Source organism: Canis lupus, chromosome 12, assembly GCF_011100685.1.
Source record: "Canis lupus familiaris isolate Mischka breed German Shepherd chromosome 12, alternate assembly UU_Cfam_GSD_1.0, whole genome shotgun sequence".
NCBI lineage: Eukaryota > Metazoa > Chordata > Mammalia > Carnivora > Canidae > Canis > Canis lupus.
The window spans coordinates 46,652,940-46,797,118 of record NC_049233.1 but is presented as its reverse complement, the minus strand read 5'-3'; the positions used below and the strand labels follow the sequence as shown (position 1 = coordinate 46,797,118).

Below are 144,179 nucleotides of genomic sequence, written 5' to 3'. Positions count from 1 at the left end.
GGACTTCTCTTCTGAACAGGAATCTGGTGTATTTATCTGTTATCTCAGCTACTAGGAAATCTAGTAGACATGTCCAAAATCAAACTCCTGATATACTACCTCCACTTCCCATGTTGCCTGGTTCCTCTTATGGTTTTCTGTCTCAGTGAATAGAATTCCATCTTTCCAGGAAAGTTGCTCAGTCAAAAATTCTCAGAGTTATCCTTGACTTCTTTCTTTCTCATGTACCCTATATGTAATCCCTCAGCAAATCTCATTGCTCTATGTTAAGAGTATATGCTTTTCTGAGCACTTGTCACCACTAGTTCCCTGGTCCTAGTCCATAAGTCTATTATTTCTTGCTTAGATTTTTGCAGCAGGCTCCTAACTCATCTTGTTCCCCTGCACTTTACTCTCAACACAGCAAGATCTTTCTGTTAAAAGCATTAAGTCGGTCATGGTGCATTTGTTTGTTTATTTGTATTTATTTTTGTTTGTTTATTATTTGACAGAGAGAGAGTGTGGGGGTGGAAAAGAGGGAGAGGGAGACAGAGAATCCCAAGCAGATTCCCCACTGAATGTGGAATGTGGGACTCATCTCACAAACCTGAGATCATGACTTGAGCTAAAATCAAGAGTTGGACACTCAACTGACTGAGCCACTCAGGAGCCCCAGATCATGGAGCTTCTAAAAAGAACTGACCAATGGCTTTCCCATTATCCTGAGAATGCGAGTGAAAGTTATAATAGGCAGCATGGCCCTATATTACCGACCCCTATAATCTCTAAGGCCTCATCTCTTACTGTTCTGCTCTCACTTCCTGACTTGGGGCTGGATCTCATGACCCTGACATATGATCTGAGCTGAAACCAGGAGATGGTCACTTAACTGACTCAGGCACCCTCCTCAGTGCATTCTTACTTCTTGTTCCTCTGCCTGGGTTGCTCTTCCACAGACATCCACATGGTTATCTTTCTTACATCTTTCAAGTTTTTTCTCCAATGTCACACTCTCCTTCAGGCCTTCCCTGACCTCACAATTTCACATTTTATTTTATTTTTTAAGATTTTATTTATTTATTCATGAGAGACACAGAGAAAAGGGCAGAGACACAGGCAGAGGGAGAAGCAGGCTCCATGCAGGGAGCCCGATGTGGGACTCAATCCCAGGACTCCAGGATCATGCCCTGGGCCGAAGGCAGGTGCTAAACTGTTGAGCCACCCAAGGATTCCCCTATTTCACATTTTAATGTATCCTCTGCTCAGTGCTGTGGCATTCCATCCTACTTTCAGGTTTTGGTTTTCTCCATAGTATTTATTACTTTTTAACATAGTTATGTTTTACTCATTTGTTTTGTCTAGTATCTGTCTCCCCATACATAAACTATGAGAGTAGAGAGTAGAGAGAGTATGAGGTTCACCTTGACCTATCCTTAGTACCTCAAACCATGCATAACAAATGCTAGGTTCCCAATAAATGTTTCGTGGAAGGCATAAAAGAATATGGCAAGGTAAGTGTTAATAATGGTCTAGAAATAAAAATACTTAATTTTATAGAAAAATTAAAATTTATTTTCCAAGGTGTCATCTAGGATTGAGGATGAAGGGAGAAAGAAAGCAAAAGTATTTCAAAGGTTTCATTTTATTGGCAGAGGTCAGGGTCAGGGACTTAGAAAACATTGGGGCAGATGGAAGTGTATGCCTTTTTGCTGGATTGAAAAACAATATCATAAAGGGTTAATTCTCACAAAATTAACAAATGCATTTGATGTTATCCCAAATAGAATGCCAAAGGAATTTGGGGAGGGGGAGAGATTTGGAAGATTGAATAAAATGGTTTAATTTTTTAATGGAAAAATAAATGCTCCAAAACAACAAAAAATGTATTTCAGGGAAAAAAAGATAGTAAGGGAGGATTTGTCCTAATAGATATCAAATGCTGTTGACCTAGAAATACACAAATGTATTCATGGGACAGAATACAGCAGAACAGAATCTAAAAATATATCCCACTATATGTGAGAATTAATAACTATAAAACTAGTAGATACATCAATTCAGTGAGGAAGAACGAGTTATTTAATAAATGGTGCTTGTGTAACTGGCTATTAATATAAAAAAGTAACTGTGCAGTCCCACTTTTATTTTATTCTCATTTTAAGCCATAAGATATTTCCAATGGATTAAAAACTTTATGTAAAAATATTAATATCATGGAAGAAAGTCTAGGTAACTGTGAAAAATCTAGGTGCTGGTGACATCTTCCCATGACTGGAAACCTAGAAACTGTTAAATAAAAGATAGAATATTAGATTATATCAATAGGACAAAAAATAGTATAAAGTCAAAATGCACATGAATGCCTTGGGAAAATACTTATAACACAGACATCAGACAGGGGGTTAATGTTTATAAAATTCAAAGACCTCTTACAAATTAAAACAAGTTGCCAAAAGACCTTAGTAGAGATATAATAAAAAAGCATGAACAGTTCACAGAGGAGAAAATTCAGATGGGTAGCAAACATATAAAAAGATTCTCAAACTCACTAATGACCTGGCAATCCAAATTAAAGCAATACCAAGGTATCATTTTAGAACTCTCAGATAGATGGAAATGAAAAAGCCCAGTAACATCTATTGTTGGTGAGGATGAGGGACAAAGGCTTCTCACAATCACTGCAGGTGCAAATATGCATTGTTACAGCCTTTTGATAATATAACATCTAGCAACAGTTTTAAAATTACAAATACATATACACTCTGACCCAGAAACTTCACTCTAGGAAATCTATCCTGTATTAATAAAATTACCAGTTCTTAAAATATCTGTGCAATCACATTTATTGTAGCATGGTTTATTAGTAGAGAAAATCTAGAACCAAAGTGAATGCCATCATGAAACGGCAAGAATGCAGATCTCTCTGCAGCCATGACAAAGAATGAATTTGATCTACCTACTCCAATTGATTTGGAGGGATTTTCATGAGATAACGTGAGAGAGAAAAAGCAAGTTGCCAAAGAGTGCATAAAATAATCCAGTTTTTATTTATTTATTTTTAAAAAGATTTTATTTATTTATTCATGAGAGACACAGAGAGAGAGAAAGAGGCAGAGACACAGGCAGAGGGAGAAGCAGGCTCCATGCAGACAGCCCTATGGGGACTCGGTCCCAGGACTCCAGGATCACGCCCTGGATCCAAGGGAAGTGCTCAACCACTGAGACCCCCAGGTGTCCCAATAATCCAGTTTTATTTTATTTTATTTTATTTTTTCTAGGTTCCTATTTATGTATTTTTCCCAAACACTGAGAGATCGATCTGGAAAATAAAATTCTTGTAGAAAGTAGTTGTAATGGTAATAATTACACCTGACAAATATAATACAGAAAAGGAAATTGCAGACTAATATTATGAAATGTTACTGTAAAACTTATGAATTAAATATCAAAAAAGAGATTCCAACATCACATCGGTATATTGTACGCCAGGACTGACTTATTCCAGGTATGCAAGTTCATTTCCATATTGACAGGCCTTTTTAAAAAAAATTTTTTTTATTGGAGTTAATTTGCCAACATTTAGCATAACACCCAGCGCTCATCCCACCAAGTGCCCCCCTCAGTGCCCATCACCCAGTCACCCCAACCCTCCGCCCACCTCCCTTTCCACTACCCCTTGTTTGTTTCCCAGAGTTAGGTGTCTCTCATGTTTTGTCACCCTCACTGATATTTTCACTCATTTTCTTTCCTTACCCTTTATTCCCTTTCACTAATTTTTATATTCCCCAAATGAATGAGACCATATAATGTTTGTCCTTTTCTGATTGACTTACTTCACTCAGCATAATACCCTTCAGTTCCATCCACATAATCCAGTTTTAAAGAACAATTACAAACTCCTGTGTGTGTATATGATTAATAGAGTTCTCACGTGCTAACGTAAGAAAGAAGAAAATTATAGTAGACTGGGTTGCTTACATGGGTTGCCTGAAGCATAAAGAGGAGTGGATGAGAGAGGGCTAACCTAAGCAAAGAAGAAGGCTAACATAAAATAAAAGTATGTCAGTACAGTTATATTTGTGCATTTATGCATATTTTTATATACCTGTATGTAAAGGTGAAATAAAATGATATCAAATATGACAAAACAAGTAAGATGGCCCGTAGGAATTATCACTCCTGCTCCCTCCCCTCTCTTCCCACCCATCAGTTTTCTGCTTCTTTTCTTCATTTTGATTTGCTTACATAAGTGATGGTGCTATTTCGTGGTTTGCTGGTTGCCTGGCCTGGAAGTGGGAGTGGGCAGGTGTGACGTCAGGAGCGGGGGTGCTTGCACTAGGAATGAGGCACAGGCTGTGCTGCTTTAGACTGATTTAGACTATAAGGCAGGCCTTCATTACTGGTCCTATAATCTGGCCTGAATGATGAGTAGAAATTAGCCTAAATTGTGCCCTAATTAAAGCAGTACCTCTTTTTTTCTGGAATCTGTTTGAGAATTCCATCTGATCACACTACATGGAACTTTCAATATGTACTTACATTGCATTCAGCAAGTCAATGCATGTTTCCTTAGTGCCTTTGGTATGCCAAATACTGGGCTAGGCAGTATGGTGTATGTGTTTATAAAAAATATTTTATTTATTTCAGAAGGAGAGAGAGAGAGAGAGAGCAAGCCTGAGCAGCAGGAAGGGGAGGGAGAGAAGTAGGCTCCTTGATGAGCAGACAGGATAGAGCCTCCCTACTTGAGGCTCTATCCCAGGGCCCTGGGATCATGACCCGAGCCGAAGGCAGATGCTTAACCAACTGAGCCACCCAGGTGCCCCAGTACTATGGTTTATATAAAGATGATGCCCTCTGCCAATTCTTAAGAGGATTTTTGTTTGTGGTGAAAGACATATGTTTAACATTTCTGATTAAATGGGCATGTGCTGGGGTGCCCGGGGGGCTCAGATATTTGAGTGTCTGCCTTTGGCTCAGGTCATGATCCCAGGGTCCTGGGATCAAGCCTTGAGTAGGGCACTCTGCTCAGTGAGAAGTCTGCTTCTCCCTCTGCCCCTCCCCTTGCTCGTGCTCCCTCTCCCTCCCTCTCTCTCTCTCAAAAAAATAAATGAAATATTTAAAAACAGTAAATGGGTATTAACAAAGCAGGTGGGAAGTAGAGGAGAAAGATCAGGGAATGCTTTCAAAGAAGGGATTGCTGAACCTGCCTGGGAGTCTGAGGGAACAATAGGCAAGGCGTGGAATCCTAATAGTACTCTTTGGCTTTGGGAAATGGCGAGTTGTCCAATGTGTCTGGGAACAGAGCATGTGGACTGAGGAGAATTGTAGAATTGTTTGAGATGAGGTCATGGACAGACTTGAATTCCGTGCTAAGGATTTAGAACAAGGGCATATTATGAGCCAGCATGTGCATTTTAGGACCCTCAGTCTAGGTCAATATTCAAGATAGATTGAAGAATAGAAAATGAAAGCAGAGACCCACCAGGCTTGAAGCGATGCAGCTGTCTTTGTGATGGGTGTGGAAGGGGCTGAGATCCTGGACCAGAGCTGCCTAAGTCGAAATGGGATAGGTAGGGAGAGCTGGGTAAGTTGCATTTTGCAATGACTTAAAATAATTTGACACATTATTGAACAAAGGGATAAAGAGAGGGATTGTCCAAAGTGATTGAGATTTTTTTTTTTTTTTTAAGAATGAATGGGAGGAGGCAGATGGTACTGAGTTTGGGGAGGAAGTGGAGCAGATTTGTGGAGGATAAGAAGTTTCATGTGGGGGCACAGTGGGGAAATTATTCATTCCTTCATTCATTCATGCCATTCAACAGGTAATAATTAGGTGCCTACTTTGCAGCAGTCACTGTTTCAGGCACCAGGGATATAAAATTGAATAACACAGACAAAAAAGTCCTGCCGTCAGGAGCCTGCATGGAGACAATAAGCAAAATAATTAAGTAAAACATATGTTTTAGAAGGGTTAAGTGCTATGGAGAAGAAGAAGGCAGGGAAAGGAAACAGGAAAAACTGGGGTTTGTGTTGCAGCTTTAAAGAGCTTGGTTGGAAAGGTCTTACTGACTTTAGGTAAAGATGTGAAGGAGTCAGGGGAGCAAGGCATGCATGCCCGGGGAGACAATGCTAGGGCAGAACATGGCTGGCATATCCAAAGGAAACAAGGACATCAGCCTAGGCCATTTGGAGGACTTTAAAAATAAAAAGATAAACACATTGATGAATAAAGATGTCAAATACACTGATGGGAAAAAATGTGCGGAGGTCAAGAGGGAAATTTGAGCTGGGGATACAGATCCAGGATAAACTCTATAGACCTGATGGTTGAAGCCAAGAGAATAAGGAGAGAGAAAAAGAAAGGTGAGCGAAGGACAGACTCTTGTCAGAGGTCCCAATGTACAATGTGCCAGAGGTAGAGCTCAGTGCAGGACGCCGAGGGGGAGGAGATATGCCAGGACGTTGACTTTGTATGAAGTTCTACAAGCAGCACAGATTTAAATTGCTTCACTTAATGAATCTATAAACTATGCTTATTAAAAGTCAGAGTGTATCCAAAATTATCTTGGAAAATATCTTACAGACAGGATCTTGTCTGATTGGAGTAAGCTTTGCCAGATTGCTAAGTCCAGCACTGGCAAAGATTCCACCTCCTTGGAATTTTTTTCAATTCCCTGTGTTTTCTTTTTGTGTCTTATGTTATTAACTTTGAAAAAAGAGGAGAATTAAGTTATTCTGAGTGGTTACTAGGTAAGTGCAGATGGCTTTGTGTGGTTGGTGGGTGGCAAGCTCTGTGGAACAAATTTATACTCCTAAATCAAGTTTGGTGAAAGCATAGAGAATATCCACCTCTTTATGGGAGCTCCATTTTACCAACCTGTTTCTCTTCTTTCTTACCCACTCAACTATAAGCAAAGCACCTGAGTAAACTCTTATGTATCATGATCAATAATCACTTACTTGCTCCTGGAAACAACATATTCTTTCTTCTGTTTGTTCCTGGGTGCTTTTCCATATGCAATAAACTCAGCTGACATATGGTTCCATTGATTAAGAGTGCTGAAGCTTAGTGACTGAAGGCACATAAGAAAAATATCACTAAGGGGTCAGGTCTACTATACTACATGAGTTTATTTGTAGTGCAAATCAACTGTTTTTGGTTTGTCTTTATGGACCAAGAACACCAGTTAAATGGAATTACAGCCATAAAACCAAGGGTCTTCCAATTTCCTCATTGCTCCTGCTTTTGTTAAGGGGAAGGTACTCGTTAAGAATGTAGTTGTTGGCAAAACTCTTCTTTGGTCCAAATCCTGAATTAAATATTTATAAGCTGTACGATCACAGGGCAAGTTATCTTAACTCCTTAACCTCAATTTTCTCATTTATCTGCTGGGGTTGTTTGTGAAGATTAAGTGAGATAAGGCATGCACAGCACACAATATAGTGTCAGTAGCTATGGAAAGTTTTGAGGAGGTTATACTTGCTGTAATAAATTTACACCCACCAAAAAGAAAGTCCCACAGAGTTGTTTTTCTGTTAACTTAATTACTGGATTCCAAATAAAGGGGTTCTAATGATTCATTACTTGTTAAGTGTCCTGAGGGGTTGAGTTCGATTGTATATCATGTGAAACCATAGGACTCCCAGGTTGAACAGACAGGGCCTTCTCTTTTTCCTCTAACTTTGAAAGATGTTCTCTCATGAAAAAGGTTCACTGGGTTATTTATTTTTATAATGTGAACTCAAGCCTGTGATCACGTACAGCTCGGGTTGCTATCTAAGTGACAGGAAGTTATAGTGTTTTAACTGTAGAAAAGCCAGTGTAAAATTGTCAACAACTTCCTCTTGCAAATGTTAGTATCTGCTTCTAATAATAATGAAATTAATCTTAGTCTGTTCCCTGTCCCAGGATATAATAAGCTATTAAATAATATCTAATCATTTGATGATGGTGAGAGAAATCCATTTTTTCACTTTTGTTAAGTATATGCCCTCAGTGACTTTTCCTCATCCAGCACGCTGTTTTAACCCCAAAATTTGAGTCTGTTCAACATAAGAATGTCAACTCTGTTTTTATTTCACCAAGCTTCTCTTTAAAAAGAAATCCAAATGGCTGGCTTGTAGTCAGAAACTGGACATATGTAACTGACCTATTGGACACCTGCAGTTGAAAGGGAGTGCTTCTTACTTGAGTTCATTTTGGCATTACATGAGTAGAGTTTCTGAAACCCTGGTGGCGTACATTCTTCAGAGAAGGAGAGATCTAGTATCTCAATTAATTCCACTAGGCATGTTAATGCTCTCCCCAAACGCAACAAAAATAAAAATGGCAGAAAACTCAAGAAGTAATAATACGGTCCAAAAACTTAACTCTGCAAATATTACAAGGATCTTCCCTACTCTATTTGTTTGTTATGAAGTTCCACTTAAGTTGCCATTGGCTGATGAGGAAAAGAATACAGAATAACTTTTGGTATGAGGTGGATTTTAGCCTGGAAAAATTAATGGGAAAACCTATCCAAATGTCCTAAAGTTAAGCAGGAATAGTTATCAAGTATGCAAAATTAAAAAATACCACATTATGTGATAGGAATCAGAAAAAAAATAGATGCCACAATACTGTAATTGTAATGGCATCAAAACAGAGTGACTTTCATCAGTGACAAATGAATCGTTTATTTTGGATGTGCTACAACTTAGTTTTATCGTTCACCTTGGTTCAATTTTGAAATCTCTAACCAATACAAAAACTACAGATATTTGAGGCTTTGATCCATGATTAGCCCAAGTAACTGTCCAGTTTCTGTTCAGATGGATTGAAATTGGAATTTTTTTTTTTGTGGCTATAGTATACCATATGCCACCTGCTTTCTGTATTGAAAAAAGACAAAGATAAACTCTTGTTTTGCTTGAAAGCTTTCATTGTTTCAGTAGGCTTCAAATAACTTTCCAAGTAAAAGATACTGGCCTTTGGTGTGTGTATTTCAACCATTTGGAATACATTACAGAGATAGGACAGCTGAAAGTGAGTCAAACCCAGCTGGCGAAAACTATTACACTCCCACACTCCCCTTTATGAGACAATCTCTCAGACCTCTGAGTTGGCTTCCGGACTGCAGTCTCATAATCTCACTGTGTAGGAAAAATAAAAGATCTAACAATGACCAGTTTCAGCAAGGGATCATAGGATTTGAAGTCAGTCAAAAGCTGAGGAGAATGGTGAACTATTATTTGAAATCTCATGGTGTGTCAGTTAGCTTTTATTGAATAATAAGCCACCTTAAAACTTCATGGTTTAAAACAAGAACTATTTAAAACTAAACTATTTGTTTAGCTCACATTTCTTTGCATCAGCAGTTTGAAGTATGCTAGGTGATTTTTCTGGTTTGAGCTGGCTCTCATTTACCTGAAGTCAGCTGTCAGCTCTGCTACTGGAGTGGGGTTGGTTTGGGGTGGGGTTGGTTTGGGTGGTGGGGCTCCCTGGACCATATGCCTTTCATTATCCAATAGGCTTGTTTTGGTTTCTTCACATGGTCGTGGTGCTGGTGGTAGAGGCAAGAGGGGCAGCCTCAGTATGCAGTGCTTTTCAAACGTTTGCTTGTATCATGTTTGCTAACATGTCATTGGTTAAAAAATGTCCCATGGCCAATCTCAGAGTCAAGTTTGAGGACACTCAAACTCACATGATAATGGGGGTATGGGTACAGGGAGAAGAAGCCTGTATGGCCATTTTCCCAATCTGCTGCATAGGGTTTATGAATTAAGATCAACCATTGAATTAAGTGGGGAATCTTGGTTGTGTAATTTTGGCACAACCCAAAAGCTGTCTTTAAAAAAAAATATTTTATTTATTCATGAGAGACACAGGGAGAGAGAGAGAGAGAGGTAGAGACACAGGCAGAGGGAGAGCAGGCTCTATGCAGGGAGCCTGATGTGGGACTCGATCCCGGGTCTCCAGGATCTCACCCAGGGCTGAAGGCAGCGCTAAACTGCTGAGCCTAAAAGCTGTCATTTAAAGAAATATTTTGGAGACAGGTCAAAGGCAGGCTTAGTGCTAGAACATAGGCAGTTCTATTTTTAACTTTCTGAGGAACCTCCACACTGTATGTTAACTATACTGGAATTAAAAAAAAGACAGGTTTAATGCAAATAATAGATATGTTCATCTAAAATCAATGCTTTGTCCAAAACCTTTTGGAAATGCTGTTTGGATGATCAGATTTCAGGGAGTTTAGCGAGAAGGAATTATGAGCTTTCTCTGCTTGGAGTTACAGTACTGTAGCCTGCATTAGAAAGTGCTGAGAATCTTTGCTTAGGTTCTGGAATGGTTATCTTAGGCAATTCAGTGCAATCTATCTTATCTTTTTGTGTCTAGAGTTTTAGTAAGAGCACATATTTTTAGCTTATATGCTTTAAGAGTGTATATAATTATACCATGGATGACTTTTAGTGAAGTGGTAGTTGTAAAGATAAGTTAGAGTAAGATCTTTCAATTTGAAAGGGCTGAAAATTATAATTCACAGAGCTGAAAGAGGCAATTTTTTATCATTGCTTAATGTTAAGATTAGGCCAGAATGTGACCTCTGTAGCTCATTTTCTTTGGAGAGGGGTAGAAATTGCTCTTAGGTGATAGGTTCATCTGACAAAAAAGAAATACAATCACCCCCCCAGCCCATTCTACCTAAAACTTTGCTTTAGTATTTCAGAAAATTAAAGAGATTTGAATTTATTTGGTTTTAAGAAAAGAAATTAATTTTGTTCATATCATCTAAATAATTAGCACCAATACGTGTAAACTATGATTAAATTGTTTTCCCACTTAGTATTTCAAGTAAAAACTTTCCTTTCTATATTAAAACTTCCCTAGGTAATATTCTTTGACTACTGCTCGGTGATTCTTTCCACTTCTTTTTTTAAAAAAAAGTCAAATTTCAGAGTTATGTTTCTTTCTTGATATCACAGATTTATTGCTCCAAAATTAGTTTGAGATGTCAAGCATGAATAAATGCCAGATGTAGCACAGCCTCAGTAATTAACATTACTTGGGAAGATTGATTTGAAGTAGTGAAAGGTTTGAACTTGAGCCACTTTGAAGAGAAAAATATTTACTGCACTATGTTTTCACACTGTGTTAAGCCCTTTGGATGTTTAAAAAACATTAAAAATCATCAGCACCTGACTTGAAAGAATTCATAATTATTTTAAGACCTGTTTAGGAAAAATATCTAGAAAGAAAAGCTGTATGGCATAGCCAGAGTGAGTGGAATGGATCTGGAAATTTTTTTTAAGGATGTTATTTATTTATTTGAGAGAGAGAGAAAAAAAAAAAAGGAGAGAGAGCACAAGCAGGGAGCGGCAGGCAGAAGGAGGAGAAGGAGAAGCAGGCTGCTTCCCGTTAGTAGGAAGCCCAATGACTCAGGCCCTATCCCAGGACCCTGGGATCATGACCTGAGCCTAAGGCAGACATCCAACTGACTGAGCCACCCAGGCTTCCCTGGATCTGGACATTTAAAGAGCAACTCTGTATAAATTAAATGACTAGGAAAACAAGTCTTTCTTCAAGGAGGTGGGATCTAAGGTAAAACTTAGAGGACGTGGAGATTCTCAACAATGAAAGTGACTAAGGAGTGGAGATCTTAGATCATAGCTGCTGGAGTCTTGAGGGTGGAAAACACCTCTAATTTCTAGATTCTGCTTTGTTAGTATCCACTCCAAATTAGGAGGTCCCGAGACACCAAGGACAGAAAGAGCGAGCCAGGAATCAAACTTTCAGAAGTGCTCAGGGGTCAAAAGCAGAGTGGTCTGATGGCAGTAAGGGGTCCTAGGGAGTAGTGGGAGTCAGTGGTGGGTACAGAAATAGAACTGGACTTAGGAGAACCTTGACTATCCATGTGAGAGACTTGGTTATGATTTATAAATGCAGTAGGAACTCAGAAATTCTTGAAAAGAAATATTTTTGAAGAGTAGAGCAGTGAACATATAGTTACTTTACTAAAGTTGAGTAGGGAGTACTGACGAAAGAGCCGGCCAACCTGCTTTTATGGCAAGATAAAGGTAATTGGAAACTGCTCATTACTTTATGTACCAATGATAGTGGTTGAAATTTATTCTCTATTGGTTCCTTTAATTCTTCTGCAATCTTGTTAACTCTTGCAATTGCCTCAGTAATTGCTTTTGCCTGTGTGGTTCAAGTGAAAGCTTCAGATTCTCCAGTTTGAACACCACCATTTCAAATTATGGTATCTGAATCAATAAAGCACACTTATGTTGAGTAGTTATCTTAGAATTTTGACAAGTTAGAGAACGAAATTAACTTTCACACTTCCATCTCAATATTAGTCACCCTGATTTCTCCTCTTATTGCAGAAAAGGAAGTGTTATGGATTGGATTGTGTCATCGTTCACCTGTCCCACATTTATATGTCATGGAAGGCTTAACCTGCAGTGTCACTGTTTTGGAGACAAGGCCTTTGGGGAGGTAGTTAAGGTTATTCAGGTCATAAGGGAGAGGCCCTAATCCAATAGAACTGGTGTTTTTATAAGAAGAGAAAAAAAAAGACACCCGAGACCTCTCCTCTGAGATAACAGAAGAAAGGTCAATGAGGACACAATGAGAAGTTGGCCACCTATAAGCCAGGGAGAGAGATCTTACCAGAAACTCAATTTCCCTACACTTCGATCTTGGACTTCTATCCTCTAGAATTATGAGAAAATAAATTTCTGTTGTTTAAGCTACCCAGTCTATGGTACTTTGTTATGGCAGCCCTAGAAAACTAACCCAGGTAACAACCTTCAAAATGAGCAACATTAGCGCCTGTGGGCTGTGGCTTACAGCTGCTTAGCTAGCCTGTTGTCTATACCATGCATGCGGAGCATCTAGGCTTGCAGGTTTCTATTAGCATTACTGTAAAGAGTGTGAGGCCCCAGATTCTGACTTTATCATCATCATGTACATATAGCTCTCAAGTGTCAGGGGATAATTTTTCGACAATAACTTGGAGAGGACTATTGTAAATTTTACTCATAGGTGAGAAATTCATGAGAAAATTTCCCTGAGGAAATCCATACTTTTGTGTGGATGAGAGTAGTTATGCTTCTTAAATCAGAGTATTGATTTACAGGCTCTAATTGAAGTTGGTGAGTGATTGATCTCTTGACAATAGCAGGGACTGACACATCTGTTTGCATAGCAAGTAGATTGTCATTTGGTTGATGGGCATTATTTGATACTCTGCCAACAAGCTCTTTCTCTTGAACAAAGCTGTGTTGCAATCTGTATTTGTATAATAGTTGGTTTCCAGGCAGAATCAATATGGTTTTGAAAGGTGATTCTCACCTATGTTTTCTACATTTCTTTCAGGTTTTCCATTACCTTAAAAATCAATTTGTGTGATTCAAGGTTTAAACCTGGTCTGTCAGAAACTATTTCATGCCGGAGGATGCATAATAATAATATCCCTCCCTTCAAAACTGCTACTTGTTTTTAATTTCTTTGCCATTAAAACATATCAATTAATTCAAGCAGAACCTATTAAGATGTCTTGTTTTCAGGTTTTATAAAATTTTTGTTTTAGTAGGATATGTGCTGTAGTTTCAAACCAGTTCTGATCATTTGGAACAGAAGCAATATGGCCTTGTCTGGTATGATTGTAATCTAGAACTGGTGCTCTCTGTGGCTCTTGTCATTCCCACGCAATATCTGTGTGGCTCCGCTCACCTCTCCAGCAGTCCTTTGGTCAGGGTCCCTCACAGGTCATTCAGGCCAAGAATCAATGCCTGTACTATTAATGTGAATGAATGTTCTGCTAAGTTACACTCTCTAATATGTTCCCTTTAGTTTGGCACTTCATGTGCATGCCCTATAAAGAGCTCACGTAATAAAATAGCCTAAAATAGCGTATGGTATACGTACTATCTTTAACTGTCCTCAGTAGTTTTGCTTGGCCCACTATGAGTGCAAGTACTGCTTTTTCTCTTTGCCCTTCTAGTCAAAAGTCACTCCAGCCAGTCTCTTACCTTAAGCTTTTCTAGATAATAACAGTTCCCAGAATGTGCACTCTCTAACCCCAGAGAACAGGTTAAATAAATATTCTGTCCCATGACTACACCGGCTAAAGGCTCGGTAATGTTCTCCTGGGGCTCCCCTTCTCATTGTCCATCCTTCATTCTCCTAGCAAACATCTCCATTTTCTCTATGCAGTTTCTGAAAGCCCTCTCCTCAGACTAGTGGCAGTGGGTGGCACTCCTCTAGTGGAGTTGGGGTAGAAATGTGTAACACTCAGCATTCTGTTCAAGGATTCACCAACAACCTTAAATAACTTGACTTTCTTTCCTGAATACTGGAGAATGGTGATATGCTAAGGATTGTAGCTTTCTTTTTTTTTTGGGTGGGGGGACACTTCTTAGCCAGTCCTGTATAGGTATTTGGCACCTCTCTTTAGAATATAGGGATACACAACAACTATTAGTTTCAGCTGAGATTAGGAAATAAATCTGAATATAAGTCATCAACAAATTATAGATACAGATGCAATGAAAAGCCGGGCACCTGCACCCCGATGTTTATAGCAGCAATGTCCACAATAGCCAAACTGTGGAAGGAGCCTCGGTGTCCATCGAAAGATGAATGGATAAAGAAGATGTGGTCTATGTATACAATGGAATATTACTCAGCTATTAGAAATGACAAATACCCACCATTTGCTTCAACGTGGATGAAACTGGAGGGTATTATGCTGAGTGAAGTAAGTCAATCGGAGAAGGACAAACATTATATGGTCTCGTTCATTTGGGGAATATAAAAAATAATGAAAGGGAATAAAGGGGAAAAGGAGAAAAAATGAATGGGAAATATCAGAAAAGGAGACAGAACATGAAAGACTCCTAACTCTGGGAAACGAACAAGGGATGGTGGAAGGGGAGGTGGGTGGGGGGTGGGGGTGAATGGGTGACGGGCACTGAGATGGGCACTTGACGGGATGAGCACTGGGTGTTATTCTATATGTTGGCAAATTGAACACCAATAAAAAATAAATTTATATAAAAAATAAATTAGAATAAACATTTATTATGTTTAACTGAGCCACCCAGCTGTCCTGATAATTTAATTTTAACAATTCTGTTTTTCTGTGTAAAATTCAGTAATACATTGTTCAGTAAACCATCCTTATAGAATCTGGTGCATTTGGAATATGTAATTTAAGAGCGAACCTCACAGCCTAGAGCAAAATCAGGTATAGCTAGTTCATGTCATCATTTCTTAGCATTCCAAATATTGACTCTAGTGATGACTTATTTTTGGTTTATTTCATTGCCTAAATATTTTTGATACATTCTTATATTTTGTATATTCCCTTTTCTATCTATTTTGTTCCCAAAGTCAACCTTTCTAATGTGTAGGCATATTATAAAGTAGATCAGTAAGCTAGGCAGAAATAATTCATATTGTATATTGGATAATAACATTATGGCCAGTAGAGGGCATCAAGGAATTGTCCCACATACAGGTTTTGATAAGACAAAAATTGGTGTCATAATTGCAGAACAATTTAGCCAAAACTTCTATACAAAAATGACTCCATGATGTAAATATGTTCAAAGCATTGTGGTTACATTACTGAGTGATAATTTGGGTCTCAGTCACTTTAGACATGCCTTAGTTATATATTTTGAAATGAGAGTAGCTCTTACTCATGTCAAAATGGAAACTGTTGAATTTTGACATTCTTAGGAAAAATATGAAGGGTTAAATTTCAAAAAGTGTAATTTCTAACTTTCAAAATAAGCAGATATAGCTTCTGGGTGTCTTCATTTCCTCATCGTTTAAATGTGAAAGATTGAAGAAATAGTCTCCAAGGTCTTTTCTAGTTATATCTTAATGTGACCACGAGTTGTTTTTTTTTTAATCTTTTGGGAGCACAAGTGTGAAGGGGAGAATTCACATGCATCTTTATCTCTTAGCCACTGGAGGGCTCCCAGGATCAGATCAGAACTTGGATTAATAGTACCATATGGTTTGTGGACATTATGTGTCTGATTTTTTTTTAAAGATTTTATTTATTTATTCATGAGAGACACACACACACACACACACAGAGAGAGAGAGAGAGAGAGAGTGAGGCAGAGACACAGGCAGAGAGAGAGGCAGGCTCCATGCAGGGAGCCCGACGTGGGACTCGATCCTGGGACTCCGTGATTATGCCCTGGGCGGAAGGCACTAAATCGCTGAGCCACCCAGGGATCCCCTATGTGTCTGATTTCTTAGCGTTATTTTTCAAAATAGAGCCCTCATTGCATTGAATTATCTTAGGCAGCTTTAGAGATTTTCTGATTTCATTTCCTATCCTGTTCAATCTCTCTTTCTGTTCTTTTCTCTCCCTCTTTCCTCTCTCTCTGGCTTTGTGGCTTACCAAGCACCTTTTTGAGTATTATGTCATTTAACTCTCAGAACAACCTGGGGAGTAAGTCTTTTTATCCTTATTTTTATAGGTGAAGAAACAGGCTCTGAGAGGTTAAACAACTTTCTGATGTCACTCATTAATTTTGGAATGGAAATTTAAATCCAGGCTTTCTTACCTCATGTTCAATATTCTTTTCAGTCTACCAGAGTAAGTCCACACTTAATTCCAAATATGTTGTTTGGCAGAAGTAACTTACTATACTACAACTACTCATGAATGTATTCTCAAGAGCCATAAGATTTTAGAGGTGAAAGGAATTAGTTGTTCTAATTCTTTGTTAGCAAAAAGTGCTGATGGCCCTCTCCATAGCTCCATCTTTCATTTTATCTTGTTTCTTGTGTTGGTCTCATTAGCTCGGGCTCCTCCACATAGCAGAGAATATGGCCACTGGGTTCCTATTTTATAATTCTCAGGGACAAAACATAACTTTTAGGAAAGTACTTTGGCTTCCTGGAGCTACATGAAATGGGGGCAAGGGAGACTTCTCCAAACTACCAAAGGAGCTGTTTCCAGAACAATAGAGAAATAAAATGGTTTTGGAGAATGGGCTGTTGGCCCAGGGTGGATGCCTCAGGGAAGATCTGTGAGCAGCTCCTTTGTTGGGGGCAGGCCAATAACTGCAACCAATAGCAAGTGTAGGAAAGGCTCAAAGAATCTTAGCAGTATTAAGGATTGATTTTAGGAAGTATCCTGTAAGACCTGTTTTAGTTATCAATATTACAAAAGCCAAGGAAAACTATGCAAAACTGTGATTCCTGGCTTCTCTTGATGGGCGTGATGTACCTCCTACCTTGGGTTCACCCTCTGCACTGAGGCATTTACCAGGACACAAAGGCTCAGAAGTATAGCTTTCTGGAAGGTAACAAGTTCACTGAATATGGTCTCATAGAGCTCTGGAAGCTAGGTGAGCCCTTTTTTGGGATGCTGACTTAGGTGTATATTTAAATATCTTCTGCTAATGATACAGGGTAAATTTGGAATTTAGTGACATAGTTTAGATTTTATACTATTTTAAAATACAAAATAAAGAGCATTTCCTTAGGGAAGAATCTTTCATTGATGTCTCCGGATTTCCTGCTTTATATTTCTGTGTCTTGCTGTTGCATTTATTAGGATTTTGAGTTTGCAATGTTCAATATAATCAGAAATGAAGGAGGCTGACTAAATAAATTTCCTTCATTTTTCCATTTTCTTTCCATTTCTCTTGGCCTGCGTATGTGTGTATGTATGTATGTATGTATGCATGTAGATATTTATCTATTTGAGAGAGAAAAGAGTGGGAGCAGGGGGAGGGGCAAAGGGAGAGGCAGAGAATCCCAAGCAGAGTCGCCACTGAGCATGGAGCCAGATGTGGGCTCCATCCCACAACCCTGAGATCATGACCAGAGCTGAAATCAAGAGTCCAATGCCTAACTGGTTGAGCCACCTAGGCACTCCTCTCTTGGCCTTTTAACATAAGGATTAGTTGAGGAGATATGAGCCAATAGAATAGAGTGCATTTATCTATAGGGTAGTCAATATAAGTGTAAAAGCATGCAGAAAATTATTTTAAAAGTACTGATAAAACTTAATTTGGGGTCAGGTATTAATATGAATCCCTCTATATTGTGCTGTGATTAAAAAAAAAAAATGAAAGCCTGAGAGATGAAGTGAGTGCTCTGTCCTGGCTCTTGTCCTCTAAATTTTCATAGCTCAGTTTTCACATTTCTGCTTTGGGTCCCAACGGTGGGCACTCTTATCTCCATTATCTTCTGTTCCAACTTGTTCAAAGATCAGCTCAGATTTTGTGCTTCAATCCCTTCAGAATTCTGCAGATATGCTCGTATTGTGCTTACTATTTCTTTTTCTCTTCTTAATTTCTGTTGCTCAAATTATGAAACATGGGTAATGCAAGAGATTTCATTCTCCTGCCAATTTCTTTTCAAATGGCTTTGCATGAAGATGCCCTAGACCATCTCACATGATTCTATGCCATGCAGGGTTCAGTCCCCAGACCAGCAACATCAGTATCACTTGGGAATTTGTTAGAAATGTACAATCTCAGGTCTTACTTCAGACCTTCCATTTTGGAAGTTGGAGAAATATTACTCTTTACTGCAACTTATCCCACTATATTGTTACTTATATATTACTTAAATTAACTTTTCCATTAGACTAAATTTTCAGTTAGGGAAAGAATCTATATTATTTAGTGCACCATTGAATATCTAGGACCTAGCATAATTTCTTGGCAGGTAGTAGGTGCTCAGTAAATGTTTCTTAAATGATAAATGAATTGAATATCTGCTTGAGGAAGCATTGTTTACTTAACTGAATTGTTAAGTAACCAGTGTGTTTAGAAGGATTCTGTGAATGAGTAGGGCTAACAGTGGAGACAAATGAGGTGTGTAATTAACCTATTGCTTTTCTGAGAAAAGATTTTTTGCCCAGTTGACTAGGATTATTTATTTATTTATTTATGACACACACACACACACACACACACACACACACACACACACACACAGAGGCAGAGACACAGGCAGAGGGAGAAATAGGCTCCATACAGGGAGCCCAACCTGGGACTTGATCCCAGGTCTCTAGGATCACGCCCTGAGCTGAAGGTGGTGCTAAACCACTGAGCCACCCAGGCTGCTCCCAGTTGACTAGGATTAAGCAAGAGTAGACAATCTCCAACACAGGAAAAGGACTGGTTTGTTTGGCAAAGAAGGTGGCTCTTGTTCTATTCTACTATATCCTCAAATAATGGGATTTATGATCTGCTGCTGAAATTACTATACATTCTCTTCGGCAGTCTGAAGCTTTGCTCTCTGTCAATTTAAAAAGGTCATTTTCTAGATAAGTCTACTGGTTTGTCTAACTTCTAATTTTATCTCTGAGATTTCTTTAACATCTCCTCTCACCTCTCCTTCTGCTCACTTTCCTTTTCTTTAGTATAGGCTCTACCTTTTTGCTCCCTGGCTATTCCAACACCTGTCAGTCTGGTTTTCATTCTTCCATTCTCTTTCATTGAAGGATACTTTCAGAACTTCGGGTCTGATCATGTTCTCCTTTGATTAAAAACCTCAAGCAATTTTCTGCTGTCTGCAAGGTAAGATCTAACATCCTTAGTGAGGCATTTGAAGCTCTTCACGGACATGCCTGGACCACTCCTTTCCTGCTTTTTCCTTCCTACTCCATACATTGGTTACTGCAAGCCATTTCTCACTCCCTGTACACCATTTGAATCTCTGCTCCTTCATACTTTTATTCATGCTGTTTATCGGAATGAATTGTCAGCATACTGAATTCTTATATCATGTTTCAGTTCAAATTTTTAGTAAAGGTTCTTCTCCTCTATCTCCTACAGAACTGATAATTTCTTCTTCTGTGTGCACATAGGAGATTGTCCATATCTCTACAATGCAATGTATCATACTCTATTGTTTACTTGGCTTTCGTTTCCAATAGACTATATTTTTCTTAAGGGCTGCGGCTATATCTCATTCATAAGACAATATGTTGCAAAGTTTGACATATAGATGTTAATAAACGTGTATTGAATGAACTTTATCTTCAAATTATTATTTAGTAGACTAAATTTCATACACATACCCCCTTGCTGGATTTTAGTAATTTCTTCTGATAATTTTTATTAAGAAAGGGCTCATAACACTGAAAATATGGTCATTTGCTGGAGTATATTCAGATCTACAACATTTTATAAGATTCAAAGAGGTGATTCTATCCCCTATGATACTTGTGACATAGCTAAGCCTGGTTGAGTACATAGTGGTCATTGATGTCATGACTCTGCTTCCCTTAGAGAGGCCAATGGCAGGCTGCCCCAAGATAGGCCACATTAGCATATTGGTTATTTTAAATAAAGTTACTTAAGAGACAGCCTGAGCAAGAAGGACACTCAGAACCTTCTTTAACCTCCTGAAAGCAGAAATCAAATCTCCCATGTGAAAAGTACCCCCCCTCCCCCATATTAGGACATAAGGAGATATCCTTATCACTAGAGATAGGAAATTTAGAGTCCAGAAGACTATATAAATAACCCTGCTACTTTTTACTAATTTACTATCCCAGTCCATATTTTGTTTAACATTTCTTACTAATTGGAGGTGCCTGGCTGCCTCAGTTGGTAGAGCATGCTACTCTTGATCTTGGGGTTATGAGTTCCAAACCCATATTGGGTATGGGATTGCTTAAAAATAAAAAAAAATCTTTAGAATTTCTTAAGAGTTGAAACTCCCACAGTTAAGTTTTCTTTGTCTTGTCAATTCCCCAAAGATTTATTGTCTCATTGTCTAAACAATATAAAAGCTGCCTGTCTTGGTTATTTCTTTAAGTCTCAATTACATTATTGAGACTTAAAGGTGGCACCTTCCAATCCTGGTTGGTCTAAGAGTAGGGGGTGCCCCCTACTCTATGTGCCCCAAGTAAAACTTTGTTTTTTTTTTTCCCTCCTGTTAGTCTGGCTCATGTAAACTTAATACTTAGTCCAGGTGGAAGACCTTGAGGATAGAGGAAGAATATTTCCTTCCCTCACCCAAAGCCCTCAAAACACCTGTTGAGGATGCAAGTATAATTGGTTCACAAATCCTTTAAAGATGACTGTAAGTACTTGTCATGAAATGAATATTGTGTCTCCCCCAAATTCATATATCAAAATCTTTCTCAGCAGTCTGCAACTCAGAAGAGGGTGTTGAACAGAACCCAACCATGCTGGAATCTTGTTCTCAGACTTTCAGCTTCCAGGACTGTGAGAAACAAATTTCTGTTGTTTCTAAGGTAGCTGGTCCGTGGTATTTTTGTTATAGCAGCTCCAAAGGTATGTCACTTTATCCAAGGAACCAAAACAAAGCAAATAACAATTTAAAAATGAAAAACAACCGGGATGCCTGGGTGGCTGAGTGGTTTGGTGTCTGCCTTCTGGCCCAGGATGTCATCCTGGAGTCCCGGGATTGAGTCCCACGTTGGGCTCCCTGCATCAAGCCTGCTTCTCCCTCTGCCTGTGTCTCTGCTTTTCTCTCTCTCTGTGTCTCTCATGAATAAATAAATAAAATATTAAAAAATTAAAACAACCTATGCTGAATAGAATTGAAATTTATGGAGTAAAAACTAAATGGAAAAATTTAGTTTCATGAAGGCGACTGAGACATATCGGAATAATGGAAACTATGTACACTTCCACACTAGAAAGGTCAATGGGAATGAAAAGACTTGAATCTTGTTCAACTGCACTTACTGTCCAACTGGAGTCAGTGTACTTGTTCCAGAAGCTTCTGACTTAGTAGACACTTAGGAACTCTGTGTGTTCAGGATTCTTTCATTGGGAGAAAGAGAACAATACAGGTTACATCAAGTAGTGCTGGTCCATTGTAGTGGTAAGTGTTGCAATAAGAGAAAAATGAGTCTCTGGAATATTCTCACAGGTAAACTTCAAGAACCTGGAGCATAGTTTAGGAAATAGAAGGTTGTCTGGGATTGTAAAAGGGCAGGCAACATTGTTAGTTTCTCAGCAGTAGAAATTAATTGAGCTTCATTCTTGCACTTTGCCATGGATGCTAGTTGGCTGCTCTTTTTATTTTAGTGTCACTTTGCTTATCTTTCTAGTTCTGCTTCCATTGACAATTGAATGACTCTGCATTTTTTGTTCAAATTCTTGAGAGGTAAGAATGTCATTACTGGGGTGCCTGGATGGCTCAGTTGGTCAAGGATCTGACTCTTGATTTCTGCTTGAGTTATGATCTCAAGGTTGTAAGATTGAGCCCTATGTTGGGCTCCATGCTGGGCATGGAGCCTGGTTAAGATTCTCTCTCTCCTTCTTCCTCTGTTCCTCCCCTCCCCTTCTCAAAAAAAAAAAAAAAAAAAAAAAAAAAAGAAAAGAAATAAACAACGAAACAAAGACACAAAGAAAGAAAAGAAAAAGAATATCATTATCACAACCAATCACCTTCTGTATGGGGGGAAGCTTTCACACCAGACCATCTCATAGCACATGGCCAGCATACAGACCTGCTGTTCTTGAGTCAGGTGCCTAACTGCCCTAACTCATCAGCTGCAGATAGGGGGGCTCAGGACAGGTGGAGGATGTCACATGGTGCCACATAGTGAGTTATGCTTAAAGAACCACTTGAGCTGCTTTTCTTACTAGGAGCTGTGCCTTGTAACACATTTAGGAGGAGTTTGTGGGCAAGGAAGGCATTCTAAAACAAGATCTCTCTAGTATAGATGTATCTTGGACTCTCTGATCATACTTCCTAAGTATTACCAATGAAATTGTTATCTGTACACCCTCCAATTCTAGTTTATAGAATATCCAATAATTATACATGAAATAGTATGTACATACATAGCACACCTGGCATTCATTTCTAATTGGACTCTTGTAACAGTTCTACCAATGATGTCTGCCTGTATTAAGGTTGCCTTTGTTTTCCTTATTAGGGCTGAAGACATTGTTTTAATTTCTACATGCGTGTGTATATGATTAGAAGGGGGCAGTTAGGCCTTAGTTTTTCATTAAGTGGGAAATGGATAAATAAGTTATCAGGTAAAGTTGTCAGGTAACACTATTTACATTGTGGTTGTGATTATTTTTCTTTATGAAACACCTCTTGTCTGCCTGTCCCCTCCAAAGTTCAGGAATAGAGGATGACTGATGGTTTAGCATTTTTTATATAACTGCTTCATACATTTGAGAGCATATTTTATTAGCATCTTTCCTGCTGACTTACACAGATACTTTTAAAAAAAAAGATTTTATTTTTTTTGGACATGATGCTGGTTCCCAGGATCCCTGAGTTCATGACCTGAGCTGAAGTCAGACCCTTAACCGACTGAGCCTCCCAGGTGTCCTACAGAGATACTTTTATTATATTGCCAAGTTGTTCTCCTTTGCCATCCAAATGCTAACAATAGGCTTAATGGCTTAACTGAGTAATTTATTCATTTCCCAATCCTTTACTGAGTGCTTAGCCATGAACCAGACACACTTGGGGTCACTGGTCTGCTTATTATAAGACGACATTTTCCACAGAGTTCTGTTTAAAACCTCATTCTTTCAGATACTTTTATAAATTAGCTTTTCTTAAAACATCCCTTGATATATGACTCTTTGATACATGCAAACTGGAAACACATGCCCTTAAGACCTTATTTCTTGTATCCATGTTGTAAATGTATTTTCTCTGAAGAACCATCCGTTCGCTTCCATTCTTCAGTTTCAGGTTCATCCTCCCTTTTTCCTAAGATTCAAAATGCTCTCCTCTGTCTTCTTTCTCCCTCACCCTATTAAGCAAAGGCAGTGTTTAGAATTCCCTCTGAAATGTTGTTTTATCCAACTAGAAAATAAATATAATTAGCTTTATATAAATCTGTTCTTAAAATTTGGGTCTTATAATTTTCCACCTGGATTATCTTCCCTCCTCGCCCTTTCTTTTCCTTACAGAGATCCCAGTGCCTTGTACAATCCCTAACTCATGGCAGATGCTCACTTGGTGTTTGTGGACCTCAAACCACCACCACATTACCTCCCCAACTTTGCTCTTTCCATTGCTGTGATCTTGCTTTCTTCATATCATTTCTCTTATACTACTTTTTCTTTTTTCAATGAAAAACTTTTATAATCTACTTAAACATAGCAGATGGTCAATTTTTTTTATTGTGTAAAACTATGCTGATATTATCTTCAACTCCTTATGTTGCTGTTTCTTTTGTATCATCATTGTCCTGATGCCCCCTTTCCTTTAAAAAAAAATATTCGACAACTCCACTACCATGTAGGAATGTTCCCTTCTTACCCACAGCATAGTTCTATTTCTAAATTCTTGAGATCTATAATCAATGTGTTCTTTTCAGTTAAATCCAACAGACATATAAATTGTGTAAGTTGAATGCCACCATGCACCACGCTGTGTTAGGTGCTAGGAGCTTCCAGGGAGTTGACAGTTTATGTTTCTGAAACAATTCTCTTCTCATAGTGATTCTTTTCTATTCTGAAGGAAATAATTTCAAACCATTTTTGTGGCAGGGATGAAACCTGTTGTGTATTTCTCAAGGCGGGGTTTGTGGGGAGAGAGGAGGGCTCTTGGATAATTTAAGGATCCCAGGAACATCGAATGTTATCCTTCCTACCTTTTGAAATATCTCCTCCTTCAAGTGACAAGTGCCTGAGGTTCTCTTTTAATTTTAAGTCTAAAGTGACTTAGGTGAGACCATATTTAGCCTCTGAAAGTCTTTTTTATCAAATAAGGGTATGAGTCAGTCCTCTGAAGCACCAATAGCTCCTCCTTGCTGATAAACATTTTATTGTGTCCCTTGTACCTGCATATTAGAGTTTGCAAAATGAAATTCATAAGCATACGAGGCTATACAGTTATCCAAAGCAGATAGTGGTATCAATGCTCATAGCGGTCCTTACTGCTACCAGCTATAACCAAACACCTACTAGGTCTATAAGAGAGTGACTTATACCTAAGAATTCTTTCACCAAGTACACAAATTGGGAAGTACTAATTTATTAGTTAGTGAGAGTGTTTGAAATGTCACCCCTGGGGTTAACTTTTAATCCTCTAATGTTTACACTAGAAAAATTGACCATATTGGAAGGAACCATTACTTTACTCAAGTTTTAATTGAGAGCAGCAATGATGGTCAATACCAGCTAGTACTACTGGTTAAACGAGTAAACCAAAGGTAGGTGTGAGAGAATTGCATTTAATTAGGACCTATCTGAAAAAAAAAAAAAAAAATTAGGACCTAAGTGGTAAATTGGAAATGAGTTAGTAAAAATGAGTAAGTGAAAGTTACTTATGCATCTGCTTTTTGTTTTTTATTTAATCAAACTTTTAACATTTTAAGATGCTTAAAATCGCCAAGAATTTTCAATGATGATATGTGGAAGATAATGGGAAAGCTAGTGAGTTGCTCATATAATTTCTAGATATTAGGATATAGTCATGATAAATAATGAATTTTTAGCATAAATGTAATCTTAGTAAGGACACCCATAATTTAAATCTCAACATCCTCGTACATAGATCACCATGAGCTGGTAGCTAATTGACTTGCCTGAGATATAAGAGCTATCCATACAGAAATCAATATCCCTTCAAAGTGGACTATTCATTGTTCCCTTGTATTCATTCTCTTTCTTCCTTTTATTATAATATCCTCAATTTTAGCAAGGCACATGGCTGCCCAGCTAGAGATGTACTGTCCTATTCTCTTTTACAACTTGGTGACCAATTATTGACAATGTAGTACAAGCTATGGAGTACAAGTTATGTGGATCATGTAACTTCCTTAAAAGGAAACTGCTCTCTATTTTCTCTCTTACTTCCTATGGACTGGAATGTGGATGTGATGGTGAGTCAGTTTTGGTCATACAGATGAAAACAAGCCCCGGGAGGAAGGCAGCACCATCTTGTCCTGGATAATGTTGTGGAGCAGAGTCTCCAATTCACTCTGGGCTGCCCTCCTACCTCTTTATTGTCACACAAGGGAGAAAGAAACTATCTGGTTTGAATAACTATATTTGGGGGCCCCTTGTTTTAGAGCAGCCTAGCCTGAATCCTAATGAAAAAAATATATTCATTTATATTCAACAGGAAATCCTTTTTCTTTCCATATGGAAGCTTTTTCTAGCAGTTTTTGAAACAACGTTGGGAAGTGGTAGGGTAAGTTTTGGGGAAAAAGAAAGTCAGTATTGCACCATGGGATTTTAGAACTTTGGTTTTCTTACTGGGAGAAGATGGCATATTTACATTTTCTCTTCCAGGACCATAATTTCATTCACATTAACAGACATTTATTGAGTGCCTACTTTGTGTAAAACGCTGTAGGAGTCCCTAGGGATACAGAGATGAAACACACATGGTTCCTGTCCTCAAGGAGCTCACAATCTATTAGGGAAGACAGCAGAAATACACAAACAAATGCACTATAATATAGGATGCATATAATAATAGTGATAGAAATGAGATTCCACGGGAGCATAGAGATGAGAGAGGGTACTTTCATAGCGACAGAGAAGGAAGAAATATCTCAGGAAGACTTTAGAGAAGAGATTGCATTTTAGCTGCAAGATTGCATGAAGAATTGGTAGGAGAAGAATGGAAAGCCATGGGATCAGGTTACTGAAGCAGTGGGATCAACTGTTAGGTGAGCTCAGAAAACCCAGAAAATATCTAGACTTTTCTAGAGTATGAGGTAGATGAGAAGTCCTGAGACACAACTCTGGAAAGGTAATAGTAGGTCACATAGTAAAGATCACATAGTAAAGAAGTCTTGATTATTATACTAAGGAATCTTATTTTAAACTGATGGGGAAATAGTGAGGATTATGAGTACTATAATTAAAAACCAATGGTATACTTGAGGATAGTGATTGTCAAACTAGAATCTTCTAGAGGGCTTATTAAAACAGAAGTTTTACTTTCTGAATTTGTGATTCAGTATGTCTTCAGTGGGGCTCTAGACATGTCATTTTAAACAACTTTCCAGATGATGCTAATGCTGCTGGTCTGGAGCTGCCACTCTGAAAAGCACCGTTTTAGGAAGACGTATCTGATAGGTGTGTGGGGGCAGAGTTGCTGGTAAAGGAACTCAGAGGTAGGATCAGATAAGATTTGGAATGGGTGAGGGGACCAAATTATTGGAGTAGAAGGGGGCATATTTAAATATTTCTGTAGAAGTAAATGGATTAGACTTCAAGATTGTCTGGGTGTAAAAGACAAGCCATAAAGAGAGAGGATCACATTTATTTAACATGTATGATAAAAAGCATGGTAATCCTGTTATCTGAGACTGGGAAGGTGGAAGGAGGAGCTTTGAGTGTGGGAAAATGATTGTGAGTTCAGTTTGGAAAATCTTAGAGGAACCAACAGACTATTCACAGGGATATGTTCACTGGATGTAATTCATGAGTCGTGGGTTTGAGAAAGACAGAAATCAGAACCAAAGACACAAATTGAAAAGCCACAGGCATGTGATAGGAGGGATGGAATATGGAGGTACAGGAGGTAGGAGTTGAGGACAATGCCACAGGAGGAAGAAAAGGAGACAAAGAAAAAAGAGGTGGCTGGAGAACCAGGGGAGTAAAGTATTCTGGAAGTCACGGGATTCAACGAGAAAGAGAGACTTACCTATTTTAACTGATGAGAAATGGCAAAGTAGATAAGGATGGAGGAAGGCCATTATATTTGCCTACTGTCAAGTAAACAAGACCTTTGGGAGATCTGTTTCAGGAGAGCTAGGAGGGGCATGCGCAGATGGCAGAGGAACAGAAAGTCAATGGAAGGTGAGAGGTGAGCAGGATGAAAGATTGATGAGTAGAGAAACTCAAGTGGGGGAGCCAGGAGGGAGAGGAAGCACACACTTGAGTGGGAAGTAGGGCCAGAGAAGTGTCCATTTGAGCAAACTGATAAGGGAGATTAAAGAGAAGTGGGGAGAGAGAGGGGATGGGAGAAAGGGAGGGGGAAAGGAAGAGAGATAGGGGAGAAGAGAAGAGGGAGAGAGAGGAGGGGGCACAGTGAGGAAGAGGAATCAGGGGTCAGGAGAAATGTGCAAGATTACAGAAAAAGTTAGAGGGCACAGATTTAAGGCTATAACATGGAGGTAGGGAGGGAGCAAATCCATGTCTTCTCAGTGAAAAGAAGAGATGACCTGTGGAGAGTGAGGAGATGGGGAGAAGCTGTGGATGAGAGAGGACAAGAGGTGAGAAACAGTCACTCCAGGTCAGGGGAGGCACTTGTGGCATCAGGTCCCATCTTCAGCCTCCTGGGCCCAGGGTGCAGTCTGGCATGAAGCCACCAAGATCCCAGAGGATACAATTTAATGCTAATTTCCTCAATGGGTGGCCTTGGTGGTAAGCATAGAATTTCCACTTGTATTTGTTTTTCCAAGTGCACAACTGGTAATTTAATGAGGAACATTCTCCAACAAAATTCTTTAGATAATATATTCCTTCATTGGATCACTTCACCCTGTTAAGTTGCTTGTACTCCCACTTGAATCCTGCTAGAGTGAGGGAATGTGTGCAAGATTCGGTGGGATTCTTCTCAGAATGGGAGAATGTCCAATCAGAATGGGAGAATGTCCAATGTGCCTATCAGGTAATGTAGCAACACATGGACCAAAGGAGATTTAGATTATTTTGTATTTGTTTATATTCCATATTCATAACCAAAGACCTAGGAAAGTGCCAGAGTATTCATTCCAGGTTCTTTTTGGAGAATGAGGAAGCATATTGAATCTTGAACTAAAAAGGACACGTCAGCTGTACTATTTGTGCCTAAAAGGAGTGGGCTATGTAGTCACAGTAAATGATTTTAGCTCAGGTCTGCAAGCAGATGACAGCACACCACTTTTTATTTTTTTTTATTAATGCTTTATGTAGTCATGCAATTCCTACTAAAATTTGCACGCATATGGAACCATGACCTCAGATTTAATGCCACCCGAGGTTAAGTTGTCAGATATTTGATTTATAAGTAATAAGAAATTCTGCAAATGAAGATTCATTTTGGCATTCTTTAATTGCAGGATTAACTGAAATGGCTAAAAAAAAAAAAGTAGTTACTATTTCACCTTATTATTACTTCTATGAAATTTCTGTCTTTATATGATAATGTTTATTTGAAATCGTGTACCACAAATAAAGCCAGAGGTAGAAAACTGCACACCAGATGACACACCTCAGACAAAACAGAACAAATAAACAGAAAGACCACACGAACTTACAAACTTTCCTGAACCAACTATGTTCAAGAATTAAGAAGTTGAACCCCTTTCCTCTGTCCATTCACGAGGCTGGTAAAAACAATGTCTTTCAGCTTTTTGCAGTCTAAGTATGTTCTCGACACTTAATTAGCTTTTTAAAAGCTAGCTTAAAGTCTTCATTAAAACTTGTGTAGAGCAGAGGGTTGATCAGAGAATTAACATAGCCAAGCCACGTCAGAAAATCAGCCACTTCAGAGGACACTGTGTAGATGCTCAGACCTACAATCAGCTCCTTGATGAAAAATGGCAGCCATGACAAAATGAATGCTCCCAAAATCAGTCCTAGGATGCGTGCTGCCTTGCGTTCCCTGGTACTAGAGATTTGCTGACGTTCTCCTGGGTGATCTAGATCATTGTCGAAGGAAGGGATCCTGATAGAGGTGTTGATCTTTTCAAACTCTGTAGTAGGGTCTGAGGTGGAGAAATCAGACACACAGAAAGTCTGTGTAAGCTTACAACTCGCAAAAGAATTTTGGCTATCTGTGCTTCTGTTGCTTAAGTGCCGGCTTGATCCTCTTTTCTGGTACAGGCTCTTGGCTGCATGGTAAATCCGGTAATACAGAATAAGTATCAAAGTCAATGGGATATAAAAGGCTCCAAGTGTGGAGTAAATGGTGTAGATGACATGGTCATGCTGGATGGTGCACTGACTGGGTGGTGGGCTGAGTTGACGGTGGCTCCTCCAGAACAGAGGGGGCATGGAGATGAAGATGGAAATGGTCCAGACGGTGAGGATCATCAGCCCAGCTCTCTTGGTGGTCCTCTTCCTGGCATATTCAATAGCATTGGTGATGGCCCAGTACCTGTCTAGGGCAATCACACAGAGATGGAGGATGGAGCAGGTGCAGCAGGTCATGTCCACACTCAGCCACACCTCGCAGATGAAGTACCCTAGTTTCCAGCTGTCCATGACAATGTACATGATGCTCAGGGGCATGACGAGCACTGCCACCAGGAGGTCTGTCACAGCCAGGGAACAGATCAGGTAGTTGGCAGGCTGGTGGAGCTTCTTGGTGGTACAGATGGCCATGATCACGGCCAAGTTCAGCAACATGGTCAGGGTGGTGATGATCACCAGAGTCACGGAAATGAGCATCTTCTCAGTGATGGTCTTGGGTCTCACAGCCACATTGGCTTCTGTGGTACAGTTAGTGAGATTCATGTTTACCCTGTTTCAATCTACACTGTGGAGAGGCAGCTGGTTCTTTTCCCTCAGCTGGAAACTACTTAGACTTCAAACCTCTCATTTATAAGAAGACTGTAGTTTCTTCAGCTATGTAGTTTCTTATGTTCCATTTTATATAGGTAAAGGGAAGTACCACAGCATTTCTTCTGAGGGTTCCTGGAAAATAGTATGCTACTGGTTAATGAACGAAAAAGTCACATCCCCCCCCCCCAAAATGTTATAGTATTTAAGTACTCATTCTTTACACATTTTTGATATAATTTTCTTTTTTATCTCTGGGTATGAAGTTCAGTTTTACATTATTCTTCAAAAGACACTTTTTAAAAATTGAAGTATAGTTGATCCACAATGTTACCTTAATTTCAAGTACACAACATTGTGATTCACAAGTCTATTCCTTACGCTGTGCTAACCACAAGTGTAGCTACAAAAAAGACACTTTTTAGAAAGTTAAATTTCCAACGTCTTTCTCGTGAAGATATTACCAACTTTAAAGTCTATTTTGCCACCTGAATTACTTCCTTATTTATATTTATTAATATATATGCATTTACACATAAAACTTTTTTTTTATTTGGAAACCTACATTTACATTGTATCATGTTTAGAAATTCTGGGACATTAAGGAAAAAATTATATTGTTTATAATAAGCAGACTTCAAAACTGTTCTAAAGTTTCATAGCAAATGTTCAACTCCAAAGATATTTTAGTGTCACAATGAAATTGTGCGATTTTGTCTAATTATTTCTGACATTTTACATATCCCACTGTGCATTTCTTTGGAGAAGAGAGAAAAAAGCATACAACATTACTTTGATGTTTATGGCAAATTGTTCTCAGAGTAATACAGTAAATTGACTGTGAAACAGCATCATCACCAAGCTCAAAGAACTCCCTATTAAAAAAAATGTGTTTAGTTTGGTTAACATTTGTATTCTTTCAATTTCTTCCTATCTATCTATCATCTATCTATCTATCTATCTATCTATCTATCTATCTATCTATCTATCATCTATCTATCTGTCTATCTATCTATCTATCATCTATCTATCTATCACCTATCATCTATCTACCATTTATGATCTGTCTCCTGGATAGCTGTGACTAAACTGGGCAATCAGTGAGATTGTGACATTTATTGGATACCTGGTTGTAAGGACTTTTTATAAAAAGTACAACAGCCCCCCTTATGTGTAGTTTTGCTTTTGCACTTTGAGTTACCATGGTCTGCAAGCTGATGATCCTCTTTCTGATGAATCATCTGAAAGTCAATAGTAGCCTAACACTACATCCCAAAACCTGTGTCATTCACTTTACTTCATCTCATCATGTAGGCATTTGATCCTCTCACATCATCACGAGAAATGTGAGTACAGCACAATAAGGTATTTTGAGAGAGCATATTCACATGATGTTTATTATAGTATGATGTTATAATTGTTCTATTTTTTATTAGTTATTGTTGTTAATCTTTTATTTTACCTAGCTGATAAACTTTATCCTGGGTTGGTAAGTATAGGAAAAAACATAGTCCATATATGGGTCGGTACTATCTGCGCTTCAGGCATTCAGTCTTGGAATGCATCTCCTGTGGATAAGGGGAGACTACTGAATGTATATTCATGAAAACAAGACAATAAAAATCCATATAGGAATATTCACACCCAATGGCTGCTAGTCAGAACATCAATCAAATCCTCTGATTGTCTCTGTGGGATTAGGTCCAGGAAAACTTCAAAGAAAACTGGCATTTTGGCAGTTATAAGAAAGGACATAGATTGATGTGGATTAGGCTTAACAGACGTTCTTTAATGAGGGCAGGAGCAGGTGACTCGTGTGAAATGGAGAGTGAAGTAGGTGGGGAATCAGTGGGTAAACTGGGGACTGGAAGTCAGGGGGCAGGAATAAAAATCTCCAGCCAGGGTGAGATCTATCTAGTTCTGGATTTAATTTTTTTCTGCCCATTGGGCGAAAATCAAGACTGGGAGGTGGTTATCATTTTTTCTTAGATATAGAAAGTAAAAGAAAATAATTTCACTAAAGACCAAAAATGGGGCAATTGTTTTTAAGACAGTCTTTATCTTTCTGCAGTGAAATGAGAATCATTCAGCCTGTTTTCATTATGCTTTTACAGCATTTCTGTGGATGTATCCTATGAAATTCATGTTTCTCTAATTCTTCCATGGGACTTGCTCCACCAACAATACATTCTTTCTTGTAAATTAAATGTTTTCTTCTTCCTTGGTTATTTTTTCCTTCTTTTATAGTCAGTCTAAACTTGCATTTATATCTGAGACAGGCTGTAACATTGAAAATGTACGGGCTTTGGAATCAGAAAGACCCGGGTGGCACCTGAGCCATCTATTAGCTTGGGGCAACCTCTCTACATTTCTCCTTGTGACCAACATGTTTATTTCTGTATTTTGACCACTTTCTCCTTATTTAAATGACATAAAGTTCTTTTCTCCCTGCAAACACGAATCCTAAGTTATGTTTTTCTTGTTTTTTTTAAAGATTTTATTTATTTATTCATGAGAATACACAGAGAAGAGAGAGAGAGAGAGAGAGAGAGAGGCAGAGACACAGACAGAGGGAGAAACAGGCTCCATGCAGGGAGGCCAACGTGGGACTCGGTCCAGGGTCTCCAGGATCAGGCCCTGGGCTGAAGGCAGCGCTGAACCGCTGAGCCACCCGGGCTGCCCTTTTCTTGGGTTCTGAAGGTTTGTTGGAAGAGTAGTTCTTTTTTTCCTTTTTTTTTTTTTTTTTTTTTTAAAAGCTGGGCATGGAGCACAACATGGGGCTTGAACTCACAGATCAAGACCTGAGCTGAGATCAAGAGTCAGACCAGCTGAGCTACCCAGGTGCCCCAGAAGAGTAGTTATTATTATTTTTAAAGATTTTATTTATTTATTCATGAGAGACACACAGAGAGAGGCAAAGACATAGGCAGAAGGAGAGGGAGAAGCAGGCTTCATGAAGGTAGTCCGATGAGGGACTCGATCCCAGGACTCCAGGATCACAACCTGAGCCAAAGGCAGGCACTCAGCTGCTGAGCCATCCAGCCCTCCCCAGAAGAGTATTTTTAAATAGGCTTTTCCACTCCAGTTAAAGGATTGAGAATATAGAGGGTAGCATGGATAAGAGACAGAAAACTCTAGAAGTTTTAGTTTGATAATAGACAATTAGGAAATGTTATTTTGAAAACATGAAGTAAAAAATAAATCAAAGAGTTCATCTTCTTCAAGCTTTTAAAAGCTGCTCTATTTATTTGAGCTCTCATACATCCTAATTCTTGTTTCTCTGGTGACATCTATTTTCTTCCTTATTTTATCCCTGTGTATTTTTCATTCCTCCCAGCTAACTATACATTTCTGGAGGGTGGAATGTATGTCTTATTCATCTTTTCAACTGCCTCCAGTTAAATTGGAAAAAACATCACTGGTTGGGGCTACATTGTCAGCTCTTTAATGTGACTTCTGGCTTATTTTGTGCCCAAGCCTTTCCAAATAGGAGTTAAGTTTTGTATCTCTGTGCTGTTAGTCACTCCAAATTCCTGCATACATCCAGCTTGCCATCTTTTATCTTTTTTCATTTAAGAATATATCTTGAAGTTTGTTCCATAACATCATGTGGAACATAATCTTTTGAATAGCTGGGTGCAATGACCTGGGGAGCAATTATAGATTGAACAAGCCTGAGAACTGGGCCCTGGGGCTCTTCCCTAATCACGGGTCAGGAAGAAAAGGAGGAACCAGCAAAGCAGAGGAGAACAGCTATTCAGGTGGAGGGGCACGATGAGAGATAATTCCATCGCACAATCAGGTGGACAAAGTGTGTGAAGTAAGAGTGATCAGCTGTATAAATGCTGCTAACCTGCTATGGGTGGTGAGGACTTGACCATTCGGCTGGGTAATGTGGATGACACCGATGGCCTTCACAAGACCTATTTGATGCAGTGGTGGAGACTGAAGGCTGAATGTGGGGGCCCCGGGGTGGCTCAGCCAGTTAAGTGCCTGCCTTTGGCTCATGTCCTGGGATCCAGTCCTGCATTGGTCTCCCTGCTCCGAGGGAAGTCTGCTTCTCCCTCTCCCTGCTGCTCCCCCTGTTTGTGTGCTCTCTCTAGCTCTCTCTCTCTCTCAAATAAATAAAATCTTAAAAAAAAAAGAAAGCTGAATATAGTGGTTTCAAGAAAGGTTGAGAAGAAAGGAAATAGAGGCATTGAATAAGAACAAGTATTTCAAGAGTATTGCTGAGGGATGCCTGGGTGGCTCAGCTGTTAAGTGTCTGCCTTTGGCTTGGGGCGTGATCCCGGGGTCCTGGGATGGAGTCCCATATCGGGCTCCTTGTGGGGATCCTGCTTCTCCCTCTGCTGCTATGTCTCTGCCTCTCTGTGTGTCTCTCATGAATAAATAAATAAAATCTTTAAAAAGAAAGAGTATTGCTGAAAAGGAGAGCAAAGAAATAAGGTAGCTGTGGAGGAAGATGTAGGGTCAAGGTTGTTCTCTGTTTAGGGAGAGAGATTATCTTTTTAAACTGGACTATTTGCAGTTTTCTTTGCTGCTGCACTCTACATCCTTCATATCGGGGCACAGAGCATTTCTGGAGTGAGTGGAATGTAAAAGAGGAAGCAGGAAAGCAGTCATGGAAGAGGCTGGGAGTCAGTGGGGCTGGGGGCACCAAGGAAATAGAATTCTTTGAACGGTTAAGAGATTACACTGGGGACGTGAAGGGCACAAAAATATAGCCATAATCAGGAAATGATCCAGCTTCAATTGTCCTTGGGTTCCTTTACCTTCTTAAGAAACTAGCACATAGTTTTATAATCACTACTGACTCCTTAGGAGGAAGTATGATTTCTAACTAGAACAGTGCTGGTTAAATTGCACCTGAAAATTTAAGTCTCTTTAGCATTTTGCATAGTGGCAGGGGAGGAGCTGTAACACTTAAAACATGCTCTGCAGAACCAGTCCGAACACCAGTATCAACAAACCAAACTTTCATTAGTCTATTGCAATGTAAAATTAGCTGCAATAATCATAGATAAAAACGGCCATATCCTATCAGGAGTTAATGCAGATACTTCTTGGGGAGGCTTGTAACTTTTAGTTTTTGCTCTGATTACGACATGGAAAATACCAGTGCAGTCCAAAGCTATTTTTTTCATTGAAATCAGAAATAGGAGAGAATCACAATAAACCAAATGGGTCAAAATGTATGCTGCTCTCATTTACTGAGATGCTTCAGAGCCTCTGATTTATACTACTCCAGTTACAGTACACCAGGGATAAGAAAGAGGTCATGAGTACACTCATTTTTATTTATTTTTTATTTATTTATTTATTATTTATTTATTTATTACACTCATTTTTAATTTCACCATCTTATCTAGGCTTTATTGGTTTTCAATAACTGTTGATAATTTATCACAAATATCCTTTCATCTCTTCTTTGATTGTTTTCATTTTGCCCAAATTTCTTCAAGTAATTTAAAAAATATTTAAAATAGGATCTAAGAAACAAAATAAAACAAAAACACACTCATAAATACATATTACAAACTGGTGGTTGCCAGAGGGGAGAAGAGTAGGAGGATGGGTGGAATAGGTGAAGGGGATTAAGAGGTACAAACTTCCAGGAATAAAATAAAAAAGTCATGGGGATGTGAAGTGCAGCATAGGGAATAGAGTCAATAATACTGTAATAACAATGTATGATGATCACCACAGTAACTAGACTTACTGTGGTGATCACTTCATAATGTGCATAAATGTGGAATCATTATGTTGTACACCTAAAACCAGTATAATACTATATAGGTCAACTATACTTTAATAAAAAGAAAGAAAATTTTCAGTATGTATCAGTTTCCCCCCCTTTTTTTTTAAATTTCAGGAGCAGCTGCTTGTCCTCATACTACTAATTTTATCTCTCCAATTGTTCATTAAATTCACTTCCTCAGCTTTCATAAAGAATTGTCTTGGCATGTCTATAGAAAAGAAAGGGTGGATAGCAGTTTGTTTCTCATTTGGTTTTCATTGGGAGCAAAGGCAGACATAGAGGAGATCCTGGAGTGTGGGGCTCTTTATTTTCTTCTTCTTGCTTATTTGAATTGTGGTTGGGAAATGACATGTGGTTATTATGAGGTTATTCATAATAACAGGAAACATTATCATTATAAAAATCAAACAAAACAGAGTACATAGGATTTTAGGAGACGTTTACATATTCTGGACATATGTCTTTTGTCAGAACAATGTTTTGTGAACATTTTCTTCTACTTTATGCTTTGCCTTTGTATTTTTTAATGATGTCTTTTGATTCTAATGATGTCTTTTGATTTAATGATGTCTTTTGATACGCAAAAGATTTTAATTTTGATGAAGTCTAAGTTATCTACTTTTCTTTATGATTAGAGCTTCCTGTGTCCCAAGAAATGACTTTAAGGTCACTAAGATATTTTTCTATATTTTATTTTAGAAGCTTAATACCTTAAGCTTTCATGGTGGAAGAGGTCATCAGGGTGACATGACCACTGAGTGACCTGTGAGCTGGACCCAGACAATCAGGCATCTCACCACCTGCCTTCCCCCATCCTTGAAATGTGTGGCTTGGCCTTACATTCCTACAGTGGGAGCTATTTTCAAAGATGCAGCCTTGAGAGAGCAATGTGTTGGTGAGACTATCTGGATGGTATGCATTACTGAACCTAGGTTAAGTCTTCTCTATAAACTTCAAAGATTCTGGAGGGTGAGTGTGGAGATCTACTCATCTCATGGCCACTTGTGTAATTTCTCTTGGTTATTAAACCTGCCACTTACCAATCTGGAAGTTCTGTCTCTTAGAGTCTTCTTGCCCTCCATTTTCAATGGCCAATTTCAGATTTCACCTGAGAAATTCCTGAATTTTGTAAACCAACAGTTCATGACCATCTTGAATAAATTTTTGCATTTGGGTATGACATAGATGTTGAGGTTTATCTTTTTCCCCTATGTGGATGTTTGGATATTTCAGCAAATTTTGTAGGAAATGCTTTGGTGTCTTTGTCAAAAATAAATCGACCATATATGTCAATTTATTTCTTTGCCCTCTCTTCTGTTCCTTGACCTACCTTTGTGCCAATATAATATTGTCTTTATTACTGTAGCTTTTAAGATCTTGATATCAGGTGGTAGGAGTCCAACTTCGTTCTTTTTTTTAGGCCTGTTTTTGCTATTCCAGGTTCTATGAATTTCTAAATAAATTTTGGAATCAAATTATCAATTTCTACAAAAATCTGTTGGAATTTTAGTTTGCATTATGTATAAATTATAGACTAATTTAAGGAGAATTAAAATTTATCAATATTGTGTGTTCTCCCAGAAAGAAATAGCATTCTCCACTTATTTTGGTATTTCTTTTTTTTTTTTTAAGATTTTATTTATTTATTCATGAGAGACACAGAGAGAGAGAGGCAGAGACACAGGCAGAGGGAGAAGCAGGCTCCATGCAGGAAGCCCGACTTGGGACTCGATCCCGGGTCCCCAGGATCAGGCCCTGGGCCAAAGGCGGCGCTGAACCACTGAGCCATCTGGTCTGCCCAGAATTTATCTTTTAAATGGAACAATGGTATATAATATGTAGGATGTACTTTAGTATTTGGAGGAATCTGAACTTTATTTGCTACTTTATTTGCTACTTTATAGTGAACAGAAATAGATGTTAACAAAATTTCTTTTTCATGATGCTCTTACTGAATGGCATAATATTATTTCACTTTTTAAACTTTTTTTATTTATTCATGAGAGACACACACACAGAGAGAGAGAGAGAGAGAGAGAGAGAGAGAGGCAGAGACACAGGCAGAGGGAGAAGCAGGTTCCATGCAGGGAGCCGGACGTGGGACTCCATCCCAGGTCTCCAGGATCACGCTCCAGGCTGAAGGCGGCGTCAAACTGCTGAGCCACCTGGGTTGCCCTTATTTTGGTATTTCTTAGTTTCTCTCAGTAATATTTGTAATTTTCAGTGTAGAGGTTTTGCACACATTTCTTTAAATTTATCCCTATGTGTTCTTAAATTTAATTTTTAAATTTGAGTATAGTTGACATGCAATATTACATTAGTTTCAGGTATACAATGTAGTGATTTGACCAGTTTATGTATTTTGCTATGCTCACTACAAGTGTCACTACCATCTGTCACCATACAATGCTATTACAATATCATTGACTGTATTCCTTATACTGTGGCCTTTATTCCCATAACTTATTCATTTCATAACTGGAAGCTTGCATCTCTCACTCATTCATTCATTCTTTCCATCCCATGCACCCACCTTCCCTCTAGAAATCATCAGTTTATTCTCTGTATTTATAGGTCTGATTCTGCTTTTTTTTTTTTTAAGATTTTAAAAATTTATTTATGACAGACAGACACACACACACACACACACACACACACACACATACACAGAGAGGCAGAGAGGCAGAGACACAGGCAGAAGGGAGAAGCAGGCTCCATGCAGGGAGCCTGACGTGGGACTTGATCTCGGGTCTCCAGGATCACACCTCGGGCTGAAGGCGGCGCTAAACTGCTGGGTCACTGGCGCTGCCCTGATTCTGCTTTTTGTTTATTCATTTGTTTTGTTTTTTAGATTCTGTGTATGAGTGAAATCATATGGGGTTTGTCTTTCTCAGTCTGACTTATTTTACTTAGCACAATACCCTTTAGGTTTATGCATGTTGTCACAAATGGCAAAAATGGCCAAACAAACAAAAACCTCAGTCTTTTTTGTGACTGTGTAATATTCCATTATGTGTGTGCTTGTGTATGTGTATCTATATCTATACTACATCTTTTTTATGTGTTCATAAAACCAGTGGATACCAGTGGATACTTGGGCTGCTTCTAGATCTTAGCTATTATAAATAATGATGTTAATAAACATAGGGGTGCATAAATTGGTAGTGTTTCTGTAAACTAATAATGAAGTAGCAGAAAGAGGAATATCCATATGTATTCTAATATTTTTGTAAATTGTATTTGTATTTCAATTTCCATTTTTATTGCTTGTTTAGAGAAATAAAATGTATTTTTGGATATTGGTTTTGAATCTGTGATCTTGCTAAGGACTTACCAATCCTAGTAGATATTTTGTAGATTCTTATGATTTTTCTGTGAAAACAATAATTTCATTTGCAAAAAGAGATAGTTTTAATTCTTTTCCAACTTAATTGCTTTTATTTCTTTGTCTTGTCATGTCATTCTGACTACAACTATAGTAAAATGCTGAATAGAAGTGGTGAGAGCAGACATTCTTATCTTCTTCCCAATATCAGATGGAGGAAATGGTCATCATTCACCATTAATACATTAGCTATAAGTTTTTCTCAGATCTCATTTATTAGAGGAAATTTTCTTCAATTCCTAAGTCTCTGATAGTTTTTATAATAAATGGGTATTTAATGTTATAAAATGTTTACTGAGATAGTTTTATGATATCTTTTCTTTATTCTGTTAATGTGGTGAATCACAGTAATTCATTTTTTTTTTTTTAGTAATTCATTTTTGGATATTAAACCCATCTTGCGGTTTTGGAAAAGCTTCAGTTAGTTATGATGTTTTTTTTAAATACATATTGCTGAGTTTGATTTGCTAATGTTTTGTTAAGGAGTTTTGCATTTTTGTTTGGGAGAGATATTTGTCTGAAAATGTCTTGTATTGATTTGCAAGTTTTAGAATCAAGACTATGCTGGCTTTAAAAAATGAGTTTAAAAATTTTCTAAAAAAATAAAAATTTTCTGAAGGGGTTTGAGAAATATCAATATAATTTCTTTTGCAAATATTTGATGGAATGTACCTGCAGATCCCTTTGGAACTCAAATTTTCCTCATGGGGAGGTCTTTTCTAAGATAGATTTATTTATTTATTTATTTATTTATTTATTTATTTATGAAAGAGAAAGAGAGAGTAAGAGCAGAGGCATGGAGTGAGACAGGACAGGGATAGAGGTAGAGGGAAAGGGAGACAGAGTCTTAAGCAGACTCTGCACTGAGTGCAGAGCCCAATGCAGGCTGATTTCATGACCCTGAGATCACAACTTGAGCTTCAACCAAGAAGAGTCAGATGCTTAAACAACTGCACCACCTAGATATCCCTTGTGGGGAGATTTTTAACTATAAATTCAATTTCTTTACTATCCTTAAATAAATAAAAACCCATCATCAACAACAACACCAAAACACTATATGTTGGGCTTTTTAGGACTTCTATTTTTTTTTCTTGTTTACTTTTGGTAATTTATGTCCTTTAAGGAATTTGTCCATTTATCAAGTTGTCAAATTCAGTCATACAATTAGTTATAATATTCCTTTCATATATTTTAAATGTCTATAATATCTATGTTACACTCATTCTTGATACTGATAATTTTATTTTTTTCCTCTTGATCAGTCTAGGTAAGTATTTTTAAATTTTATTAATCTTTACAAAGAACCAGTTTCTGAATGACTTGATTTCCTATATTACCTATTCTTTATTTAAATACTTTCAGCCTTTATATTTATTATTTCCTTCCTTTACTTACTTGGGCTTAACTCACTCTTCTTTTCTAGTCTCTTAATGTAGAAGCTAAAATAGTTGATTGAAAACTTTTCACCACCAACATAAGCATTTAGAATTATAAACTTTGCTATTAGCACTATTTTAGCTGCATCCTACAAATTCTAGTATTTGTATTTTCATTATTTTTCAGTCAGAAATATTTTCTGATTCCTTCATGGTTTCTTTCTTTCTTCTTCTTTCTTTCTTTCTTTCTTTCTTTCTTTCTTTCTTTCTTTCTTTCTTTCTTTCTTCTTTCTTTCTTTCTTTCTTTCTTTCTTTCTTTCTTTCTTTTTTTAGATTTATTTATTTATTTATTCAGAGAGAGCGAAGAGAAAGGCAGAGACACAGGCAGAGGGAGAAGCAGGCTCCACGCAGGAAGCCCCATGTGGGACTCGATCCTGTGTCTCCAGGATCACACCCCGGGCTACAGGCGGCGCTAAACCACTGTGCCACCGGGGCTGCCCCCTTCATGCTTTCTTAGTTGATTTTTTTTTAATTTTTAAAATTTTTAAAATTTTTATTTTTTAATTATGATAGTCACAGAGAGAGAGAGAGAGAGAGAGGGAGAGAGAGAGAGGCAGAGACATAGGCAGAGGGAGAAGCAGGCTCCATGCACCGGGAGCCCAACGTGGGATTCGATCCCGGGTCTCCAGGATCATGCCCTGGGCCAAAGGCAGGCGCCAAACCTCTGTGCCACCCAGGGATCCCTTTTAGTTGATTTATGCAACATTTAGGAGTGCATTTCTTTTTTTTTTTTTTTTTTAAGATTTTATTTATTTATTCATGAGAGACACACACACGCAGAGAGAGGCAGAGACACAGGCAGAGGGAGAAGCAGGCTCCATGCAGGGAGCCCGATGTGGGATTTGATCTCGGGTCTCCAGGATCAGGCCCTGGGCCGAAGGTGGTGCTAAACCGCTGAGCCACCCAGGCTACCCTAAGAGTGCATTTCTTAACTACAAAAATATTTAACGATTTCATGTATTCTTTTAAAAATGACTTTTAATTTCATCATACTCAGGCTCACAAACAGAGTCTGTATGATTTCATTTGAAATGTATTAAGACTTGTTTTGTGGCTCCATTTGTAGTCTATATTGGTGATGTTATATGTATGTTTAAAGAGAATGTACATTCTATGATTGTTCCATGTAAATTGCTTGACAGTATTGTTCAAATTTCCTATACCTTTACCAATGCTTTCAGTGTACTATACTTGCTCTCAATCTCCATCCACCAGTGGATGGGGGAAATATCCTGGGAGGCAGGAGGTCTCTGAATGATCAGGTGGGGCAAAATATATTCCTTTCCCTTTTTTTTTTTTTTTAATTCCTTTCCCTTTTTGACTTGCATTAGATGGTGATACGAATGAGAAACAGCATTTTATTGTGTTAAGCCACTGATGTTTTGGGGTTTATCAGTTAAAGGAACTAATTATTTACCTTAAGTAACACATCCTTGGGTGATTTAATTTTTGGATGCTTGGTTTTACATTTTGAAAAGTGAGGATAATTATATCGACTTTACATATTTATAGAAAAAATGAAATGAGATAGCATTTGGCAAAGTGCTGGCACATTTCCTGACACCTAAGAGGTACTCAATAAACATTTGTTCAGTCTATTGTTTGCTGAGCATGCTCATATGTAGATAGACTAATGGATTTGTTATCTTCATATTGAACTAAGAGGTATTTACTGTGTTTGTGTCCTTGAATATTTAATCCAGCCCTTTAAAATATATTCTTCAGCTGGGATGTCTGGGTAACTCGGTCAGTTGAGTGTCAGACTTTTGATCTCAGGGTCTTGGGATGGAGACCCCGCATCAGACTCTCTGCTCAGAAGGGATTCTGCTTGTCTACCTCTCCTTATGCCCCTCCCCCAGCTTGTGCATGCTCTCTCTCTTTCTCTTTCTCTCTGAAATAAATATTTAAAAATAAATAAAATGTATTCTTCAGCAATAAAAGTGATGAAACAAAATGTAAGTCTTATATATATTGATCAAAATATTATTCTTTAGTCAATCTCCCTCACATAGTTCCTTTTTAAACATTCATAGTTGAATTTGACTTTAGGGTCTGTTTTTAAGGAAATTCATACCACATGTATTATAAGTTATGCTCATGCCTTTCTTGCATCTTTTGGAAACACAATTATATATATGTTTCTATCCAAAGATGAAGAGAAAAAGAGCAAGGTAGTTTTCCCCATCTACATAAAGTTGATGTGGAAAGCAGACTTATGCCTTTTTTAACCCATTAAGTCACTTCCTTCATTCAGTCATTTTTAATATTTAAAATCAGTTAACATATAGTGTATTATTAGTTTCAGAGGTAGAGTTTAGTGATTCCTTGGTTTCATATAATACCCAGTGCTTTTTACATCATGTGCCCCTCTTAAAGCCCATCACGCAGTTACCTCATCCTTCCACCCAGCTCTCCTTTAGCAACCTTCAGTTTGTCTTCTATAGTTAGGAGTCTCTTATAGTTTGCCTCCCTCTCTGTTTTTATCTTATTTTATTTTTGCCTCCTTTCCTCTATGTTCATCTGTTTTGTTTCTTAAATTCCACATATGGATGAAATCATATGATAATTATCTTTCTGATTGACTTATTTCGCTAAGTGTCATACCCTCTAGTTCTATCCATGTCGTTGCAAATGTAAGATTTCATTTTTTATACCTGAATAATATTCCATTGTATATATACATCACATCTTATTTATTCATTTATTGTTGCACCCCAATGTTAATTGCATCAATGCCCAGAATAGCCAAAATATGGAAAGAGTCTAGATGTCCATTCATGTATTTACAGTCATTTTGAAGGGATTATTATTTAGAAGACAAATCCAACAAGGTGTCAAAAGCAAGAGATGGGATTTAGTTGGGATTTGGAAGGGGTGACGAAGGTTGGAGAGTCTGGATTAGGGCTGAAACCTTCAGGATTGAAAGCAGAGAGCTAGAAAAGGATGTAATTTAGAGGACTGGTTGGCAAGAAGGAGATACAATTTATTGGCAAAATGGTTTTACTACTTTAGAAACGATAATATAAATGTCAGACATTATAAAATCCTAGATAACATAAAAGAGAATTTAGAGAATTTTTCAAATTTGAAGGGTTTGTCTAAAACTTATGTTTTTAATTTGAGTCTTTTACACCATTAAACAGACTCTATTGGATAGTCAGCACACTTATGTTTCTTCGAAATCTGGTTAGTTTATTGGTTTGGGCTTTTACCTTATTACTTTTGCTGACCTATAAAGGAGAGCCTCAATTTTTGTCATGTTCAGAATATATTCTGCTTCTCAGATCACTACACAAATAATACTCAGGTCACTCAGTGAAGAACAAACATTGCTTTTCCTCTTATTGTACAGTGTGCTCTTGTTACTCCTGGCTTTTGAACTCAGTTAGCTTCCCCAAGCCTTCTTTAACTGTGCTTCTGGGAATAGGCAATGCGCTAGCTATCAAACTCTGTCATGCCCCAGGCAGGAGCATACAGCGAGATAAATTTGTATCATCTATTTTTTAAAATAAAGTTTTTGTTTTGTTATAATTTTAAATTTATAGAGAAGTTGCGAAGATAGCACAGAGAGAATGCCCATCACCCAGTTTTACCCATTGTTAGCAACTTTTTTTTTAAACGATTTTTATTTATTTATTCATGAGAGAGGCAAAGACATAGGCAGAGGGAGAAGCAGCTCCTCACAGGGAGCCCGATGCAGGACTCGATCCCAGAACCCTGGGATCACACCCTGAGCCAAAGACAGATGCTCAACTGCTGAGCCACCCAGGTGTCCCCCCATTATTAACATCTTACATTATGGAGCACATTTATCAAAACTAAGAAAGCAATATTATTCATCACTATTAACTAAACTCCAGACCTTATTTGGACTTAGCCATTTTTTCTATTAATACCTTCCATCAGTTTCATTGTAGGATGCCACACTGTAGTTAGTTATATTTTCCCAGTCTCCTCTCCTCTGTGAAAATTTCTCACTGTGCTTGTTTTTCATGATCTCAATGGTCTTGGGGAGTACTGGCCAAGTATTTTGTAGAATGTCTCCTCATCTTAGTTTGTCTGATATTCTTCTCATGATTTTTCTGAGGTTATGGGACTTGGAAAGAATACCATGGAGTTGAAGTGTCCTTCTTGAATATAGATAATAGTGAAAGGGAATGGAGGGGAGGGGAGAAGAAATGGGTGGGAAATGTCAGAAGGGGAGACAGAACATGAGAGACTCCTAACTCTGGGAAACTAACTGGGGGTGGTGGAAGGGGAGGAGGGCGGGGGGTGGAGGTGACTGGGTGGTGGGCACTGAGGGGGGCACTTGACGGGATGAGCACTGGGTGTTATTCTGTATATTGGCAAATTGAACACCAATAAAAAATAAATTTATTATTAAAAAAAATGAAGTGCCCTTCTCATTACCTTACATCAGAGTACATCAAATCCATATGATATCACTGGTGATGTTAACCTTCATCACTTGGTTGAGTCAGCTTTTGCCAGGACTCTCCACTGCAAAGTGACTATTTTTCCCTTTCCTTGCTCTATTTTTTGGAAGTGAGTCATTAAATATAGCCTATCTTCAAGGATAGGGAATTAAGTTCCACCTCCTGGAGGGGGGAATATGTATATATATTATTTGGAATTCTTCTGTAAGATTTGTCTCTCCTCTACCACTTATTTACTTATTCAATAATTTATATTTATACTATACATCTATACATTTATGATTAAGTCCCAAGGAAGCAGTAGCCTCTAGGTTTGGGAAAATTACCTTTATAAAAGTGCTGTTGTGGGCACCTGGATGGCTCAGTTGGTTAAATATCTGCCTTCAGCTCAGGTCATGATCCCAGGGTCCTGGGATTGAGTCCTGCATAAGGCTCCCTGCTCTGTAGGGAGCCTGCTTCTCCCTCTCCCTCTGCCTGCTCCCTCTCTCTCTGTGTTAAATAAATAAATAAAATCTTTTTAAAAAAGCACTGTTGATGCTTATTTACATTATTTGTTTATCAATATGGACTCATGAATATTTATTTTATTCTTTGGGTTATAATCGAATACTGCACTATTTATTTTTTTGCTTAAATTGTTCCAGGTTTAGCTATCGAGAGCTCTTTCAGTTGGCGGTTGTTGCATCATCTCTTTTATCACATTGTTTTCCTTTGTGTAGAATGGATTGGCTACACCTCTTTGAAAGGTGTGGGGGAAAAACAATCTGCTCTGTGAGGTATAGATAAGGTTTTAGTCAATAGAGAGTCTCTATTGCCAGCAAATAAAGCCTTTTAATATGAAGGACACCTGTAGAATTGTTATTTACTTTTCAGCTGAGAATAATAAGAATGAACTTTATGAAGTGCCTGTCATTTAAGTGAGCTGGTGCTCGAGGTTATATTAGCATATTTAAAAAAAATGAAATGACTTTTTTTTGACCCAGCTTTAATGATACCACTGAAGTACTCAACTTCTCAGAGAAGATCTGGGCTCCTTCCTATGCTGTGCATACATTTTTTTCTTTTGACTCTTCTGCACTGCAACGTGCCTTTGTGGCAGACCCAAGGGAATGAAGATTTAAGCTAAGTGCAGAGCTAAGGCTTCCTACCGGGCTTCCACTTGGGGAGGCATTGCTAGCTCATTCCACTTGTCTCTGCTCCAATTAGTTCCAAAGGCATTTGCAGGTACCTTTTTTGAGGGGAGCTCAATCCACTTCAAGGTGAGAAATAAGAGATAGTGAGTTGTAATGAAATGGAGGGGTCAAGAGCAGAGACTTCCTTGAATGCATCTGAGATCTAATGATGGTTGGTTGTGTGGTCCTGAAAAAGACATTCTATTCCGGTGGGTCTCAGTTTCCCTATTTGTATAATTAGGGCTTCATTATTTCTGAGCATCTTTCAGATCTAAAATCCAATGATTTTTATGCTACAATTTCATGGTGGTTGGAAGAAGAGTATGTGCATATATTTACAATTCAGTTCCAAGAGTGAAGTAACCTCTAGTTTCAGGGAAAATATATATAAAAATGTCCTGTTGATGCCTAATAAAATGCCAGTTTCCTGACATTTATGTAGCACTATTATTTTTCAAATTTACTTTCACTTTAATTTTCTTGTTTCAACATTTTCTGCTCATAACTTTGGACACATGATCTTTCTATCAAACATATACATTTATCTATACACTTTGACTACTCATGTTGATACTTAGTTATCTCCCTCTGTTCTTTGCTGGTTTTCTCCCAGTTTGTCACTTGTTATGAGTGATGTGTGATCTCTCACATTTATGCAAGTCTTGGGATTGCCTTTGTTCCAGACTATTTTAAGGATATTTGCATAAAGAGTAATCATGAAAGGTAGAGATTAGGAAAGAGAGGCATGCTTATTGTCTAGTATGATAAAGATAATGCCTCTTTTTGGGGTAATGATTAGGATGCTTACTGCCCATTATGAAATATTTGGGTTCTTTAAGCTTAGTCTGCAACCTGTAATGCATTCACTGAATGTGCAAGTCATTTGATCCCTTTTGCATCACTATGTGAGTTTGGGCTTGGGAAACTGGTACAAGAAAATGCTAATACTCTGGCTATTGCTACTGCTATAATAAAGTCCTTACTCTGACTCAGGAATCTCTTGTCTTCTGATGGCTTCCACGAAACTGTGGCATGCTTATTTGTTAGCTTACAAGTAGGATAAAATTTCAGATTTTGACAGTTCTTTGTAGTGTATTTTCCATTGTGAACTTTTAGTTGGTTGTGTACAATCACTAGTTTGGGGAGTTTGTCCTCTTGATTCATACTTACCTTGAACTTGATGTGGTATCATAGAAAGAGCTGAGAACTTGGATTCCCAGAGAACTGGATTTAAGTATACATTGGGTCACTTTCCAGTTTTATAATGTTGGCAAGTTACTTAATATTTCCAAGCTTCCTTCTCTTTTTAGTGAGATCACCCACTTCACAAGGTTACTGTGTAGGTAGAATAAGATTCTATATACCTGGGCTATCCAATATGGCAGCCACAGATGACCATTTAAGTTAAAATTAAATTAAAAATCAGTTCCTTGGTTATACCATTTTTCAGATGCTCAATAGGGGGCTTTGTTATGTTTCTTTTTACTTTGATGAACCCACTTAGTTGCTACGCTATTATCAGCAAAAGTCCTTCTAGAATATAGTTAATTAGATTTCACTATTTTCCTGCAAAGTGTTGAAAGAGTCTATAGGGATTAGCAGCACTAATCAGAATTTGAAAGAGCACTGATATCTCTGTAAATATTATAGGATTATAATATTTATTTTTTTCTTCTTAAACTGATACATGTGAGGTACTTCAAATGTAATAGGAAAGGCAAATAGTTTCACCTCATATAAACGCCAACCCATGGGTCCTGACTAATGGGGTGCTGGGCTGAGGAGTTCATAGGTGGTGTCTAGACTCAGAAGAGAGCTATTATTGACTAGTGATGGATCACTAGCAACTAGCCTAGATTGATATCTGAAAAGCTAAGATTTTTTATTATCCTAGAAATAAAAAAGAAATCATTATCCTTCCAAACGGCAGTAAAAGTCTTAAGACCATTGTCTTGATTCAATCTAATTTCAATTCCAGTTCTGCTTATAGGAAAACAAATTCTTCCAATCACTATGCTTATGAATTGAAGCTCTTATCAGAAAACCAATAGAATTGTGACCCTTTATGCACTTGTTTATTGTTTATAAGAATCATAGCAAGGAAGTGATGTAAGTTTCTTCCCTTCTCTATAACAGCACAAATAACAGCAGTAGTTGTTACAGAATACACCCATGTAAAATATAAAATCCAGCCTGGAAGGTGATGTAAGTCTATTCTCACTAGGAAGTTAAAGACTCTGAGTTGTTTCTCACAAAATACAGTCAAATTTATTCATGTTCTGCAATTTGAGCTAGTTAATAAGCAGTAAGTAAGCACTTTATGGCCCAGCACTTATTAATTATGTGTCTATATTTAGTGGAAAGTAAACTAACAAGAAGCTCCATATTGGGATACCTGCTGAATGAATACTGACAAAAAATAGAAGTACTAGAATAATATAATATCTGTTCCTGAATCTGATACTCAGTAAAGCAAAATAGTAGCGCTTTCGGCACAACTGGTAACTAAGTCTATGAACAAAAGATGTCTTATCCTGTTCTACAATATAATGAGTACCTGTTGAGTAATAGAAATACCCCAAATTCAGAAGGAGTCCAACTTTAAATATGCTATTGTGAGATGAAGTATAATTACAATTTTTGTCTTTTTTGGTTGTTTATTCCATCCCTTAACTTGGCTCAGAAAGAAATGGTTTGAATGATATGTTTTCAGCACATTTGACAAGAAATTATGGGAAAAAGAGAATCTGGTTAGGTCATGAAAACATTTTCAGAAGGACATTCAAGTGTTTTGATTTCTAGAATGTTTGCCTTTCAGCATTCATCAAATTAGTCGGAGTGCAAGGTTTCCAGCATAGAGTGAATATGATGTGCACTCTGTAGTCAGAACCCTAGGACTCAAGACCAATCTTTGGTACTTGCCAATGCCTTGCCTTTGATGAAGAAAGTAGGCCTACATGGTCCTCAGTTTCCCTAATTTGTCTGTTGCTGGAGGGTAGGATGGACTGGAACACTCATTTTCTTCCCTGCAGTTTCCTATGGAGGCAGAGGGAATATCTGCTTTACTTCCCAGGAGAGAGCAGCAGCATATTCAGCAACAATGTTCTACCTACCAAAAAAACTTAAGAGAGAGTGTGAGGTTGGGGAAAGTCTGGCATTTGAGCCTACCCCTTCCTCAGCTCACAGACCTGCCTGGGTGCAGGGCAGGTTGGAGCTCACATGCTCAGGCTGTCAGTAAACAGACCATCAGACCACGTGAGCTGGTTCTAGCTATACCTCAGTTCTCTCTGTTTCAGCTTTATAGCGTGACACTTGGTGGAAAAGTCCGCATGATCATTCCCTGGTTATCTTGAGTGCAGGAGAGAGGGACAAAAAATGCATTTTTTTTTAACCAGGTGGAAAGTGAATTTGCCAACCAACTTGAATAAAGCAGATGCCTCGATTCCCATTTGGAGACTTGTGATTTTTGGAGGACTAACTAAGCTAACATGTAAAGGCATGTAGGTCACACTTGGCACCTAAATAAGTCCTATGTAGGTACTAGCTATGATTATTATGATTATGATTATCATCATTATTATTTTCAACTGGTTAGATTGCAAAAGATTGGCATTAGCACTCCCAAACTTCCAACATGATTCAGCACTGGTACCTGATTCGCAAGGTTGTCATGATCATCAATCTAGATAATATGTACCAATTTGCTTTGTAAAATATAAAGCACATTATATAATAGTGATGATAATGGAGTATTTAGGGTTTTTATGTGACTTCATGGGGTCATATTTCTTGCCAAGTTCTCATTTCTCTCCTGGCTTTTCCAAGACCATTTCAATCTTTTGGTCAAATAACACAGTTAAGCATTATGGCTGAATTAGTAAGTATTTTGTTGATTTCCCACCATGAATAATTCATGGTAAAGATATTTCATAAACAGGCCGTCTCTTAACTCTCTGTTGAAACAAAGCTGTCATGGTTCTGGGCTTATGCCCGTTGTGCTATTTTAAAAGAATTCAGAACATTTATGTAAGAACCCAAGATTGTGAATAGAATTTGGATAGATGTCAATAGTGTTTTAGTGTTAACCCAAACCTGGATTGAACTCCTTTTGCTTTAAATATCTGCTAGTTCTCTTTCTAAGGCAAAGTATATTCATTGAATGGCCAGGACCATTTCTTATTCTTACTATTGTCTTGTGGTCCCGACTAATCTTGTCCTAATTTATTGATTCAGCAGATAGTTATGAGTACCTACTTTGGGCAGTTACTATTGCAACTGTTGGAGATAGGAGGCAAATAAACAAATAAAAAACTATATGTTCCACAAGTTTATATTCTTGTTCCTAGCATAATTTACCTAAAATGAAATATTATTTATGCCTCCTTTAAAGACAGACTTAAAAGCACATTTTATATAATTCCCAGGACACTGTTACTTATAGGAAATGTTTTAAATACATACATACATGTAAACCTTAAGGGTTTATTGAGTTATCAATTTAGTTCATCAGATTAACCTATCAGTATTATTTGCATATTTATTATATAATCTTTAGGGTGTTTATTGAGTTATTTATTTCATCAGTTTAACCTATCAGCATTATTTGCATATTTATTTTACAATCTCCCATTAGGAGAAAAGTACATGATTGTTTTCAGCATAGATTTTACTACTGATATTTTTGACTTCATACTTTTAAATAAGAGCTTTATATTTTCCTCAAGATCTTTCAGTCACTAAAACCTCCTTATTCTAGAACTTGAGGTATATACATATCTTGGAAGAATATCTTTAAAGTATGACTGTAAGAACCTAGCAATAAGAATGTGTATGTTCCTAAATTAGCAGCTCTTAAGTCAACATGTTGTAGAAATTAATTATGTCTTAGGAAGTAATTTTTTTTTTTTTTGCTAAATTCAATCGAAAAAAAGAGTTACATGTTAAATTAGATGTGAAAAATCGTTCTCTGTGTTACAAATTGTAAATGACTCAAGTCCAGAAAAGATGAAAGGGAAAAATATTCTATTTATTCAATAGTTTAAGATAATCAAACCTGGCTTATTTAAAGGAAACAAAAGATAAATTTGCATCATTTCTTCGACATATTAAAGATGTTTCTGAATTTGCAATGTAGCCTGCCATCCTTAACTAAGCTTCTCTTTTGCATGGCCTCTTTCTTTCTTTTTCTACTTTCTCTAATCAGATAACATAGACTTCACACTGGGAGGTTTAGCGTGTGAAAACTTCATGGTAAGTAGAATATAATTAAATTATGTGATCTGATAATGAATCAGTAATATGCTATATTCCATAAAGATTTGACTGGCTTTTATTCAAATTACCCAGTTTCAGGCTATTATTTTTAGAACTTTCATATTTCATAATCTTTCTTTATTTCATTTATTTCCCCAGGAGAGAAAGCTCAGGATCTTTTAAATTCTGCATAGTTAGATTTCAGACTGGTCTTTAGCACCTTAAAAATCCTTTGTCTGGAAGAGAAACAGATAATTAAACTGAAGACACAAATTAGGTCCACCAGTCTGAAAAGGTGTAGAGCATTCTTTTAAAGATTTTTTTTATTTTTTAATTTTTATTTATTTATGTGCTGCTCATCCCAGACCTCTCTCCAGGGCTGACCCATCCCTGGGTCCTCCTTCCCTCAGTCCTTTCCTCACTTCTTTACAGGTATGTCTCCTGAAAGCACCTGCAACAAACATTATGCGCACAATTTCTTCATCTCAGAATGTTTTCAGGAGATCTAGTCTCAGACAGAAGTGGAGTGGTCTAGAGGAGTGCCTCCAAACTTTCTTTATTTCTCAAAGACTAGTAAAGGTCAAGATTTTTTTTCTTTTTTTAAAGATTTTATTTATTTATTCATGAGAGACACACACACACAGAGGGGCGGAGACATAGGCAGAGGGAGAAGCAAGCTCCATGCAGGGAGCCCGGATGTGGGACTTGATCCCAGGACTCCAGGATCATGCCCTGAGCCAAAGGCAGACGTTTAACCACTGAGCCACCCAGGCATCCTGAGAATTTTCTAAAGCACAATTAGAAGGCATATGTGTTCTAAAAGGAATTGGAGTGGGGACAATTGGGTAATTACGGAGGAAAGAAAGAGGAGGTAGATACTTATGAAAAAATGTGGTCTATAATTAATAAGAGAAGAAAGAGAGAGGGCTTTATAATGCTTAGAGACATGCTACATTCATGTGTCAATTGCCCTTGTTACAGAGTTTGAGAACACTGACATTTGAGGCCAAGCCTACTTGGTTCTCATTCTTGAGGGATTGGTGGATGTTGCTAGAGGGACATGTGGAGGTGCTCAGCATGCAGAGGCATGCTACTATTTTATCACTCTGGCAAGTCCCTTCACCAGCTTCTCTTCTATTTCCATAAATGGAATTGAGGCACAGAGTCTCTGATGTCACTTCCAGCTTTAAAATTCTATGGTTCTCATGCATGTCCCTAATTTCATGTCTAATAGGAACCATCAGTATTGCTGCTTCTTGATTGCTTTAGTTTGAAAGGGCCTTTTTCAAACTGACATAGAGAATGCTAAATATGCTATTTTAAATTAAAATTAGATAAAGACACTAGCAGATTACATTAAAATACAGCAAATCCTCAATGACTTTTTGAGTCTAACAATTATGGCTTCCCATGAACCTTAACATTTCCCTGAATTGCAAAAATTATGTTTACCATTTCACAGGTAAATATTTACATGCTTAAGTAATGACTCCACAAAGTTATGAGAAATCAAGAGGATAATTTATGCTCTAGAGTAGATATGTACTTTGTAATTCAGCTCTATTGAAAAACTCTCCTTAATATCTTTAATATTTTCTTCAATGTTCTAGAACAAAGGAAAGGGCTATTTGTCCCCTGTGAAGACTGAAGTATTCCATGCAAGCTGTAAGATGGGGCTTGCCAGAGTCCTATAGCTGGTTAATGAAAAGACTGATCATAGTCAGTGCCTCCAGACCTAAAGCCCAGAACACTTTTCATTGCATCACACAACCTATTCAGTCAGTTCCTGAAAAGACACAGACACGATGAGCTGATGGTGGCATTTGAGATCATTTGTATACATGGATTTTCCATTGATTGGCTCAGTAAACTATACCTACACACCTACACACACTCCACACACAATTTATGTTCATAACAACTCAAAAGAGAAATATGATTCCAATGTGAAAGAGTATAGGTTGGACATGGAATCAAAGCAAATTGTCTTAAGTTTACATAGACACTTCATTCTTTGACAGTGATAAAGTAGTGCCAGGTTTATGGAATTAGAAGAGTATTTTTGCCTGAGGGAAAAAGGGTTGGATTTACTGTTAGAAAGTTAATGATTATGAGATACGTATTTGTTTTAGTCAAACGTTGTCAACATGAAGGATAATGACTAAAAACTAACATTAACAAAATGGAAAGAATTCTAAAATATACATCTTAGCCCAAAATGTATGCCAAAGCTGTTGCAGAACCAAATGTCTCCATCTTTTAATGAGTCTTCCTTCTGTGGTTGTTCAGGCAGTGTCAGTGTTGGGTGGTATCTGTTGGTTCTGTCAGATTCCTTTTCCATCCTTGACCCTATTTGGGACCTCATGGTCTGGCCTCTTCAGACAAGATAATCCAGCTCCTCTTTGCTCAGTTTTTGTGTAGATTTGGTCAATGAGAGGCTTTGGTAAGGAGGTTGGAGGATGGGGAGAGACTGAAAATAGTGTTTATTTTCCTAGCCTCTTTCCTGTTGGGCTGCTGTTTGGGAGTTTCTGCATCCCTCACCTAAGGTCATAGTTCCTGTCAGGTGAGCTTGTCTCACTAGTTTAGCTTCTGAGAAAACCCCCTCCCCTTTCCTGTTCCAGATTAGGAGTGCTAATAGCTTTTACTGTTGCCAGTCCTAGACTCCTTCACCAGCACTGCGGCTTCCCTTAATCTTGTCCACTTTTGGGGTAAATATAGATGTTCTCTGATTTATGATGGTTTGGGTTTATGATTTTTCAACTTTATGATGGTGCAAAAGTGATACTTAGTAATGAGGAACTGTACTTTCATGTTTGAATTTTAATCTTTTCTGGATTAGTGGCATGTGGTCCAGTCCTCTCTCCTGATGCTAGGCAGCAGCAGTGGCAGCCATAGCTCCCAGCCAGTCATGCAATCATGAGGGGAACAACTGATACACTTACAACCATTCTGTTTTTCACTTTCAATACAGCATTCAATCAATTACATGATATATTCAACACTTTATTATAAAATAGGCTTTGTGTTAGATGATCTTCCCCAACTGTAGGCTAACGTGTATTCTGAACCTGTTTAATGGAGGCTAAGCTAGGCTCTGATGTTGGGTAGGCTAGGTATATTAAGTGCATCTTTGACTTAGGATATTTTCCAATTTAGGATGAGTTTATCTGGATGTAACCCCATTGTGAGTCAAGGAGCAATCTGTATTCCATTTGTTTAAATATCTTCAATTACCCTTTTTGATTGTGTCTTACTTTCCTGCCAGGACTTTGACTGACAGATAAACATCTAATTTGTACATGCAATACAATATACTGTCATTAAGTATCTTAAAGGATCCAATGGCTTCCTATGTATTTGTTGTGTTTCCCACAACAAACTGTAACAGATTCAAATACATACAGAACTACTTGCCATATCCAGCAGGCATTTTTCTTATATCTTTCCTCCCTTATACTTACCATGACAAAACTTTAAAAATATGTCTTATTTTATTCTTTCTGTCTCCTTTCCCTTTTCATGGTAATTTCTCTGACCACCTACAGTTGTTACTCAGTTTACAGCAATAATTTTAACTTTTTGAGTCATGACTCCTTTGTGAATTACATGAAAATAGAATTTTTCTCCCTAGAACAGTATATAAAACACATATATAACAAATTTGAATATGATTTTTTTTGTTTTTTTGTTTTTTTGAATATGATTTATTTTACTAAGCTGGAAATTGATTTTTTAAAAGATTTTATTTATTTATTTGAGAGAGGAGGGAGAGCATGAGCAGGGAGGGGAGAAACAAAGGCTGTCCCTGCTGAGCAGGCAGCCTGACATGGGGCTCAATACCAAGACCTATGAGATCATGACCTGAGCCGAAGCCAGCTGCTTAACCAACTGAGCCACCCAGGCACCCTAAACTAGAAATTGGTTCTGTGATTGGCAAAGATCACATAAGCTCTAATAGGGATTTTCTGAAGATAATTGAAATAAGTCTAATTTCTACCAACCCCTACCCCAAAAACTCCCAAAGTAAATATTAACTCTGAGCAAATTAAGATATCTGATGGTAAACTTGAAAAAGAAGTTGTCATAGCAACGTGAAAGTTATCTTGGGTCCTAAGTTGATTTTGACATTTTAATTTTGATGGCAGCCAGTGCTTAAAAACTGTGACTCGAAGGTAGGTTGTTGTCAAAGAATATCAGAATTTCCAGGATTCTTTTGGGTTGAATTTATATAGCATAATTTTCATTGTCCTCAAATCAGTAAGTTTACCTTTCCCAAACTGGCATTATTGATTTCCTCTATGCCAGAAAAGAGAGGACCATGAGTCCATATTGAAGTTTTATTTTATTTTTTAAAAGATTTTATTTATTTATTCATTAGACACACACACACACACACACACACACACACACACACACGTGTGTGCAGGGGAACAGACACAGGCAGAGGGATAAGCAGGCTCCACGCAGGGAGCCCGACATGGGACTCGATCCGGGGTCTCTAGGATCAGGCCTTGGGCTGAAAGGCAGCACCAAACCGCTGAGCCACCGGGCTGCCCCATATTTAAGTTTTTTTTTTTTTCTTTCATAACAATTAATTTATTTTTTATTGGTGTTCAATTTACTAACATACAGAATAACCCCCAGTGCCCGTCACCCATTCACTCCCACCCCCCGCCCTCCTCCCCTTCCACCACCCCTAGTTCATTTCCCAGAGTTAGCAGTCTTTACGTTCTGTCTCCCTTTCTGATATTTCCCACACATTTCTTCCCCCTTCCCTTATATTCCCTTTCACTATTATTTATATTCCCCAAATGAATGAGAACATATAATGTTTATCCTTCTCCGACTGGCTTACTTCACTCAGCATAATACCCTCCAGTTCCATCCACGTTGAAGCAAATGGTGGGTATTTGTCATTTCTAATAGCTGAGTAATATTCCATTGTATACATAAACCACATCTTCTTTATCCATTTATCCATATTTAAGTTTTAAAGTTGTCTAAATAGAAGGAATCTGTGCGAAAAGTCTCCAGTGCTTCCAATTATTTTCAGATTTCTTTCTGCAGGGAAACTGAGACAGCCTTATAACTCTTGACTCTAACATATAAAAAGCACTTTCCCCAGTACCACAAGGTTGGCATAGATATCTGCCTGCAATTCTGGCTTTCATATTGGAGCTTAGACTTGGTTTGATCAACTAGGATGCTTGTGGCTGCAAAAAAATCCCAATTCAAGGAAAAATTACATAGTAAAAAAGTTTAATATCTTACATAACAGAAAGTCCAGAAGTAGAATTAGTTCTGGTCAGGTTGATTGACTCAGTAATCAAGAATCCATATTCTTCTTGTATTTCTGCTCTGTCATCCTTAGTGTGACAGTATTGAATTTAGACCTCGTGTGGCTATAAAATCCTTACCAAAAAAAAAAAAAAAAAAAAAAAATTCCTTACCAGCACTATCTGATGCAACATACATTCTTATTCACATCCTAAACAAGAGGAAACCCTTTCACCCAAATATAATTGGACCAGTGTAGACCATGTGACTTCTCTACTTACAACAGGAGCCAAACCAATGTCATATGTTGACTACTTTCAATGAAGCAGGAACAACTTGACAGTGAGGTCTGTTATCCCTCAGTCACTGGGTTGGAGTGGGAGGGAGGGCAGAGCTAGCCAAACAAAATCAGGACTCTATTAGGAAGAAAGAAGGAGAAATGGGTTTTGGGAAGGTAACTAATGTTCTTGATTGATCTTTCCAGTAGTTTTATAATGGCACCTGTAGGAAGTATATAGAAAGATTTACCTCAGCTAAAAATACCTGTCAATTAACATAAACCATGAATTAACTCTATTGAGTTACTCTGAGAATGGGTATTCCTTTCCTCTAAAAGTTTTGCCTTAAGTTATATTGTGTTTCAAGAATACTTTTTAGAAATCCAGCAATCATATATGTAATAGAGAAAAACTTTATATTCCTTTATATTAATAGGTTTTGACAAGAACCACAACACTAGACTAGACATCTTTCTGATGGTTAGTAGGGAATTAAATCTGAAGCGTTGACATAATTATTTACAGGACATGTAATTTCTTCCTTTATCAAAGCAGGAAAATCAGATGGGATGCCAAGCATTGCAGGTGTTCCACTTATACATATATTATCCGTATTTTTCCTTATTGAAGTTTTGACTGAGAACCTTCTCACCATTTGCAGATGTTGATACTTTTATAGTTTTATTTTTTTTAAAGATTTATTTATTTATTCATGAGAGACACAGACACAGGCAGAGGGAGAAGCAGGCTCCATGAAGGGAGCCCGACATGGGACTCGATCCCAGGACTCCAGGATCACGCCCTGAGCTGAAGGCAGGGGTTAAACCACTGAGCCACCCAGGGATCCCCACTTTTATAGTTTTCAAAAGTGACTCTCAAAGTAGGAATAATTTAAAAGTGTCATGAAGCAAATATATAGATAAAATCCAGAAGTTGGTTGTACTAAACTTCTGGATGTCAGTTTCATTCAGTTGTGTATTAGGGAAGTGTATGAACCAACTGTTTCTCAATGACATGTCAGCAATCTTGGAGTAGATTGGTGTTTTCATTTGATAGTGACACTCTTTTGGGGCTGATTACAGAGTTAGAGCCCTTTGCCATGGGATTTGGTGGGCAAATCAGACTCTCCTGACTGGCATCCTGCCACTCCCTTTTCCCATGTCTCCCATTTAGCCTCTCTCTTGATTTCCTCATTCTGTCTCTCTTCTTCCTACTTTCCTTGTTCCTACCTTTTTATTTTCTTGTTTTCTCATCTTTCTCCCTCCTTCTGTCTTCCTTAATATCTTTCTTGTATCCCTTTTGTTTTTGCCATTATTCTTGTTATATCAGAAGAATCTTTCTAGCAACAGAGTGCAATAGGCAGTGCTTTTCATTAAAAATACAATAATTTTATTCTCTTTTGCCAGTTTTTGATCTTCAAAGGAATGAGTGACAGTGAAGGAGTATGAGTGTGTGGGCACATGTGTGTGATATTTAATAACGAAAAACTGATACACTTTCTCTTTTAAACAATGATTACATTGATGACTGGCCTTGTGGGTATAAAAGGAGGAATTCCTATTCCTTGAGTGCATTTCACATATTCTAATAAGTCAGAGTTTGGCCAAGGAATTTGAGGTATTAGAATGTCCTTAGACTAAAAGTTCTACCAGTGTCTCTTTTCCTTTAACTTAAAAATTTTATTATTTGTAAACAGAGTAAAGAGGATGCCCATGTATGGGGCAGCCTGGTGGAGTGAGAGGTACAGACATAGGATGGCCTGGAATGGGTATTGGAGCCCAAACAGGGTAAAAGTTGGCATTCACATGGGGGCCAGTGGCCCAGCATGAGGATGTCAGAGATAGAACAGGTCGAAAAGGGTTTACAGTGAAGAGAGTATGTAGAGTAACTTGGCATGGGATTTCGTGACTGAACAGGTCGGGAGAACATCCGCGTGTGGTTGTGGTCTGAGTGAAGTAAGGAGTACTTCTATGTGAGGGAGATAGTAGTTTCTAAGAGAGAGACTGGTTACATATAAGGCAAGTGTTTAAATAAGTAATTATATTAAAGTTTATGGAAGCCTGGTTCCTTACCTTTGGAAAAATGAATTGCAAATATGGAAAAGGAGAAGCTATAATAAAAGTGAAGTTAGAAGGTTAAATTATATTCTGAAAACCTTGAGTTTTAACATAGACCGATGTCTTAATAACTATAGATGTAAATGTGTGTAGATTTGTATGTATGTGCACATACAAGTATTCCAAGATTCCTAATCTCTGTCCACTGTGTGGTCCTGGGAGCATTGATACTCCAAAAGCAGTAAGAACTCCTATGGCTGAGACTTTGGCTTCTAAATACTATTGTTAAAAGAGCCAGAAGTCCTTGTAGAAATGGATGATTCTAGGCCTGAGGCAAGGCAAGTACAAATAAGCTTGAAACATCTTATACCACAAAACAAGGAAATGCTCAAAGAATGATGAGGATGAGTCAAAGGACACAAGAACCACTTTGAACAGTCTCCCACTGGTCCATTCTGTATCAGTGTGAGCTTCAAATAAATAGTGATAATATTGGATTATAGTTCATCAAATAAAAATAACAGTGAGTTCATACTGATAAAAATACATGAATGAATAAAAGTCTCAAAGTACATCACCACAGAATATTATTAATTACAAAGGGAAAAGAGTAACGTCAGAGTTGAGAAGACCGGCAGAAATCATCATAATCAAGTGACCAATGTAAACATAACCAATAAGAGAACAAATTGCAGTCATGTACTACTTAATAGGAAAATAGCATAACTTCTGTGTATTTTTATTAAAGATACATAACCTAGCTCAAGTCATGAGGAAACACTAGACAAACCCAAGCTGGTGCATGTTCTACTGGACCATAGTTTTCTAGTCTCAAGGTTATAAGAATTAAGACTGAAATGCTGTTCCAGAGTGAATGAGATTAAAGAGACATGGTAATCAAGCTTAACACTTGCTTCCAAACAGGATCTTTTTATTGTAAAGAACATTACTTGAGTGAGGATTATAGTATTAATGTTTCAATATCAATTTTCCTATTTTGATGGTTGTACTGTGGTTATATAAAGAATGTTTTCTTTTTTTTTTTTTGGTAGGAAATATATACTAAAGTACTCAGGGGTGATGAACATTATCAGTTTGGCAACTTACTCTCAAATGGTTTAAGAAAAGTTCTTTATACTATAACTGCATTTTTTTCTGTAGGTTGGATTGTTTCAAAATGAAAATCATACGTATGTATAAAAAAGGCAAGGAATGAAAAAGGAGATGAAATGATTTTTGGTTATGGGCACAAGGATTTTATGGAGAAGGCATTTGAGTGGAAACTTGAAGGATGGGAGGGTCTGGCTGAGCAAAAATGAAGGGAAGATCATCCTAGTCAGAGGATGCATGTGGGCTGTGTGGGCTAATAGAATCTTTTGTTCTCTCTCTCTCTCTCTCTCACACACACACACACACACACACAGACACATACACACTGCCTGGGTTTAGATTTATCATTTCTTGTGCAGACTAGTGCAGCAGTCCCCTAACAGATCTTCCTGCCTCCAGACAAGGATCCTAGAACCTACTGTGAGTGTTAAGCCAAGGATTTAGGATGAGAGGGTGGTTGGTTGCATAGGAGAGACTTGAGAGAGAAACACAATATTTTTCTCCAGGAAAGTAAATCCTTTAACTGAACACCAAGGAAGAATGCAACCTTGCTAGAGAATTTATACATCATAGATGAAGCTATGAAGTGTAACAATGACAACTATTTGGCTAATGAGAAACAGCAGCTATAAAATAAACTTTAGTCTTCCAGACTCTTTAAAAAGCATTTAAAAAATATATCTTATTTATTTATCCATGAGAGACACACACAGAAAGAAAGGCAGAGATACAGGCAGGGGGAGAAGCAGGCTCCAATGCAGGGAACGCAATGAGGGATTTGATTGCGGGTCTCCAGGATCATGCCCTGGGCTGAAGGCAGCGCTAAACCGCTGAGCCACCGGGGCTGCCCTAGAAAGCATTTTCTAAAGAGGGTTGTTTACCTAATCTATCTGCCCTGGGAACCAGTTTTAGTTATTGAAATAAAACTCTTATAAAAGCTATAAGCTATATGAATGCATTACAAAAATTTGTGATGGTAAAAGTTGAAAATAAATAGTAAAAATTATCCATCATCCCACAATTTTAATAATCACTGGCAAGTTTTCTTCTTCTTTTTAAAGATTTAATTAATTAATTAATTAATTTAAAGTGTAAGCAGGCAGAGAGGTGGAGGGAGAGGGAGAGAGAGAATCCCAAGCCGACTCCACACCAAGCATGGAACCTGATGTGGGGCTTGATCCCATGATCCCTGAGATCATGACCTGAGCTGAACTCAAGAGTCAGACACTTAAACAATTGAGCCACCCAGGTGCTCCTCACTAGCGAATTTTCTTTTGTATTGCCCCATCCAGCTCCTGCCCCCTCCCATAGATATATGGGATGATTCTCTGCCTTTGTGTGTGTGCGTTTCATTTCACTTAAAGATAATTATTTTGTAGTCATCTTGCCAAGTCATGAAGTAGTCTTTGAAACATGATTTCTGAAATTATAGATATGTTATTATTGCTAGAAATTTAGATTTTTTCCCCCTTATAATAAATAGTGCTGCAACGACTTTTTTTGGTGTGTTAATTATTTTCTTTTTTTAAATTTTTATTTATTTATGATAGTCACACAGAGAGAGAGGCAGAGACATAGGCAGAGGGAGAAGCAGGCTCCATGCACCAGGAGCCCAACGTGGGATTCGATCCTGGGTCTCCAGGATCACGCCCTGAGCCAAAGGCAGGCGCTAAACCGCTGTGCCACCCAGGGATCCCTGTGTTAATTATTTTCTTAAGACAGCTCCTCAATGTGTAATTGAATCAAATGCTAAATATTTCAGGGATTTTTATACAAATGGGAAACCTGGCCTCAGAAACAATATGTCAATGTCCACAACCACCAACCATTATAAGGGTACCAGAGTCTTGTAAAAGTGGTTTACTTTATCTGGTTTAGGTAGATTTTTTTCTCAGAATGCTCAAAGTATTCATATACTCTCCTTGGCCTTTAAACCCTGCATAGCTAAAAATATGAAGCGTGGAAGAACGCATAAAGAATTTTTAATATATTTCACTAATAGAATTTAAACAACATTAACTTATGAATAGAATGAATAATGCTTTAGCTATCACTTGAGCTCTTTTAAGAAGATGGTAATTGAAACATGAAATTATTCAAGTGGTATAAAATTTTACAGTTAATGAAAGTCCTATTAACTAAAGTAGGTAAGACTTTTAAAAATTATTACGAAATAAATATTAAAGTGCTACATTAAAAATCGTAATGATGCAGTAGAACAAAACATTTCATATACTCAGTTGATACCCCTCTGCTTTGTGTATTATCTGCTTTGAGGATTATATGAAGTAACATTTTAAAACATTTTTAAATGGCTCTGTTTCTGTCCAGTACAATGATTATGGTCTTTATCACCCAGTTAACATATGCTCAGACAATCCAAACTCATTTTGGTGCCACTGTAGGCAAAATGCAATTAGGAAGGAAAATTTACTACTGTGAACTCATCATAGAACAAGGTCCCCAAACACATATAAGTGACTTTTGATTATCTACTACTTTGCATTCTCTCATCAGCAGAGACAATTGGAAGCTGAATAAAAACATAATTTTATTTGTAGAACTCAGAGTAATCTCTTATACTCATGATGTCTTCCTTTCAGAGTTTAGAGAGTTCTATGTGATTTTTATAATCTATAAAGATTCTGAAGAACATTGAGCCTATATAAGGAAAAGGGTGAAATAATCAATTCTAAGAATAGGGATTTGATATGTGTAGTTATTATTATCATAGTATGCATATGTTCTAATAAACCTTTATTTAGAAAACCAGGCAGGGGCAAGATTTGGCTCATGGACTGTAATTTGCCAAATGCTGACCTTGAGGATACTCAGATGAGCTGGCTGCCCAAGGAGACTATGGTCCAGTCTGCTCCTCTGTGAGATGGAAACCACTGTTAGGACCTGGTGCTATGCTGACAGTCGTACATGTGGGTCCAATGGAAAACTGTATTTGGGAGTTTCTGACCGAGTAGTGGGTGCAGAAGCTGGAATGTGAGGGCTGTGCTGGAATAAGTTGAGTCTTTCTCATAAGAAGCACCAACTGTGAGCATAGCATCACATATTGAGAAGTTGAATCACTATGTTGTACACCTGAAACTAATGAAACACTGTGTCTACTATACTCAAATAAAAAAATTAGAAGAAAAAAAGAAGCACCAGTCGCCTAATTAAGATTAGGTCCAGGGCAGCCCTGGTGGCCCAGCAGTTTGGCATCGTTTTCGGCCCAGGGCGTGATCCTGGAGACCTGGGGTCAAGTCCCACATCAGCCTCCCTGCATGGAGCCTGCTTCTCCCTCTCCCTGTATCTCTGCCTCTTTCTATCTCTCTCTGTCTCTGTCTCTCATGAATAAATAAATAAAATCTTAAAAAAAAGATTAGGCCCAATTTCCCCCCTTTCCCCTCCTTCACACAGACACACAGACACACAGACACACAGACACACACACACACACACACACACACACACGGAGAGACATTTAGTTACCAGGACTAAGAGCTACAAACACTGGGGAGTGAAGGTGAATGTCCCCAACAGAGGTGAAAGCATTAAGAAACTAGACTGCTAGATATTAAAGTACAGAATCCTGCAGAGATACACAAGGACAATGTCTGACACAGTCTCAGCCGGGTTAGAAAGAGACCTGGGGAAATAATGTGTAAGCTGAAATCTGAAAGTAGAGTTAAGGGGAACATTGGGCTAGACAGGTAAGCAGAAGACAGATGAGACAGGTTAAAGCATTTGTTTTGGAATCTTCTCTACTTTTTCCTCATATTTTTATCTTAACTTTTCTTTGTTTCTATTTGCTATCTATTTTTTTTAAAAGATTTATTTATTTATTTATTTGAGAGAGAGAGCATGCACATGCATACAGGCATGAGCAGGAGGAAGGGGCAGAGAGAGAGAGGGAGGGGTAGAGGGAAAGGATCCCAAGCCCCCACACTTCGCTCCATCTCACCACCGAGATCGTGACCTGAGATCATGACCTGAGGTAAAACCAAGAGTGAGATGCTTGACCAACTGAGCCACCCAGGCCGCCCCCACCCATTTGCTATCTTAATTCCAGCTAGGCATTTTGGCTGTTTTCTGCATACTCCTTTTTATGTATTCCTTGCCCCACACATGTACTTGGGTTCAGTAGGTCATATTTAACACCAACTGTGGTGAATTGACTCAGAGGAATTTCTAGATCCCTAAACTAAATAATAGTCTTAACATAGCACTAGTGTCTATAAAAGCATTTAATATCTGATGGTAGTGGCATTTCAAATTATGGGGGAAAGGTGATTATTCATTAATGAAGTTTGGACCATTTAGTAGCCATCAAGAAAAAACCCAAAGTTAGATCCCTGTCTCACATTAAATAAATTCCAAACGGATTAGTAATTTACCTATAAAATCATTATACTGGATGAAAAAGAAGGAGCTTCTTTTTAAAATAATCTTGTATTAACAAATACTTTTACAAAGATTAAGTAAACCCAAATTGATTAATTCATTAATTTATTAAAACTAGACAATTGTGTAAGGCAAAAAATGTCATTAAAAAAGTCAAAAGACAAATGACATGCTAGGAAAAATATATGCAATTCAGATTATGTACTAAAGACTAACAACCAAACCAAACCAAACCAAACCACAAAACAAACCTGAGAGTATATAAACAGAGTGCACAGAAAAGGAAATATTGATGTTTTTTTAAACCTTAAAAATGTTTAAACAGCCTCATAATTAGAAGAAAGGCAAATGAAACTACCATGAGATCTTTTTCACTTATTGGATTATCAAAGATCACAAATTTCCATAACACTGTGTTAGTGATAGTGGGGAAATAAGCACTCCTATACATTACTGCTGGGAATTTTAATCAATATAGATTTTTCAGAGGTGAATTTGGCAACAGGTATCAAAATGATCAATTCACATACACTTTGACCCAGCAATTCTCTTACAGGAAATTATATATTATATACATACATATGTGTGTGTGTGTGTATATATATATACACATATATACATACATACATATATACATATACTTGCAAAGTTGTTTCTACAGGCTATTTATTGGATCATTATAACAGCAGAATATTGCAGAAACAAACAAAACAACCCTCCACAAACATCCTTTAAGAGTAGGCTAGTTAAGTAAATTATGGTACATTTGTACTTAATATATGATGCAACCATTAAAAATGATTAATGCAGCATGAAATAACCTCCAAAATATACCATAAGAGAAAGAAGTGGGGTGCAGAACAGTATGGAGCCACATATATAAACTGCATGCTAGTGAATGCATTTGTTATCTATGGAAGGACATACAAGAAAGTGGTTATGGTGACTGCCTTCGAGGAGGAAAACTAGTGGCTAAAAGAGGTGGGAAAGAGAGTTGTTTTGTGCATATATTGCCTGCCTATCTGAAAAATCTCTCACCTCCTGCAAAGCACAACTGTCCTTTGTTGCCCTACCCGACAGGACAGCTGATCCCACCTCCTGCCCAAGTTTTTGGTCTTCTCTTGAAATGACACTATCTCTGTTTAGTGCTCACGTCTTCCAGAGACCATCTGGCCACCTCATCTAATGAAAAATGCATTTAGAACCCTTTGTAAAATATAAAACACTGAACCCAAGTAAGGAGAAACTATCATTAGTCCTCATCTAATATTGTGAATTATGTTAATTTGACAAGTGAACTAAGGAAAAGTTGGAGTAGAAAAATAAACTTTCAGATCCTAAGTAGATTTAAGCTCTCCTATCTTCTGTGTATTTAATCTTTCCTTGTCAGAGGAAGAAGCATATCTTTCTGAAGTTTAGTATGGGCTTAGCTCATTGTGGGTGTTTAAAGAATGTTAAATAATAATAATAGCTATTTATGGATCATTGCACCACTTGATAATACTCTCCCTCCATTGAATCACACCTTTTAGCAAGCCATTTTTAAAATGTATTCCTAACTAAATTAAGGTGCAATAACTCACAGTGAAAATTGATATTTATATAAAAAAGAGAACTGGCACAAAACCAATGATTTAAACTGCAACTTTACAATTCTTTCTTGGTGGCATTAATAATGGTGCCCTTTTGAAATGTCTTTTCTTTTCAAATACCATATTATAACTGTGATAGGCTGGCTAGAGTGTATAGTCTTTCCATTTGCTGTTTCTTTTCCCCTACCCTTTGCTTTCACATTTTGTGATATGCCATGGGGGAAGGGCATCAAAGGGAATAATAACCTAATTTTAACCTGTAATTGCTCTTGCTCTTTAACTATGTCTGTGTTTTCACAGGCTTCCTGCTCATTACACTATATCACTTCTCAGCTATGGCACATGTGCACATGGGGGCTGAGATAATGATCTCTGAGAGCCCCTCCAATTCAGATGCTATATGTTTCTCTAGAGGAGATGTACATTTTATGTGTCTTGTATTGCTTTTGGTTATGAAGAAGTATGTCTGTTTAACAGGCCTGAACAAAATATTAACCCTTTAAAAGGATAAAGGTCCTTTAAGAATATGACCATGGAAGTGTTTAGAAACTTTGGGGTAAAGAAAATGCATATTCATATCTTTGAAGCTTCACAAAAATTGGTTATTCTTACCTAGAATGCCCTTTCTCTGCCTTGCAAACTCCTAGTGAGCATTACAACTCAGCCTAAACATCATCTCCTTTCTGAACCTTTTCCCAATAAAGAAAAGCCAGCACTGCTCCCTTGTGATCTTACAATACCACAACACTCTCTTGAGCTCTATACTTATCTGCTTTTGTGACAGCATCTTCCATCAGACTCTGAGCTCCTTATTGGCAAGAGTGTTTTTTTTTATCCATCTTTGAATCCCCAGTGGCTGGAACATGGGAAGTGCTCAACAAATGTTTTCTGAAGGAATGAATGAATAAATTATTGGAGGTAAGGAGTTCCGGGTTCTAGTCCCAGCTCTGCTGCTAATAATGTGTAACTGAGCAACTTGATTAACTTTTCCAGTTTTCAAATATAAAATGAAGTGATAATCTAGACAATCTCTCAGGTCCGTTTGATGATTTTGTCTTCTTAATTAAGATTACTAACTCCTTTTGGCAGGGATTCTATCTTCTGTGTCACTGTGCATAGCACACTGTTTAATAAATATTTATTACATCACCCAGAAAAAAAACATACATTCAAAAAAGTAACTATAATTGAGTTGTTGGGCAAAATGATTTGTATCACCTCAAATCAAAGGGCTGGTTTTTATGCATGGTTAGGTTTAAAAGAGCATCTGTTATACAGAAGTATAGATTGGCCTGGCTGTTGGTATTACTTGAGGAGGTGAGACTGGGATTATTTGTGAAGCTTAGTAGGGCAGTGGTTCTCAAACCTGGCTGCATGCATATTAGAACTACTGGGGAAACTTCTGCAAAATGCTAATGACTGTAGCCCACCCCACAACCATTAAATCAGAATCTATGGGCCAGACACTGATATTAAAAAACAAAACAAAATAGAAAATTCCAAGATAAATAAAACAGTTTAAGAAAACTGCACTAAGGAATTCTGATGTTTTCAGTTGAGCATCGTTGAGAATCCCTGAACTGGGACTCACAGAAGTTGGAGGGAGTGGTATACTTTTCATGCCAGGGATAGGAGCCTCGTTATCAGGTCGGAGCACTCCTGTAGAGGGTGGTAAACTGCCTAGAGGCAGTGGTTAGTGCTGGTCACACATTTGGTCAGAGCACAGATGAGCACTCCCCAGGACTGATGGAGACTCCCCACCTCAGACAGCTCCCCTGAAAGGGCAGGAAGCCCAAGATACTGGGTCCCTCAAGTCAGGACTGGTTTAGAAGGCCTCAAGTGGGGCATTGAGTGGGTTCAGTGATGGAGAACTTGGTCTGTTCTTCACCAAGTTCTGTACCTCTAGTCAAACGAAACAAGGCAGAAGGTATTTTAATTGAACAGATTTGATTCTGAACCAACAGCCTGAAGGACACAATCAGAAGGGCAGAGGAGGCACAGGAAATTTGGGGGCTATGTTTCCAATGATGTTCCTTTCATTTCTTTTAATGATACCATATTGTTTCACTTATAAATTTTAAATTATTAATTGTAGTTTTATGGGAAAGCTATTATTCCTACATATGAAATAACTTCATAATTTCAGGAATAGATGTTACTTAACACTGAACTTTTAGGGAACTAAGGTGGGACATCTATCAACATCAGTGAAAATTCAACAGCATTGAAATGCAGCACATCAGTGATCATACTATTTTGCTTGCAAACTCCTTAAGAGAATTGTGAAAAATTCTACCCCTTGCCCCCTCTTAACTTGACCTCTAAAAACTTATACATTTGAGTAGTTGCAAGCAATGTAGTTTCCAGCATATTTGAATATTGAGATATCAAAATAAAGCTGTTATTTTTCATTTAAATGTATCCACAGGAATACAGTCTTATATATTCCATTATCTATCTCAAAAATATTTTAAAAAGGCCTTTTTAAAAACAGAACATTAGGAATATATAAGGATACTAAAATTAACAAACGTGTTATTTGTGAAGGTTTATTTTAGTCCTTTTTCATTAGTTCTTCAATACTGTGAATCACTTTTAAGAGAGTTTAAGATACTTGGAAAAGATACTCTGGTTTCTCTTCAAAATCTTTTGCCTAAGGTACTTCAATGGCTTTGGTTCAAATTGTGATTTATTACTGTTGCTAAGAAAAGTCCAAGTAATGCAGTGTAACCACACCATTCGCTTATTTAACTCAGGCAAATCGAACTACTCATGCTCTAAAAAATATATAAAGACAGAGGAAGGAAGAAATAATTTAAATACTGCTATATCACTAAGTGGGTGTATGACCCTCTATAACATTTTCCTGTGTTCTCTCACATTGAGAGCATTGTGCTAAGCTGAATATGATTCTCATGTTTACTGCTCACATCACATATTTATGCATATTTATTATTGAATATAATTATAGCACAAAACTGTATATATTCACATAATAGTATTCTACGGACAACATGCAAGAATTTTCCAAATAATTGTAAATATATTTGATTTTTGTTTTGTGTGCTCGTAGTGAAACCCAGCCCACACCCCAAGATATGATCCCATTGCAAATTATTTTATTCCTACAGCTGGCTATATGAACTTTATTAAAAATCAATGATGATTTAGATCAAAGTCATGGATGATTTTTAGAACTGGAAAGCTGCATACTGTTAGGAAGCCTTCCCTAGCATAAAGTGCCTCAGGTAAGGGGCCTCTCTTCTGTTTTCTAGAGTACCCTGTACACACTTTCCTTTTAGGGTTTTCTAGGAGTATGTCTTGAATTGTACAGTAATTTTTGGATGTCTCATTGTCCTACCCCTAAGATGATGAGGGCCTTGAAAAGAGAGTGTTCATTGTGTTTCCAGTGCTATGCAGTGTTTAGCATATAGTAGATTCTTGGCAAGTACTTACAAGATAAATGATTATATTAATCTCTTTATGTCAATGTCTGGCCAGTTTCACAACAAGTTAAGATGATTTGCATTCAATCCTTGTTATTTCTGACCCAAACAACTTCAGGTAAATGTTCTTTAAAAATTTTTTTCTTTATGTGTTGCCTTTCCAAGGGCTGGAGATTACACAACCACATTTAAACCATTCAATTGTTTATCACTAAGAAATTCTCCTTAATGTGCAAATAAAATCTCACCTGCTTTATATTCCTTTCTTCTTTGCCTATTTTCTGTAAACAAGTAAAAGGTACATGGAAAAAATGCTTTAAGGAAGGCAGTTCTTACTCAGAAGATTGGTCTTGGGAACTAAAGGCAAAACAGAAGCACAGGCATGGGTTGTTGATTTATTCTTTCTGCATGCTTGATATTAGCTTCAGTACAGTTTTTGGTGGTGATGCTATCCTTCCACATGGATGTATTCATGTACATGCACCTGTTTTCCTACACATTTTTCATTATTGGCAGACACTCAGTGTCTGAGGATGAACCATGTACCCAGAATGTACCTTAGAGAAGTACTAAATAAACCTACCGGGGGCTGCAGTGGCCCAGGGACATTTTCACACCTTCCATGGACAGGTGTCATACAGATTTAATATGTCTCCATTCTTAATTCTAAGCACTCACATCATATTATTAATTTTTGAAGCAAGTCTGACATTTCCCTTAATGCCAATCATGAGCATGTATGCCTGGATCTTGTGCCACAAGTTCATGCATTTGTTACTTATCTTTCCTGCTGTGGATGTCAGCCTGTGACTTTGCCTGACAGCACAAGCACATAAGTAGCCAAGTGTTAAGTGAATCTGGAGTAATTAGAGGGCTCATATTTAAAAGGGGTTCCTCAGATGAAGCTTTGCAAAGGAGCTGAATTTAGGTTAGGTTAAAAAATGTGGAATCTTCCCTCGTCTTCACTTGCCACCGATTTCTAAACATAAGGATACCTACAACGAGGCATATATTTGTGTGTGCATGTATTACATTACAAAATCCAAGGGCAAAATGAATGTGACAGTCACTACTCAGTGGCATGACCTCATCTCTCTTCTGATCAGCACACTCCTTTGCTTTCTTCATCCAGAGTCAGAGTTTCTTAACAGCTAAGGAGATACCTCTGGCTATCAATACTGCTCTGACGCACTTGGCAAAAGAAGGGCATGGAAGTGAATCATTAAATCCACTGATAAGGAAGAGAAAATTAATTAGAATAACCAGATGCTCAGGAAAAAAGTAATAAAATTTTACCCTAAGCTTGGGCAAATTAAACTCATATAATTGATTTTAGACAAACTTCAGTCTCATTCAAGTAGTGTGTGAAAGTATGGGAAAGTGTTAAAGTCTGGTGGAATAATAAACTGAATCAGAAAAAGTACTTTTTATTTCATACAAGATCTTACACTTAGATGCTTAGCATTATAATTAGGTCTGCCTTTTAGTTGTAAAGGCATGAGAGAGGATTTTAAAACAGATGAAAAACCCATTTGACTTCCATAGCAACAGGAGATTTTCTGAATCAAGTGAGCGGCAAGAATATTAAAAAAGAAAAATCAACTCCCTAAATATTAGAAGTTTATTTGAAGCCAAAATATTAAAGAAGGTAATGATATTTGGAAATATGACCAGATTCTCTTGATAGTTCCTAGCTTCATTTTTCTCACTGGCACAGTACTATTTCCATTTATAATTAGATAAACATACAGTGTATGTGTAAAGCAATTCAGAACCAGTTTTCTGACTCACCATTGTGGAGGAAATCAATGTTTTTTAACATGTGTTTTTCAGAACTCAAGTGGTAGAAATAAAATCAGCAGCAGTGGTGTATTTGAAGGCACCCAGGGTTAACATCAGGCATTAGGAGAGGTGCCTCACGCCCTTATGAACAGAAGAGCATCTGAGATTAGAAATCCTATGAAATTGTAAGGCTGGGAGAGAATCAGAGGGGAAACTGAGACTTGAAGATTAAGTATCTTGTCCCAAATTATCCAGAGAGGTGTTAAAACCTATTAGAATTCTGTTCCTCTGACACCCGGTCTGGCCTTTCATTAACTCCCACTTTCCTGAAGCGGTTGTATCTGATCCTTTCCTTTCCTCGCTTGTGCCTCCTAGAGCCTGACAAAACACCTGTGATAACAGAGCATCTGCCTCAGTTGAGTCATAAAGGGAATCTTACTGGTGAAGGTCACCAGCTGGAATAATATGAACCCAAAATATAAGCTTTTCAAACTTATCTGGGCAGCTTTTTTAGTGTGCCACTTAAGTTTGCTTATTTAGACAGTCTCCCTTTCAATGTACTACTTCCTCAGGAGTGCTCAAGAATAGAGTGCCACTAGGGAGGAGGGTCACTACAGTCAAAGTTGGGGATTCAGGGCTACCTAGCTTCTATCAGCTCTTGGCTGAGATGGGATTGGAAAGCTAGGGCTCCCATTGCTGAACTTGGCTCCATCTCCTTTCTCTCTCTCTAGATGTATGTATGTATAGTTGACACACAATGTTATATTAGTTTTATGTGTACAACGTAGTGATTCAATGAACTTGGCTCTGTTCTCTCATTCTCTTTCCAAAAATTGCATAAAAAATAGCTTAAGAGAGGTTCAGAATCTGTCAGGAAGTTACATAAAACTTTCTTCTTCTTCACATATGCCCTTGTTTCTAATCTTGTACCACAGGACCCTCTACCTTACTTGTATCCACTGAAGCTCTGTCATCCTGCCTGTGAGGGTTAATTCTTTGTGTCAACTTGGCTAGGCCATGGCACCCTGATGTTTGGCCAAATGCTAGTCTAAATGTTTCTGTGAAGGTATTTTTTTAAAGATTTTATTTATTTATTCATGAGAGACAGAGAGAGAGAGAGAGAGAGAGAGAGAGAGAGAGAGAGAATGAGAGGCAGAGACACAGGCAGAGGGAGAAGCAGGCCCCATGCAGGGAGCCCGATGTGGGACTTGATCCCAGGACTCCAGGATCAGGCCCCGGGCTGAAGGTGGCACTAAACCGCTGAGCCACCTGAGCTGCCCTGTGAAGGTATTTTTTAAAGCTGAGATTAACATTTAAGTCAGTAGACTTCGAGTCAAGCAGACCCTCTATAATGAGGGTGGGCCTCATCCAATCAGTCAAAGACCCTGAAAGAAAAAAGACTGATGTCTCCCAAGGAAGAGGGACTTCTGCTACCAGGCTGCTTTGGGGCTTAAGCTGGAACATTAATTCTTCCCCGGGTCTCCAGTCTGCTGGCCTGTTGTATAAATTTTAGACATATCAGCTCCCTTAATTTTGTGAGCCAATTCCTTAACATAAGTATCTCTGTCTCTTTGTCTTTGTCTCTCTCTCAGTAGTAGATGGAGTGATACTTCTGAAGCCAGTGGAGCTGTTGAATAGGACAAGAGAGAGGATGAATCTCCAATTCAAGATGTTCCCAAAGGACAAAGTAGTATCGTACATGTCACAATGACAATTCTGGAAGCTCATGTTATCCTCAACCTCAAGTAGGGCCTACTTGTCACATGCTGCTGTTCTTTCATCACATCCAAGCTCCAGAAGGATATAAGCATAAATTCATAATACTTTTTTTAAACTTTTACTACTGAGAGCTATTTAATTTTGTTTCCTTCATGACTTATTATATCTAACATTTTCTATTTTTTTCTAGAATAATTCATTTCTTTACTACTTCCGGCAAGTAGACAGAGATACTTTGAGACCAATTTTGGATTCTTGTGAACAGTATCATTGCCTCCCATCATTGTGATGGGACTCACAATCTGACATGTGACCATAGATCTGTAATGGATGGTGGCTGTAGTTATTCCTTTGTGTTCTCCCTTGTTGGAAAAGAAAATCCATGTTCTGCATTATTATGAAATAAACAGCTATAATGTATGGAGAGAGAAAAAGAGAGAGAAAGAGAGATTTTCTGTTTTTCTGGAGATTTCTAACACACTGTCTCATACTATTTAGGAGTGAGGCCAACATCTGGTAAGTGGATACTTCCCTTTCAAGTCTCTGACTGCTAGGATTCTCCAATGGGCAAATATTCTCTGAGGCTCCTGAAACAAGTGTCTCTAACAAAGAAGAGAGGGGTCCTTCAGAAGCAGATGTAAAACCTGAAAAAATTGCTACTTTTCCTTGTAGCTGTGCCATTTTGGGATTGTGCAGCTGAGAAGAATGGTACAAGAGAAGATGGGCATCTGTCCCACTCATCCAAATATTTATTTAAGTATTTATTGACCATCTACTCTATGTCAGTTCTTTTCTAGATATTGGAAGAATTGAAATTGAACAAGACTGATGAAACTTATGCTATCACAAAGACTGAATTCGGGGATCCCTGGGTGGCTCAGTGGTTTGGCGCCTGCCTTTGGCCCGGGGCATGATCCTGGAGTCCCGGGATCGAGTCCCACATCGGACTCCCTGTGTGGAGCCTGCTTCTCCCTCTGCCTGTGTCTCTGCTTCTCTCTCTCTGTGTGTGTCTCTCATGAATAAATAAATAAAATCTTTAAAAAAAAAAAAAAAAAACAAAGACTGAATTCTAGTTGAGGAAGAAGCCAGTAAACATTTATACAAGTTAATTTCGTGTTGTGGCAAGTTTTCCCTTTTGAGGGAAAAAGGAAAAGCAGGAATAGAATGAGAAGAAGTTAATTTATTTTTTTGTGGACAGTATATAGTTGCATCATTTTCCCCATATCTGATAATCATTATTTTAAAAAATTTAATTCCACTATTGTTAACATACAGTATTAAATTAGTTTCAGTTGTACAATATAGTGATTCAGCACTTCCGTACAACACACAATGCTCATCACAAGTGTACTTTTTAATCTCCAACACCTATTTCACTCTACCCACCTCCCCTCTGTAACCATCAGTTTGCTCTCTAGTTTGCTCCTGGTTTGTCTCTCTCTCTTTTACATATAGTATTTATCTATCTATCTATCTATCTATCTATCTATCTATCTATCTATCTATCATCTATCTTTTATCTGTCTATACTGTGTACACACACACACACACACACACACACATACATACCACTTCTTCTTTATCCATTCAGTAGTTGATGGATGCTTGGACTGCTTCTATAATCTGGCTATTATAATGTTGCTATAAACATAGGGGTGCATATATCTTTTTGAATTCATGTTTTCATATTATTTGGGTAAATATCCAATAGTGGAATTACTGGATCATATGATAATTCTATTTTTAACTTTTTGAAGAACCTCCATACTATTTTCCAAACTGGTTGCACCAGTTTGCATTCCCACCGACAGTGCAAGAGGGGTCCTTTTTCTCCACATCGTCACCAACACTTGTTTCTTGTGTTTTTGATTTTAGCCATTCTGATAGGTATGAGGTGATATCTCACTGTGGTTTTGATTTGTGTTTCTCTAATGATGAGTGATGTTGAGCATATTTTCATGTGTCTATAGGCCATCTGGATGTCTTCTTTGGAGAAATGTCTATTCTATTCTAACCCATTTTTAAATTGGGTTGTTTTTGGTGTTGATTTATATAACTTCTTCATGTATTTTGAATACTAACTCTTTATCATATGTTATTTACATATCTTGTCCTGTTTAGTAGATTGTCTTCTAGTTTTGTTTATTATTTCCTTTGCTGGGCAGAATCTTTTTATTTTGATATGGTCCCAATAGTTTATTTTTCCTTTTGTTTCCCTTGCCTCAGGGTACTTATCTAGATAAAAGTTGCTATGGCCAATACCAGAGAAGGTACTGTCTGTGCTCTTTTCTAGGATTTTTATGGTTTCAGGTCTCACATTTAGGTCTGGATTCATTTTGAATTTATTTTTGTGCATGGTGTAAGAAAGTGGTCCAGTTTCATTCTTTTGCATGTAGCTGTCCAGTTTTCTTAACACCATTTGTTGAAGAAACTGTCTTTTCCCATTGCATATTCTTGCCTCGTTGTCAAAGATTAATTGATTATATAATCATGGGTTTATTTCTGGGGTTTCTATTCCTTTTTTTGAAAAGATTTATTTATTTATTTATTTAGAATGAGAGAGTGTGAATGGGTGGGGAGGGGCAGAAGGAGAGACAATCTTCTTTTTTTTTTTTTAGGAGAGACAATCTTAAGCCAGACTGGTGCCTGATGGGGAGCCTGGACATTGGCAACCCCAGTCTTTTTCTTCGTCTCGGGCTTTTTGCTTGATTCTTTCTGAGTGATCTGCTGAGGGTGAGGGAGGGAGGGAGGAGGGCGGGAGGGAGGGAGGGAGGATGGGGGGGGAGCGGATAGGAGGGGGGAGGGGGGTCTGCGGGGGGAGGGGAGGAGCGGGAGGGAGGAGGGAGGGCGGGAGTTGCTGAGGAGGGAGGGGGGGGAGGGATGTGGTGAGTGAGGAGGGGGTTTTTATTTGGGATTGTTGGGCGGTATCTTTCCCTGAACGTGAAATTCCCTGACTTCCCTTCCCTTCCCGTCCTTCCCTCATTTACCCTTCATTCCCTTCCCTTCCCTTCCCTTCCCTTCCCTTCCTTTCCTTTCCTTCTTTCACCATATCATTATTTCTAATGTCCAAGGTTTATAATATGAGGGCCAGGGCTTTCTCTCCAACTCGTTTATAAATTTTTGATTGGCTTGTGAGGCCAAAGGGATACTTCTTGTCTAATTTGGTTTCTGGGAAGACTTCATTCAGGTCCTCAATGGTCTTCTGATCAAATGGAATTATGTTCTTCATCTTCTCCAGCTCTTTTTCATATTCTTCAATCCTGGCCTTTGAGAGAGACAAAAACTCAGCACAACTTTTCACATCTTCTTTTTCCTCAGCATCCACCTGGACGGTGTATTTATCCTCTGGCAGAGGAATCTTTAGGGCATTAAGCGTATCATTCCAGGATTTCAGGGAGTTGGCAATGGCCTTCTGATTTCGGGGTCTGATCTCCCCCAAAGCTACCCAGTCAATGGTTTTTAGAGCAAGTTTTCGCCCAGCCATCTTGAGATCCTTCACTGACCCCTGGCACTCAGTCTTTAGGGGCTCACTCTTGTGGGACTTTATCTCATGAGCCTGAGATCACAACCTGAACTAAAACCAAGAGTTGGGCACTTAACTTACTGTGCCACCCAGGTGTCCCTCTGGGGTCTCTATTCTGTTCAGTTGATGTGCATGTCTATTTTTGTGCCAGTACTATATACTGTTTTGATTACTACAGCTTTATAGTATTTCTTGAAATCTGGGGTTGCAAAACTTCCAGTTTTATCCTTCTTCAAGATTGCTTTGGCAATTTAGGGTCTTTTGTGGTTCCATACAAATTTTATGATTATTTATTTTAGTTCTGTGAAAAATGCTTTTGATATTTTGACAGGAATTGCATTAAAGCTGCAGATTTCTTTGAGTAGTATTGACATTTTAACAATATTTGTTTCCTCCAACCCTTTAGAATGGAATATTGTTCCATTTTTTGGTGTCCTATCTTCAATTTCTTTCATCAATGTTTTATAGTTTTCAGAATACAGGCCTTTCACTTTGTTGGTTATGTTTATTCCTAGGTATCCTATTGTTTTTGGTCCGATTATAAATGGGATTGATTTCCTTAATTTCTCTTTCTGCTGCTTCATTATTGGTGCATTTCATAGAAATGAAATGGTTTTCTGCACACTGATTTTGTATCCTGTGACTTTACTGAATTCGTTTGCCAGTTCTAGTAGTTTTTCAGTGGAGTCTTTAGGGTTTTCTATGTAGGGTATTATGTTTTCTGCAAATGGTGAATGTTTTACTTCTTCTTTTCCAATTTGTTTTTCTTTTTTTTTCCTTTCCAATTTGGATGCCTTTTATTCCTTTTTTTCATTTCTGATTGCTGTGGCTAGGACTTCCAGTACGATGTGAATAAAAGTGGTGAGAGTGGATATCCTTGTCTTGTTCTAGACCTTATGAACAAAGAAAGCTCTGTTTCTCCCCATTGAGTATGATATTTGCTCTTGGTTTTTATATATGGCCTTTATTATGTTGAGGTATGTTCCCTCTAAACCTACTTTTTGAGGGCTTTTATCATGAATTGATATTGTACTCTGTCAAATGCTTTCTCTGTGTCTATTGTCTATTGAAATGATTATCTGGGATTTTCCCTTTCTCTTATTGATGTAGCATATTACATCAATTTGATTTGCGATTGATTGATTTGTGATTATTGAAACACTCTTGCATACTGGGAATAAATCCCACTTGATTGTGGTGAATGATTTTTTTCAATGTCCTGTTAGATTCTGTTTGCTGGTATTTTGCTGAGGATTCTTGCATGTAAGTTCATCAAAGATTTGGCCTGTAGTTGTCTTTTTTTTTTTTTTTTTAATGATGTCTATCTGGTATTGGTATCAGGGTAATGCTGGTCCCATAGAATGAATTTGGAAGCTTTCTTTCCTCTTCTATTGTTTGGAATAGTTTGAGAGAATAGATATTAACTCATTAACTCTTCTTTAAACGTTTCGGTAGAATTCATCTGTGAAGCCATTTGGTCTTGGATTTTTGTTTTTTGGGAGTTTTTTGATTACTGATTCAATTTCATTGCTGGTAATTAGTCTGTTCAAATTTTCGATTTCTTTCTGATTCAGTTTTGGGAGGTCATAGTTTCAAGAAATTTATCCATCTCTTCTAGGTTGTCCAATTTGTTGGCATATAATTTTTCATAATATTCTCTTATCATTATTTTTATTTCTGTACTATTGGTTATTTCCCCTCTTTGATTTCTGATTTTGTTTGTTTGAGTACCCTCTCTTTTATCTTTTTTCTTTTGATGAGTCTGGCTAAAGGTTTATTGACTGTTAATCTTTTCAAAGAACCAGCTCCTGGTTGCATTGATCAATTCTATTGTTGTTGTTGTTGTTGTTTAAGTTTCTATTTTGTTTACTTCTGCTTTAATCTTTGTTATTTTCTTCCTTCTACTTGTTCTGGATTTTGTTTGTTTTTCTTTTCCTAGCTCCATTAAGTGGAGAGTTAGGTTTTTTTATTTGAGGTTTTTCTTGCTTGCTTCTTGAGGTAGGCTGGTGTTGTTATAAACTCTTAGAACCACTTTTGCTATGCCCCCAAAGATTTCAGATCACTGTATTTTCATTTCCAGTTGTCTCCATGTTTGTTTTTTTATATATATATATATTTCCTCTTTGATTTCTTGGTTAACCCATTCATTGTTTAGTAGCATGTTATTTGACCTCCACGTATACGTGTTTTTTCCTGATTTTTTTCTTGTGGCTGATTTCTGGTTTCATAGTGTTGTAGTTAGAAAAGATTCATAGATGGATCTTAGTTTTTATCCATTCTGTCACTCTATGTCTTTTGATTGCTGTGTTTGCTCTGTTTAAATTCAAAGTAATTATTGATAGGTATGTACCTGTTGCCATTTTGTTGCTGTTTTGTGGATGTTTCTGTATTCTCTCTCATGGTTTGCTGATTTTCTTTTGTGATATGCTTGGATTCCTTTCTCTTTATTCTTTGCATGTCTATTACTAGTTTTTCATCTGAGGTTGGCATTAGGTTTATACATACTCTCTTCTATATATAGCAGTCTATATTAATTTGATGGTTATTTATATATGAACCTATTTTTTACTTGTCCTCCATTCATGTTTTAGGTATATGGTGTGATACTTTACATCCTTTTATTTTGTGAATCATTTGACTGATTTTTATAGATATATTTATTTTTTTCTGTTTTTCCCCCTACTTTTCTTACTCTTGCTTATTTTTCTCTTTCACACAAAGAGTCCTTTTGAAAATTTATTGTGGGGCTGGTTTAGTGGTCATGAATTCCTTTATTTGTCTGGGAAACTATACTTCTATTCTGAATGATAGCCTTGCTGGATAGAGTATTCTGGCTGTAGCTTTCTTCTTTCTTTCTTTCTTTCTTTCTTTCTTTCTTTCTTTCTTTATTCTTCTTTCTTCTTTCTTTTTCTTTCTTCTTTCTTTGTTTCTTTGTTTCTTTGTTTCTTTCTTTCTTTCTTCTTTGTTTCTTTCTTTCTTCTTTCTCACTTTGAATATATCATGCCATTCTCTTCTGGCCTGAAAAGTTTCTGCTGAAAAATAACTGAGAGCCTTATGGAGTTTCCCTTGTATGTACTTGTCTTTTCTCTTGCATCTTTTAATACTTTCTTTTTGTCGCAACTTTTTGCCTTTCTTAATTACTGTATATCTTGGTGTGGGCCTTTTAGAGGCTAACAGTTCTGTGCCATGTGGCTTAGTCCATAGTTCACAGCATAGTTGCTTCTTCAAGGCCAGCAGGAGAATGAGAGTATGTCTGCTAGCAAGACTCAATTTTATCTAATATAAGAAAGGGAGTGATATCAACTTTGCTGTGTTTTATTGGCTAGAAGAAAATAACAGGTCTCACTCATAGTCAAGAGAAAGAGAGGATACAAAAGCATGAATACCAGAAGGCAGAATCATTGGAATAACCTTAGGATCTGTCAATCCAAACAGTTTTCCAAGTATTAAAATTTGAGATACTCAGCCTGATAGGACTCCCTCACTTTAGCCTTCACAGGAATCAATTTACAGGAGTGGCTGTTGTGTGAAACCCAGGCAATAAGAAATCATGTTTATATTAGTGCATGAATAGACAGACCAGTGAAACAGAATAAAAACTCAGGTACAAATGGAAATTTTGATTATGATATAAGTGGCATCTACAATCACTGACAAAATGATTGACTTGTAAATAAGTGGTATTGGGATAACCGGATAGCAAATTGAAGAAAGATAAAATTAGATATGTACTAGAATTCCAAGTTAATCAGAGTTTCAAATATAAAAATGTAAGTGTCCTAAGAACAGAAGAAAATATAGGTTTCTTTATAACCCAGGGGAAAGCCTTGATAATGTTGATTCAAAATCCAGATGGAATGAAGAAAATATTAATAAATTTGACTACATTAAGAAAAGTCACATTGCAAAACACAGACATACACAAACATACGGAGAGAAAATTTTTGTAGCACATATTGAAGACAAAGGCCTAATCTCCCTAATATAAAAAGAACTCCTAAATTGAGAGAAAAAGACTCAAACTTAGTATAAAAAATGGATGAAAGACATGAATTGACAGTTTATAGAAAAGATATGTAGATGACCTTTAAACATGTTTTCATGTTTTCAAATTCACTCACAACAAGAGAAATGAAAAAAATTATACTGAAATATCATTTCTCACCTAATATGTTGGCAAAAATTTAAAAGTTTGGCAATATGCTTTATCAGGCAAGGTTGAGAGAAAACATCACTTTCCCACATTGCTGATACATATTTATAACATTTGTAGGAATGTTTAACCATCGTCTTAGCAGCTTTAGTTCTATGAATTTACTTCTAAAAGTGTTAAAGAGCACAAAATTAACCACTTGCAATATTATTTTAAAAGTAAAAAATTAGAAACACCTTTAAAGCTATTGCATATGTTACAAGTTGAATAACCTATGTTTCATCCACAAAATGACTATGTAGTCATGAAAAAAGAATCAAGAAGATCTCTATAAACTGATATGAAACTATTTCCAAGATTTGCTGATAAGCAAAAAAAGTAAGGTATATAAGAGCATACCTTATATGCTACTTTTTGTGTAAGACAAAATTGAAATATATATTTTGTGAAAAAAAAAAAAGCCCATGAGAAATATAAGCCAGAAACAAATATAAATTGTTACTTGTAGGGAGTGAGTGAGAATGAAGCAAAGAGTAGGCATACTTACTTTTCTGAGTATACTTTGTGAAAATATGTTTTGACTTTTTAACTAAGTAAATATTTTGGTTAAAAAATAATTAATTGAAAAATAATGGAAAAAAGCAAATTATAAAATTCAGTGTAAATAGAAATGAATATACATAATCAAATTGATAAAATAGTGACACATGCTCTACACAAACTCTAATATATTCAAAATAATATATTATTCAAAATAATATATATTCTAAGGGCAAAAAAGGAACTGCAAAGATATCTGGACCTTAGATGCTTTATTGTTAGCAGTAGTATTGGTTGAGTAATTCTGAAACTATTTTGTGTGTATTGCAGGACAGAACACATGAGTAAATACCTGTATGTAGCTGGAAATTGTGTAAAAGTCGTCACTGTGAAAGAAGGTAGATACACACAAATAAGAAATGGGATGGTGAAAAAGACCTCTAGGGTACTTGGTTTGAATTGGAAAGATTGATATGAACACATATTTAAAATTGTTCTCTAATCATTTATTTACTCATGAGAGACACAGAGAGAAAGGCAGAGACATAGGGAGAGGGAGAAGAAGGCTCCTCTCAGGAAGCCTTATGCGGGACTCAATCCCCTGACCGGGGATCACGCCTTGAGCTGAAGGCAGACCCTCAACCACTGAGCCACTCAGGCGTCCCATTGTTCTCTAATTATTAACATTTTCCTACATTTATTTGCCTTCTGATTCCCTCTCAGTGAAAGAGAGAGAGACAGACAGACAGACATACAAATTAAACATAAATACATTATGCATACCCTAGTTCTGTTCATTAAAAAGGCCTAGGAGCAATAACACCCAGTAACAAGTACACCTAAAGCTCAGATTGTGGTTTCTAAATACTGTTCTTTATTAAAAGAAACCAGTACTCTTTGGAGAAATAGATGATTGATTGATCATCAAATTGATATAGAGAAAGTCCAAGATGAGCCCAGAACATCTTGTCATTTCAAATAGCTCAACCTATCGTATGTGTGTATATAAACACACATAGGCATGTATCAATATGCATAATGTATTTATGTTTAACTTGTGTATCTATATCAATCTATCTACCTATCATCTATCATCTCTCTCTATATATAGAAAGTCAGAAGACAAATACATGTGGAAGAATGTTAATAATTAGAGAATCTAGAAGGATATATTTATGCTCATTGTACTAGTCTTTCAACGTTTCTGTAGATTTGAAGTTTATCAAAATAAAATAAAGGTAGAGGAAAAATTTCAAGTGTAAGAATGTGAAAAATAATGGGAAAAGTTGCTACATCCAGAACATAATTTGAAGGTTGGCTGTTTTTACATTTTATAAGAGTCCTCTTGACAGTTTGGGAGTAACTTAAAGGATGGGAAAGCAAGCTCTGTTAAAGAAAAATTCAAAGGAAATCATAGAAGACAATAATAATAAATTTAGGAGAAAACAAGGAAGGGGTATCAGAAGATTGGTGGCCCAAAGGGTCTAAACTAGAACAGTGTGACAAATCATTTTGGAACCCACTGGCAAGCTTTCTGAATGCTTTTGCTGGGAGAACCAAATTTGTTAAATTTGTATGCCTTCAACTTTATTCTGATGGACTTATTAAAGTGTTCTATTTAAGGAGAAAGGCTAAGAGAAAAAGCCTCAAAGACTCTGCAAGGGGCAGCAGCATTCTGGGGTGGTAGAGCAAAAATTCCACATGTGGTCATCTACATTTCCAAGGTGGGATTTTAACTTTTGTATGATGACACTTGGCATAAAATAACTTGTGACAATTGATCTCACTACCAAGTATCTCCGAGAGAAGTTCCATTTCTTCTTAAATGTAGAACGTTCTACTGTTTTCAAGGTGCTACCACATGGAGACATAATCTCATTTGATCTTGATAACCAATATAAGAAGTGCCAAAATAGTAGATATTTTAAATCTAGAACAAATCATCTTAAGATTTGTGTGGAATCAGAAAAGACCCTGAATAGCCAGGGGAATATTAAAAAAAGAAAACCATAGCTGGGGGCATCATAATGCCAGATTTCAGGTTGTACTACAAAGCTGTGGTCATCAAGACAGTGCGATACTGGCACAAAAACAGACACATAGATCAATGGAACAGAATAGAGAATCCAGAAGTGGACCATCAACTTTATGGTCAACTAATATTCAACAAAGCAGGAAAGACTATCCATTGGAAAAACTCTTCAATAAATGGTGCTGGGAAAATTGAACAGCCATGTGCAGAAGAATGAAACTAGACCACTCTCTTGTACCATACACAAAAATAAACTCAAAATGGATGAAAGATCTAAATGTGAGACAAGATTCCATCAAAATCCTAGAGGAGAACACAGGCAACACCCTTTTTGAACTTGGCCACAGCAACTTCTTGCAAGATACATCCATGAAGCCAAGAGAAACAAAAGCAAAAATGAATTATTGGCACTTCATCAAGATAAGAAGCTTCTGCACAGCAAAAGAAACAGCCAACAAAGCTAAAAGACAACCTACAGAATGGGAGAAGATATTTGCAAATGACCTATCAGATAAAGGGTTAGTATCCAAGATCTATAAATAACTTATTAAACTCAACAGCAAAGAAACAAACAATGCAATCATGAAATGGGCAAAAGACATGAACAGAAATTTCACCAAAGAAGACATAGACATGGCCAACAAGCACATGAGAAAATGCTCCGCATTACTTGCCATCAGGGAAATACAAACCAAAACCACAATGAGATATCACCTCACACCAGTGAGAATGGGGAAAATTAACAAGACAGGAAACCACAAATGTTGGAGAGGATGTGGAGAAAGGGAACCCTCTTGCACTGTTGGTGGGAATGTGAACTGGTGCAGCCACTCTGGAAAACTGTGTGGAGGTTCCTCAGAGTTAAAAATAGACCTGCCCTACGACCCAGTAATTGCACTGCTGGGGATTTACCCCAAAGATACAGATGCAGTGAAACGCCGGGACACCTGCACCTCGATGTTTATAGCAGCAATGTCCACAATAGCCAAACTGTGGAAGGAGCCTCGGTGTCCAACGAAAGATGAATGGATAAAGAAGATGTGGTTTATGTATACAATGGAATATTACTCAGCCATTAGAAATGACAAAACCCACCATTTGCTTTGACATGAATGGAACTGGAAGGTATTAAGCTGAGTGAAATAAGTCAGTCAGAGAAGGACAAACATTATATGGTCTCATTCATTAGGGGAATGTGAAAATTAGTGAAAGGGAATAAAGGGAAAGGAGAAAAAAAATGAGTGAAAATATCAGTGAGGGTGACAAAACATGAGAGACACCTAACTCTGGGAAATGAATGAGGGGTAATGGAAGGGGAGGTGGGCGGGGGGAGGTTGGGGTGACTGGGTGATGGGAACCACATGATCTACCTACTTCCTTTACACTGGCTGATAGCCTGCCAACCCCTAGAAATGTGAGAGCACACTAGATAGACGTGTAACTGACCCGTCAGCTGTGTGCAGATGCATGAGTAATCTCAGCAGAGACCAGCTGAGGCCACAAAAACTACCCAGCCAATTTTCAAAATTGAGCTAAATAAAGGGTGTTGTTTTTATGTCATTAAGTTTTGGGTTCATTTGTTATTCAACTAAAGCTAACTGATACATCTCTGTATCTTCCAATAAACTTCTAACTTAAATTTCCCTAATTAACTGGAAGTGTGTGGCTTTGTATCTGTGTTATATTTGCATTGGCAATCAAAAGAATCTCACTAAAGGAGAAATTGTATCAGTAGAGAAGGCTACAATTAGAGCTCTAGGAACAATGTGGAACTGATTGGCTGAGTCACTCAGCATGGCATATCCAAAGAATTCCTTCATTTGCATTATGAGGTAGTGAAGTAGGTAATTAAACAAAGAACCCACCCCAACACCAATGGATGCCCACAAAATATATTTATCCTATTCTTTACCTTGTAATCCTTGTCCTGTGGGATGCAATATATTCTGTTGTCTGATAACCAATGTGTGGTGTTGCAGTGAACAGTTTTGCTTCTTGCATTTTTTCTATGTGGGAGCATTTGTGTGTTTTTTTTTTTTTTTTTTTTTTTTTTTAGCATTTGTGGTTCTGATAGCTTTCTAATTTTGCCATTTAAGCATTGCATTACAGAATGGAAAAAAGCATTGTCTGAAAAAACTTGAGACCTAGAAGGAAAATGGACAAATCTGGAAATCATTCACTGTGAGGAGAGGGGCCTATTGATGACATTTTTGGTTTCAGTTGTTAGATATGACTGATTGGATTATCTCCCTATAGGAAGGAAGAGGTAAGAGCATAGTTCAATGTAAGATAGTTAAATCATATATGGCAGGGAGACTTCTTAATTAAGAAAAGTAAACGTAGGTCTGTGTGTGTGTGTATGTGAGTATGTGTGTGTGTGTGTGTGTGTGTGCATGTATCAGCCAAAGGAAGAATAGACAACTTTTGAGGGATTATATCTACAACCCATATTCTCATTTTTTTCTGAATACTGTTCACCTCTTGCTAGAACTAGATTCTCAGCAATCATGTTTGCATTCCATAATCTCACTCCCTGCCTATCATCAATTGGGCCAGGGGTAGACATCCAATTATGGTTGGGCCAATCAGTCTCTTTCCTAAAAATGTGGACCTTCAAATGAAAGACACTTACTGCTTTTCTATCTGGATTATTTCAAACTGAACATATAAACTAAATTGCTGCAGATGTACTAAAAGACAAATCCAGCTTAGGAGATGGAAATAGGAGGGGGGATGGAGAAAGACACATACATATGAGTCCCAGGTTCCTGATAACTTCCTTGCAGCTAGTTTTGGCTCTTGGGTTTTACCAAATATCCTAGCATCTTCTAATAACTTCCCATTATGATTAGGCTAATTTGAAGTAGGAATATGTTACTTTTAATCAAGAGAGCCTCAACTAAGGAAATTTAAACCACTGAAGGGGCAGTTACTCTGAATTCTTAAAAATTGTATGAAAGGATATTTGCCAATGCCTAGTTGTATCTAGTTTCTATTTTATTTTGTTACTTATGCCAGTAGTTAATCTGGGGGCTAAAGATATTGTGAGCCACTTAAAACTTAGGTGACATTATATATATTATCCCATTTATATTATTATTAGATAAACATTTTTCAATTTTGCAGGGTATATTTAAATAGACATATCTATTGCTTTTTCTTCTAGTGAATTGAGTTTTGAATATATTCTTCATCAATCTGCAATTTACTCTTGGAAAATGAATATAAATATCAGTTAGCACAAACACATGTAAGAGGAACATTACTATCACTTTAAAATGTTTTATCTGCAGTAAACAAAATCCATCCCCAGAAATCAGTGGCATTTCTATACACTAACAATGAGACAGTAGAAAGAGAAATTAAGAAATCAATCCCATTTACAATTGCACCCAAAACCATGAGGTACCTAGGAATAAATCTAACCAAAGAGGCAAAGGATCTATACCCTAAAAACTACAGAACACTTCTGAAAGAAATTGAGGAAGACACAAAGAGATGGAAAAATATTCCATGCCCATGGATTGGAAGAATAAATATTGTGAAAATGTTTAGGCTACCCACGGCAATTTATATGTTCAATGCAATCCCTATCAAATACCATGGACTTTCTTCACAGAGTTGGAACAAATAATCTTAAGATTTGTATGGCATCAGAAAAGACCCTGAATAGCCGGAGGAAGATTGAAAAATAAAACCAATGCCAGAGGCATTACGATGCCGGATTTCAAGCTGTATTACAAAGCTGTGATCATCAAGGCAGTAAGGTACTGGCACAAAAACACACATAGATCAATGTAACAGAATAGAGAACCTAGAAATGGGCCCTCAACTCTATGGCCAACTAATATTCGACAAAGCAGGAAAGAATACCCATGGCGGAGGAGGAGGGGCAGGATGGCAGAAGAGTAGGGTCTCCAAATCACCTGTCTCCACCAAATTACCTAGAAAACCTTCAAATTATCCTGAAAATCTATGAATTCGGCCTGAGAATTAAAGAGAGAACACCTGGAATGCTACAGTGAGAAGAGTTCGCGCATCTATCAAGGTAGGAAGACGGGGAAAAAAGAAATAAAGAAACAAAGGCCTCCAAGGGGGAGGGGCCCGCGAGGAGCCGGGCTGAGGCCGGGGCGAGTGTCCCCAGGACAGGAGAGCCCCGTCCCGGAGACGCAGGAGCTGCACCGACCTTCCCGGGCGGAAAGGGGCTCGCAGGGAGTTGGAGCAGGACCCAGGAGGGCGGGGATGCCCTCGGGCTCCCCGGGACACTAACAGACACCTGCGCCCCGGGAGAGTGCGCCGAGCTCCCTAAGGGCTGCAGCGCGCACGGCGGGACCCGGAGCAGCTCAGAGGGGCTCGGGCGGCGGCTCCGCGGAGGGGGCTGCGGGGCGGGAGCAGCTCGGGGGGCTCGGGGGGGCTCCGCAGAGGGGGCTGCGGGGTGGGAGCAGCTGGGGGGGCTCGGGCGGAGACTCCGCGGAGGGGGCTGCGGGGTGGGAGCAGCTCGGAGGGGCTCGGGCAGAGGAAGAGGCTCCATGCGGAGGGGGCTGCGCGGTTCCAGGAGCAGCTCAGGAGGGCTCGGGCGGCCGCTCCGCGGAGGGGGCTGCGGCCCGGGAGCGCGAATCCAACAGCGCAGGCTCCGGAGCACAGGGCGCCGGGACACAGCCCAGGATCCGGCCTCCCCCTGGGACAGGCAGAGAGGCCCGGAGGGCTCAGGACAGCAAGGACGCTCCTGCCCCAGCTGAGAAGATCAGCGGCCCCGCCCGGAGCCTCCAGGCCCTGCAGACGGAGAGCTCCGAAGTTCCTGCGGGGGCTGAATCCAGGGCTCCAGAGCTGGCCCCGCCACTGGGGCTGTTGCTCCTGGGGCCTCACGGGGTAAACAACCCCCACTGAGCCCTGCACCAGGCAGGGGGCACAGCAGCTCCCCCAACTGCTAACACCTGAAAATCAGCACAGCAGGCCCCTCCCCCAGAAGACCAGCTAGACGGACTGACAAGTTCCAGGGGAAGTCAAGGGACTTAAAGTACACAGAATCAGAAGATACTCCCCCGTGGTTCTTTTTTTTTTTGTTTGTTTCATTTTGTTTTGCTTTTTGATTTGTTTCCTTCCCCCACCCCCCTTTTTTCTCCTTTCTTTTTCTTTCTCTTTTTCTTTTTTTTTTCGTTTTTTTTCTTCCTTTTTTTTCTTTCTCTTTTCTTTCCTTCTTTCTCTCCTCTCTTTTTCTCCTTTTCCCAATACAACTTACTTTTGGCCACTCTGCACTGAGCAAAATGACTAGAAGGAAAACCTCACCTCAAAAGAAAGAATCAGAAACAGTCGTCTCTCCCACAGAGTTACAAAATCTGGATTACAATTCAATGTCAGAAAGCCAATTCAGAAGCACTATTATACAGCTACTGGTGGCTCTAGAAAAAAGCATAAAGGACTCAAGAGACTTCATGACTGCAGAATTTAGAGCTAATCAGGCAGAAATTAAAAATCAATTGAATGAGATGCAATCCAAACTAGAAGTCCTAACGACGAGGGTTAACGAGGTGGAAGAAAGACTGAGTGACATAGAAGACAAGTTGATAGCAAAGAGGGAAACTGAGAAAAAAAGAGACAAACAATTAAAAGACCATGAAGATAGATTAAGGGAAATAAACGACAGCCTGAGGAAGAAAAACCTACGTTTAATTGGTGTTCCCCAGGGCGCCGAAAGGGACAGAGGGCCAGAATATGTATTTGAACAAATTCTAGCTGAAAACTTTCCTAATCTGGGAAGGGAAACAGGCATTCAGATCCAGGAAATAGAGAGATCCCCCCCTAAAATCAATAAAAACCGTTCAACACCTCGACATTTAATTGTGAAGCTTGCAAATTCCAAAGATAAAGAGAAGATCCTTAAAGCAGCAAGAGACAAGAAATCCCTGACTTTTATGGGGAGGAGTATTAGGGTAACAGCAGACCTCTCCACAGAGACCTGGCAGGCCAGAAAGGGCTGGCAGGATATATTCAGGGTCCTAAATGAGAAGAACACGCAACCAAGAATACTTTATCCAGCAAGGCTCTCATTCAAAATGGAAGGAGAGATAAAGAGCTTCCAAGACAGGCAGCAACTAAAAGAATATGTGACCTCCAAACCAGCTCTGCAAGAAATTTTAAGGGGGACTCTTAAAATTCCCCTTTAAGAAGAAGTTCAGTGGAACAGTCCACAAAAACAAAGACTGAATAGATATCATGATGACACTAAACTCATATCTCTCAATAGTAACTCTGAATGTGAACGGGCTTAATGACCCCAACAAAAGGCGCAGGGTTTCAGACTGGATAAAAAAGCAGGACCCATCTATTTGCTGTCTACAAGAGACTCATTTTAGACAGAAGGACACCTACAGCCTGAAAATAAAAGGTTGGAGAACCATTTACCATTCGAATGGTCCTCAAAAGAAAGCAGGGGTAGCCATCCTTATATCAGATAAACTAAAATTTACCCCGAAGACTGTAGTGAGAGATGAAGAGGGACACTATATCATACTTAAAGGATCTATCCAACAAGAGGACTTAACAATCCTCAATATATATGCCCCGAATGTGGGAGCTGCCAAATATATAAATCAATTATTAACCAAAGTGAAGAAATACTTAGATAATAATACACTTATACTTGGTGACTTCAATCTAGCTCTTTCTATACTCGATAGGTCTTCTAAGCACAACATCTCCAAAGAAACGAGAGCTTTAAATGATACACTGGACCAGATGGATTTCACAGATATCTACAGAACTTTACATCCAAACTCAACTGAATACACATTCTTCTCAAGCACACATGGAACTTTCTCCAGAATAGACCACATATTGGGTCCCAAATCGGGTCTGATCGATACCAAAAGATTGGGATTGTCCCCTGCATATTCTCAGACCATAATGCCTTGAAATTAGAACTAAATCACAACAAGAAGTTTGGAAGGACCTCAAACACGTGGAGGTTAAGGACCATCCTGCTAAAAGATAAAAGGGTCAACCAGGAAATTAAGGAAGAATTAAAAAGATTCATGGAAACTAATGAGAATGAAGATACAACCGTTCAAAATCTTTGGGATGCAGCAAAAGCAGTCCTAAGGGGGAAATACATTGCAATACAAGCATCCATTCAAAAACTGGAAAGAACTCAAATACAAAAGCTAACCTTACACATAAAGGAGCTAGAGAAAAAACAGCAAATAGATCCTACACCCAAGAGAAGAAGGGAGTTAATAAAGATTCGAGCAGAACTCAACGAAATCGAGACCAGAAGAACTGTGGAACAGATCAACAGAACCAGGAGTTGGTTCTTTGAAAGAATTAATAAGATAGATAAACCATTAGCCAGCCTTATTAAAAAGAAGAGAGAGAAGACTCAAATTAATAAAATCATGAATGAGAAAGGAGAGATCACTACCAACACCAAGGAAATACAAACGATTTTAAAAACATATTATGAACAGCTATACGCCAATAAATTAGGCAATCTAGAAGAAATGGAGGCATTCCTGGAAAGCCACAAACTACCAAAACTGGAACAGGAAGAAATAGAAAACCTGAACAGGCCAATAACCAGGGAGGAAATTGAAGCAGTCATCAAAAACCTCCCAAGACACAAGAGTCCAGGGCCAAATGGCTTCCCGGGGGAATTTTATCAAACGTTTAAAGAAGAAACCATACCTATCCTCCTAAAGCTGTTTGGAAAGATAGAAAGAGATGGAGTACTTCCAAATTCGTTCTATGAGGCCAGCATCACCTTAATTCCAAAACCAGACAAAGACCCCACCAAAAAGGAGAATTACAGACCAATATCCCTGATGAACATGGATGCAAAAATTCTCAACAAGATACTGGCCAATAGGATCCAACAGTACATTAAAAAAATTATTCACCATGACCAAGTAGGATTTATCCCTGGGACACAAGGCTGGTTCAACACCCGTAAAACAATCAATGTGATTCATCATATCAGCAAGAGAAAAACCAAGAACCATATGATCCTCTCATTGGATGCAGAGAAAGCATTTGACAAAATACAGCATCCATTCCTGATCAAAACTCTTCAGAGTGTAGGGATAGAGGGAACATTCCTCGACATCTTAAAAGCCATCTATGAAAAGCCCACAGCAAATATCATTCTCAATGGGGAAGCACTGGGAGCCTTTCCCCTAAGATCAGGAACAAGACAGGGATGTCCACTCTCACCACTGCTGTTCAACATAGTACTGGAAGTCCTAGCCTCAGCAATCAGACAACAAAAAGACATTAAAGGCATTCAAATTGGCAAAGAAGAAGTCAAACTCTCCCTCTTCGCCGATGACATGATACTCTACATAGAAAACCCAAAAGTCTCCACCCCAAGATTGCTAGAACTCATACAGCAATTTGGCAGCATGGTAGGATACAAAATCAATGCCCAGAAATCAGTGGCATTTCTATACACTAACAATGAGACTGAAGAAAGAGAAATTAAGGAGTCAATCCCATTTACAATTGCACCGAAAAGCATAAGACACCTAGGAATAAACCTAACCAAAGATGTAAAGGATCTATACCCTCAAAACTATAGAACACTTCTGAAAGAAATTGAGGAAGACACAAAGAGATGGAAAAATATTCCATGCTCATGGATTGGCAGAATTAATATTGTGAAAATGTCAATGTTACCCAGGGCAATATACACTTTTAATGCAATCCCTATCAAAATACCATGGACTTTCTTCAGAGAGTTAGAACAAATTATTTTAAGATTTGTGTGGAATCAGAAAAGACCCCAAATAGCCAGGGGAATTTTAAAAAAGAAAACCATATCTGGGGGCATCACAATGCCAGATTTCAGGTTGTACTACAAAGCTGTGGTCATCAAGACAGTGTGGTACTGGCACAAAAACAGACACATAGATCAGTGGAACAGAATAGAGAATCCTGAAGTGGACCCTGAACTTTATGGTCAACTAATATTCGATAAAGGAGGAAAGACTATCCATTGGAAGAAAGACAGTCTGTTCAATAAATGGTGCTGGGAAAATTGGACATCCACATGCAGAAGAATGAAACTAGACCACTCTCTTTCACCATACACAAAGATAAACTCAAAATGGATGAAAGATCTAAATGTGAGACAAGATTCCATCAAAATCCTAGAGAAGAACACAGGCAACACCCTTTTTGAACTCGGCCACAGTAACTTCTTGCAAGATACATCCACGAATGCAAAGGAAACAAAAGCAAAAATGAACTATTGGGACTTCATCAAGATAAGAAGCTTTTGCACAGCAAAGGATACAGTCAACAAAACTCAAAGACAACCTACAGAATGGGAGAAGATATTTGCAAATGACATATCAGATAAAGGGCTAGTTTCCAAGATCTATAAAGAATTTCTTAAACTCAACACCAAAGAAACAAACAATCCAATCATGAAATGGGCAAAAGACATGAACAGAGATTTCACAGAGGAAGACATAGACATGGCCAACGAGCACATGAGAAAATGCTCCTGCATCACTTGCCATCAGGGAAATACAAATCAAAACCACAATGAGATACCAACTCACACCAGTGAGAATGGGGCAAATTAACAAGGCAGGAAACCACAAATGTTGGAGAGGATGCGGAGAAAAGGGAACCCTCTTACACTGTTGGTGGGAATGTGAACTGGTGCAGCCACTCTGGAAAACTGTGTGGAGGTTCCTCAAAGAGTTAAAAATAGACCTGCCCTACGACCCAGCAATTGCACTGTTGGGGATTTACCCCAAAGATACAAATGCAATGAAACGCCGGGACACCTGCACCCCGATGTTTATAGCAGCAATGGCCACGATAGCCAAACTGTGGAAGGAGCCTCGGTGTCCAACGAAAGATGAATGGATAAAGAAGATGTGGTTTATGTATACAATGGAATATTACTCAGCTATTAGAAATGACAAATACCCACCATTTGCTTCAACGTGGATGGAACTGGAGGGTATTATGCTGAGTGAAGTAAGTCAGTTGGAGAAGGACAAACATATGTTCCTATTCATTTGGGGAATATAAATAATAGTGAAAGGGAATATAAGGGAAGGGAGAAGAAATGTGTGGGAAATATCAGAAAGGGAGACAGAACGTAAAGACTGCTAACTCTGGGAAACGAACTAGGGGTGGTAGAAGGGGAGGAGGGCGGGTGGTGGGAGTGATTGAGTGACGGGCACTGGGGGTTATTCTGTATGTTGGTAAATTGAACACCAATAAAAAAAAAAGGAAAAAAATAAATTAAAAAAGTAAAAAAAGTAAAACAAAACATTAAAAAAGTGTTTTATCTGCTTAACAACCAATATTCCTCTAGTCTTTTTCTGTAGTGGTAATTTTTCCTGGAGTTCATATATCAATATAGTTAGATTCACATAGGAAATGGCACTGGTTTTAAAAGTTGCATCTTTTAAGGAAAAAAAATTACCAATTTAGATTTAATTATGATGTTTGATGGCTTTCAGAAGCCTAGTTTGAAAGTAATGCTATTTAAATTAATTACTTACTTTGGAGTCTAAGAAAAAAACTTTAAGAGCTCTTTATGAAAGAAAAACACAAATACTTCAAAAGCTCTGTTGGTGAAGTACAAAGCTAAGGACTGAGAAACAGATTTTCTGGTTAGCTTGATCAGTGTAGACAACTAAATAGGGAACCCAACACACCTACTCAAGTGTGGGAGGAGCAGAGGGGGAGGAAGAGGGAATCTCAAGCAGATTCGACACTCAATGTGGAGCCTGATTTGGGGGTCTATCTCATGACTCTGAGATCATGACTTGAGCCCAAACCAAGAGTCAGATGCTTTACCAACTGAGCCACCTAGGCACCCCTGAACATAATATTCTTATTTAGAAAATGTGTTACTTGACTCTGCATTTAAGTATTTTCCACCAATTCTTGGTGGAAATATTCACCAGATAGCTGTGTATTCATTTGCCATATGCCATGTTCTCTCCAAGCCAGAGATGGTGAAATCTGATTTACATTTAGGAGAGACCAGCTGTCTCCCCCAGGAGACACGTTTACCCAGCACTCAAAAGGTAATGGGAACCTACTGACTGAGAGCCAAATGATTTAAACATTCCACAAGACCAACTGGTTAGTGGGAAGGTATACTTTATTTAAAAAAATTAAAAAAGACTGCAAAAGGTACCAGATATTCCTTATTCAGTCACTTGTTAGATAGAAATTACAAAAGATTGTATTTTAACTTTAAAATTAAATCAATGGACTTAACAGTAAATGTAATAGGATTTATTATAATAAAAGCTATTCAGTTACAAGTTATAATAACCAATAGACCTAACACTAGGGTCTGGTCACTGCTGTAACATACACCTATTCTGTAGCCTTCAGAACTCCCTCAAATGCTTTTCACAGAAATACTCAATATGTGGACAGAAACCCTGTCAAAGCTTAAAGCGTAAATCTCTGTAATAAAGATGATGATGTGGTTAACTTTTGAGAAGGCACACCAAGCAGAGAAGAAAGAAGACCTAAGTTTGAATTTTAGCTTGGCAGATAAATCTCTGCATGAGTGAAATTTATTCCCCTGTGTTTCACTTTCTGCTTCCAAAAAACAACAGCAGCAGCAGGCATACGCTTACACAGCACTTATGAGGTACCAGGCATTGTTCTAAGCACTTTTTACACACCAGCTTACTGAACTCTTAGAAAATCCTCCAAGGTAAGCAATAGGATTCTCTTCATTGGAGAATGAGGTAGGGAACCTGAGGTGGGGGAAGGGTCATGTAACTTTCCCTCAGTTACACAGTGAGCAGTGGAGAGCACTAGGCTCCAGCTCCAGAATCTGCCTTAGCCACAACTCATAAAGTTATAAAGTATATACTTAGACTATCTTAACCAAAACTCATCTTCATCAATTGAGGGTGTGAGACCTCTGGATTAGTGAAGATCCTTTCAAAGACATAAAACAGAAATCCTCTTAAATTGATTTATGTAAAAACGGGAATGTATTTGCTCATGAAACCTCAGTGTCCATAGCTCAGGCACAGGTGGATGCAGACACAGTAGAAATCAAGAATCTCATTCCATTTCTTCTTTCTTCCATGTAAGATTTTATCTTTAGGGGGTTCTCATTAAATTGGGTTCCAGTAGTTCCAGGCATAGATCCTCAAATTTCCAAAGCCAGTACAAACAGAATGCCTTGATGGCACATGTAAACCTCCGTACTGAGTTTCACTGACTCTGATTTGTTTGTTCTGAATCATGGGCCATACCTGAACTAATCACAGTGGCCCGGAGAACAAGATATTGTGATTGGTCTAGGTCACCTGTAATTTTTGGAGCAAAGGGTACATTCAATTTGACCTAATCCATATGAATTGGGAATGAGGAGATGTGGTTCCTCAAGGAAAATCAGGCCACTATTCCCAGAGGAGGGGGATGGATGTTGGGTGGGCAAAAATATGACAGTTGGCTACTACAATTAGACTGTTCCTTTGGCATTTTCCAGCAATATAGCCTACAAATTTCTACCAAAGAGGAATGGGCAGGGAGGGGTAAGAGAAGACCATGGAGTTTATATAAATCCTATCCACACTTAAATTATCAAACCTTATTTCCTCCTAATGACTTTAAGGAATCTTTTGCTATAGAACTTTTATTAAATAACCAGAATCATATAGAACAAAGTCTATATAAAATTTTCTTTTATACTCTGACATAAAATGTTAAAAAAAAACCCAACAAACTGGTGACAACCCAGAAGTCCAGTAGCAATGGCTGGTAAAATCTTATGGTATATCAATATGGTAGAATGTTACATACTTACTAGAAGTGATGTTTTAAATGAATATTTAATTACATGTGAAGGCATCAAAGATATAATGTTAATTGGAAAAATGTAGATATAAACATAGTATGTTTCTAATTTTATTTAAAAAATTTCTATCCATATAGAGGAAAAGCACCAGAGGCAGAAATCAATAGTGAAAATCTCTTGCTAGTTGGACTAGAAGTACCTTAAATTCTCTTCTGTATACTTTTCTGTATCTCCATATTTTCTACAATGAATATGTAATACATTTTTAAGCAAAGGGAAAAATAACCCCTTAAATTGAGTTGGCTGAACCCTTACTTGTTTTGTACCTGCTAAATTTGTGTCACTGTACAATGAAAGAAGAAATGTAGGTAGCACAAGAATCAAACATAAAACACTCTTTTAGAAATAAAAGGCATTCAAATTGGCAAAGAAGAAGTCAAACTCTCCCTCTTCACCGATGACATGATACTCTACATAGAAACCCAAAAGCCTCCACCCCAAGATTGCTAGAACTCATACAGCAATTTGGTAGCGTGGCAGGATACAAAATCAATGCCCAGAAATCAATGGCATTTCTATACACTAACAATGAGACTGAAGAAAGGGAAATTAAGGAGTCAATCCCATTTACAATTGCACCCAAAAGCATAAGATACCTAGGAATAAACCTAACCAAAGAGGTAAAAGATCTATACCCTAAAAACTATAGAACGCTTCTGAAATAAATTGAGGAAGACACAAAGAGATGGAAAAATATTCCATGCTCATGGATTGGCAGAATTAATATTGTGAAAATGTCAATGTTACCCAGGGCAATGTACACTGTTTAATGCAATCCCTATCAAAATACCATGGACTTTCTTCAGAGAGTTAGAACAAATTATTTTAAGATTTGTGTGGAATCAGAAAAGACCCCGAATAGCCAGGGGAATTTTAAAAAAGAAAACCATATCTGGGGGCATCACAATGCCAGATTTCAGGTTGTACTACAAAGCTGTGGTCATCAAGACAGTGTGGTACTGGCACAAAAACAGACACATAGATCAATGGAACAGAATAGAGAACCCAGAAGTGGACCATCAACTTTATGGTCATCTAATATTCGATAAAGGAGGAAAGACTATCCATTGGAAGAAAGACAGTCTGTTCAATAAATGGTGCTGGGAAAATTGGACATCCACATGCAGAAGAATGAAAGTAGACCACTCTCTTTCACCATAGACAAAGATAAACTCAAAATGGATGAAAGATCTAAATGTGAGACAAGATTCCATCAAAATCCTAGAGGGGAACACAGGCAACACCCTTTTTAAACTCGGCCACAGTAACTTCTTACAAGATTCATCCACGAATGCAAAGGAAACAAAAGCAAAAATGAACTATTGGGACTTCATCAAGATAAGAAGCTTTTGCACAGCAAAGGATACAGTCAACAAAACTAAAAGACAACCTACAGAATGGGAGAAGATATTTGCAAATGACCTATCAGATAAAGGGCTAGTATCCAAGATCTGTAAAGAACTTCTTAAACTCAACACCAAAGAAACAAACAATCCAATCATGAAATGGGCAAAAGACATGAACAGAAATCTCACAGACGAAGACATAGACATGGCCAACATGCACATGAGAAAATGCTCTGCATCACTTGCCATCAGGGAAATACAAATCAAAACCACAATGAGATACCAACTCACACCAGTGAGAATGGGGCAAATTAACAAGGCAGGAAACCACAAATGTTGGAGAGGATGTGGAGAAAAGGGAACCCTCCTGCACTGTTGGTGGGAATGTGAACTGGTGCAGCCACTCTGGAAAACTGTGTGGAGGTTCCTCAAAGAGTTAAAAATAGACCTGCCCTACGACCCAGCAATTGCACTGTTGGGGATTTACCCCAAAGATTCAGATGCAATGAAACGCCGGGACACCTGCACCCCGATGTTTCTAGCAGCAATGTCCACAATAGCCAAACTGTGGAAGGAGCCTCGGTGTCCATCGAAAGATGAATGGATAAAGAAGATGTGGTTTATGTATACAATGGAATATTACTCAGCCATTAGAAATGACAAATACCCACCATTTGCTTCAACGTGGATGGAACTGGAGGGTATTATGCTCAGTGAGGTAAGTCAATCGGAGAAGGACAAACATTATATGTTCTCATTCATTTGGGGAATATAAATAATAGTGAAAGGGAATATAAGGGAAGGGAGAAGAAATGTGTGGGAAATATCAGAAAGGGAGACAGAACATAAAGACTCCTAACTCTGGGAAACGAACTAGGGGTGATGGAAGGGGAGGAGGGTGGGGTGTGGGGGTGAATGGGTGACGGGCACTGTGGGGGGCACTTGAAGGGATGAGCACTGGGTGTTATTCTGTATGTTGGTAAATTGAACACCAATAAAAAATAAATTTATTATTTAAAAAATTAATAAAAAAATAAAGGGTTAAAAAAATGAAAAAAAACCCCACTCTTTTAGATAATAAAGGTTTGGTTATATTTGCCTACTTCAAAAGGCTGTTTTGTGAGTTCTTTTTTCAATCGCTATAAAGCTTGATTATATACTAGAAGAATATTTACACAGGTGTGCCGAATTCTATAGCATTTGATATAATATCAGAAAATTCAAGCTACTTAAAGATCATTTCTATTACAAAAATATTAATTATACCACAATATTACATGTGCATTGTAAAATTCCACTAGATACATGCACACATTCTCTGTGAATTTGAATTATCGGTCAGTTTCCCAGAATTTTATTCGCACCCATTTTTCAAGGCAGCACATCTAATGTGCAAAGCAAGATAAAATTAAGCCATATAAAACTAACTGGATTTGATACATACATTTAAAACAAAACTGATAAAAATCACATCTTCTTAGTTTAGTTGTCAATAGAGGACCAAGAAGCAGTTGCTGAAATATGTAAGCATGTTTATCATTGTGATCATCACCATCATCATCATCACTACCATCACAATCACCATCATAACCTTATTTCTTTACTTTTCAGCATAATTTCATATGGATTATCTCATTTTGTCCTGGTAAAGCTGTTATTATCATTGGTCTTAGAACTAAGGTATAAAACAAATAGTTTTGTCAAGGTCATTCACAGAGTAAGGTGTAGAATTCAGATATCTTAATGCTTGGTTTGCAGTTCTATATCACCACCTGCAATGTGAAGCTAGGTTCTTACTTTTAATAAAACTAATAAAATCCTAATAGTTTATTTTTGCCTTTGTTACCCCTTACCTCAAGAGACATATTTAGAAAGAAGTTGCTATGGCCGATGTCAAAAAAGTTACTGCCTGTGTTCTCTTCTAGGATTTTTATAGTTTTAGGTCTCACATTTAGGTCTTTTTGATACCATTTTGAATTTGTTTTTGAATATGGTATAAGAAAGTGGTCGAGTTTCATTCTTTTTTTTTTTTTTGAGTTTCATTCTTTTACATGTAGCTATCCAGTTTTCCTAACACCATTTATCAAAGATACTGTCTTTTTTCCATTGCATATTCTTGCCTTTTTTTGTTGAAGATTAATTAACCATATAGTTGTGGGTTCTTTTCTTGGTTTTTCTATTCTGTTCCAATAACATATGCGTCTATTTCTTGTGCCAGCACTATACTGTCTTGATGATTACAGCTTTGTAATGCAGTTTGGGGTATGAAATTGTGATGTCTCCAGCTTTGCTTTTCTTTTTAAAGGTTGTTTTGGCTATTTGGGGTCTTTTGTGGTTCCACACAAATTTTAGGATTATTTGTTCTAGCTCTGTGAAAACACTATTTGTATTTTGACAGAGATTGCGTTAAATGTGTAGATTGCTTTGGGTAGTATAGACATTTTAAGAATATTTTTTTCTTCCAATCCATAAGCATGGAATGTTTTTCCATTTCTTTGTGTCATCTTTAATTTCTTTCATCAATGTTTTATAGTTTTAAAAGTACAGGTCTTTCACTAGACTATTTAGTTTTGATATAATATCAGAAAATTCAAGCTGTAGCTTGAATGATTATTTCTATAAATTTCTATACATTTGATTGTCTCCTTTGCTTTTTATTTAGATGCAGCTGAAAGAGAAAATAAGGAATCAATCCCATTTACAATTGCATCAAAAGCAATAAGACACCGAGGAATAAACCTAACCAAAAGGCTACTTCAAATATATATATATGTATATGCATATATGTATATGTGTGTGTGTATATATATATATAGAGAGAGAGAGAGATTACTTAGTTATAAAAAAAGAAATAAATCTTGCTATTGCAAAGACATGGATGGAGCTAGAGAGTATTTTTTTTTTTGAGCTAGAGAGTATTATGCTAAATGAAATAAGTCAGTCAGAGGCAGACAAATACCATATGATTTTACTCATATGTAGAATTTAAGAAACAAAACAAATGAGCAAAGGGGAAAAAAAGAGAGAGAGAGAGAGAGATGAAGAAACAATCTGAGCTATAGAGAGCAAAGTGATGGTTACCAGAGGGGAGGTGGGTGAGGGAGTGGATTAAGTAGGTGGTGAGGATTAAGGAGTGCACTTGTAATGAGCACTGATGTTGTAAGGAAGTATTGAATCACTGTATTGTATACTGAAATTAATATTACATTGTATATTAACTAACCAAACAAAAATTAGAAACACCTAACAAAATCTTGATTTTGCATTGATCTTTATATTTTACAAATTCTTTTACATAGTCTAATTTCAGTCTAAGAGGAGTACTGAGGTAGTCATAGCAGCTGATACTGAATTGAGCCCTTATCAAACAGCTTTTACTGTATTATCATATTGTGGTAAGCAGCTTTAATGATCTGTTCCTCCTGATATTTCCTGCCCTTATGTAACTCCTTCTCCTTGAGTATGGGTTGGCACTAGTGACTGGTGTCTAGAGAATGAAATATAGCAGAAGTGATGGGATGACACGTCTGAAATTGTTACAAAAAGGCTGTGCCTTCCATTTTGGAATCTCATGCTTTCAGCCCTGGCTCTGGAGAAAGCAAGCTGCAACATCTGGTAGAAGCAAGCCCTATTGATAATAGCCTTTTAGAGAGGTGCATGTGGCAATGAACTGAAGTCTCCAGGTAACAGCCACCTAGGATCTGAGGCTTGTCAATAGCTACATGAGTGAGTTTGAAGGCATATCTTCCTCTAGTTGAGTCTTGTGATGTTTGCAGTCCTGTTTGACACCTTGATTGCAGCTTTGTGAGAAACCTGAGCCAGTGGATCCAGCCAGTTTATTCCCAACCCACATAAACTGTGAGAGAAAAAGTCTGTTGTATTAATCCATTAGGTTTTGGGGAAATTTGTTATGCAGTAATAGATGACTAATACATATTTTAAATTCTCACAGTAGCCGTATGAGATAGTATTCTTATGCCAGCCCTGTCTAACAAATGAGGAAATGAAGGTTTAGAGAGGTGAAGAAATTTTTCCAAAAGTGAGTGGTTACTAAGTGGCAGAGCTCCTGGCTCATTGGACACTAGAACTTGTGCCCTAGGAGTAAGACAAGATGCAGTTTGACTTAACACAGTAATGATATAAAGGATGAATTCCAACAGCACACTTGATTTGAGAAACTTCCCTAAAAGGAGGCTAGGGAGGCAGGGCAGGTATTGTCCTATTGCACTGATGACAAATGGTGTCCCAGGAGGCTGGGACACTCACCCAGATCTTCTGACTCTAAGTATCTGCTCCATCCTTCTCATTCTTAGACTCATACTCATTTTTTAATTAAACAAACCATATGCTGCAAATACTACATATTTTAATATTATAATAGTAAAGTGTAGCTATCATAATAACAATTTTACAATCATTTAATTATTAATTAAATGCATACCAATGTTATATATGCCTGTGAAAGAGGCATTTAGTACAATTGAGGCAATGTGAGAGATTATCCAAAAGTCAGTGGGACCTGGTTGGCCATCTTTTGGTATGAAGGCATAAATTGCCATGGATATGCCGGAGAAAATTGCTCCATCTGTATCATGGGAACATTGCTTCTGCTTCCAAGCTGAAAAACTAATCAAGTCTTCTGAGGTTTGATACTTTTGTTTCCTTTAAAGTCATTTTTCATCCCTTCTTTTAAGGTGCTCCATTTACATGTAAGTGACCAAACCCTACGGTGAGTATATTTTGGTCTTCCAATGCCTTAGGCATAAATTAAGCTCTCAGATGGCCTTAGAAACAGGCTTTATCATGTCACAGAAGGAAGCAGGAGATTACATTCCTTTACGTTCAGAATCTTTGAAATAAAACATGCTAAAAATATGCTAGCCAATGAGTGTATCTTGTAAATTTATTTGCAAAATTGCTAATTACTAATTGAATATATTTAATACTTGATTGTTTTAAAAGCATCTGTGTAAGGAACTGAATTAGGTTCAGAGGGACAGAATGATCAAATGAAAACATAATAAAAAAGGAAATCATTCTTCTTTACCTGAATGTTTACTTAAATTGCACTGGACAATAGAGCAGGAGAGATTTATGGATTACTAAATGCCAAATTCTCATGCAGGTAACAAAGATTTCCTTGAGTATGAGAGTTCAACCTTAAAATTTGTACTATGTAATGAGGTTTTAAGATGTAAGCTAGTTAAGTAAGTAAACTATTCTTGTTCATTTACAGTAATACAGGAGAGAGTTAATTACAACATCACATTGTGTTGTCAGAGATTGTGGAGGGATAAATATTATAGAATTCATAGGGATGAGTTTTGGAATGTGGAGTCCTTTCCTGCAGGGTCCTCTTCCTCCATCTTCTTCAGATGAGGTGGGCTTTCAATTCTTATGCTTCTTGGACTCTGACCGAATCTTCTACATTTCTCAAGCCTATTTTCTCCCCAGTGATTTGCAAGCTTAGTACAAATTCCTACAATTATATTGTTGCTAATAAGGCAACCTATTGGCTTTTGTATATTTTATAGCTAGACACCTTATTGAATTTCCACACACTTTTAAATGACATTTATTTATTCACTTGTGTTTTCTTAGTTGATAATAATATCATCTCTAAGTAATAATATAGCTACTGCATGACTAGTATTATAAATTTACATCAATTCTTTTCTTTTCCTTCTTTCTATTGTATTGATTGGAACATTCAGAGGAGTGTTAAATAGTGGTGCTATTAGCAGGCATCCTTGTCTTACCTGTATAGTGTTTTACCAATAAGCATGATGTTGGCTATTGTTTGAGAAAGATGTTCTTAGTGTGAAAAACAGTTCCTTTCTATTTCTTGTTAACTTAAAAATTTATCTCTATTTTTAGTTTACTGGTTTACCAGTTTTTAAAAAATTATGACTCTGTATTGAATTTTGTAAACTTTTGGTATCCTTTGAGATGGCCATTGTCTCGTTGATGTGATATTCTTGCTCATTTTTATAAAGGCAGTTTGCCTCTCCCATAAAGAGGACTGTAGTAATAAAATACTTGCAACATCTATATGTTGGCAAATTGAACTTCAATAAAAAAAGAAAAAAATACCTGCAACATGACAGCAACATGTTTTCTTGTTTAAAGATGACATGTTTCTCATCAGGTCTGTAGTTCTTTGAGAGTAAGTTCCTTCACATATTTTTATGTTTCTTTAGCTGTGACAAAAACATTTAGTTTTGTGGTCTTGCTCACTCCCATAGATCTCCCACTATACAAAGTGTTGTTTGCTTGTGAGCAGCATCACTATCACGTGGGATTTTTGTGAGAAGTTTAAATTCTTGGCCTCATCCTACCATGATGATTAATAACTTTGAGGTGGGACCATGAACATAAGGTTTAACATGATTTCCAGGTGATTTGAGAGGCACCATGATAGAGTGTGCAGAAATCATGACTTTCCAGGTGCAGACCAATTGCAAATAGGAACACCAAAGTCACATACTGGGTTCAGTATCTTGTCCTGCATGTATAAAGAAGGTATTTGTGAGTGGATTCAGGGTATGGAGATTCAGTGGTTGGAGAAAATAGCAGGCATAGCATTGTCTGGGGCTTATATCTGATTTGAAGCAATGTTTAGTAATTTAAAGGGAAAAAAATCTTGCCAAAAGGGTTCAGCGCAGTGGAACATGGCCTGGACTCATCTCTCTTTATTTTCTCCAAGGCCAGGACCACATTCTTCACCTCAGTTTAGGTCAGGATTATTTACACAACACCCCACAGAAGAATAATAATGATAATTGTAATACTGCCTATCATTCTTCATGGCTTATGTTGTACTACCTTTTCTTTACTCCTCACAGTAGGTCTATAAGGCAGGAATTGTCATTCACATCTTAGACATGGCACAACTGAAATACAGAGCAATCAAAGAATTACTTTAGGTGATAAGGACAGTGAGGGGAGAACATCAGATTACAATCAACAGAAGCAAACTGCAGAATTAGAATAAGAACTCTACACAATATCAATAAAACAAAGGCCAAAAAACTAGTGATATTTTCTTAAAAGATTTTGTTTCTTTCATAATGATGCTTTTGCAGATACAAAAACTATTTCTGAAAGGTGACTAAACTGTGAGAGAAAAAACAAAATAGTACTCAGGAGTGGAGCTGGGATGGATGCAGAAAACAGTGTAATTTTGTCCTTTCTGGGCCATAGAAATTTTGTGGAGTGGCTCTTGGTAGCAGTTTACTAAATACAGTTGTGGTAAAGCTGGGAGCAGCAGCCCCAGGATTGAAGGTAAAGATGCAATGAATTATTAGGTCAGAGGCAGCATCTCCAGCTCAGAAATTGCTGTGTCTGATGTGAGAGCAGGGGTTTCCCCAGTAGAATCTCTTCTGAGAGGTTCTTCAAGCTGCCAAGTTTCAGCCAGCTTCTTGTCAAAAGTGTACAGCATAAAATCCCTTTGTAGGGTACTATGTTACTTAATTGAATACGCAGAGATATTAAGGAGAGGTTTTTGATAAGAGTTCTTCTATTTCAGCTGTCGCGCAGGTCCAATCATAAAAGGAGCAGTTATGGCAAAGGCAAAGTCTGTTTCAAGCATTACACACACACACACACACACACACACACACCTTTATGATTATTTAAAAAGCTCCTTCCAAAGACAGCTGGTAGTCTGCCCTTTCTCCCTTCTTGTGGGAAGTTCTGCATCAAGGGATCACATATGTTCATAGGAATTCTTGCCTTCCTTCCTCTTTCAGTGGTTCAAGTGATATGTTTATTTGCTGAAATGGGAGGGAGGAGAGATTAAAGGTGAAATGGCAAATTATCTACAACAGTTTGTAAACTCTTCAGTGGCTTAGAAACCTGGATGTATGAAATAAGTAAACGAAAACCTCAAAGGAGGCTGGAAAGTCTAATGAAATAAGTAAATGCAGATCTCAGAGTTGGAAGGCATTTGAAAGGTTGTCCAGTTTAATCCCCCATAGTTGAAGTCCAAATAAAAAGATGTCCTAAGATGGACACAGAGACATACTGCCCAGATCCCTCTTTCAAGAAAAATCTTGTAACCAGCTGCTGAGATTGGGTCAGGATAGCTTTCATCCCCCTTTGGATGTCCTTGGCTTCTAGAGAGTTGTCCCTCCCAAGACAGCACTCTTCCTGGGGCAGCTCACACTCAGTGCCTGGTGGAGGAAGGGGTTGGCCTAGGTTGGGACAACTCTGATGGATCATTTTAGCTCAGACTCCCCATGGAGTTGGCTGAGGCTGTTGTTGGGTCTATGCTGCAGCTCAGTTTCTCTGTCAGTCCAATCCTGATTCCTTCTCTTCCTTCAGTGTGGTTCCCAAGGGTATTCCCTAATCAACATCATGCACAATAAACCTCATCTAAGACTATGTTTTTCTTACAGCATAGAGAACCCAACCTGCGACATGTACCAAAACATACAGTACTTCCCAGAGCTGCAGAGTGCATACCTCACAGACATTCTGTTTGAGATAGGATTAGACAGTTCTTCCATGAAGTGCTGGAATCAGCTTTTCTGCACATTTTTTTAAACTAAATCTGTCCTCTTGAACCAACCAGAACAAGACTAAGCCCATCTACATTCTATTTCATTTATTTCCATTCTCTTGTCTTAAATTCTGTCTTGTAGTCTAAAAGGTAAGACAAAGTTTTAGCTGATTCATTATCATCTCCTCCTTTTTTTGGTAATTGTGAGACAAAATTGAAGGGAAAAGCAAATGATTCATAGGTCAACAGTTCAGGAAACATGAAGTAGTTCATGTTTCTTTTTAGGCGACTAACAGTTACAATTTGGCGCATAAGGGGTGCTTTTACAGGAGGAAGGGGCGTGGTGGGAGGATCCAGGGGAGAAACACAGACTTTTTCTAATAATATCTGCAATTATCATTTTCTTCTTCCACTGTAGCCTTAACTTATCATGTTCTTGTTTCGCTCTCTCCATGTCTATTGCTACCACTTTGGCTTAGACTCACACAATAACTGCCTCCTCCAGGCTTATTCCTTTCCACTCCATAGTGCAGTGGGAGTGAAGTAAAACTAATTATTTTGGCCAACAGTTTTAAATACCATAATAAAGCATTATCATGGCAAAAAAACAACAACAACAACAAAACAAACAACTGGAAACAACCGAAATGCACATCCATAGTAGAATGGATCATTAACTTGTGGTGCATTCATACAACACAATGCTGTATAACAACAGCAATGAGTGAACAAATTACTAGCATAACCATTCACATGAACGAATCTCATGAATATAACACTGAAACAGATCATAAAAGATATAATTCTGTATAATTCATACAGGTATAAAGCTCAAAACAGTCTGTGATATTGGAATGCAGGTAGTTACATTTAGGAAGAGTAAAGTCATGATGGATGGGCACAGGAAAGGAACCTGTGTAGTGGCAATGTTCCATTTCTTATCTTGTGGTGGTTAGTGATATGGGTATGTTCACTTTGATAAAAGTTGCCGAGTTTAACAATTATGATTTGTATACTTCCCTGTATGAACATTATTCTTAATACCTATATTTAAAAATCCTATGATAATTCCCTTGGGCCTATAAGGTGAAGTTCAAATTCATAGGATTCACTCAATGACCAGCACACTTCTAAAAACTTCTCTCTAGGTATTTTCTTTGTGTCTGTTCACTTCACTTAATCTGGATTTTTTGCCACTCTCTGAAAGGGATACATAAGAACGTATGTGCTGTTCTTGGCGCAGTTCCTGAAGCATACCAGACACTCATCATATGTTAGTTTTCCCCCACTAGTGCATCATATGTTAGTTTCCCTCCCACTAGTGCAGATTAATGGACCTATGATAACCCTGGATCTTATTTGGGTAGTACACCTGAACTTTTTGAGAGGTATTATCTGTAAATCTCATTATCCATTTGGTGGAGTTTGCTCCCCAAAGACACCCTGGCTTGTCTTCAATTCCCAATAATACAAATATTGATACAAATGTGACTTTCTTGGACAAGCTGTCCCAACAAAACTCATATTTTAATGTTTTAAGTTAGATTGTTCCCAAATCCCTTGGAAATATCACCACATGCCTATTATCTGATAAAGGGATAAAGAACAGCTGCAGCTATGGAAAGACATTTCATAGGGTCTGATTTTACTTTATTTGGGCACTGTAGGTAGATGGGGTCATTAGAAGGGTCTGGGAGTTTTAGAACTGCAAGCTTCTATTGTTTTTTTTTTTTTTTCAAAATATTATCTTCTTGCTATAAAAACGCTTTCCTTCTCATACCAGATTTCATAAAGACCCTACATCTGGTCTGTACCAATAACTAGAATCTTGAGATGCTCATTCCTCTTACAACTTGTAGTTTAAAATGATCCAGATGTAGAAGAATTAGGTTTTACAGCTTTTCTAAAGGATTTTGTCTTCCAAATCCTACAACTGTATGTATTGAGAACTGACCAACAGGAGAGTGCTCTAACAATGAACCTGTACAAGTTTTCCTCTGGCTGTGTTATTTTTCATTTGGCATATTTTAGGAGAATAAAACCATGAAATAAAAGCAATGAAATCTATTAGAATAAGGACCATAATGAATCAGGTAATCCATAGTGGGCAAGACAAAAAAGAAAGAGAGAGAGAGAGCACTAAAAGTGAAAAACAAGATTAGAATCAAATTGTATTAGAAATAGAATTCTCAAGGCTACCAATTTGTTGTGATCTAGGAGTATACCAAATTGACTAAATGATCTTTATAAATTCTGATTTTCAGTTTCTTAATCCACAAAATGTGGAAAGGGATACTAAATTATGAAAAGTAGATGGAATATTGATGAACATCTTTTCATTTCCAGGAAGATGGAGTTTGGTAAATTCACTCACCTCAATGAGTCAGGAAAGAGGGAATAAGGGAGTCATTAGCCACTCTAAAGAGCTGCTGCTCCATCTCCCCCTCTTCCCTGTTCATCCATCTGCTCCCTCCTTGCTCATAGAGCATACTTATCTTCAGTGTTTTCCTGACGTTAATGTTCATGTAATTTCATATGTACAAAAATGTGGGAGGTGGAGAAAAAAGGAGTGTACAGCCTGAGATGCCCCAAGATGGCCTTGATAGCATATGGTATGAACAATAAATCCACATTGGGTTGAAATTCACCTCTTGAACAGCCTCAAGCTTATTTTCTCATGTAAATAATCAGAAATGGAAGAAATATAAAGCTAATATTTAAAATATTGGCTTTAGATCTTTTACTTTTAAAGGGTGGCATAGAAAAGGTTCCAAGAAGGACCAAAGACACATGAAAAAATGATGTGTGTATAAAGGTGAGGACTAAGGAATCAGATGCTTGAGTAATGAGAAGATAATTCATCAGGTCAGGGCCTAAGGTTTTCTGTAAAGGGATCTGCTTTCAATCTGAAATCCTGGAATCTTGGTGGTGGTGGTGGTGTAATATGTTGATAGAGAGGACCTTCAGCCAGTTGGGAATGAGGTGCTGCTGGTGGTAATCTCACTGCGTTCTCCAATAATAATGTCATCAAATGCAGGGAATGGGAACATATTGTGGTGTCACCTGAGCTAGCAGTGTGTCCTAGATTTTGTTTCTTCCTAAATACTTATCTCTCAGAAATCCCGATTGGTTACTTACCTCAAAAGAAAAGATATTTATTTACATAATTGACGCTGACCAGGCATCAGTAAGAAGAGATGGGGAGCAAATATTTTGATAGGTACCAAAATGGCTAACAAGGTGACATCAGGGTGAGTATCAAGGGAGGTTGTGGTATATGTGTCAACATGTGCCCAAGGAAATGGTGTGTCTGGGAGGATACTGAGGAACACCTGGCTAGGAATATGCCCCAAGGAAGGTCACCACAGGCAGAAGAGAATATGAAAACTTGAGTTTACTGTTTGCTATGTTGTCCTGTGGAATTTTAAATTTGCCAGTTTAGTAGATATAAATGGTCAATTTGAATACTTTTTAATATAAAAATAACCTGTGAAGTTTTCATCCCTGGAAATCTTTATGGAAGGAATAATTACCACCTAAAGGAATATTTAGGCATGCATTCACCAATGCTCTGAGAACGATAGTTTTGGCTACATTATTTTTTGAGCTCCTTTCCAGCTCTTTAATGACAAGTCTCAATTTATACAGAGATCTGTAGCAATCCCTGGGCTTCAAAAGCCCATATCAGGTGATGATGACATAATAGTTAAATTCTATCAACAATGATGAGTCAGGATTTGAATGGGTTTCTCTGTATAGCTCTCTAGTGATGAAATATCTGGGCAGAAGTACTTCTCCCACCTCGAGGCAGCAAAATGGTTCATTGTGGAGGTGCGATGCAATTTCAGAGATAAGCAACACACTTTGCTTTAAACATGGTACAGAAATTGAACTGAGTCCCACTCGGGAGGCTTGCTTCATTTTCACAGTTCTGCAGTCTAGGGGCTAAAGTTCTGAAGGGAGGAGAAAGGCAGGCAGGCAGGCAGATTTTCTGCACTTGCCTAACTAATGTTTAGTGGGCCTCTAAAGCCTCCGCTCATTTATTTGTTGAAGACAGGGTCATCTCATTTAATTCGGCAGGACTACAAGTGCACCAGCAAGTGCAGAAAAGCTGGCTAATAATTTCCTCTCTGAATTTCAAGCATGTATTTCAAAGGTATTTCAAATATGCTCCCCATGGAAGAGGCTGCGCAGGGAACCAGACTCAGGTCCCTGCTTCCTGCCCGGTAAACGATAAAGTCAGGGAAGCCTCAGGTTCATAGGTCCATTGTGGGCGTTTAAGGTCACTCACACTATGTCTGAATGTGGAACCACAGAAAAACGTATGGCAGCGTAAGGTCAAGTTCAGAACAGGAGCATAAGCTATTGGGGCTTGGGGTAAAAGAAGAATGATAGAGAACCCTGAGGTATTTGGGAAAAACACCCCACCCCCAACTTCTTTGACCATCTATCATTCCCTCCTGGACTCCGAGAGAGATTTGGTGCAGGAGTCAGGGAAGGACAGTGAGGAAGGTTAGGAAGAAGCATCCTGGGATGCCGACACCCTCTGCCTCATCTTTCTAATTCAAGGACAAGCAGGGTTCAGTTGCATATAAGGTTCTATCCAAAACTGGACCCAGCCCCCCAAATAAAAATGCAAAAGTATGCATATTTTAACTATGCAAAACCATGCCTCATCATCCTGTGATAGGGAGCAGAACCCCCTTCCATTTGGCCTGGATGCCCTTTCGTCTCCATTACGCGGGGGGCCAGTCTCTCACCTTGCCCTGCCGGGTGGCGACACTAACGATACTAACTAAACTTCCCATTTCAACTCTCACTTTCCAGGTTTATTTTGTAATTTAAGAAAAACGAGTCAACCCCATCACCTACCCATCTGGGTATTTTCTTTATCGGGACTAAGCACCTCGTTACTTTCTGAGGGCTGGAGCAACCGCACAGTCCCTCCTAATCAAAGGTCTCTCAACCGGCGTGGCTTCGCGATCACCTGGTCCTCCAGCGGACCTCGCCGCGCGCCCATCTGCGCGTCATCGCCACCCAAGTCCCCCCCAGCACCCCTCCCACCTTCATCTTCGAGCCGCCTCAAATCCTTTGGCAAGGAGGCAGGACAGAATTCTTAAACGCAGTGTCGACACTCGGCTTCGCACGTGTGAAGGTCGCTAACCGAGAACCGCGTCCCCTCCCTAGAGGTCCAAGGGGAGGCACCGCGCCCACGCGACCCCCGCGCTCTCCCTCCCCACGCCCCAGCCCCGCCGCCTGCGCGCCCCGGAGCGCGCCAACCTCTCCAAGCCGGCGCTTGAGCCCCGGGCCCGGGGAGGGGGTGCGCAGGGAAGCCGCGGTGGTCCCCGGAAGCGTGCGCCCCTCACCTTGTGGACGGTGCGTGCAGCGGGCGCACTGGGTGACCCGGGGCGCCCCGCTGGCTCCCGAAGTCTCCCTCGGAACGCGCTCGCTTCTGTCCCGGAGCCGTATCACAGCCCGGCTTCTCGCGGCGCCGGGCTCTGGGGCCCGCTGAGCTCAGGGCGTGCTGGCCCCCGAGCGTCCTTTGCCCGCGCCGGTGCCCCCGGGCTGCGGCCAGCAGGAGCCTGGAGCGCGGCGGCCTGGGCGGCCCTGCGGCGCTGCGGGCGGCGGGCGCTGCGCTCCGCGAAGTCTGGGCGCCCCGACTGGAAGAGGAGGCGAGAGCGAGAGCTGGGAGGAGGAGGAGGAGGAGGAGCAGGAGCAGGAGCAGGAGCAGGAGCAGGAGCAGGAGCAGGAACCAGAGCAGGAGCAGGGGGCAGTCTGCTAAATCACCCGGCAGGTTGCAAGCGCCCAGGCAACACTGAACGGCGAGGGGGGGTGGTGGTGGGTGGGACGAAAAGGTGAGCCGGGGTGCAATGCAGGCCGTGGCTGTGGAGGAGAACTTGGGGGTCGGAGCTCCGAGGTGCTTCAGGTCTTGGTTAGGCTGTAAAAGAAAAATTCTGGAGCTCGCAGCGCCCTCAGGGCTCCCGGTTGCAAACACTAGAGGGCGGCGCTGTCCATGCTATAAGCCTGGCCTATGGGTTTGGTGGCGTGGACCAGGGCCCCCGCTTCCAGAGCCCGTTGTTGGGGGCGGCCCAGGAGGAGAAGGGTCCAGATACTGCAAGGAAAGGCAGGTCCCATGCCGCTCTTCTGTGGCCAGGCTTGGCTGGGGGGAGAGAGGGAATACGGTAGTTGGCAGATTTGGACTTGGCGTCTCTGTGGCTCCTCCAGGCAAACCCTACGGAAGTGAATTATTCATCTTGCCTTGGAAAAATTACAGTCAACATCCACAGGGTGCTTTAGGGAGAGGGATGGGAAGAAGAGGGTGAGGAAGAAGTAGAGGAACATTGGGGTAGGGTAAAGTGGAAGGGGGCAGAGAGGTGGAGAAAGCAGAGGAGAAAAGGGGAAGTGTTGGAGGTGAGATTTCAGGTTGACAAGTCTCTGGGCCCTTTGCAGTGTTCCAGGAGTATCCACCTGCTGCAAGGCCAGAAGAGTTGACTTGGGAGGGACTTTATAGGATTCTGGCACTGCGGAAAGAAGCTTCCTGGGGGCTAGTAGGTTACTGTCCGGAGGGGAACTTGGGTAGCTCTGAAACCTTGAAGCTTTATGTAGATTGATTCCCTGATATTTTGGGAGAAACACAATCAGATTGTTTGAACTACCACCCTGGCAGATGGGAGAGGTGGGGACTTACAAAAATAGAATAGCAAATCCTATGCAGACTACATGATCTGTAAATAGCCTGATACAAGTTGAAAGGACTTTGGAACCTCTAGACAACCTACATAGTTCTCCAAAATACCTGTCTCACACTTCCCTTTCTAGTGTGTGATTTTACTGCTGAATTGAAAAGGCTTTATTTGATTTGATTTAATTTTTTGGTAGCTTGGCTGTTCGAAAACAAATGAAATCCGTCTTCTTCAATTCAGAAAGCAAGCATGCATGCCCTTCTTCCTGCCTTCTGAAGTGCCTCTCAGTATCAGCAAGGGCTGGGTGGTGGTGTGAAGGGGAATTTCACTGAAGAAGAGAAAGGAAGGTTGGTAAACTCTAGTCTCGAATTGTGATTTGCTTCTGTTAATCCTAATACACCAAGAGAAAAGGCTTCAGTGGACTAAAGCCAAACAGGAGGATGGGATGGAAGGGTATTTTCCTACCAAAGAAAGATAGGACTTCCAAGACATCAGTTTGAAATATGTTTGATGATAGAGCTCTTATGTAAAAACAAATAGAACAAGAATATTTCCCGATTTTAAAAAAGAACCTCATAGGATCAAGGTTTTTTTTAGATAGCCCAGGGGTAAATGAGGATATGGTCCTATTCTGGCAACTCCAGAATCTTTTCAAAAGATGAATAAAATTTGACTTCATTTTGGTCCTTTTAAAAGGAAATTAGCTTAATTGTTCTTTGATTATTACAGCGTTAGCAACTATGGAAACATATCTTATATATTTGGAAACATATCTTATATAAGGTATCCTGAACATAACTTAGCATACATCATACCTTAGCATGAGGTTCATGATTATTCTCAAACAATTAATTTCTAGAATATACTTTACCAGTTTTAATAAAAGTCAACATCTGCTTAACTAGGAGCTGATAATTCAATTTGTAGATTTTTTTTTTTTTTGTCAATTTGTAGATTGCCCATTTGATTTTCCATGGGATTCTAGGAGCACTTTAAGATTGTAGGTATATGTAAATTACATGCTGATTTCATAATGGCGAATTCCTTGTCAGTTAAAAAACTATCTATAAAGATATTGACTGAAGACTTGGGCACATAGTGTAACAAATTTATCAATTTGTGGTGAGAACTCAGAAGTCATATGAAGGAATTAATTGATAAAGCTCATTCATTCATTCAAAATGTTGATAAACACCTACCCTTTACCAGGCATGAGCCAGCTTCTAGGAATACAATAAAGAAAACAGTTTCTTCTTTGATGCACCATAGAATCTAATGGGAAAGCTGATTCACAAAGTAACAAACCCAATCTTAAATAATAGTTGGGAGAAGAGGGAACGACACTGTTTTGTGGAAACACAAAGGAGGGCAGTCTAATCCAGCCTTGAGATCAGGGAATACCAGCTGGAGGTATGGGTGATGGTTATGTGTGTATAGGAAGGGGTGGTTGGTAGTGGTGGGGAGTAGGAAAAATGATGAACAATAGCTTGTATCCATCCCCAAAACACATCCTAATCTCATTTGTTAGCTCTCTGCTTGGATGTTGGAAATTTACTTTATATGAGAAAGCAAGCATACATATGTTGCATTTTCCTCATACTAGTCAGACTAGAAGATTCTTATGGTTAGGACTATATATGATCTTTTTAATGTCACCAGTATGGAGAAAAATCAATATTCTAGTAGACATTTGCCTGTAGTTTCCTACCTCCACTGCGGAAGTAGAAATAAAATGGGAAAGGAAGGAAATGTGGTGGGGGAGGAGCTCATGCTTACTGAGCTTACACAATCCTAGGTTCTCTGTGTCTGGTATCCTACCAAACAATCCCAACAACCCTATGACATACTTCTTATTTCTTTTACTGTTGCTGTTTTTGTTTTGTTTTGTTTTGCTTTTAGAGAGAGAGCACTTGGGTGGGGAGGGGAGCAGAGGGAGGGCAGAGAGAAAGAAAGAGAATCTTAAGCAGATGTGGGCTCCATCTCACAACCCTGATATCATGACCTGCTATAATCAAGAGTCAAGTGCTTAACTGATTGAGCCACCCAGGTGCCTCTTTACTCTTGCTTTTTTTTTTTTTTTTTTAAGATTTTATTTATTTATTCATGAGAAACACACACACACACACACACACACACACACACACACACACACACAGAGGTAGAGACACAGGCAGAGGGAGAAGCAGGCCCCACACAGGGAGCCTGATGTGGGACTCAATTCCGGGTCTCCAGGATCATACCCTGGGCTGAAGGCGGCGCTAAACCACTGGGCCACCGGGGCTGCCCTACTGTTGCTTTTAAAGACTGAACTTCAAATTGCATTCCATGTTTTTGGTGTGATGAAGGCCAGAGGGAGAGGATGAAATGTCTATAGGTAACTTTCTACACTAATCAGCTGTTAGTAAGTTATGTTATGGGATCAAAGCATAACTTCAAAGACATACAGCAAAGGTGTTTATCTTGCCCACAGTAAACATTAGCTGTGATTGGCTGCAGCAGGTCCACTCCCATGTTCATTAGGGGACCTAGTCTAGGCTGATGGGGTCAGACCAATCCTTAGAGGGAAGAGTAATGATAGAATATCACTATGGCTCTTAAAGCTTTTACTTCATTATAGGATAAATCACTCTTATTCATATTCCCTTTGCTAAAGTAAGTCATATGGCTGAATGTACTTCCTCCAAGGAGGGATTCCAGTAGGGGCTCTATAGAGATGTGCCTGGTGGTGACAAAATATTAAGAAAAAAATTATCAATTGATGACATTCTCCATCGATGCTTTTGAATGAAGGCATTTTCTCTTTAAAATATTTACTTGTCGTTATCAACAATAGTCAAACTATGGAAAGAGTCCAAATGTCCATTGACTGATGAATGAATAAAGATGTGATATGATGTGATGTGTGTGTGTATATGTATATATATATACATATACACACATAATGAAATATTAATCATCAAAAGAAGTGAAATCTTGTGATTTGCAATGATGTGGGATGGAGTTAGAGAGTATTATGCTAAGTGAAATAAGTCAGTCAAAGACAAATACATATGATATCACTCCTTTGTGGAATTCAAGGAAAAAAAAAAAACAGATGAACATATGGGAAGGGGGAAAAAGAAAAAAGAGAGAAGGAAACAAACCATAAGAGACCCTTGAGGACAGGGAACAAACTGAGGTTGATGGAGGGAGATGGGTGGGGATGGGTTAGATGGGTGATGGGTATTAGGGAGGGCACTTGTTGTGATGAACACTGGGTGCTGTATGTAAGTGAAGAATCACTGAAATCTGCTCCCGAAGCCAATACTGCACTGTATGTTAACTCACTAGAATTTAAATAAAAAATTTGAAAAGAAAAAGAAACCCATTCACTCTATTGGCTAATGGTATTCACCAACCTCAGGATATAAGGAACAAAATAATGAATCTAGGTTGCTTAGCTTAATTGATGAGAATATGTCATCAAGGTCCAACTTCATAGGTACAGTTGGCCTTGCACTAAGAAAAAGCTCTATTCTCTGGGCAAACACTGGCTATTTCTCCATGCTCTATTTCCATAAAGAAATCTGTAAGGCAGACTAGGTGGATTAGGAGAACCCTATCATGGAACCAAACCTCAGGCTCTAGTGGTAATGGCAGTGGCTAGTGATCAACGTGCTTCTTCACTGAAAATAATCATGAGAAGCAGTTCACTCAGTAAAGAGTAGAAATAGTTAACATTTCCAAGAAACATTTCCAAGAAATATTTCTTAAACAACTCCAGCTTGGGAGTTTGAAAGACATATGTCTTGTCCCTCCCTCAAGGAACTCCAAAGTCAAGGTAAGAGAAAGCACTTAAATAGATTACTACATGAAAGAGCTAAAGGAGCAGAGAAGCCTCTGTGAAGGAATTGGGGCTAAGCCGAATTGGAAAGACGTGTAGGCTCGCCCTATGTATGGCTGATTTTTCTGTCTGAGTAAAAAAAAAGAAACGTGTGTATGGCTATTTCCAAAGCCACACATCTGGCCAGAGGCAGGGTCTGTATTAATTAGATCCTGGATCTCCTGACTCCAGAGTTGGTACTTTTATCATTAGCATCCTCCTTAAAGATTGACACAAAGCCTGATGTGATAGGAAACAGAAAATCAGTGAACTTGTATTAAGGAGTATACTAAAACTGGAAGTAAAAGCACCATGGAGACATAATTATTTTTCTCTGAGTCTGAGGGGAAAAGAATGCATGTCTGAGGGTCCCAAATCTACTTCAGTTCCAGCAAATTCTTGAATTCACAGGTGACTGGGTTAGCATGGGAATTCCATGTGTGCCATGTGTCTATACAGAGATAATTGGCCACAATCCTTTCAGAAAGAGTTGGTATTTAAAAAGGTTTTTATTTTTTTATTTTTATTTTTTATTTAAAAAATTTTTAATTGGAGTTCAATTTGCCAACACATAGCATAACACCCAGTGCTCATCCCGCCAAGTGCCCCCCTCATTGCCCATCACCCAGTCACCCCAACCCCCTGCCCACTTCCCCTTCCACTACCCCTTGTTCGTTTCCCAGAGTTAGGTGTCTGATGTTTTGTCACTGATATTTTCACTCATTTTCTCTCCTTTCCCTTTATTCCCTTTTACTAATTTTCATATTCCCCAAATGAATGAGACCATATAATGTTTGTCCTTTTCAGATTGACTTATTTCACTCAGCACAATACCCTCCAGGTCCTTCCACATCGAAACAAATAGTGGCTATTGGTCTTTTCTAATGGCTTAGTAATATTCCATTGTATACATATACCACACCTTCTTTATCCATTCATCTTTCAATGGATACCGAGGCTCCTTCCACAGTTTGGCTATTGTGGACATTGCTGCTATAAAATCGGGGTGCAGGTTAAAAAGGTTTTTAAAGTTAATTACATCAGGCTCTGGAAATTATTATCACCAAGTACTTCCCAAAGTGAGTCCTTGGAAGGAAAGTAGATAGAGTTTCTTCACAAGAGCCTGTCTTGAAATTTCAGGCCTAGGAACTTCAAACATCATAATGACAGCACCAATTGTGGAATATTCTGCTATTTTACCTTTCTCTCAGTGGATTTTCAACTCTTTCCCTTATCCTTACATTATAAGGGTCCCTGATGTTACAGCTTCAATGGCTCCTTATTTGGAAGATGGTTCGAGCCTTCCCTTCATGGTCATTTTGTTCTCCATGGCTGTGTTGAATGGTGAAGGAAAGACTGTGCCTCCCGCAGCACTGTTGGGGAGTCATTGGGGAGATAAGGGATGCAGAGCTGACTACCTCCAAGCACTGGATTTTGTCTTTATCATAGCTTCATCAGACTCTACTTCATATCCCAGGCTCTAGAGGCACAATGCAAGGCTTGATTTTTACCTCTCCATATTCTTTTCTTACCCAAAACAGGCCTATTCAGAGATTTGAGTTATTCACAGAAATGATTTTTTCCTATTAACCCTATAGGTGAAGATCTATAGCATTTCAGGAAGGAGGCAGTATTTAGGATGGCTTGGAAGGAATGATGAGTATGGACAAATTTTGAGGAAGTCCTAGTCTGAGCAGAGAGGCAATTTATGATAGCTAATTTGTGAAATTAGTTTGAATAATAGGATAAAGTGCTCAGCAAATAAAATATTTCAGTGTGACTGGCCCTGGGGTGTGTGTTTAGGAGTCAGGGCTGAGGTAAGACGATTGAAATTTACCTTGAAAGGAAGAGCAACCCTGCCGGGCACTATAAAATGTATGAAGGATCTTAGTCTGGATTGGATCACAGCAGGTCAAGACTGCAAGCAAGGAAAATCAGAGCTATTTTAGTAAATATGTGTTAAGTTATATGAATCAGAAATAAGAGGTTATGGATAATATAGAAAAAGGGAAGTATTTGAGACAGACTTAAAAAGGCATGATCAATAGGATTTGATGACTAACTCGAGAGGAGGGTCAGGAAGGAAAAGGAATGTTGGAATTTCACCTGTTTCTAGGCTGGGAGACAAAAAAAGTGCAAAGGTAAAAAGAAAGTAAATAGAAGAACCTAGAAGGCCATTTTGAATACAAGTATCAGGAGGTCTGTGGCAGACCTCTTGAGCAGACAACTAATTATGTGGCCTCCCCACGTCTGTGTTCTGCTTTTGTGTACACTGTCTAATTGTTGGACCAGACAGTGGCAGGTTTCTTGTTGTTTATCAGAAAATTTCTATATGCTGATTTCAATCCAACACTCTGATGAACTTAAAATCATTTAACTGGTAAGAAAAAGGTAGGTGAGGGATAGGTAGGTTTGAGGGGAAGAGAAGAAAATATGAGAGAAGGGGATTTCACTTATTAACTCTATTCCTTCTGATATGTTTCCCTGGCACAGCAAGTTTCTAAACCTGGTGATGCATCAGAATCATCTGGGGAATGTAAACACAAAAGCAACAAAACCCAGAACCTGCCCTAGATCTACTGAATCATAATCTCTGAGGCTATGGCCCCCAGTAGCCTAGGAATCTGTGTTTTCCAAAGACTTCCCCAAAGGATTCCTTAATGTGTTAAAAAGAGAACCAAAATGTTGCTGAAGACTCAGATACAACGTATTTTCAAAACAGTAGTTTTGTCTTAGAATAGATTTTCTCTAACTGTTCATATTATGCAGCCCTTTTTTTTACCTTGCCAGATGTTTAATGGTTGTCTTTGACTGCTCAGGCTGCCATAACAAAATAACACGGACTGGGTAGCTTAAAAAAAAGCTTCTGCACAGCAAAAGAAACAGTCAACAAAACTAAAAGACAACATACAGAGTGGGAGAAGATATTTGCAAATAACATATCAGATAAGGAAGTTGTATCCAAGATCTATAAAGAACTTATCAAACTCAGCACCCAAGAAAGAAACAATCCAATTATGAAATGGCCAGAAGACATGAACAGAAATTTCTCCAAAGAAGACATACACATGGCCAACAAGCACATAAAAAAATGCTCCACATCACTTGGCATCAGGGAAATACAAATCAAAACCACAATGAGATACCACCTCACACCAGTGAGAATGGGGAAAATTAACAAGACAGGAAACAACAAATGTTGGAGAGGATGTGGAGAAAGGGGAACCCTCTTGCACTACTGATGGGAATGCAAACTGGTGCAGCCACTCTGGAAAACAGTGTGGAGGTTCCTCAAGAAGTTAAAAATAGAGCTACCCTACGACCCAGCAATTGCACTGCTGGGGATTTACCCCAAAGATACTGACTGATGTAGTGAAAGCCTAGGGCACCTGCACCCCGATGTTCATAGCAGCAATGTCCACAATAGCTAAACTGTGGAAGGAACCACGATGGCCTTCAACAGATGAATGGATAAAGAAGATGTGGCATATAGATACAATGGAATATTAGCCAGCCATCAGAAAGGATGAATACCCACCATTTGCTTTGACATGGATGGAAGTGAAGGGTATTATGCTGAGTGAAATAAGTCAGTCGGAGAAGGACAATCATCATATGGTTTCACTCATACTTGGAATATAAGAAACACTGAAAGGTATTATAGGGGAAAGGAGAGAAACTGAGTGGGAAAAACTAGAGAGGGAGACAAACCATGAAAGACTCCTAACTCCAGGAAACAAACAAAGGGTTGCGGAAGGGGAGGTGGAGGTGGATGGGGGGATGGGGTAACTGGGTGGTGGGCACTGAGGAGGGCACTTGATGGGATGAGCACTGGGTGTTATACTATATGTTGGCAAATTGAATTTAAATAAAAAAATGTAAAAAAAAAAAAAAAGAAATGTATTTTCTCATGGTTCTGGAGACTGTAAAGTCCAAGATCAAGGATGTTCTATCCTGGTTCGGTTTCTGGTAAGACTTTCTTTCTGGTTGCAGATGACTGTGTTTTTCTGTCCTCACATAATGGAGAAAGAGAAAGACAGAGACAGACAGAGATGGTTGCAGGGAGGAAGGGAGAGAGGAAGAGAGACAGAGGGAGATAGATGTGGTGTTTCTTTCATTTTATAATGACACTAGTCCTAGTGGATCAAGGCTCCACCCTTATGGTTTCATTAAGCCTATTACCTCCTTAAAAGCTCTGTCTCTAATACAGTCACATGAGGGGTTAAGGTTTCAATGAATGAATTTTAGAGGGACACAGTTCAATCCATTGCAGTGGTCTACAAAGCCAATCTCACTATCTCAAGTGAGACTATCAACAATAACACATACATACACAGAGTGTCATTCTAACTTGCCTTCATTACAGTTATTAACACTTTACCTACTTTCTCACCACTGTTTTAAAATCTGCCAAGTGGAAACTTTAAAAAATCTGTGATATCAAGAAACAAAATTATTTTTAAAGCATCAAAGTGATATATCTGGTTGTTTGGTAGGACATATCAGAGTAACCCTAGCAGTCTAGAATAGTTGGGTTAGTCCAACTCTTGATTCTTGGACCACTTGCATGGGATTATAGACTTTGACGATTTATTTAAGGATTAATCATTCTGTAATTCAGGTAAAAACAGTTTATTAGCATATAATGATAACCATAATATACATGTACCAGGATTGTGGCAGAACCAAGATACAAATCCAAGTTGTCTGAGAGAAATTTGTGTTTTTTCCCAATCCAGCTTGACTTCCTATTTCCTGCCATTGTTCTAATACAGTATTGTTATATTTCCTGGAATATTGTAACAAAGTATCAGAAAGTAAATGGCTTAAAAGAACAGAAATTTAAAAAATAAATAAATAAAAGAACAGAAATTTATTCTCTCACAGGTTTTGATGATGGAAGTTCAAAATCCAGATTTGGGCAGGGTGATGCTCCATCTGAGACTCTGGTAGAGTCCTTTCTTGCCTCTTCCAGCTTCTGGTGGCGGCCAGCAATCCTTGACATTCATTGGCTTCCAGCTGTATCAGCACGATCTCTGCCTCCTTTGTCACACAGTGTTCTTGCTGTGTCTCTGTCCTCACATGGCATTTTTCTTTTCCTATAAGGAGACCCGTCATATTGGATTAGGGCCCAGTCTAGTGATCTCATCTTGACTGAATTACATCTGCAAAGATCCTATTTCTGAATGAGGTCATATATACTGGGTACAAGGAATTAGGACTTTAACATATCTTTCTAGGGACACGATTCAACTCACAATATCTGGTAGCCCAGTAAGAGCTCCTGGATTTCTGTACCAGACAATCACCTTTGTCTCTACATTAATACAGTATGCTATCTCACTGAGGAGATTGTTCTATAATTTAGAGAACATTACTAATTTAAACAAATCTTTAAGCCAAAAAGATAATGTCTAGTTAATTTGTTTGATAGCTTTGCATTCTTTTTAGGAGCAGAAAATATTATTTTATGGAGGAAAAAAAATCATAATCGGAACTCTGAAATGCTTGAATTCAGAAGGATTTTCATGTATCCACGGGAACACAAACTCTGAAGTTTGTGGAGTTAAAAATTTTTTTCTCAGTATAACCATGGACATTGATCTTGATGGTACCACCGATAGGAGATTTCTTCCTTATTTTTTTAAGCTTTTATCAAGTCTCTGCAGTGTGCCAGGATTTCAACAGAACAAATAAAATGCTGTCTACCTTCAGATGACACTCACCCCTGCTTTTCCTCCAGAGGGAAGCACCAACAGAAACTATCTTTGCCCTGGGCAAGACATAATTTAAAAAATGTACTGAACCAAATAGGAGAGTGGTAAAAAGAGAGAAAGAGAGAAGGCGGGAGGAAGATAAGCTCTAACAAATAGTAATATTCCTCTTGCATTCATGTTAGGATAATTTATTTTGTTGCTTAGAGAGACACTGAGAGTATATTTCTTTTGTTTCATTGTTTTTCAATACTCATTTTACCTTTGAATCCATTTTTGCTTTCCAAAACCTTTTTAAAGCCAGGACTAATGGTCTCTCTCTGAGACCGGCTTCATGAACTGGCAGATCAAATTTGCAATCTGGAGCTGACAGTTTAGAGACAAAATTCTAAACTGTCATCTTGCAGCCAAGATGACTGCACAGATGTGGGTATAATGGCTGTTCACTAAATTCTCCAAGATTACACCGTGTTTCAGGATCACATTGTCAAAAGTTCAGAAAAATTATAGTGCACTCTCAGGGTGATGTGACACAGTCTATTGGACATAAATATTTTGTATCTTATTTTGATTAAGGCTTATAGAAAGAACTATACAAATCGATGCAAAAAATTCAAAATTGCTTAGCAAGCTTAGGAGGGTTTCCGTCTTTGTATTTGGCTAGGCATTGCCAGTGCATTCGTAAATAGTCACTTAGCCATGTATTTGAAGAGATTTTAATGCGGATGGTGGATGAGTCACAAATCTGACTTTTGGTGCTCCTAGCTGCATTCCAATGCTGACCCACTATCAGGTAATGATGGAGAGAAAGAAGGCAACATTTAAGAACTTCTCAATTGGCAAGGATAATATATCATTTTTTTAAAAAACATTTTATTCATGAGAGACACACAGAGAGAGGCAGAGACCTAGGCAGAGGGGGAAGCAGGCTCCTTGCAGGGAGCCTGATGTGGGACTCTATCCCAGAATCCTGGGATCATGACCTGAGCCAAAGGCAGATGCTCAACCACTGAGCCAGGTGCCTGGGATAATACATGATATGCTACATAAGGCTCTTCATTGGTTTGTCTGATTCTGTAGAGATTCAAACAGAAGAGTTTTTCCTAACAAGAAGAGTTGGCCTCATTTTCACCCTGCCATTGCTGCCTGTGCTAGTGAGCATGAAAGAGGCTTGCTAGTTTAACCACTAATTTACTCCATTTTGCTTATTAACTGTCCTCGGTTGAACTTGTGCAGTATTGTACAGGTCCTGAGCTGACTCCATGATTTAGTTTTAGGCATTGCTCTATAAATTGTACAAAAACAGTGTTTACAATCAGCATCCACTGTTTTCTATGAATTCTTGTCACCTACAGGACAAAGTCCAAATGTCTTAGCATTGGTTTCAAGGCCCTCCCCAAATATATCTCTTCTCCTGTGCCTAAAGCCTCAGCCAAACCTGTTCATTGTTGTTCAGACAGGTTTGAGCCTTCTTTCCACCATCCCTTTGTGCATGCTGTTTATTATGCTTGAAATAAGTACAAGTAATTTAAGTTCCATCCATTTTTCAAGTTGCCTTGTGATGATTTCACCCAGGGGATTTATTTGAAAAAAGGCAAAGCAGATTTTAATCAAGAGAAGGAAAAAAGCAGATGCTTTTTCCTTCCCTTGAGAAGAGTCAAAGACCAGCATTCAAGTTTTTTGATTTAAGAGGAATCAGGGATTATGAGATAACGTTGTATTGGTCAGCAAGACCCAGCTGGAAGAGTGTTCTGATTTAGTGAACTTGCTGTTAGTGCAGCCATTAGCAGCTAGACTTCCTGACAATAACAGATCCTCCCCCCCTCCCAGGGCAGCATTTCTGCTATAACTGCTTTAAGGTAAACACTTGAGCATTAGTAGCAGCTGGTTTTACTCTGGAAGGTAGAAATCAAGGAAGCAGGGACAGTTTTCATGGTTATAGTCTGGGGACTGCTGTGGTGGCCTTATATCTATTCTAAAGAGTATGATACTACCCTAGCTATCCCATAGACAGATAATTCTAAAGCGTGAGGACTTCTAACTTGTACTTTTGGCCAACATTCTCAACTTGAAGGCTGATTTGAAATAATGTCTCTATTAGGAAGCTGCACTTTCAATCTTGTCATTGCCAACAGATCCACCTTCCATCTTAAATTCTGTTAAGACTGCAGTTTTATAGACACCTCTCATTACTGCTCTGGTTGAAAGTGTGGAAGCAGTGGTTGCTTTCGTAGCTTGGAAGTTTCAAACTGTGGGTCTTTCATTCAACTTAGATTGCAGACCTCGGGCAGAGAACACCTTCCTCACTAAGGCAGTGTTTCCTTTCATCTCACTTTATAGATGTAGTAGTTCTGATCTGAGTTTGTCTCTCCCTTGTAGACTTTACTAAAAATGACAAATATGAGCCAGCACATGGATCTTTATGAATATTCCAACTATTACCCTTAACACTGAAGTCTCTATCAGAACATGGACCTTCTTCCAAAGTTCAGAAGCAAGCATTTGACTAAGTATTTTGCTACCTCATTATAAGGATCACCAGCTTCCTAGCTGCTGTTCCTTCACTAACTGTTGACATTCTTTGGCTTAAATACTTAGTAGCATTCCATTTTTAAGTACTAGTTTCCATGTCACTAAGATTTTATTTGGCTATTTATAAGAAAAATTCAAGCAAATAGTTCAAGCAATATAAAAATTTATTTCTCTTTCATATTAAAGAAGTCTGGAGGCAGGCATTTTAGGACCAGAACCCAGTGTATCATTTATCTTCTATCCCATCCTTTGTATTTAGATTTCCAACTTTATAGGTTGTCTTATGGTGCAAAGTAGCAAATGGGGTTCCAGACATTTTGTTTAAGTTTTAGGCAGAAATAATGCAGAGGACAGTAGGACAACAAAACCCTCTCCTTGTTGAGTTTGTGTCCTTAATAGTAAGGAATATAGTCTTTCAATTGGCATACTGAGGCTTATAATTAAACCAGGATTCTATTAGTGGGTAGGAGAAATTGAATATTGTATAGATAACTATCATACTATTTCTCTAGCATTTAACCAGTCATTATGCCAAACACTAAAAAGTAAGCCCCTAAAGATACACCTGAACACAAGACAAAAATGCCCCAAACTAATCATGGCAAAATGACTTGTATTAGTAAAATACCAGAAACAATCTAAATACCCTACTCTTAGATTAGTTTAACAACCACAAAATGGTTTAATTTGCCATTATAGAAGTGATAGAGCAGATCTTTATGTAACTATATGGAATGATTTCCAGAATATGTCATTAAAAAAAATTAAGCAAGGTGCCAACAGGGTATGCAGTGAACTTTTGTGTAATAAAGAATAAATAAATAAAAGCACACATACACTTTGTTTAGTTTTTCAAAAAAGAAGCATAGGAATGATAAACTCAAAAGTAAAGTGATTACATAAGCAGGTGGGTGAGAATTGAGGAAGGTGTAGGGTGGGAACTAGACTTCTTGAATATACCTTTAAAGAATGTTGACTTTTGGGATATTTTATACAATCATGTAAAAGAAGAATTTTAAGAATTGATGAATTTAGGAGAATTTATTTGTTTTTGTCCTTGAAATATATTCTTCTAAGTGTATATGATCAAAGTATTGTGTTCAAAGTTACTTTAATTCATTCCTTTTTCTGTGTAGTTATACCAACTTTATACACAATATGGATTGTTCGTATTTGTACTAAGTTTTAGTGTTTGCTTCTTATTTAATCCTTTTTTTGCTTATTTTTGAATATATAAAATATTTATATGATTGTATAAACCAATAATTTATTGGTTTATTCTTTCAACTTTTAAGTAGCTTTAAGAATAGCTGGAATCTCGGGTTGGGGAAATATTATCAGGTTGATAGTTTAATTCATGCAAAATTTACTACGAAATTATTATGTTTAATTTTCAGCTTTTTTCATTTTAAGCACTTACCATCTCTGACACTTTCTGTATTCAGTTGTTATATTGCCTGCTCCTCCCAACCCCTGAATGAATTCCATTGAGTAAGAATTTGGTTTTGATTATTACTATAGCTCCAGACCTAGAATGATGCCTAACACCTGCTAAATGCTCAGGAAAAATATCTATTGAAAAATATCTGTTGAAAAAGAAAGAAAAAAAGATCCAAAATTTTACAATGATATAACCTGGCACATGTCATGTTAACAGGTGCTGGACATATGAGGGCATTGTAAATAGGGACGTGTCTACTGCTCATCTCTGGGATGAGCAAATTTCTAGTATCATTTCTCTGATTTCTAAGATGTGAAGTTTCCAATATTCTAGTTTTTCAAATACAAAAATTTAACATGAAACACGTACAAAATTTAAAAAATTACTTAGTCATAGAATGCTTTTAATAAAAACTCACATTCCACTGCCCATTACCACCCCCACTGAGAAAGTCATTTTTTTAAAAAAATTGAGATATAATTAACTATAACATTGTATTAATTTTAGAAATATAACACAATGATTTGATATATGTATATATTGTGAAATTAATACCTCAGTAATTGTAGTTATCCATCACCTTACATAATTTTTGTCTTGTGATGAGAACTTTTTTAAAAAGATTCATTTATTTATTTGATAGAAAGAGAGAGAGAGAGTGAGTGGGGGGGAGAGGAGAGAGAATCCTCAAGCAGACTTCCCACTAAATGGGGAGCCCAATGTGGGGCTTGATCTCAAGAACTTGAGATCATGATCTGAGTGGAAATCAAGAGTCTGACACTTAACTGACTGAGCCACCCAGTGCCCCCCCCCCATATTTTTTTCAAAAGATTTATTTATTTGTTTGAGAGAGAGAGAGAGAGCAGGAGGAGAGGCAGAGGGAGAGGGAGAGACAGTCTTAAGCAGATTCCTTGTTGGGTCTGGAGCTTGATTAGGGGCTTGATTCACAACCCTGAGACCACTACCTCAGCCAAAAACAGAGTTAGCTGCTCATCTGATCCACTACCCAGGAGCCCCTCTTGCTTTTAAGAAGCGATCATTTTTAATGCTTTTGTTTGCTTTATTTTCAGTGGTTATATCCTTACTTACAATGATATGTTTATACGATTATAGTGTTAGTAATCAAGTTGAGAAATTCCTTATTGACTTCCTGTTTTGATTGGTGAGGACTTATCAATTTTGGGATACTCACTCCTCTCCTCCATTCTTTCCAATATACATATATTGCTATTTTAAGCGATCAGAAACCAGTACTTATATGAATATTTTCATTACTGTATAGGTTAAATTTTTTCTAGGTACTCTGGTATTCTTTTTTTTTTCTTTTGGCCAAATTCCATCCACATACCTTTAATTTTTCTAAGTGGTCTATGATGTTTTGTATTCTAGTTGTCTTCCTTCCCTTTATTCCTTTAAGTCGTTGGAGTTGACTTGAGGTCCTATCTTCCTTTGCTCTTTATGGTTGGCCTGACTGTTCCCTGAACATGTTATTTAGCTACCATTTGGAGACTCTCCACTTTTTTTTTTAGGTTAAATCTACCATATCAGGTTTCCTTAACTTTCTTCTTCATGGTTAGCTTATTATTTTTGTGGAGCATACTGTCAAGTAGAATCCTTAGAAAAGATGGGCCTGAAGAGAATTTATTTGAATTCATGTATTTACAAAAATATCTTTATTCTACCTCACATTTGACTGATAATTTTGCAGAGTGGAGAATTAATTGCTGATAATCATATTCACTCATATTTTTGAAGGTTTTGGTCTACTGTATTATACATACAGGATTACCAAGGAGAAACTACATGCTACTCTTAGTCTTGGCAAATAACCTATATTTTCTCATTTGTGTTATTCAGATTTGGTGTAACAGAGTTTCTAATAATGTTCCCTACATTTTGTTTTGTTTTGTTGTTTTTCTTTCAGTATGTTGGACACTCGGCAGGAATGGTCAATATAAAAACTTGTGTTTCAATTTCTGGGAATTTCTTTAGTATTATTTCTCTGATAATTTGCATCTTTCAATTTTTCTTCTTCACCTCTGAAACTGGGAGAACCAGTATCTAATTCTTGTTTTATAGATGCCAAGTCTTTCAGCTATTTCTGAGGATATTATCTATGATCTCAGAGATCATTTCTTCTCTGGAACCTCTCAGTTTTCCTAGAGAACAGACCCTCTGGGGAATGGGCATCTTCCCAAGATTTTACATCTAGAGCGTGGAAGGCAATGGAGGAAATAAGTATTTTACATACAAACTTTTAACTAAAGCCCTTGTTCGGCCGTTTCAATTGTACTCCAAATCTGGATCTGACATCTTCAGGGATTGAACATCCTCAGGATCTGATGTGGGAAATTGTCACTCTTCTTTTGATTCCTTCTATGAGTGATGTGGTCTATATTTGTTTCCATCTACATTAATTAATTGCCAGAAACTTCCAACTGCCTTCCTTTTTCTATAATTTTTTGGGAAATATTTGTTGCTTATATACACTCTTTATTTCAGCCATTTCTTTAATTCCTTTGCTAAAAATTTAGTGTAATCTCATATTTATATCATACTCTATGTTATGATCCCATACCATGTTATTTATTTTGTTGCTCAAATTGTTCCAGCTCTGGTTACTGAAAGCTCTTAAGTTTGCTTGCAGATCCAAGACCAGGAACTGGATGTGCTTACCGCTATTGCCGTTCTCATTGTTTCTAGGTCCTCTTCTGCAGAGAGAGCTAGGTAATATATGTAGTGCACTAACCTATGCATACACATGTCTATACTTGTTTTTGTATCTGTATTTATATAAAGTTAAAACATGAGTTCATACTAATGTCTCTGATTCTAATCTAGCACTACAGGGTTCAGTGAAGGGGAGGCAAATTTAAAATTTTATTTTTTAAAGATTTATTTATTTGAGAGAGAGAGAGAGGGGGAGAGATAAAACATGAGTGGGGGGAAGGGCAGAGGGAGAGGAAGAGAGAGTCTCTAACAGACTCCCTGCTGAGTGTGGAGCTGTATTTGGGGCTCCACCTTAAGACCCTGAGATCATGACCTGAGCCAAAATCAAGAATTGAATGCTTAACCAACAGAGCCACTCAGGCACCCCTATTAAAAAAAATTGAAAATTTTGAAATGTATTGAGTCCATTAATCCATTCTACTCAAAGTCCCACTAAATTCTAAGTGAACACCATAATTATTACTAATTAGCAGCTTAAACTTAATCATAAATCTGCTTTATTACACGACAGACTTATTTAACATGTTTCCTTTTGTTATGAATATTTGAGCATAAAAATATATGCCCATTTGGAGCATATTAGCTTATTTATAGATTACAGTTGCTTGCATTATTAAAAGAAGCACAAATTCTTAACCTCATCATTTAACAAGAAATACTGCAATCATAGGTTTTAAAATTTTCCTGCTTGAGGGAGAAGAACTAAATGTCAATAATCCTTTTCTGACTTTAGAAAGAACATTAGCTTGCATTTATACCTTCTAGAACATGAAGGTGTCGATTACATCGGCCAACCATGGGTTTACCTAGGACAGAGTTTTCCTGGGATATGGGACTTCCTATGCTAAAACGGGGGAAATTCCTGGGCAATAAGGAATTTTTTGTTTGCTTAAATATTAATACTTGGAAAAACAATTCCTAGACATCATTTACAGTTACAGCTTTTATAGAAGTTAGAGTTTACTTTTATAGGGCATAGCAATTTTCTTTGAAGGCCAGATATTTTAGGAGATTTATTTGTTAGAAATTACATTTGTAAGTTCAATTTTGTGTCACAAAGCTAAATCTCCATTTCTGCAACTGTAGAGGAAGAGAGAATAATATTTTCTTATTATCATTTGAAAAATTTTCTTACTGCGAATTCAAATTGGCCTGCAGTTTCAAGGCAAAGTGCTGGAATTCCATTAGTAAAACATTAAGGGAGAAAAGCCTGGCCTGAGAGGCTCAGTCAGGCAATACAAAAAGAAAATGGGGCAGGCAACACTTCACACCAGCATTACCCCTTAATTATATCCAGTTGATCATGTATGTGATTGATTTAATGCTAATTCCTTGACAGACACTGAACACCTAATTATTATTTTGTTCCTGAGATTACAACTTACTTTTTGAGCTGGCTTAATGATGCCTTTTCTGGGATGTGTGGGTGGCTCAGTGGTTGAGCATTTACCTTTGGCTCAGGGTGTGATCCTGGGGTCCTGGAATTGAGTCCCACATCGGGCTCCCTGTAGGGAGCCTGCTTCTCCCTCTGCTTCTGTCTCTGTGTCTGTGATGAATAAATAAATAAAATCCTTACAAAAATGGCATTTCCATGATCACTTTATAGCAATATTAGCAAATATTGTCATATAGCATACTCTTCAAATTATATTTTAATTTAAAAAATCAGTTATGTGTATCCATTTTGGACACAAAAGTCAGGAAATTCTCTCATGGTGAGATGATTGCATCTCAGAAGTTTGGAGGAGGGCATCCCTGGGTGGCTCAGTGGTTTAGCCCCTGCCTTCCGCCCAGGGCGTGATCCTGGAGTCCCGGGATCAAGTCCCACATCAGGCTCCCTGCATGGAGCCTGCTTCTCCCTCTGCCTGTGTCTCTGCCTCTCTCTCACACATCTCTGTGTTTCTCATGAATAAATAAATAAAATCTTTAAAAAAAAAAAAGAAGTTTGGAGAAAAAAAACAGGTGTGGGAGAGAGCTGAAGGAAATAATGTGGGAATCATAGTTCCATCTTCTTTCTAAAAGTACATGAGAATGGCACCATTGCCACAGTATCCTGTGAGCTGTTATTTAGTTAGTTTCATGTTATACTCCTTGCCTTTTTTTGTGTGTGTGTAAGATTTATTTTTTTATTGGAGAGGGAGTGGGGGAGAGAGAGCAAGTTGGTGGGGGGAAGCAGAGGGAGAGAGTCATCAGACTCCACACTGAGTGCAGAGCCCAATTTGGGGCTTGATCTCACAACCCATGAGATCATGATCTGAGCTGAAACCAAGAGTCAGATGGTCAACCAACTGAGTCACCCAGGCACCCTATATGTTACTCCGTATTTACTTCCTTCTTATTGTAGTCTTTAATAAAGCCTTAGTGAATTTTCAGGGTTTTGTTTTCCTTCAGTGATCTGGTTATTTCTTTTTAAATATTTTATTATTCATTCATGAGAGACACAGAGAGACAGAGACAGACACAGAGGGAGAAGCAGGCTTCCTGTGAGGAGCCTGATATGGGACTCGATACCAGGACCCCAGGATCAGGACATGAGCCAAAGGCAGAGGTTCAACCACTGAGCCACCCAGGTGCCCCAGTGATCTGGTTATTAATGGAGGTCAATGCTTGAAGCCAGGAAGGTGGTAGTAGGAATGCTCAAAGAGGAATCTTGAAGTTAGAGTGGAGACTCCCCTCCCAAGAGGAGGTTGTTCTCTCTTGCAGTAGTCAGTTGTTTTGTTTTAAAGGAAAGTGGTGAGCCACCATTCCAGACTGACATGACAGGACAGCCTCAGCTTACTTGTGTATATGGAGCTCAGAAGAGATGTTCATCTCAACTTCTAACACAATTTAAAAACCCGTGCCATTGAAAGTAAGGTTTTAGTCTTCTGTTGCCATAGAGAAATGCCGTGTTCTTTAAAAAATATTTTTTATACAATCGATAATGAATGGCATGTTTTGTGCAATTAGTTTCATGTCAGACAGCCAAAGGTACCCTCTTGATTAGAAGACAGCTTGTCTTGTTAGTTTCCTTAGACGGATTCTTCAAGGTTTTTGACAATAAGAATTAAATAGGAATGAAGTTAAATAAAATTATAATACAAATAACTTGTATAAAAGATTTTGAAAAATGACAGGTTTATTATTATTATGTAAACATCTGAATTAAAAATCTGTAGTTTCAAGTAAATATCTAAAGCACTCTTTAAAGGCCACAAAAGAAGGGCTGCCTGGGTGGTTCAGTTGGTTGAGCATCTGACTCTTGATTTTGGCTCAGGTCGTGATCTCAGGGTTGTGAGACTGAGTCCCACATAGAGCTCTATGTTGAGCATGGAGCCTGCTTGGGATTATCTCTCTCTCTCCTTACTTCCTCCCTCTACCCCTCCCTCCCTCCATTCCTTTTTTCTTTCAAAAGATGACTTCAGTGATGTACACATCTAGAATGGTTTTGTTTTCCCCCTATTAACACAAGTGAAGGAAAGAGGAGGCAGTAAATCCCAGTCTGCTCTGTTGAATTCATCGTGATGCACATCTTTCTTAATTGTAATTTGAATTGAGAATGCCAATGAATCCATACGTCTCATATATATGTCTTCTTGTGGGACTTGTCAGAAAAGATTACCAAGTCTGTAAGAGTCAGAAATTGGAAAATAATTCAAGTAAACATGATAATTTATATTTATTCTTTCAATAACTTTTATTTTTTTAAGCACTGCCCTCTTATTTGACTGGTTTGTTTAGAACCACTTACAATCATTATTTGGAATTAATTTAGGTTAGTTTAAGTTTACATAAGAAGTTTCTTGCCTATTATTAAAGATTACTTAATTCAGTTAGATTTTTAACTCATATCAAATAAAATGGTAACTTAGCAACCAAATTTGGGTATTTCCTACGTGTTGATAAATAGTTTTATAAGACTCCATCTCCAACTTTCTTGAAATAATAGATCAAAGACAAAAACTCTTTTAATACTCAGTTAATCATTTTATTAATTGATATGAGAGGTCATATATGCTTATGATCTGATTTTCTACAACAGTTGTTAATTACCTTGTTCAGTTAACATCTTTCTAATGTATTGATTAGGTAAGGCAGAGACTGCTAAGATCCCCTGTAGTTTAGCTGGGCACATGGCCACCAAGCTAGTGACTATACTTCACAGACACTCTTGCAGATGTGGGGAGGCAACTAAATCCTACACCACAGGAGGAGAGCAGCAGTGATGTGTGCAACTTCTGGGTCATGTCCTTTAAGAAAGAAATTGCTTGCTTTCCATCTCCTCCTCCCTTGAAGTTAGAATGTAGACACGACGCTGATGGGCCAGTTTTTATCATGCTACCAAAAGGAATACACTGTGGAATGATGGAGCAACAAGACAGAGGGAATCTGAATGACTTTGTGGCACTACTGTGGAAGATAGAAATCAACTTCTATTTTTTTGAAGTACTTTTTACAAGCAATTTTCCTATATCATAACTGATAAACCTAAGTATCAATTTTTAAAAAGATTTTATTTATTTATTCATGAGAGACACAGAGAGCGAGGCAGAGACATAGGCAGAGGGAGAAGAAGGCTTCCTGTGGCGACCTGGATGCAGGACTTGATCCTGGAACCCTGGGACCACACCTCACACCAAAGGCAGATGCTCAACTGCTGAGCCACCCAGGTGTCCCTACGTACCAAATTTTATGCACCTTTTATTTTTATTTTATTTTTATTTTTTTAAAATATTTATTTATTTATGATAGACATAGAGAGAGAGAGAGAGGCAGAGACACAGGAGGAGGGAGAGGCAGGCTCCATGCCGGGAGCCCAATGTGGGACTCGATTCCGGGACTCCAGGATCGCGCCCTGGGCCAAAGGCAGGTGCTAAACTGCTGAGCCACCCAGGGATCCCTGCACCTTTTATTTAAGGCAGTATATACAGCAGTTTTAAATACTTATAAATTTATGTTATTAGTTGTGTCAACAATATGCTTATGAAATTAGGTTTAACCTTTTATTAAAGAATTTACAATATTGTCTTTGTCATTATCCCAAGTGGTTCTAATTAATTAATTTGAAATTTCTTTAAAATATATTATTGAAATTTATGATAAAGCAGACTAACTCAATTCTAGTGAGATTTAGTGAGAATTTTGGCATACTTACATAATCATTCTAATATACTTAGATATATTTCCATACCATACTTTTTATATTACATGTACATATGCTCTTCTACATTAGATTAGAACAGTATGTCTATGTGTACTATTATGTAACTAACAAGAATGAATGAGTGAATACATATGCTCATTACAAATAATTTCACTTTTATTGGTTTTATATGCTAAAGGGTATATAGAGAAATCTCTCAAAGCTAGATATTACTGTCTTCTTAAAATTCTAGTCATGCCAAATAAAGAAACATCTTTTCAGGAAATACAAACAAACATCAGATTCAATATATTTGGAAACAGAGATAATAGACAGTAAATTTATGAGGTACCTAAGCAGATAAGTGAACTCCTGTGCAAGTTAAATTCAAGTCTGTGGCTGTGTCTTATCAAATTTTACTTTTTTAAAGTTTTCATTTTTAAATAACCTTACACCCAACATGAGGCTTGAACTTATAGCCCCGAGATCAAGAGTTGCATGTTCCACCAACTGAGCCAGCCAGGCACCTTATATGGCTGTATCTTATCTTTTAAGATCTTAGAAGGAAAGCTCTAAATGGATTAATATAAGTTGTTAAAATATATATATATATATAAGTTGTGTTATTTAGTGGACTTATTTTAAAATACAAATAAAATTAAAACTACACTGAAATATATTCCTCCTCTAAGTTTGACACAGATCAGAAAGGTTGATAAATAACTGTTCTCAGTAGAACAATGTACTGCTATTTTTTTCACTTAAATTTTTAGTGGATAATTTTTTGACATGATATATTACAAAGTCCAAGTGTATATTCAGTAAAAGATATTAATGACAATTGTATATTAAAAATAGTGTCTTGTTTTGAGTTACCCACTGATTTAAATAAGGAAAAGACTAATTCATATATATATTTGTAGATAGGAAAGAATTTTCATGGGCAGTTTCTATAACTTTCTATAGCAGACATTGATAGATCTCTCTCAACCTTTTTCAGTTCTTCCATTATTACTAATTTATTTGTTAGCCACTATGACAATAAAAATAATGACTCTACCAGCTTTCTTTGTACCAAGTGACCAAATTCTGGCCAATGAGATGTAAACGTATGTATCTTGTGGTAGCTTTTGGGAATCTTCTTTAATCTTCTTTAAAAGGCAACTATTACATACCTTTAATCCACACTTCTTCATCCCTACCTCCATCCTGCTGACTGAATCATGGATACAATGGCTGCCATTTTGAACCTCACAGAGTATGACTTTGTCTTAGAATGGCAGAGTGGTGAGCTGAAAAGAGACTAGATCTCTGAGGATTTGGGAAACAACCTCATGTCTGTCCTGCACTCCTAACTTCACACTTTTATGTAAGATAGAAATAAATTTTGCTATATACTATTATTTTTCATCTCTATAACTTTATTTCCACTGATAGACTGACCATGACATTTATAAAAGTTGTGCCATTACAAGATAAAGAGAACCATGGATACATTAAGAAAATAAAAAATTGATTCTGAATAAAAATCTGACTACTTGATGCCAGATGAAACAGAGTTTGGAACTTTCCAAGGGGAAAATGTGACAGTGAGGAATTTATCCTCTTTCCTTCCAGGGACACATTATCCTACCTAAGAAAGAAGACAGGATCTCTGGAATGTCGAAGGAATGATGTCTGGGTGGTCACAGTGAAAGTGCTGAGTGAATCTACTGCACTCTAATTAGCAAAATTACATTCCCCAATTCAACCTCCAGGCCCGTTCTGTTTCTCCTCCCCTGGGTTCTTGCTTGTTAAGGGCCTGAATTCAGACAGCTGACATATAATCACTTCACTTGGACCTCTCCAAGTCCAGTCCAGTGCCTGAGGACTAAGTTCCGCTAGTTGGATTTATTCACTTGACAAGATGGTTGTTTCAAAAGCATTCATCACATTCTGGATCAAGTTCAGAAGAAGGAGGCATGGGGTGTACCCCTTTTTTTATGAGGAAAAGCTTCTTATAATCTTCAGAAGTCTTCCCCTTATGTTCCACTGGCTAGAACATTGTCATCTGGTCACCCTTAGCTGCAAAAGAATGTTTTCAAAAGTGAGAGTACTTTGCTGGGGGCTGGGTTTATCACTGCCTCAAAAAAAAAAAACAAAAAAAAAAAACTGGTTTATTTGAAAGAAAGAAATAGGGAAGGATGCTACCACATTGTATGTAAGATCATAGAGAAAGGTGGGGAGAGAAGTGACTGGAGGGTACATACTCCAGTAAATAAAAGAGACTGCCTTTATTCAGTGTTTGCCGATTTTCTAACCTTTTCAGAGAAGCCAGAAATCTAAATTTTTGTGAAAAATTTTCTGATTTCTAAAGCACCATGTAGACCAAATAAAATATTTTAATGGTCAATTGTGACCAGCTTGTGACCTCTGACTTGGGCACTTTGGCTCAGGTATATGAATTCAAGTTGTGAAATCTGGGTCTTCTCCATTCCATGGTTCACTCTTTATAGGATTCTGAAGGTATCTGAAGCAGCTATGGAGGTCCTGGGCGTTTGGACTACATGTAACACACCTAGTGGCCAGCCGGGATCATGCTTAGAGAGTAGGATTTCTCTCTGTTGCTTCCATCCATTTTAGCAGCATTTCTCCAAAGATGACTCTGCTTCTTTCTTCTCAGTCCCAGTGCCTACAGGATGCTTGGCCTTCTTTCTCAAATTTCAAGTAACAGTCTCATCTGAAGCGTGTTTAGCTAGTTGTCCCATAGTGACAGCTGAATCTCCAGAGGATCTGATCTTAGTGTTTGGAACATGGCAAAGACCTTGAGGTACTCTGTCTGTCTGTCATTCACTTCCTTCTCCATCCAGGGACCCTAATTGCTTAAGAAATATGATGTCTTTGAAAGATGGGTTATTAATAGATTACCAGTTTCTTCAGCTTACTCAGTTTGGTAAATCCATTAAGCATTCCTAGGGTAATGTCCATTTCCCTCTGGCTCCATGTTAATATCTAAAAACGGTCACTTTCTACTTCTGGGCTGGGTAATTGCAGTATTTCTTCTGTCAGAATAAAAGTGCTCTCCTTGCATAAATATGAAGTGTTTTGCCTGAGGCCAGATGAGTACTGTACCTTAGGCCCCAAATCTCTAAAGATACTGCCCAATTATAACACAATCTGGCATTCTGTAAAAAACAATGACAGATTTTACTGCCTCTTCTTGAGAAAACACAAAGCCATTGTTTCATATATTTTGTCCATTTTTCTACTTATTTCAGCTGGGGAGTGGGAGGTGGGGATAAATCCAGTCTCTGTAACTCCATCATGGCCAGCAAAGGTGATCAAAATGCAGTCAACTAAAGCTGTTTCTCTTTTTATAATAGTGCTTCTTTTCCTTCTAGAAGCAGCTCTATTATTTCCACTCTATCATTAACATCTTTGGATTTTCTAGTTTTTCTTTGTTTCTACTATCTTGCCTGCTACTTCCATTGGCATAATAAAGAGTTAAATAGCTACCAGAGCTACTTGGGCATCTTTATCTTAGCATGTGGAAAAAGTTGGGACTGGGGCTGGGGGTCAGTAGTGGAAAGAACAAGATGGCAGATGGCATTTTACATCTTTTCTTTTACCCATTAGTCCTATTTACATTTATATTGCTAATTTACTATTTATCTCCACCAGGAGGTTTTAATCTCTGTGAGGATAGGGGCCTTGTCAGTGGTATTTATTTCTGTATAGTTAAGTAAACATGCATGTGCTTTGCACATAAAAGGAATTCAGTGTATTTTTTGAATGAATACATATTATTGGGGAAATTGGCTGCACATGTGAATGTGGTTGAGGCAGAAAACTTTGAAAACCATTTGGTAACGGCTTTTGAGTTTTTTTGTTTGTTTTAGAAGCACTATAGTCCACAGACTAAAAACTTGTAACAATATTTCCTGTGTTAAAAAGAAGTCTAAGTTGACTGTTATTGGCGTTTGATGAAATTTCTGATTTTATTATGATTATACAATGCTTCCTGTTTATAGTTTATATGTTAATCACCGTTAGTAGAAGCATTAACATTTATTTGCTTACCATGGGCACTCATATTAAAAAACCATAGATTCTGAGGGGTTCATGGATGGCTCAGATGGTTAAGCATCTGCCTTTGGCTTAGGTCATAGATTTTGAGACCCTGATGATATAAAAGGGCATATAACTCAAAATTTTGAAATAGTTTGGACACAGGAAGAATGAGGGTTATTGGTTGATAGTATTAGGGATCATATATTTAAACTGATTTTGTAGGAAGAAAACTGTATAAAGGAAGGGAATGTTGCTATTTTGATCAAGTAAATTAATTTTGTAAGAACTTTGAAAAATCATTAGCTTTACAAAAGTCTGGCTTAACCCATAAACTTCCTGTAACATTTATAAGCTCCTTGGGGATTTGTTGTTTGCTTGTTTGTCTTTTATAGAGGAAGAGAAAACTAAGGTTCACCTTTTGTGGCAAGCACTTTGTATACTCTATTGATTACTACATGTTCCTTCAGATGTTGGTATAAGTGAAATTAATTTCCAATGCTCAGAATATCATAATCAAGCAATTGAATTTGATTTTTATTAAGAGTAAAGTAGGTACAATATAGTAGATACTGAGTTTTATAGAAATGTATATTTAAAAAAAAAAAAAATTTTAAGTAAGCTCCATGCCTGGCATGGAGCCCAGTACAGGACTTGAACTCATGATCCTGAGATCAAGGCCTGAGCTGAGGGGCTCCTGGGTGGCTAAGTAGGTTAAGTGTCTGCTTTTGGCTCAGGCCATGATCCTGGGATCCTGGGGTCCTGGGATTGAGCCCTATGTCAGATTCTCTGCTCAGCTGGGAGCCTGCTTTTCCCTCTGCTTCTCCTGAACCCTGCTTGTGCTCTCTCAAATAAATACATAAAATCTTTTAAAAAAAATGACCTGGGTTCAGATCAAGAGTCAGATACTTAACTAACTGAAGCACCTAGGTACCCTCAAAATTCATGTTTTTTTTAAAAAAACTAACATTATTGTTTCCTTTTATACACAACCTAAGTGAATGTTAGGGCTTCAAACTTGTCAAGTCTGTATCTAAAGATGTTTGAGAAGTTGTGGCTATTAATATTAAATGTCTTTCATAACAAGCAAGCCTGGGTTTTTATGGCGATCTTTGTTCCTCCAGCCTCCTGCTCACACTGGAGTTGTCCCTCTGTGTCCCCAAAAAGACTAGGTTCATAGTCAGATTAGAGCATATTTGTCCTGGAAGGAGCCATTCCTCACCTCACTCCTTGTGAGTAGCTCCTATTACCTACAGAATTCAGTTAAATCTCCTTAGCATGGCCTGTGAAGATGCATGTGGGCTAGCCCCTGTTTACCTTTTCTGGTTAACATCCTTAACACTTTCTGAAGCAGCAGACTTGTGATTCCTGAAGCCACAATGGTGCTTCTGGCCTCTGAGCCTTGCATTTAATCATGATCCCTCCTTATGTGTTTGGTAATTCCCTGTATATTGTGTAAAACTCCTGTCAGGGTTACTTCTCTGGGAAAGCACGGGACACCCAGGCTCAGTCAGCAGGTTTTCTCCTCCCTTGTAAAGCTCTATGCCTGTCACATATCTGTTGTGGCAATCATGATATACATTGTGATTACTTGTTTAGATCTGGGTTTTACCCAGTATATAATACTGCTTTCCTCATGGTATAATGACTCTAAGTGGTGGCTAGAAAAAATGAAATACCAGATAATCAGAGCTTTTTTTGGTGTTCTTTTCTTAAAATTTTATCTATTAGATGGTGGATATATGTATTTATATGTCCATATAGCCAGATTAGGTAAATGAAAATCATGATATGGTTCATAAATGAGGAATTATTTCAGCTAAAGGCAGTTATTTGGTGACAAGTGCTCTGATGACAAAACTATCATGATGAATCAAGAATGTAGTTGTATTTTTTACTTTGTGAGAGAACTGATGATTAAAGACTAAAATTAGGATAATTTCTTTCTTTTTTTTGCTCTGCATATAATCAAACTTTTTTTTTGTATTTTTTTTATTGGAGTTGGTTTGCCAACATGTAGTATAACACCCAGTGCTAATCCCGTCAAGTGCCCCCCTCAGTGCCTGTCACCGAGTCACCCGGTCCCCTTGCCCACCTTCCCTTCCACTACCACTTGTTCGTTTCCCAGTTAGGAGTCTCTCATATCCTGTCACCCTTACAGATATTTCCCACGCATTTTCTCTCTTTTCCCTTTTAATCCCTTTCACTATTTTTTAAAATATTTCCCAAATGAATGAAACCATATAATGTTTGTAAAATTAGGATGATTTCAAAGTATACCTTAATGCTGGAAATAAGGTATGTGGATAGTAAAGAAAATTGACCATTAAGAAATGTTAGAAAATGTTGTACTTTTTTACCTTTGGAATTACAATTATAATGTGGATTTCATCTAATATAAGTGATAAGAGATTAAATTTGCTAGGAATATATTTAACTTACTATAGGTCCAGGTAGTTTGATCAGATAGCACTCAATTAAGTTGGATAGAAATAAAATAATAGATTTTGAATGCCAGCCAATGAAAAAGAACCACCAGAATTATCACTAGATTGTTTTACAGGCTTATAAATCTAAATTTAACAAATACTCATTTCAGAATTTGAACTAAATCATGTTCTTGGGAGAAGTTTTTACTATATCAAATAGCACATAGCTGTTAAAAAATGTTATTTTCCAATAAAGTAGCATCTCAGAATATCTTTGAAATTTGAAAATATAGATGTCACTTGCTGAAGAGCGTTTAAGTGTTTAAGTGTGTAGCAATTCTCTAGTCATTTATACTTATATGTAATATCCTGTGCAAAATAAATGACGTGTTTGAAAACAGTGAGAAAAATATTATTTTAGGACAAAAGTTGAATGGGATAACTGAATATCTTAGTTAGAATTATGACAGAATATAATGTAGCATTTTTTTAATGTAGCATTTTCAAGTTTAAAAAAATGTGCCTTCCTTAAAAAATTAAACATTGAATTAAAGCTCTAGTCCTATATACCAAAGAACTGAGAACAAGTACTTAAATAGATGTGCATGCATACTCATAGCAGCAACACTCCTAACAGAATAAGGTGGAAATAGCCTGAATGTCCAGGAACGGGTGACTGGATAAACAAATTATGGTATATACAAACAATGGATTGTTCAGTTTTGAAAAGGAAAGAAGTACTGATACATTTCAAAATGTGAATGAATTTTGAAAACATTAGAGTAAGTAAAAGAGTGCAAAAGTAAAATCATACATATTCTGTGATTCCATTTATATGAAGTGTCCATAATAGATAAATCTTTAGAGGCAGAATGCAGATTGGTGGTTACCAGGGCCTAGGAAGTGGGGTGGGAGTGGAAAGGGAAGTAACTGTTGGAGAACTTGAGTTTTCCTTTGGGATAATGAAAATGCTTTGGAACTAGATAGATGTGGTAGTTGCACAACATTGTGAATGCACTAAATGCCACTGAATTGTTCACTTTAAAATTGTTAATTTTGAAGCACCTGGGTGGCTCAGTCGGTTAGGTGTCTGCCTTTGGCTCAGATTATGATCCTGGGATCATGGGATCTGGTTCCTTATTGGGCTCCCTGCTCAGCAGGAGAATCTGCTTTTTTCTCTCCCTTTGCCCCTCAATTTATGCTCACTCTCTCCTATCTCTCTCTCTCAAATAAATAAGACTCTTAAAAAAATAAAATGGTTAATTTTATATAAATTTCACCTCAAGGGGGGAAAACGGCATTTTCTAAACAATTCAGAAATGCTAGTGGAAACATAAAGTACACAAAAAACATACTTTGAGAAGAAATCTAAGTGATATTTCAAATTTTCTATGCTATTTTAGTAATTCAACCATTGCTATTTTTTACATCTTAAGATTATATTGGTCAGCTTTTGACTAATAAATGAAGATAGTTTTCTTTAGGACTTTAGAAATTTCACTACTTTATTATAAGTATTAAAGGGTAGAAAATTAAAAGCTTATTCTTTTGATTGCTGCAGTCAGAGCTGGATGTTCTTTTGAATAAACTACAATTGTAAATCACATAATCCTTGACACAGTGGATCACCTCACACCTTCTCTGTAGATGCAGGGTCCTTTCACACAAGGCAAAATACACACTTTCTTCAGCATATAGGAAAATACTCATGAAGAGCCAGGCATGTCTGCTTTCTCTTCAGTTGCATTAGTCACTTCTCTTTGTTTTAGGATGAGGCATAAATTGGGGAGAAAATCCAGGAAACATGAGGAGTGAGAAAAAAACAGTTTACCATGAAGAGTTGTTTTCAAGATTTTTATTTGTTTGTTTTTGGTATTCCAAGGTTTCATTATAACTTGTCTGGGTGTGGATGTTTTTCTCTTACTTGGGATTCAGAATGTTTCTTCAATCTCATGATTCACATGTTTCATGATTTTTGGCACATTATCAGTCATGGTTTCTTTGAATGGTAACTTTCCTCTATCCTTACACTAAGTTCTTTAAGATCTCCTATCTATCTTCCGTGTCTCTTAACCTCTATTTCATAGTTTTCATCACTTTCTCTGAGCCATCTCGTTGCCACTTTTTGGCAGGTCAATCATGTTCTTTCAGATATTTTCATAAATCATCACTTCCTTTAGGTATTTGCTCAAAAGTCATCTCTCAGAAATTCTCTGAAGCTTATCTAAAATTGCATCTATTTTCAGTCTCTAGCTCAATTTTATTTTTATTGTTCTTCAAACCTATTACTTGACACAACATTATATATTTATTTTTGTTTTATTTGATTATTACTTTTTCTCCTCTAGGTTATAAACTCTACAAGGTCAGAAAAAGAACTTTTCTATTTAGCTCTGTGAGATATCGCCAATGCCAAGGACAGTGCCTGATGCATATTAGCATTCAAATAATCATTGAGTGAATGAATCATTGTACGACATTCCGTGAGAGTTTCTTAGCTCTGTTTTCCAGTTAACTTGTTTTCTCATCATTTGTATCCAATATTTTATTTAAACTATTTATTGAAGTTTTTCAGCACTTTAAAGATGTAGTCTTATTGTCTTTTGGCTTGCATAACTGCAGATGAGAATTCTGTTGCCATTCCTATTTTTTTCCTTTCTATATCCTTCTATTTTTCTCTGACTGCTTTTAAGAGTTTCTTTTCATTATTGGGTTTTAGTAATTGGATTATGATGTGTCCTGCTATGGTTTTACTTATGTTAACTCTTGAATTTCATTGATCCTTATTCTTGGACCTGTAGATTTATGCTTTCATCAAATTTGAAAAATGTCCAGTCCTTATTTCTTAAAAATTATTTACTCATCTCTGGGATTACAATTAGATGTATGTCAGATCATATAATAATTATTTTAACATCCTCATTTGTTAATTTCATCATCTTTTAATTTTGTTTTTTAAAATTATATCTATTGATTGATTTTTCATTTGTTAATTTTTTTTCAAATTATATATATTGATTGAGTTTTTTTGGTTATGGGTTATATGTTTCTATCTCTTTGAATGCTTAGCAATTTTCGGTTGGATGCTACACATTATGATTTTGTTAGATGTTGACTTGTATTCTTTTTTTTTTTTTTTTAAGATTT

The 144,179-nt window shown here is 37.9% G+C and overlaps 1 protein-coding gene across 6 annotated transcripts; it reads right to left on the bottom strand.

Moving 5' to 3' along the window:
* Positions 1 to 28,784: 28,784 nt before the first annotated feature.
* HTR1E (5-hydroxytryptamine receptor 1E) lies at positions 28,785 to 123,128 on the bottom strand. Of its 6 annotated transcripts, none has more exons than XM_038554661.1 (3): positions 122,994 to 123,128; positions 121,903 to 122,116; positions 28,785 to 30,555 (listed from the first exon to the last, which is right to left on the bottom strand). In XM_038554661.1, exon 3 carries the CDS (start codon positions 30,373 to 30,375, stop codon positions 29,278 to 29,280), a length of 1,098 nt encoding a protein of 365 aa, XP_038410589.1. In that variant the 5' UTR covers positions 30,376 to 30,555; positions 121,903 to 122,116; positions 122,994 to 123,128; the 3' UTR covers positions 28,785 to 29,277. The 6 variants fall into 6 exon arrangements, 4 of the variants coding, with proteins under 4 accessions (XP_038410589.1, XP_038410591.1, XP_038410590.1 ...); XM_038554663.1 differs by lacking the exon at positions 122,994 to 123,128 and adding an exon at positions 122,744 to 122,982; XM_038554662.1 differs by lacking the exons at positions 121,903 to 122,116; positions 122,994 to 123,128 and adding exons at positions 57,135 to 57,275; positions 57,422 to 58,192.
* Positions 123,129 to 144,179: the final 21,051 nt, after the last annotated feature.

Bases quoted from the DNA above. Each gene is read 5' to 3' on its own strand.
- HTR1E (XM_038554661.1), bottom strand. From the start codon at position 30,375: ATGAATCTCACTAACTGTACCACAGAAGCCAATGTGGCTGTGAGACCC.